Here is a 144179-nt window from a genome sequence, read left to right as displayed (position 1 = left end):
TGCCTTACGCGAGTCCCAGGCACAGCTGGCCCGGCTGTCAGTAGCTGGTAAGGGCCCCTCCCAGGGTTACGCGGTTTTCTCACTGCCTTGTGAGTGTCTCGGGAGAGTCAATGGCTAAGGGAGTAAACCCCGACAGAAAATCAGGAGTGGGGCCCCTCAGGCGGTTTTGTGACGCACTGCGGCACATTCCCGGCAGCCCCTGCAGCCAAACTGGTACCAAACGTCGTGCTACGCACTCCTTTGGACATCACCGGCAAGGCCGAGGGGGGATCCTGACGCATGGGCAACCCAGGATTTCCAGAATAACCTGCCCGGGCTTTGCACTAACAAGAGGTGCAAAAATGGGGAGAGGACACTCCTCGGCCACCTAATCGTGGCCAAGAAACACGGATGGCAGCAGTCACGGGTTATAAGCTCATTTTAGATTGGCGTAAAAAATGGGCGCCACGGGTTGCCATCGTCGGTGGGAGGGGTCATTGCACCCCAATGGATAGCTACCGCCACCCGCCTCAGGCTGGGCAGCCCCCGGCCAATAAGGTCCTTTCCCGCCACGGCTCACCTGCTCCAATGGGTGCTTGGACCTTATGGTTCAGCACCAGACAAGTGGGCTGCAAAACTTGCACCAGACAAAAGCAAAACAAAACGAAAGAAGGTTCCAGCCCTTCATTTTGCAAGCTGGAATGTACGCACAATGTGTTCTGGACTCTCCGAAGATCTATTGCAGATTGAGGACATCCGCAAGACTGGAGTTATCGACAGGGAGTTGGCGAGACTCCATGTCGATATTGCGGCACTGCAGGAGACCCGGCTTGCTGGCAGTGGCTCACTACGAGAGAGTGACTACACTTTCTACTGGCAAGGAAAACAGCAGAACGAACCAAGGCAACATGGTGTTGGGTTCGCTGTCAAAAACACACTCCTTGGCATGATAGAACCACCGACTGCAGGCTCCGAGCGGATTCTACTCATGAGATTGCTCACTGCTTCTGGCCATGTAAACATCCTGAGTGTCTACGCCCCAACACTCTACTCACCTCCGGAGATTCATGACCAATTCAATGAAGAGCTTCACAATATTATTCGCAAAATCCCCAGCTCTGAGCACATGTTTCTGTTGGGAGACTTCAATGCAAGGGTTGGGGCTGACCACGACGCGTGGCCCGCATGCCTTGGCTATCATGGCATTGGAAAGATAAATGCCAGTGGCCAAAGACTACTGGAACTTTGTTCATACCACAATCTCTGTATCAGAAACTCATTCTTTCTCACAAAACCATGACATAAAGTATCATGGAGACATCCAAGGTCTCTTAATTGGCACCAACTGGACCTCGTCATCACCCGACGAGCCCTCCTCAACTCGGTACTCATCACACGCAGCTACCACAGTGCAGTCTGTGACACCGATCACTCGCTGGTATCCAGCAAGGTCAGACTACGCCCCAAAAAGATACACAGACTCAAACAAAAGCGCTACCTACGCATCAACTCTGCCAAGACATCCCTCCCAGAGCTCCCTCGATTTTCCAACACAGCCTTGAGCAGTCCCTACACGACACACCAGATGGAAGCGTGGAGACAAAGTGGGCATACATCAGAGACGCCATCTTTAATGCAGCCATCAATAGCTTCGGCAAGCAGACAAGGCGGAACACAGACTGGTTTGAGGAACACCTGGCTATATTGGAACCCATCCTCCAAGCCAAACGCATGGCGCTCTTGAAGTACAAGAAAGTCCCAAGTACAGGATCGTTAAGGGCACTGAAAGCTGCTCGCAGTGCAGCTCAAACGACCGCCAGACGCTGTGCCAACAACTACTGGGTGAATCTCAGTAGTAGGATCCAACTCGCCTCTGACACTGGCAATATCCGTGCCATGTATGAAGGCATCAAGACAGCCTTTGGTCCAAACATCAGGAGGACTGCCCCCCTTAAATCCAGCACAGGGGCCATCATCACTGATAAACAAGAGCAAATGGCCAGGTGGGTAGAACACTACTCAGAGCTCTACTCACGAGACAACGGTGTAGTAGCTTTAGAACACTTGAGTCTTAAACTGAGGAATAGGGAAGGGGAGTTGTCCCATATCTGGGGCCCCCTCATGAATGCCACTCCAGAGACCCTGAGTTTACTTGACTAAACTGGAAATTAGACTGACTCCCCTCCCTCCCACACACGATAATTCACACCTGCTTAACCAGCCCCATGCATAACCAGCCCCATGCATAACTAGCCCAATGCATAACCAGCCCCATGCATAACCAGCCCCATGCATAACCAGCCCCATGCATAAGCAGCCCCATGCATAACCAGCCCCATGCATAACCAGCCCCATGCATAACCAGCCCCATGCTTAACCAGCTCCATACACAACCAGCTGCTTCCTGACGTATGTACGAAAAAAAACTCACTAACTTGTAAGATTCTTTCATGATTGAAATTATAATTTTGGATGGTCGGTGACATTGTATGCTTGTGCGAGGCAGGACACTAAGTGCATGGCTATGAATAACAGACGTGTCATAACATTCCGCCACCGCAAAGATTGTTCCATTGCAGCAGTTACAGCAAATGATCAGATTCCACTTCAAGCAATCTAATCAGGCACCAATGCTGCTGCGTACCCTGTTTGCAGTAGGTACAACGGAGAAGTGTCATCTCCATGGGTCTCATCACACTGGTTTGGCCTCAAACAGTTACCATTTAAAGATATTGGTCCAAGATTATCAGTAACATTGGGTAAGCATTATTTTTGTCCGTAGATATTTTTTCTAGATGTTTACTTTGAGAGCAGCTGTAAGCAGTGAAGTTCCATAGCCGACTCAGCCAAGCGGATTAAAGAAAAACGTGAAAGAGCCCATCGGCATCAACACCAGTAACGGCACAACACAAGTCCCATTCAGCAGACGAGCAACTCTTGCCGACAGTGCGATCGATGCTTCCGCTCAAGTTGCTGGGCTCTTCCCACCAGCGTGCAGGAAAATGCTATGAGCAGCTCTTCTCGGCAGTCATCATCGTTTGCGATGGCCAACCCGAAGATTTTTTTTTCAGCAATCAAATCCCGCTTGTCTAACTTTTCACCCTTAACTGCTGAAACATATCTATCAAACAGAGCATTGCACGCTAGTTGCCACTCGGTCGTGGTGATATCGCAACGGCACTTATGTCAGTCTGAGTGCACTCTGCAAACCGTGCATATAGACAACACAACAAAGATATTTATGGAGCGGAGGGAGCTCACTGGACAGGAACATGGGATGGATTGCCTCCATACCAGATGTTGTGGTTAATGGGAGGATGAATGGCAATTATGACTTCACACAATTACAATGCACCCATCAACTATTTACAATGTTCAGATTTTATTTCACTATAAATATAAAAGTGGCGTATCCAAAACATTTACATGTGCATTTCAATAATATTTCAGATGCACGTGGAAATCCAAAGGAAACAGGGACATAGTTCACCTTTACAAAGCAGCCTCCACTGTCACATCATGAGCTGCCTTAAATTATTTGAGGAAAATCGCATGTGAAGAGGAAATATTTTGTGTATGTCTTCCATGGGCTGGGTTTGATATAATTTTCAAAATGCCTCCTCCAAACAATGATTTGAAGTTGGTGATATTCATTTTCCATTATATGAGATGCTGTTGTCCCATTTATATAAAAAAAAAACATTCATTCCCTTTATCATAAATGATTCTGGTTGGGTCCTTCAAAACTGACAACTCATTTTGTATACAATTTTCTTTTCAGAGCTACAAAAAAGGTATGTTTTGCATTGTTGTCACTTTATATATAATATTCTGATAAATTATAATACGTTTTCAACAACATGCTGCATTTACACGCACGACGAGAAAACAATGTACCATCAACAAATAAAGGTGTTAAAAACTGACAAACACTTAACATTTCCGACCACGAATTCTCTCCAAATAGGCAACAGATCCTCGAAGGCCACAGCAGCAACGCAGTTTCAATCGGTACTTTTGTCAATGCATCCCAAGGCCACTCCCGTTCGTCCAAACAGCAGCAGGGACCGCCCCCACTCGGTGCTGCCCAGGCTGGACAGCAAGCGCATGTCTCCCTCCTCTCCCAGCAAGGCGGCCAGCTCATCGGCCTCCGCGCGGCCGCCACCGCCGCCAGCCCCACGCAGGAGCCGCAGATCCGGCAGGAGGGGGAACTCGGCCAGCCCCAGACGGCGCAGGCGGCGCGCGGCCGCTCGGTAGCACCTCCACGGCTGCGGCTCGACCAACAGGAAGGTGGCGGTGCGCGCGGCGGCCGCGAGGAAACGCCGCAGGCCGGCATCGCCGTGGTGCAGGTGAATCCACATCGTCACCGACATGCACAGGCACAGGTCAAAGCGCGCCCGGCCGTGGCGTCGCAGGAAGGCGTCCAGCGCGGCGTCTCGTGCTGCGGTGTCCATGAAGTCAAACGCCTCGTAGGCGATGACCTCCGGGTGAGGATTGTCGCCCCGCGCACGGTCCACCAGATCGGCGTCCAGGTCGCACGCCAGCACAGACAGCGGCAGCACGCGGGCAACCTGCCCAGAGCGTGCACCCTCGGGCTGGTCCAGCCCCGTCAGGTGCCGATACACAGCCACCGTCAGCTCCTGCGAGAAAACACGAGGACACCGGTGGCGGGTTTGTTTCTTTGCTGGAGAATGTCGTAAAAAAACAGACGTGATGCGAGGATGGAGTACTTCATTATTCAAAATGAAAATAAGTTAATACCTCAGTGGGCTTTGCCCGGTAGGATGGGGATGGTTTAGTTTTATTTGTATGTGTTTGGGTGATGTGTTTACCTCTCTTGCACTTTAGACTACTATCATGTTTTGTATTTTTTGTTGTTGTAACGTTCTTACCCTCCTTCTACTGGACGTCTGCGAAAAAGAGCTTTATCGCTCATCGCATTCCTCCAGTATGAATATTTTGATTCTGGCCACAGTATTAGATGCAACTTTATTCAATACAAACCTATGACGCAGTGATTCTAGGTCAAAAAATCTAACGAGACCAAGTTCGATGTTCAGCTACTGACATGAATGCAACTTTAAATATCTAATAAACGCCTCAAACCGGTGATATGTCTGAACCAGTCCTTGACACGCACCTTCAGCAACCTTGATTGCCAAAACCACCCGTGACCAACATGGCATGGCATAGGCCTTCATCCAGCAGTTAATTGACAAAAAGTCTGGAGCTAATGATGAATTTCCATGACTCACGTGTTTGATGAACAACGCGCATATGGGGTAGTGTATTCCATCTGTGGGAGAAAGGTGAAAATGCATTTTTGTAAACATGTCTCAGGCCCATGGCCACCCGCACTACCCCACTGTGACTAGTACACCCCTACACTACCACACAGTGACTAGTACACTACCACACTACCACACAGTGACTAGTACACTACCACACAGTGACTAGTACACTACCACACAGTGACTAGTACACTACCACACTACCACACAATGACTAGTACACCCCCACACTACCACACAGTGACTAGTACACTACCACACTACCACACAGTGACTAGTACACCTCAACACTACCACACAGTGACTAGTACACCTCAACACTACCACACAGTGACTAGTACACTACCACACTACCACACAGTGACTAGTACACCCCCACACTACCACACAGTGACTAGTACACCTCAACACTACCACACAGTGACTAGTACACTACCACACTACCACAGTGACTAGTACACTACCACACAGTGACTAGTACACTACCACACTACCACACAGTGACTAGTACACTACCACACTACCCTACAGTGAATAGTACACTACCACACTACCACACAGTGACTAGTACACCCCCACACTACCACACAGTGACTAGTACACTACCACACTACCCTACAGTGACTTGTACACCCCCACACTACCACACTGTGACTAGTACACCCCCACACTACCACACAGTGACTAGTACACCCCCACACTACCACACAGTGACTAGTACACCCCCACACTACCACACAGTGACTAGTACACCCCCACACTACCACACAGTGACTAGTACACTACCACACAGTGACTAGTACACCCCCACACTACCACACAGTGACTAGTACACCACCACACAGTGACTAGTACACCAACACACTACCACACAGTGACTAGTACACCCCCACACTACCACACAGTGACTAGTACACCCCCACACTACCACAGTGACTAGTACACTACCACACAGTGACTAGTACACTACCACACTACCACACAGTGACTAGTACACCAACACACTACCACACAGTGACTAGTACACTACCACACTACCACAGGGACTAGTACACTACCACACTACCACAGGGACTAGTACACTACCACACTACCACAGTGACTATTACACTACCACACTACCACAGTGACTAGTACACTACCACACAGTGACTAGTACACCCCCACACTACCACACAGTGACTAGTACACCCCCACACTACCTCACAGTGACTAGTACACCCCCACACTACCACACAGTGACTAGTACACTACCACACTACCACACAGTGACTAGTACACCCCCACACAGTGACTAGTACACTACCACACTACCACACAGTGACTAGTACACTACCACACTACCACACAGTGACTAGTACACTACCACACTACCACACAGTGACTAGTACACTACCACACAGTGACTAGTACACCCCCACACTACCACACAGTGACTAGTACACTACGACACTACCACACAGTGACTAGTACACCCCGACACTACCACACAGTGACTAGTACACGCACACACTACCACACAGTGACTAGTACACCCCCACACTACCGCACAGTGACTAGTACACCCCCACACTACCACACAGTGACTAGTACACAACCACACTACTACACAGTGACTAGTACACTACCACACTACCACACAGTGACTAGTACACCCCCACACTACTACACAGTGACTAGTACACTACCACACTATCACACAGTGACTAGTACACTAACACACTACTACACAGTGACTAGTACACTACCACACTACCCCACAGTGACTAGTACACTAACACACTACCATAGTGACTAGTACACCCCCACACAGTGACTAGTACACTACCACACAGTGACTAGTACACTACCACACTACCACAGTGACTAGTAAACTACCACACAGTGACTAGTACACTACCACACTACCACACAGTGACTAGTACACTACCACACTACCACAGTGACTAGTACACTACCATAGTGACTAGTACACCCCCACACAGTGACTAGTACACTACCACACAGTGACTAGTACACTACCGCAGTGACTAGTACACTACCACACAGTGACTAGTACACTACAACACAGTGACTAGTACACTACCACACTACCACAGTGACTAGTACACTACCACACTACCATAGTGACTAGTACACCCCCACACAGTGACTAGTACTATACCACACTACTACACAGTGACTAGTACACTACCACACAGTGACTAGTACACTACCACACTACTACACAGTGACTAGTACACTACCACACTACTACACAGTGACTAGTACACTACCACACTACCACACAGTGACTAGTACACCCCCACACTACTACACAATGACTAGTACACTACCACACTATCACACAGTGACTAGTACACTAACACACTACTACACAGTGACTAGTACACTACCACACTACCTCACAGTGACTAGTACACTAACACACTACCATAGTGACTAGTACACCCCCACACAGTGACTAGTACACTACCACACAGTGACTAGTACACTACCACACTACCACAGTGACTAGTACACTACCACACAGTGACTAGTACACTACCACACTACCACACAGTGACTAGTACACTACCACACTACCACACAGTGACTAGTACACTACCACACAGTGACTAGTACACTACCACACAGTGACTAGTACACTACCACACTACCACAGTGAGTAGTACACTACCATAGTGACTAGTACACCCCCACACAGTGACTAGTACACTACCACACAGTGACTAGTACACTACCACACAGTGACTAGTACACTACCACACTACCACACAGTGACTAGTACACTACCACACAGTGACTAGTACATTACCACACTACCACAGTGACTAGTACACTACCACACTACCATAGTGACTAGTACACCTCCACAGAGTGACTAGTACACTACCACACAGTGACTAGTACACTACCACACTACTACACAGTGACTAGTACACTACCACACAGTGACTAGTACACTACCACACTACTACACAGTGACTAGTACACTACCACACAGTGACTAGTACACTACCACACTACCACACAGTGACTAGTACACCCCCCCACTACCACACAGTGACTAGTACACTACCACACAGTGACTAGTACACTACCACACTACCACACAGTGACTAGTACACTACCACACTACTACACAGTGACTAGTACACTACCACACTACCACACAGTGACTAGTACACTACCACACCGTGACTAGTACACTACCAGACAGTGACTAGTACACTACCACACAGTGACTAGTACACTACCACACAGTGACTAGTACACTACCACACTACTACACAGTGACTAGTACACTACCACACAGTGACTAGTACACTACCACACAGTGACTAGTACACTACCACACTACCACACAGTGACTAGTACACTACCACACTACCACACAGTGACTAGTACACTACCACACTACCACACAGTGACTAGTACACTACCACACTACCACACAATGACTAGTACACCCCCACACTACCACACAGTGACTAGTACACTACCACACTACCACACAGTGACTAGTACACCTCAACACTACCACACAGTGACTAGTACACCTCAACACTACCACACAGTGACTAGTACACTACCACACTACCACACAGTGACTAGTACACCCCCACACTACCACACAGTGACTAGTACACCTCAACACTACCACACAGTGATTAGTACACTACCACACTACCACAGTGACTAGTACACTACCACACAGTGACTAGTACACCCCCACACTACCACACAGTGACTAGTACACTACCACACTACCCTACAGTGACTAGTACACTACCACACTACCACACAGTGACTAGTACACCCCCACACTACCACACAGTGACTAGTACACTACCACACTACCCTACAGTGACTAGTACACCCCCACACTACCACACTGTGACTAGTACACCCCCACACTACCACACAGTGACTAGTACACCCCCACACTACCACACAGTGACTAGTACACCCCCACACTACCACACAGTGACTAGTACACCCCCACACTACCACACAGTGACTAGTACACTACCACACAGTGACTAGTACACCCCCACACTACCACACAATGACTAGTGCACCACCACACAGTGACTAGTACACCAACACACTACCACACAGTGACTAGTACACCCCCACACTACCACACAGCGACTAGTACACCCCCACACTACCACAGTGACAAGTACACTACCACACAGTGACTAGTACACTACCACACAGTGATTAGTACACCAACACACTACCACACAGTGACTAGTACACTACCACACTACCACAGTGACTAGTACACTACCACACAGTGACTAGTACACCCCCACACTACCACACAGTGACTAGTACACCCCCACACTACCACACAGTGACTAGTACACCCCCACACTACCTCACAGTGACTAGTACACCCCCACACTACCACACAGTGACTAGTACACCCCCACACTACCACACAGTGACTAGTACACTACCACACCACCACACAGTGACTAGTACACCCCCACACAGTGACTAGTACACTACCACACTACTACACAGTGACTAGTACACTACCACACTACCACACAGTGACTAGTACACCCCCACACTACTACACAATGACTAGTACACTACCACACTATCACACAGTGACTAGTACACTAATACACTACTACACAGTGACTAGTACACTACCACACTACCTCACAGTGACTAGTACACTAACACACTACCATAGTGACTAGTACACCCCCACACAGTGACTAGTACACTACCACACAGTGACTAGTACACTACCACACATTGACTAGTACACTACCACACTACCACACAGTGACTAGTACACTACCACACAGTGACTAGTACATTACCACACTACCACAGTGACTAGTACACTACCACACTACCATAGTGACTAGTACACCCCCACAGAGTGACTAGTACACTACCACACAGTGACTAGTACACTACCACACTACTACACAGTGACTAGTACACTACCACACAGTGACTAGTACACTACCACACTACTACACAGTGACTAGTACACTACCACACAGTGACTAGTACACTACCACACTACCACACAGTGACTAGTACACCCCCCCACTACCACACAGTGACTAGTACACTACCACACTACCCTACAGTGACTAGTACACCCCCACACTACCACACTGTGACTAGTACACCCCCACACTACCACACAGTGACTAGTACACCCCCACACTACCACACAGTGACTAGTACACCCCCACACTACCACACAGTGACTAGTACACCCCCACACTACCACACAGTGACTAGTACACTACCACACAGTGACTAGTACACCCCCACACTACCACACAATGACTAGTGCACCACCACACAGTGACTAGTACACCAACACACTACCACACAGTGACTAGTACACCCCCACACTACCACACAGCGACTAGTACACCCCCACACTACCACAGTGACTAGTACACTACCACACAGTGACTAGTACACTACCACACAGTGATTAGTACACCAACACACTACCACACAGTGACTAGTACACTACCACACTACCACAGTGACTAGTACACTACCACACAGTGACTAGTACACCCCCACACTACCACACAGTGACTAGTACACCCCCACACTACCACACAGTGACTAGTACACCCCCACACTACCTCACAGTGACTAGTACACCCCCACACTACCACACAGTGACTAGTACACCCCCACACTACCACACAGTGACTAGTACACTACCACACCACCACACAGTGACTAGTACACCCCCACACAGTGACTAGTACACTACCACACCACCACACAGTGACTAGTACACCCCCACACTACCACACAGTGATTAGTACACTACCACACTACCACACAGTGACTAGTACACTACCACACTACCACACAGTGACTAGTACACTACCACACAGTGACTAGTACACTACCACACAGTGACTAGTACACTACCACACTACCACAGTGACTAGTACACTACCACACTACCATAGTGACTAGTACACCCCCACACAGTGACTAGTACACTACCACACAGTGACTAGTACACTACCACACAGTGACTAGTACACTACCACACTACCACACAGTGACTAGTACACTACCACACAGTGACTAGTACACTGCCACACTACCACAGCGACTAGTACACTACCACACTACCATAGTGACTAGTACACCCCCACACAGTGACTAGTACACTACCACACAGTGACTAGTACACTACCACACTACTACACAGTGACTAGTACACTACCACACAGTGACTAGTACACTACCACACTACTACACAGTGACTAGTACACCCCCACACTACCACACAATGACTAGTGCACCACCACACAGTGACTAGTACACCAACACACTACCACACAGTGACTAGTACACCCCCACACTACCACACAGCGACTAGTACACCCCCACACTACCACAGTGACTAGTACACTACCACACAGTGACTAGTACACTACCACACAGTGATTAGTACACCAACACACTACCACACAGTGACTAGTACACTACCACACTACCACAGTGACTAGTACACTACCACACAGTGACTAGTACACCCCCACACTACCACACAGTGACTAGTACACCCCCACACTACCACACAGTGACTAGTACACCCCCACACTACCTCACAGTGACTAGTACACCCCCACACTACCACACAGTGACTAGTACACCCCCACACTACCACACAGTGACTAGTACACTACCACACCACCACACAGTGACTAGTACACCCCCACACAGTGACTAGTACACTACCACACCACCACACAGTGACTAGTACACCCCCACACTACCACACAGTGATTAGTACACTACCACACTACCACACAGTGACTAGTACACTACCACACTACCACACAGTGACTAGTACACTACCACACAGTGACTAGTACACTACCACACAGTGACTAGTACACTACCACACTACCACAGTGACTAGTACACTACCACACTACCATAGTGACTAGTACACCCCCACACAGTGACTAGTACACTACCACACAGTGACTAGTACACTACCACACAGTGACTAGTACACTACCACACTACCACACAGTGACTAGTACACTACCACACAGTGACTAGTACACTGCCACACTACCACAGCGACTAGTACACTACCACACTACCATAGTGACTAGTACACCCCCACACAGTGACTAGTACACTACCACACAGTGACTAGTACACTACCACACTACTACACAGTGACTAGTACACTACCACACAGTGACTAGTACACTACCACACTACTACACAGTGACTAGTACACCCCCACACTACCACACAGTGATTAGTACACTACCACACTACCACACAGTGACTAGTACACTACCACACTACCACACAGTGACTAGTACACTACCACACAGTGACTAGTACACTACCACACAGTGACTAGTACACTACCACACTACCACAGTGACTAGTACACTACCACACTACCATAGTGACTAGTACACCCCCACACAGTGACTAGTACACTACCACACAGTGACTAGTACACTACCACACAGTGACTAGTACACTACCACACTACCACACAGTGACTAGTACACTACCACACAGTGACTAGTACACTACCACACTACCACAGCAACTAGTACACTACCACACTACCATAGTGACTAGTACACCCCCACACAGTGACTAGTACACTACCACACAGTGACTAGTACACTACCACACTACTACACAGTGACTAGTACACTACCACACAGTGACTAGTACACTACCACACTACTACACAGTGACTAGTACACTACCACACAGTGACTAGTACACTACCACACTACCACACAGTGACTAGTACACCCCCACACTACCACACAGTGACTAGTACACCCCCACACTACCACACAGTGACTAGTACACTACCACACAGTGACTAGTACACTACCACACTACCACACAGTGACTAGTACACTACCACACTACTACACAGTGACTAGTACACTACCACACTACCACACAGTGACTAGTACACTACCACACCGTGACTAGTACACTACCACACAGTGACTAGTACACTACCACACAGTGACTAGTACACTACCACACTACCACAGTGACTAGTACACTACCACACTACCATAGTGACTAGTACACCCCCACACAGTGACTAGTACACTACCACACAGTGACTAGTACACTACCACACAGTGACTAGTACACTACCACACTACCACACAGTGACTAGTACACTACCACACAGTGACTAGTACACTGCCACACTACCACAGCGACTAGTACACTACCACACTACCATAGTGACTAGTACACCCCCACACAGTGACTAGTACACTACCACACAGTGACTAGTACACTACCACACTACTACACAGTGACTAGTACACTACCACACAGTGACTAGTACACTACCACACTACTACACAGTGACTAGTACACCCCCACACTACCACACAGTGATTAGTACACTACCACACTACCACACAGTGACTAGTACACTACCACACTACCACACAGTGACTAGTACACTACCACACAGTGACTAGTACACTACCACACAGTGACTAGTACACTACCACACTACCACAGTGACTAGTACACTACCACACTACCATAGTGACTAGTACACCCCCACACAGTGACTAGTACACTACCACACAGTGACTAGTACACTACCACACAGTGACTAGTACACTACCACACTACCACACAGTGACTAGTACACTACCACACAGTGACTAGTACACTACCACACTACCACAGCAACTAGTACACTACCACACTACCATAGTGACTAGTACACCCCCACACAGTGACTAGTACACTACCACACAGTGACTAGTACACTACCACACTACTACACAGTGACTAGTACACTACCACACAGTGACTAGTACACTACCACACTACTACACAGTGACTAGTACACTACCACACAGTGACTAGTACACTACCACACTACCACACAGTGACTAGTACACCCCCACACTACCACACAGTGACTAGTACACCCCCACACTACCACACAGTGACTAGTACACTACCACACAGTGACTAGTACACTACCACACTACCACACAGTGACTAGTACACTACCACACTACTACACAGTGACTAGTACACTACCACACTACCACACAGTGACTAGTACACTACCACACCGTGACTAGTACACTACCAGACAGTGACTAGTACACTACCACACAGTGACTAGTACACTACCACACTAGCACACAGTGACTAGTACACTACCACACTACTACACAGTGACTAGTACACTACCACACAGTGACTAGTACACCACCACACAGTGACTAGTACACTACCACACTACCACACAGTGACTAGTACACTACCACACTACTACACAGTGACTAGTACACTACCACACCGTGACTAGTACACTACCACACAGTGACTAGTACACTACCACACTACCACACAGTGACTAGTACACTACCACACAGTGACTAGTACACCCCCACACTACCACACAGTGACTAGTACACTACCACACAGTGACTAGTACACTACCACACTACCACAGTGACTAGTACACTACCACACTACCACAGTGACTAGTACACTACCACAGTGACTAGTACACTACCACACTACCACAGTGACTAGTACACTACCACACTACCACAGTGACTAGTACACTACCATAGTGACTAGTACACTACCACACTACTACACAGTGACTAGTACACTACCACACTACCACAGTGACTAGTACACTACCATAGTGACTAGTACACTATACCACACTGGGACTGGACGAGTCTCACAGCCACGGCTTTGTTCGAGTGAACGTCCCGAGAGTTTCAGAACCTTCCCCAGCGGTCGACGTCCTCAGCCCCGTCCGTGGTAACGTGGAGTTGCGCTCACCCCGCTGTTGCAGCCCATGTCCAGGGCGAGGAACGGCGGCGCGGACTCCGGCAGGAGCCGCCTCAGAAGCTCGCGGGGCAGCAGCGCGACGCGTCGAGCCGGGGGGTTGAAGGCCGCCTAGTTGATGAAGTTCCCGTGGGGAGCCGCGCCTGGCTCCCTCTTCCTCGGGGCCCCGGGCGCTGCCATCTCCTCCCCGCCGTCCTCCTTCTTAATCTCCTCCTCCTCGTCCTCCTCTTTCATCGCCTCCATCCCTGTGGAGGCCGTAAGCGAGGAGGCTATCAGGCGGGATCGGCACAAGCAAAAGGAGGGGAGCGGGACGCGCGAGTGTGTGGAGGCACAGTCAGCCATGTTACGTGGGGAATTGAACACCGTAGAGGCACAGTCAGCCATGTTACGTGGGGAAGTGAACACTGTGGAGGTAGTCAGTCATGTTACGTGGGGAAGTGAACACTGTGGAGGCAGTCAGCCATGTTACGTGGGGAAGTAAAACACTGTGGAGACAGAGTCAGCCATGTTACGTGGAGAAGTGAACACCGTGGAGGCACAGTCAGCCATGTTACGTGGGGAAGTGAACACCGTGGAGACAGAGTCAGCCATGATACGTGGGGAAGTGAACACTGGAGGCAGTCAGCCATGTCACGTGGGGAAGTAAACACCGTGGAGGCACAGTCAGCCATGTTACGTGGGGAAGTGAACACCGTGGAGGTAGTCAGCCATGTTACGTGGGGAAGTGAACACTGTGGAGACAGAGTCAGCCATGTTACGTGGGGAAGTGAACACTGTGGAGGCAGTCAGCCATGTTACGTGGGGAAGTAAACACCGTGGAGGTAGTCAGCCATGTTACGTGGGGAAGTAAACACCGTGGAGGCAGTCAGCCATGTTACGTGGGGAAGTAAACACCGTGGAGGCAGTCAGCCATGTTACGTGGGGAAGTGAACACTGTGGAGGTAGTCAGCCATGTTACGTGGGGAAGTGAACACCGTGGAGGCAGTCAGCCATGTTACGTGGGGAAGTGAACACCGTGGAGGCAGTCAGCCATGTTACGTGGGGAAGTGAACACCGTGGAGGCAGTCAGCCATGTTACGTGGGGAAGTGAACACTGTGGAGGTAGTCAGCCATGTTACGTGGGGAAGTGAACACTGTGGAGGCAGTCAGCCATGTTACGTGGGGAAGTAAACACCGTGGAGACAGAGTCAGCCATGTTATGTGGGGAAGTCAACGACGTGGAGGAACATTCCGCCATGTTACGTCGGGAAGTGAACAGCGTGGACACAGCCGGCGACGTTCCAAATACATAAAAACACTGGGGCACAGCGCTCACAGTCCAACAAAGACAAAGATCCCCCGTGTAGCCTGTGACAGACTGTTGGGGCAAGTGCTGTTAGCGAGTGGCAGCACCGATTAAGATCGGCACTGTGGCACACGACGGGGTGGTTGGCCAGCACCACGCCCGGCCGCCTTTGTCTCCCCCAGTGGCGATGTTTACTACACACCGCGCACCAGGTACTCATTTGAGGCTGAGTCGACCTAGGGGGAAGGGGGACCCAGGATTCGAACTCGTGTAGTCGGGGTTCAGAGCGCAGTGCGCTAACCGCTGCGCCACCGCTCCCCCCACCACACACGCGCACAGCAACTCCAGAGAGCGACTTTTGGGTCAGAGGTAGCCGCATTGTACTGGCGCCGTCCATAAATGACGTCACGCACCTAGGGGGGGCGGGGGGGGGTCAGATATTTGTGACGATGTGTGACGAGGGGGGGGGGCTGAGAAATGTGACGTCACATCAAAATGCGCAACTTTAAATAAATACAGACAACACGTTCTACTTAATTAAATAGACTTTTTAATAAATGTTTTCTCCTACAACATCAGAGTGCAGCGCCACATTAAATACGCACTACAATGACAATAGTTTAAAGCGATTTGAAGCATGTTTTTTTTGGGGGGGGGGCAGAGCTTTGTGACGTCATATTTGAGGGGGGGGGGTCTGACTTTTTGTTACGCCGTGTGACGATGGGGGGGGGGGGTCAAAAATCGCGTGACGTCATTTATGGACGGCCCCTTTGGCACCGTGCGTCGCTGAATCATTGCTCATCGGAGTGCCAGCTGTATGACAACGCGACGTGGCACGCAGTGCCAACTTACACCTGTCAACCCCTAACCATTGCCTCTCTTATTACAGACCAATTCAGACCTTATTGGTCACCCCGTGCCCCTTACAAATCTCAACGTTCATCCTACAAAGTCCCATCACAAGGGGAAAAACACAAAACATTGTTTTGCCCGTTATAAAACGGCTGTAGTAAGCCGTATGGACCTGAAAAATCAATTTCCCTGTACACGAATACGGAAATTGAAAGGCATTTTATTACAAAAAACAAACATCATTAAAATTCACACAAACACTATAGTATTATAGTAGTTCGAAAATTAGACTGTGGAAAATAGTCATGTGTAATGATGAAAAATACTTGAAGATAACATTTATCATTATCTTATTGCAATATATGAACGTGTAATAGCAAATTAAAACGATGCGATACAATTTGACAATCCTTTACAGCGATACACTTAATCCAATGAAGTTGAATGTAAACGCTGAAACACGTAAATATTACTGAACATAGCGTGGATAGAAGAAACTGATTTAACTAAATATCCACACAATTAAAACATCAATGAAGCAGGTTGTTGGAATGGATGCTCCAGGCGCCACTCTACGCGTGAGTGGTGCCAGTGGACTGAGAGGCCGTGCCAGGAGTCGCTGTCGCTGGCTGCTCAATGACCACCACCCTCTCGGCCGCTGCAGGGAGGGCGCGGCGCTGAGCCTTGAACTTCAGCTTCCCGTCTTCAGTCAAGCAGCAGCTCACGCTCTGCGGGTCCACGTCCCTGGGCAGCTGCGTCTCCCTGTGGAACTCCTGGCAGCTGTGGCTGTAGCTGCCGCTGCTGACTTCTCCGCTCTTCACCTCGCGCCGTCCGGCCACCACCAGCTTGTCTCCAGACACCTTCACGGCCAGGTCCTGTGGGGAGAAGTCCTGCACGTCCAGGGACGCGACAAACCCGCCTCCCTGCTCCTGTGGATCTTCAATCTGGAACCCACTGCTCACGGCCGGCTGCTGCAGCAGTGCGTCTCCGTGGCTGCCCGGGGCCCGCGTGTGGCTGCTGAGCTGATCGACTCCACGGAAGATTCTCTCCATCCTCTCGATCTCGCTCCTCATGTCTCGCTGCAGCTGCTGGAAGAGACTTTCACCGCGGGGGTTCCAGACCGGCCAGCCTGGCCAGACGCTCCTCTCCATCACGTGCATCGCAGGGAAGTAAACACTCAGGGCCATGCTTGTTGATGTGCTTCACAGTGAGGCTCGCTTCAGCTGTGAGCGCTGCTCCCTCCTCCGCCGATGTTCTGCCAGTGCAGCTACAGGAGCTGCTTTTATAGCCCTGGCAGTAGCTACGAGCAGATGCCAGGGGGAGCCAGAAGCGTCCAGAATGACGCAGCTGCTCCCAGGGGCTTCCTCCATCCGCACAGAATCTAGAGCGTGACTCGTGTCTCAGGGTGCAGTTTGTGAGCAGTTTACTGCCATGGAATTCACTCAGCACTCATAATGAATGTAAAACAGAGTGATGTGCTCTTCTATATTTAACTGAAATTACTACACTTTGAAGGGTGATACAAACCGAAACTTAAATTCTCGCTTACACAGCACAATGACATCATCAGCCTTATCAGGAAAGACTGAGTCACACAAAAACAACGAATGTCCCTTACATTTAACTTAATTAATAAAAAACTATCAATTCTGTACAATGGTTATTTTTAAAATATACGTAATGTTATGGTTTGATACTTACACATTGGCAGGGTGAACTAAATGCTATTGTAGTGAACTTGTCATAAACTGCAGCCTGAGACACGAGTCACGCTCTTGATTCTGGGCGGATGATGTAAGCCCCTGGGAGCAGCTGCGTCATTCTGGACGCTTCTGGCTGCCCCTGGCATCTGCTCGTAGCTACTGCCAGGGAATATGCTATTCTGTAATTTTATTTTATTATTTCTTATTTCTACGTGACTTTACCGAAAAAAACAAAGAGCAGTTTCTTCTATCCACGCTATGTTCAGTAATATTTACGTGTTTCAGCGTTCACATTCAACTTCATTGGATTAAGTGTATCGCTGTAAAGGATTGTCAAATTGTATCGCATCGTTTTAATTTGCCATTACACGTTCATATATTGCAATAAGATAATGATAAATGTTATCTTTCATTATTTTTCATCATTACACATGACTATTTTCCACAGTCTAATTTTCGAACTACTATAATACTATACTGTTTGTGTGAATGGTAAATGATGTTTGTTTTTTGTAATAAAATACCTTTCATTTTCCTGCAAGAGTTGCAACTGTTCTTTTTTTCTACATTGTGTTTGTTTCATCGTTACTGTGGACCAGAGTTGCGGACACAGAATTCCCCAAAACTAAGACAACCGGTAACGCGGCCTCATTGCTCCCTGACCATGACAACTCCCAAGGTGCCAGGCTCACGCCGTCGGCCCTGCCGAGTCACTCCGCACTCAGAATCTGGGATTGGCTTGCAATGATCTAAGATCAATCTTACCACTTCACATTTCACTTGTATCATCCTTCAATTGGTAGTAAATCCTTCGCTAAGGAATTGGTCCTCAAATCGTGGGGACAAGCGTACCACGGAAAGATTAGTTGCCATTTAATGTTTGCGACACAGAGAATGTAAATAGTTACATGACCACCTCGCTGCTGTAGCAGTGTAAGTCATGCTGCTATTAATATATTCTATGTCTCGAGTTTCGTGGCTGGCTGCTGGCTGTGCTTCTCTCCATCCCAACAATAACTCCGTTGTTAGTGGGTGCAGGAGACAATAGGGACACCAACAAGGTGGGAATAACCAGAACAGTATTTGAAGACTGACACAGTTCATTTAAAATTGCACTTTCAATGTATGCGCCAATTAACGTCATTCTTTTTGACAAAATAACTTGTTTTATCCTAGAGAATTAGAAACTAAACCTGAAGACATTAAACTAGTACAATTAAAATGTACGATTAATTGTAAAGTTAGCAAAATAAATAAATGATCTAATTCATATACTATATTCTTGGTTCTTTCGGTAAAGTCACGTAGAAGGGAAACAATAAAATAATAAAGATAATCCCTCAGCTATTTGCACAAGCCAATCCCTTAGCTATTTCAATGCTAAATTACTAGTTGCCTCTGTGGATGTGTAGGTTTTGACTTTAACATAGCCATTCCTGTGACCAGTCACAAGCTAATCCCTTAGCTATTTCAATGCTAAATTACTAGTTGCCTCTGTGGATGTGTAGGTTTTGACTTTAACATAGCCAATTCCGTGACCAGTCACAAGCTAATCCCTCAGCTATTGATATGTAAACCCCTTTGTCAAGGTGCTTCACTTATCCCAACCAGCTTAAAAGTCTCTACGAATCTTAACATCGTTAATTGAAGCTCTGTCGTCCCGACAGTTCTGTACCTTTCACCTAAAGACGGCCGCTTGCGTTGTGGCCAAAACGTCGTGAGAATTTTATCGTGTCATTTTATTATTTTATTCTCATTCTACGTGACTTTACCGAAAGAACCAAAGAAAATAAAATAATAAAGATATAAAACAATAAAATTCTCCAAATCAAAATTCATATACTGTTGATTTATTCACTCCATCTCCGCAGTGGACACTGCCGGTTGTGTTCCTTCCTTAGCTCCCATTCCCACGTTAGTCTCGACCACCGGCCGTCATCACTTCAAGTTGTGTGTCCTGCCTCACCCCACCTTTCTAAACTAAAATTACGTCCTTAATTTGCATATGAAGTCCAATTGACGTGTCCGTCTTCCAGTATCAGTGTTGTTCTTAGGATGCGCATCATCTCTACGCTTCCTTGTGCATTTCTAAACATTGGTTCTATTTTCTGTTTGTGATGCATCTGTTTGAAAAAAAACGTTCTGCTTAAGGCATATGGCTCAGTTACGTTTCATTATTAAGTTAAGATAATAATAAGCACTTTGCTCTGCCCTGATACGCCTCTCTTAATCATTTTCATCCCTCTTCCCCTTCAACAACCGCCCTACGTGCAAATGCACTTCTGTGTTTTCAAGGCTGTGTCCCTGTTCTTTTTGCGTTCAGTTTGTCATTCCCCCGCACCTCCATTAAAGCATGGTTGGCAGCGCACGGTGCGAAAGAAGTTCACCATGCAAACATACTCTGCGTTGAAAAATGATTCTACTGATAGCAGACCAAACCTGGACAGATTTCTCAATACGAGTGCAATATCGAGGGTACAGATCAATACGACCTGAACACAGATGCTATTTCTCGGACGGTTGGCAACTCTAGCCATGCCCATACAAACATACACAACATCTTGACCATGAATCGCCTATGCGGCAGATTAAATGTCAAGCATTTTACATTGAATTCCAATCTACTTTTGTTCGTTTTGATTGATTTTGGAGCAGTTTCAAGTAAGAATTTTTTATACAATTATTGTATTGTCATTTACTGTATAATTATGATAATAGACCAAGCACTGAGACATTTTCCAGGGTTGGTCTACAATCGAAAAGGTGGCAACCCCATAGCACACCCTAACGTGTTCCAGTGTTAACACATCGTATGTTTGTATCTTGAAATTCTTTCGCACCGTACGTAGCCCACCGTGCTAATCGGAGGTATGATATAAGGACAAGGAACTAAACACAATAAGCAATTACTTAAGAAGAGTTTCAATTGAGTATGGGATGATTGCGAGTGCTGTCAATATGGCGGTGTTGACAACAAGCATCCACTTGAAACGAACGCGCTTCCGAAAATCTGCGATTTTATCATTTCATGCCGATACGTGGAGATGAGCGGGTTCACCGCGGGTCTTAAACAGCCCTTCCCCAGCCAACATGCACTGGGGGAAATTCCATCAATATTCTCATTAATAATCTGCTTTGGAAGACGAAGAAGAAAAAAGCTAATCCTGCAGGCATCGCGGATAATAAGATTAGAATATTACTTCGCCCCACATCACGGCGGATACGCACGAATGTTGAACGTCTTTGGGGCCGTCCATAAATGACGTCACGCACCTGGGGGGGGGCGATCAGACATTTGTGACGATGTGTGACGAGGGGGGGGGGGGGGTGAGAAATGTGACGTCACATCAAAATGCGCAACTTTAAATAAATATAGACGACACGTTCTACTTAATTAAATATACTTTTTAATAAATGTTTTCTCCTACAACATCAGAGTGCAGCGCCACATTAAATACGCACTACAATTACAATAGTTTAAAGCGATTTGAAGCATGTTTTATTTGGTGGGAGGGGGGCCAAAGCTTTGTGACGTCATATTTGAGGGGGGGGTCTGACTTTTTGTGACGCCGTGTGACAATGGGGGGTTGGGGTCAAAAATCGTCAGAAGTCGCGTGACGTCATTTATGGACGGCCCCTTTGGCACCGTGCGTCGCCGAATCATTGCTCATCGGAGTGTCAGCTGTATGACAACGCGACGTGGCACGCAGTGCCAACGCACACCTGTCAACCCCTAACCATTGCCTCTCTTATTACAGACCAATTCAGACCTTATTGGTCACCCCGTGCCCCTTACAAATCTCAACGTTCATCCTACAAAGTCCCATCACAAGGGGAGAAACACAAAACATTGTTTTGCCCGTTTTGAAACGGCTCTAGTAAGCCGTATGGACCTGAGAACTCAATCTCCCTGTACACCAATACGGGGTAACCCCGTACGGGTTGACACGGCATGCCAACGTGATACTGGATCGCGCCTTCGGCTCTAAGAGATTCGTTTGTGACTGAACTGGAGATTAATGAATGATAAACCAGCCAGGGCTTCCCTCGCTGTACGCGGGTTCGGTTTGTTGCGCTATTTCACGCTGTGGGGGCCGTCCATAAATGACGTCACGCGATTTTAGACGATTTTTGACCCCCCCTCCCATCGTCACGCGGCGTCACAAAGAGTCAGAGCCCCCCCTCAAATATGACGGTACAAAGCTGTGCCCCCCCCCCCCCCAAAATAAAGCATGCTTCATATCGCTTTAAACTATTGTCATCGTGGTGCTTATTTAATGTGGCGCTGCACTCTGATGTTGTAGGAGAAAATATTTATTAAAAAGTCTATTTAATTACGTAGAACGTGTTGTCTATATTTATTTAAAGTTGCGCATTTGGATGTGACGTCACATTTCTCAACCCCCCCCCCCCTCATTTATGGACGGCCCCAGTACAATGCGGCTACCTCTGACCCAAAAGTCGCTCTCTGGAGCTGCTGTGCACGTGTGTGGTGGGGGGAGCGGTGGGCTACGTACGGTGCGAAAGAATTTCAAGATACAAACATACGATGTGTTAACACTGGAACACATGAGGGTGTGCTATGGGGTTGCAACCTTTTCGATTGTAGACCAACCCTGGGCAATGTCTCAGTGCTTGGTCTATTATCACAATTATACAGTAAATGGCAATACAATAATTCTATTAAAAATACTTACTTGAAACTGCGCCAAAATAAATCAAAACGAACAAAAGTAGATCGAAATTCAATGTATAATGCTTGACATTTAATCTGCCGCATAGGCGATTCATGGTCAAGATGTTGTGTATGTTTGCATGGGCATGGCTAGAGTTGCCACCCGTCCATGAATTAGCATCTGTGTTCAGTTGGTATTGATGTGTACCCTCGATATTGCACTCGTATTGAGAAATCTGTCCAGGATTGGTCTGCAGTCAGTAGAATCATTTTTCAACGCAGCGTATGTTTGCATGGTGAACTTCTTTCGCACCGTACGCAGCCAACCATGCTTTACTGGAGGTGCGGGGGAATAACAAACTGAACGCAAAAAGAACAGGGACACAGCCTTGAAAACACAGAAGTGCATCTACACGTAGGGCGGTTGTTGAAGGGGAAGACGGATGAAAATGATTAAGAGAGGTGTATCAGGGCAGAACAAAGTGCTTATTGTTATCTTAACTTAATAATGAAACGTAACTGAGCCATATGCCTTAAGCAGAACGTTTTTTTCAAACAGATGCATCACAAACGGAAAGTAGAACCAATGTTTAGAAATGCACAAGGAAGCGTAGAGATGATGCACATCCTAAGAATTACACTGATACTGGAAGACGGACACGTCAATTGGACTTCATATGACTTCATATAATTAAGGACGTAATTTTAGTTTAGAAAGGTGGGGTGAGGCAGGACACACAACTTGAAGTGATGACGGCCGGTGGTCGAGACTAACGTGGGAATGGGAGCTAAGGAAGGAACACAACCGGCAGTGTCCACTGCGGAGATGGAGTGAATAAATCAACAGTATATGAATTTTGATTTGGGGAATTTTATTGTTTTATATCTTTATTATTTTATTTTCTTTGGTTCTTTCGGTAAAGTCACGTAGAATGAGAATAAAATAATAAAAAAACAATAAAATTCTCACGACGTTTTGGCCACAACGCAAGCGGCCGTCTTTAGGTGAAAGGTACAGTACTGTCGGGACGACAGAGCTTCAATTAACGATGTTAAGATTCGTAGCGACTTTTAAGCTGGTTGGGAGAAGTAAGGCACCTTGACAAAGGGGTTTACATATCAATAGCTGAGGGATTAGCTTGTGACTGGTCACGGAATTGGCTATGTTAAAGTCAAAACCGACACATCCACAGAGGCAAATAGTAATTTAGCATTGAAATAGCTAAGGGATTAGCTTGTGACTGGTCACAGGAATGGCTATGTTAAAGTCAAAACCTACACATCCACAGAGGCAACTAGTAATTTAGCATTGAAATAGCTAAGGGATTAGCTTGTGCAAATAGCTGAGGGATTAGCTTGTGACTGGTCACGGAAATGGCTATGTTAAAGTAAAAACCTACACATCCACGGAGGCAACTAGTAATTTAGCATTGAAATAGCTAAGGGATTAGCTTGTGACTGGTCACAGAAATATATGTTAAAGTAAGGCCTACACATCCACAGAGCTTCAATGAACGCTGTTAAGATTCGTAGCGACTTTTAAGCTGGTTGGGAGAAGTGAGGAGTGAGGCTCCCTCCTCTGCCGATGTTCTGTCTCAGATGTGAATAATTAGTATTGTATTACAATTCTATAAACAATACAGTGTTGTAGTGCATCACGTGTTGATGTTCCATTGCACAGCCACGTTCCAAATGCTATAATGACGTAAGAGCCGTGGAAACCTCTGACGTCACGGTGACGTCATGGCCCGGTGACGTCACGGCAGAGGTCAGAGTGGAGTCGGCTCCTGGAGAGGAAACCACCTCGCCCCACGCTGCTCCTCCACTTCGAGTTCTTCAGAGACCTTCGCCACCACCACCACCATGGCGATCTTCACGGCTGTCCTCACTGTGGTTCTGCTGCTCACGCAGCCGATGGTGGAGCTCCTCGGAGGATCTCGGCGTGGGGGTTCGGACATTAACGCCTCCAACACCACCACCACCACGATCAACTACTCGGGACTCGTGAAGAACGTCTCTGCATCAGCAGGGGTCGCCACCTGGGGACCGATGTTCAGTAGCCACAGTGAGGACATTGTGGACAGCGTGCTCCCTGCCCTCCTGCAGGCTATGGGTGAGCTGAGCAGCAGCTGCCAGGCCATAGTGGACAGCGCGCTCCCTGCTCTGCTCCACGCTGTAGGTCAGCTGTACAGCGGCTGCAAGGAGGCCATCAGCTCCACCGTGCTGCTGAACACCCTGCACATCGCCGTGCATCTCTGGCGTTTCATACGTCGCCAAGTGAGTGAGCAACATCCATCATCATCACCACCATCAGCCATGGTCAATCCACTAGTGGGTAGAGACCTCCACGACCCGTCGCCACCTCCCACGATGCCGCTGTGCAGTAATCCACCCAGCACCTGCACGTGGAGCGATTTCATTGCTTCATCTCCCCACTGGGCACCCTCTCGGATGACCCCCTCGCAGCCCGTCGGCATCACTCGGCCCCTTCACACCTCCACCGATCCCCCTCAACTCCACTCACGGTGTCTTCAACAGCCTGGTTGGGCACTGGAACAGTATCCCGGACAGTGCCGGATTAAGCTCGTGCGGGTCCTGTAGCTTATATTATAAAGGTGCCCAGAATAAATAAAAAACACAATTATAAAGCACGAAGTTTTTAACTTGCATAGTAAAGTAATTGTAATTTTACTATAGTAATAGAGCAAGTACAGAATCACTGAACGGGGATTTATAGGGTGAGATCATTTAGCGCGGGGCGCTTGAAAGTGCGGGGCCCACAGCTAATGATTATTTTGTTCCGAGGATAATCCGGCACTGATCACGGATTGAGTATGAGGAGCAGTGATGAGATTTAAAGTATTTTTTAACATGTTATTAAAATGTTATGTTTAATAGAAAATATAATGTTGTTTGTCTCTTAGCTGTGATTCGTAAAAACACTGTTGTTACTCAATGGTCTTTTGGTAAAGTCACGTAGAAAAAATAAACAAAATAATAGAATACGACGTTTCGATTGCAACTCAAGCAGTCGTCATCAGGTGAAACTAAATTTGAGAGAGAGAGACCAAACACAGACAGGGAGACACAAAGATCCCCCGTATAGCCTGAACAGACTGTAGGGGCAAGTGCTGTTAGCGAGCACCTGTGAAGGCCGGAACAGTACACGAGGGGGTGGGTGGCCAGCACCACGCCCGACCGCCTTTGTCTCCCTAGTGGCGATGTTTACACACCGCACCAGGTACTCATTTGAGGCTGAGTCGACCTAGGGGAGGCCCGGGACCGGTTCAGATAATCGTCACTGGTGTTGGCCGTGAGCGGGAATCGAACCCGGGTCGCCAGGTTCATAGCGCAGCGTAGCGCTAACAGCTGCACCACCGCTCCCCACACACAGGGAGACACACAAGCAGAGAAGGACGGTGATCAACCAGGCAAAGTATTATTTGTTGTGTTGGCCGACTCAATGAGTTGCATTACATTTCTAAGTTTGCTGAGTTTGATCCTCTTTCTATCAGCTTGTACCCTCTGTAAATTTCACCCCCACTATCTCGCCCGTTACGGCAGCCCCTCCGCTCCCACTCCCCCTCGGAGTAGCCGAGGGATTAGCCGGGGTATGCTTGCTCTGCGATCTTACATTTACTTGCAAACCCACCACAAACGTATATAGTGTAACCTTTGGTTGCAGTAGCTCTCTCGCTACATTTCTTCCTGTCTCAGCAGTCCGCCCGCTGTATTATTTCACCTGAAGACGATTGCTTGTGTTGTGACCACGTGTATACTGTTTACTACAGTACTATGGTGTTGTGACCACGTGTATACTGTTTAATATAGTACTATAGTGTTTTGACCACGTGTATACTGTTTACTATAGTACTATAGTGTTGGGACCACGTGTATACTGTTTACTACAGTACTATAGTGTTGTGACCACGTGTATACTGTTTACTATAGTACTATAGTGTTGGGACCACGTGTATACTGTTTACTACAGTACTATAGTGTTGTGACCACGTGTATACTGTTTACTATAGTACTATAGTGTTGGGACCACGTATATACTGTTTACTACAGTACTATAGTGTTGTGACCACGTGTATACTGTTTACTATAGTACTATAGTGTTGTGACCATGTGTATACTGTTTACTATAGTACTATAGTGTTGTGACCACGTCTATACTGTTTACTACAGTACTATAGTGTTGTGACCACGTGCATACTGTTTACTATAGTACTGTAGTGGTGTGACCACGTGTATACTGTATACTACAGTACTATAGTGTTGTGACCACGTGTATACTGTTTACTATAGTACTATAGTGTTGGGACCACGTGTATACTGTTTACTACAGTACTATAGTGTTGTGACCACGTGTATACTGTTTACTATAGTACTATAGTGTTGTGACCATGTGTATACTGTTTACTATAGTACTATAGTGTTGTGACCACGTCTATACTGTTTACTACAGTACTATAGTGTTGTGACCACGTGCATACTGTTTACTATAGTACTGTAGTGTTGTGACCACGTGTATACTGTTTCCTATAGTACTATAGTGTTGTGACCATGTGTATACTGTTTACTATAGTACTATAGTGTTGGGACCACGTGTATACTGTTTACTACAGTACTATAGTGTTGTGACCACGTGTATACTGTTTCCTATAGTACTATAGTGTTGTGACCATGTGTATACTGTTTACTATAGTACTATAGTGTTGTGACCACGTCTATACTGTTTACTACAGTACTATAGTGTTGTGACCACGTGCATACTGTTTACTATAGTACTGTAGTGTTGTGACCACGTGTATACTGTATACTACAGTACTATAGTGTTGAGACCAAGTGTATACTGTTTACTATAGTACTGTAGAGTTGTGACCACGTGTATACTGTTTACTATAGTACTATAGTGTTGTGACCACGTGTATACTGTTTACTACAGTACTATAGTGTTGTGACCACGTGTATACTGTTTACTACAGTACTATAGTGTTGTGACCACGTGTATACTGTTTACTACAGTACTATAGTGTTGTGACCACGTGTATACTGTTTACTACAGTACTATAGTGTTGTGACCAAGTCTATACTGTTTACTACAGTACTATAGTGTTGTGACCACGTGTATACTGTTTACTATAGTACTATATTGTTGTGACCACGTGTATATTGTTTACTACAGTACTATAGTGTTGTGACCACGTGTATACTGTTTACTATAGTATTATAGTGTTGTGACCACGTGTTTACTGTTTACTATGGTACTATAGTGTTGTGACCACGTGTACACTGTTTACTACAGTACTATAGTGTTGTGACCACGTGTGTAATGTTTACTACATTACTATAGTGTTGGGACCACGTGTATACTGTTTACTACAGTACTATAGTGTTGTGACCACGTGTATACTGTTTCCTATAGTACTATAGTGTTGTGACCATGTGTATACTGTTTACTATAGTACTATAGTGTTGTGACCACGTGTATACTGTATACTACAGTACTATAGTCTTGTGACCACGTGTATACTGTTTCCTATAGTACTATAGTGTTGGGACCACGTGTATACTGTTTACTACAGTACTATAGTGTTGTGACCACGTGTATACTGTTTACTACAGTACTATAGTGTTGTGACCAAGTGTATACTGTTTACTATAGTACTGTAGTGTTGTGACCACGTGTATACTGTTTACTATAGTACTATAGTGTTGGGACCACGTGTATACTGTTTACTATAGTACTATAGTGTTGGGACCACGTGTATACTGTTTACTACAGTACTATAGTGTTGTGACCACGTGTATACTGTTTACTATAGTACTATAGTGTTGTGACCACATCTATACTGTTTACTATAGTACTATAGTGTTGTGACCACGTGTATACTGTTTACTATAGTACTATAGTGTTGTGACCACGTGTTTACTGTTTACTATAGTACTATAGTGTTGTGACCACGTGTACACTGTTTACTACAGTACTATAGTGTTGTGACCACGTGTGTAATGTTTACTACATTACTATAGTGTTGGGACCACGTGTATACTGTTTACTACAGTACTATAGTGTTGTGACCACGTGTATACTGTTTCCTATAGTACTATAGTGTTGTGACCATGTGTATACTGTTTACTATAGTACTATAGTGTTGTGACCACGTGTATACTGTATACTACAGTACTATAGTCTTGTGACCACGTGTATACTGTTTCCTATAGTACTATAGTGTTGGGACCACGTGTATACTGTTTACTACAGTACTATAGTGTTGTGACCACGTGTATACTGTTTACTACAGTACTATAGTGTTGTGACCAAGTGTATACTGTTTACTATAGTACTGTAGTGTTGTGACCACGTGTATACTGTTTACTATAGTACTATAGTGTTGGGACCACGTGTATACTGTTTACTATAGTACTATAGTGTTGGGACCACGTGTATACTGTTTACTACAGTACTATAGTGTTGTGACCACGTGTATACTGTTTACTATAGTACTATAGTGTTGTGACCACATCTATACTGTTTACTATAGTACTATAGTGTTGTGACCACGTGTATACTGTTTACTATAGTACTATAATGTTGTGACCACGTGTATACTGTTTACTACAGTACTATAGTGGTGTGACCACGTGTGTACTGTTTACTATAGTACTATAGTGTTGTGACCACGTGTACACTGTTTGCTACAGTACTATAGTGTTGTGACCACGTGTGTAATGTTTACTACAGTACTATAGTGTTGTGATCACGTGTGTAATGTTTACTACAGTACTATAGTGGTGTGACCACGTGTGTACTGTTTACTATAGTACTATAGTGTTGTGACCACGTGTACACTGTTTGCTACAGTACTATAGTGTTGTGACCACGTGTGTAATGTTTACTACAGTACTATAGTGTTGTGATCACGTGTGTAATGTTTACTACAGTACTATAGTGTTGTGACCACGTGTATACTGTTTACTACAGTACTATAGTGTTGTGACCACGTGTGTACTGTTTACTATAGTACTATAGTGTGACCACGTGTATACTGTTTACTACAGTACTATAGTGTTGTGACCACGTGTATACTCTTTACTACAGTACTATAGTGTTGTGACCAAGTGTGTACTGTTTACTACAGTACTATAGTGTTGTGACCACGTGTATACTGTTTACTATAGTACTGTAGTGTTGTGACCACGTGTATACTGTATTTGCTATAGTACTATAGTGTTGTGACCACGTGTATACTGTTTACTACAGTACTATAGTGTTGTGACCACGTGTGTACTGTTTACTACAGTACTATAGTGTTGTGACCACGTGTATACTGTTTACTATAGTACTATAGTGTTGTGACCACGTGTATACTGCGGGATTGTGGGTAATCGTCTCCCATGCTCGGTCTCAGTCGGTGTGCCTCACTCGTATAGTCAACATCCGTGCGAACCTATCTTGTTTACTATAGTACTATAGTGTTGTGACCACGTGTATACTGTTTACTACAGTACTATAGTGTTGTGACTACGTGTATACTGTTTACTACAGTACTGTAGTGTTGTGAATACGTGTGTGTGCGTAAAGCATTTTTTTATTTTGTGTCCATGTGTAGTGACTGTTCTTTAGTAACTGTACTGCAAGTGAAAGTCGTCCTACACAATAACCATCCTCTATCTCGTCTCCCTCACACCAGCCACGATTAAATGTAATTAATAAATTTGATTACTTTATATTAAATAATAAAAATATAAAAAGGTATTTTGTATTAATATTTTTTATATGAATACGGTATTTTTGGTTTGTGGAACGAATCATCTGAGTTTCCATTATTTCTTATGGGGGAAATTCGCTTTGATATACGAGTGCTTTGGATTAAGAGCACGTTTCCAGAAGGAATTATGCTCGCAATCCAAGGTTTCACTTTATTAGTTATTTTTCTATCTACGTGATTTTACCGAAAGATACCAAAGAGTATGCTGTTGTTAGTTTAAATGTTTGGTAAGTAAGACTTAGTCTGTGCTGCTCTCCAGTTGCCTGGATGAAAAGTGGCCCAAGTTTTTCCCAATCCTGGCCTCCTGGCTCAAAAACGTAAAAAACAAACTCGCAAGTCTGTCCCCAGGGTCACAACGCACTCACAGACACGGAGCAGGGAGATTCAGCTAATGACGCCGTTGATGTTTTTCGTAACTTTTGCAGAGAGCGATGAGAATGAGGATGAGGACCGGAAGGAGGAAGATTTCCCGGGCGCTGCAGAGAAAGAAAGGTGGAGGTCTCGGCCGAGCACCGAGTCCCTGGGCTCGTATGGCCGCGGCGCGGAGACGAAAGCGGCGGGCGCAGGGGAGGGGAAACAGCCCCGGCACCAAGCAGAGCTGTGCTCCTCACCTGAAGAATCCAGCTCCACTCAGGCCATCGCTCCCACTGGGGCCATCGCCTCCACCTCCACTCGGGCCATTGCCTCCATCTCTACTCGGGCCATCGCCTCCACCGCTGCCATCGCCTCCCCCGCTGCCATCGCCTCCACCTCCACTCAGGCCATCGCCTCCATCTCTACTCAGGCCATCGCCTCCCCCACTGATATCAACTCCACCTCCAATGCTTCCATCGCCTCCACCTCCACTCGGGCCATCGCCTCCACCTCCACTCGGGCCATCGCCTCCACCTCTACTCAGGCCATCGCCTCCACCTCTACTCAGGCCATCGCCCCCACCTCCACTCAGGCCATCGTCTCCATCTCTACTCAGGCCATCGCCTCCCCCACTGATATCAACTCCACCTCCACTGCTTCCATCGCCTCCACCTCTACTCAGGCCATCGCCTCCACCTCCACTCAGGCCATCGCCTCCACCTCTACTCAGGCCATCGCCTCCACCTCCACTCAGGCAATCGCCTCTACCTCCACTCGGGCCATCGCCTCCACCTCTACTCAGGCCATCGCCTCCATCTCTACTCAGGCCATCGTCTCCACCTCAACTCAGGCCATCGCCTCCACCTCTACTCAGGCCATCGCCTCCACCTCCACTCAGGACATCGTCTCCATCTCTACTCAGGCCATCGCCTCCCCCACTGATATCAACTCCACCTCCACTGCTTCCATCGCCTCCACCTCCACTCAGGCCATCGCCTCCACCTCCACTCGGGCCATCTTCTCCACCTCCACTCGGGCCATCGCCTCCACCTCTACTCAGGCCATCGCCTCCACCTCCACTCAGGCCATCGCCTCCACCTCTACTCAGGCCATCGCCTCCACCTCCACTCAGGCAATCGCCTCCACCTCCACTCATGCCATCGTCTCCACCTCAACTCAGGCCATCGCCTCCACCTCCACTCAGGCCATCGCCTCCACCTCTACTCAGGCCATCGCCTCCATCTCTACTCAGGCCATCGCCTCCACCTCTACTCATGCCATCGTCTCCACCTCAACTCAGGCCATCGCCTCCACCTCCACTCAGGCCATCGCCTCCACCTCTACTCAGGCAATCGCCTCCACCTCCACTCGGGCCATCGCCTCCACCTCTACTCAGGCCATCGCCTCCATCTCCACTCAGGCAATCGCCTCCACCTCCACTCGGGCCATCGCCTCCACCTCTACTCGGGCCATCGCCTCCACCTCTACTCAGGCCATCGTCTCCACCTCAACTCAGGCCATCACCTCCACCTCTACTCAGGCCATCGCCTCTACCTCTACTCAGGCCATCGCCTCCATCTCTACTCAGGACATCGCCCCCACTGCTGCCATCGCCTACACCTCCAATCGGGCCATCGGCTCCACTGCTGCCATCGCCTCCATCTCTACTCAGGCCATTGCCTCCACCACTGATATCAACTCTACCCCCACTGCTGACATCGACTCCACCTTCACTCCTGCCATTGCCTCAACCTTCACTTCTGCCATCGCCTCCACTGCCACTATCGCCACCACCGCCACTCGCACCATCACCTCCACCCATGAGTAATCAAGCTAACCCCCAGGATTGGGAGCTCCCTGCTTTCCACCTGCCTCCACCTCCACCAGAGCCCTGGGCTCCTCCACCCCACCGTGATACCAGACCGGGCCCGGCACACGAGTCTTTTGCTCCCTGTTCTTCACGGCAGCGTTACCGCAAGTCCCGCAACAGCCGCCTTCCTCCCCGCCTCCGCAAACCTCCTCTCGAATCCTCAACTCCACTGCTGCCATCGCCTCCATCTCTACTCAGGCCATTGCCTCCACCACTGATATCAACTCTACCCCCACTGCTGACATCGACTCCACCTTCACTCCTGCCATTGCCTCAACCTCCACTTCTGCCATCGCTTCCACTGCCACTATCGCCACCACCGCCACTCGCACCATCACCTCCACCCATGAGTAATCAAGCTAAACCCCAGGATTGGGAGCTCCCTGCTTTCCACCTGCCTCCACCAGAGCCCTGGGTTCCTCCACGCCACCGTGATACCAGACCGGGCCCGGCACACGAGTCTTTTGCTCCCTATTCTTCACGGCAGCGTTACCGCAAGTCCCGCAACAGCCGCCTTCCTCCCCGCCTCCGCAAACCTCCTTTCGAATCCTCAACTCCATCCGCATTGATTCGTCCCATCCACCCGGACCGAGAGCACCTTCCCCCCGGCCTCGCTCCACCTGCAGGGCAGCGGATCCCCCCCCAGCCCAGGTGCAACGGCCGGGGTCCCGCGTACGGAGTCCCAGGTGCCCCTTCTGCCTGGCACCACTCCCACGAGTCGCGCTTCACGCGGCGTCCCGCCCTCCTCCCCACGCCTCCACCGGATCAGTGGATTCCTCCCCACCTTCGTCCCAGCCGAGCGGCTCCTGCTCCACACTGGGCCACCCGTCCCACTTTTGTTCCGTGCCGCTCCACAGATTTCCATGACAGACATCATCATCCGCCCCTTGTCCAATCCACACCACTGCATCACCATAGCCCGGCGACATTCACGGACTGCTCACACACGTGACTCCTGCTGGTCGGGTGACCGTGATGAACTATATGTGTCGCGTTGATGGCCATGTGATGGACATTGCTTTGAGTGGCAGAGCAGGTGGTTGTCATGATTAATACATTTGTGTTGTTATTGGACACTGCAGTGTGCGTGTGAGTTGCTGTGCGGTGCAACAGAGCACGTATTTGGTGTCGATCTTCGCGTGTGTGTGATTGTGTGGAGCGGTAGTGTCATGGTTAACGCTACACCGCGCTTCGAAACCCAGGTTTGACCCGAGTTAGCTTTCCGCACACGGCCACAGCCGGTGCAAGCAGTTGCGCAACTCGGTTGCACACAACTGAAGTCACTCTACACGTGGAAGTCTCTGCAACCAATTTGCTTGGCGATTGGTGGCCAGAACCACAAGCGATCCACACAGCACAGGGTGCTGGTCAGTCTGACCAACCACCCATTTCACCTGACTTTCCACAAAATCACCATTAATGTTCCTTTCCCAGGCAGTGACACCAACTCTGCCAAAGTGTGTTAGGAACTAATGCTGTGTATGTTCGGCAGAAACTCTGCACGATTCTGCTGATAAGACACTTAATTTCGAAACCATTTGAGAATGTCGTATTTATAATAAACGTGCACCATTTTTTAGCTGCTTGCCGCCCCTGTACATAGTACCTCTGTATTGATTACAAGTCCTGTGTGCTCACCATTGTACCATGGCATGTGCCTAGGTGGCACTACCGGATGGCTCCCATCCATAGCTGCCAGGCCATCGGCCAGCGCGATAAATATTCGACGCCAACCAACAAATATTTATTCCCACGAGGGGTGACGGGAACCGAACCAGGGATGTCCAGAGCAATCAACTCGTTAATGCGGGAGACCTGAATAGTTCCCGGCGCGTGACACAGTAACGCTGTTCGGCTGGCGACAGCACTCTGCTGCCGTATGCAACAACACACTCCACCCCGTTGACAACCTGGGACAGAACCGCGCCAATGCTGGTGTTGGTTGCGTCAGTATCAAGGACGCACGGCATGGCAAAGTCAGAGTAGCGGAGGGGAATTGCGAAGCGCAACAAATGCGGCTTCCTCCTCCCCCCAATGAAACCTCTGACCCATAACCATCAAGGCGTGGAGAGGTTTTGCGAAGGTAGCGAACCCAGTGACAAACCGGCGATAATAAGACGCAAAACCAATAAAACTCTGCACCTGCATCATCAACGTGGGGGTCGGCCACGTCCGAACACACGTGGTTTTGTCGGGATCTATCGCAATGCCCGATTTACTGACAATATGACCGAGATACCGCACGGATTTCTGAAGGGGGTAACACTTCTGCGGCTTGAATTTGAGATGGGCCGCTCGCATTTTAAGAAAGACAGCGCGTAACCAATCAAGATGTTCTTTGAACGTACGGCTGAAGACGATGACATCGTCGAGGTATTGTAAGCATGAGTCCCATTGAAGTCCAGCCAGCACCAGCTCCATCAGTCATTGGAACGTAGCCGGTGCTGCGTGGAGTCCCATGGGAAGCTGATTTAATTCAAACAGGCCTTGAGGTGTTCGAAAAGCCGTTTGGGTTTAGAGGCCTCATTTAGTGGCAAATGCCAAAATCCGGACAGGAGATCAAGGGTGGAGAAGTTCTGTGCTCCCGCCAGAGCGTCCAGGGAATCGTCCATCCGAGGGAGAGGATACGCGTCAGCCACCGATATCTTATGAAGCTTCCTAAAGTCGACACACAACTGCAAGCTACCATCGTGCTTCTTAATGTGGTGGGTAATTGTCAGGCGTAATACGCCGCCACCACTACTGGAAAATATGTAGCTGCAGTCAGGGCCCAACAGGCGGCAATAGCGGGTCCGGCCTGTACCAAGTAGGACTCGTAGGTAAGGCAATTTGGAGGGCGGTTTGGAACCGGAGGTGGACACCCCAGGCCCCCAGTTGGGGCTGGGGGATTGCGCCGACATCCCCGGGGCCGGTGGGTCGTCGTCCTCTTCATCTGGAGACCTGGTACGTATTGTTCGCCTAGTCTCCATAATCTATAGTTAATTAACTAACGTTTGGCCACTTCCAACACCAGTTGTAGTGGGCTCAAATGGAGACTCAGGCTTCTATAGGAGACAACACGTTTATTTAACATTAACACGCTAAAACTAGATTCAAAGTTTTCGTGACTGCAGGAATTACTCTTTGGTTTTTTCGGTTAAGTCACGTTGACAGAAAAAAAATAATAATAGAATACGCCGTTTTTCTAGTGTCGCTCCTATAATTTTGTTGACGGACAAATGGACAAAGGGCACAATAGCTTAGTGTTTGTGTATGTATATGTTATGTTTTTAAGAGAAGACAAGTTTGTAAATATATTTTTGCCCCGGGAAACGCTGGGTACTTCCCGCTGGTACTGATATTAAAATATATATTTTAAACTGTGCCAAAATCAATCAAAACGAACAACAGTAGATCAGAATTAAATCTACAATGCTTGATATTTTATCATCCGCATAGGCGAGTGATGGTCAGGATGTTGTGTATGTGTAGTCACATAGAATTGGTCACTACGTAGCATAGCGCTGGCTGCTGGCAGGGAAGGGGATCTGCAGAGTGAAGCAGCCCTGATTGACAGCAGACCACGTGATAGACCTGAGAAGGATCTCGGGTAGGACACGTCGAGATCCTGCTAGTAGATTCTAGAAGGGGAGCGTGGCCGGAGGGGAGCGAGGCCGCGCTAAGAGGATTAAAGGGGACCCCGAGCAGGGGATGAGGGCCATCGTTTGGAGTGGGATCGCCGTCGTCGTCGTCGTCGTTGCTGTTGAAGATCGTCGCCTTCGCCGCTGTCGTCATCCACTTGATAATTGTGCTGCTAGCAGTAGTTGCCTGTCTTAGTTCAGCGCCGTCAGTGTCAGATGGCGAGCGTTGTGTTGTAGGCTAGCCACGAGTGAGAGTTGCGTTTAAGCGAGGGACAGAGCGTTGTATTACAGCAGAGAGTGTGTAACAGTATGCTCGGTGTGTAATTAAAGAATTGCCTCGAAGAAGTTACGTCTCCAAGTTAGTCACTATATATTTTTTCATGGGCATGGCTAGAGTTGTCACCTGTCCAGGAATTACCATTTGTGTTTAGGTGGTGGGTATTCATTCTTACGAGATATAGCACCCGCATTGTGTCGCTTACTGTGTAGTTCTGATAATTCTAGACTGAGTGCTGACTGAGAAATCTGTCCAGGCTTGGTCTACAGTCAAAAATGTGGCAATCTCATAGCAGCACCCTCCTGCGTCTCCAGTGTGAATATGCTGTAGAGTAAGTTTTCAACGCAGCGTATGTTTGCATGCTGAACTTCTTTCGCACCGTACGCAGGCAACCATGCTTATTGGCGGTGCGGGGGAATAACAAATTGAACAAAAAGAACAGGGACACAACTTGAAAACATAGAAGTGCATTTATACGTGGGGCGGTTGTTGAAGGGGGAGAGGGATGAAAATTATTAAGAGAGGCGTATCAGGGCAGAGCACAGTGCTGATTGGAATCTGAACTTAAATCATGAAACGTAACAAAGCCATTTTCCTAAAGCAGAACGTTTTTTAATCAGTGGATATGACCTGCAACAACAGATGCATCACAAACATGGCCATTGACGAAGACAATGGAACCAATGTTGAGAAGTGCACAAGGAAGCATAGAGATGCACATGCTAGGAATTAAACTGAGAATGGAAGACGGACACGTCAATTGGACATCATATGCAAATTAAAGGCATAATTTTAGTTTAGAAAGGTGGGGTGAGGCAGGACACACAACTTGAAGAGATGACGGCCGGTGGTCGTGACTAACGTGGGAATGGGAGCTAAAGGAGGGAACACAACCAATAGAGCGTCCACTGCGAAGATGGATCGAATAAATCAACCGGTGGGCAGTAGCCAGACAGATTTTTGCATTGCAAATCCGCAAGAGATGGTGATGGCTTCGGACAGAAGTGGAGAAATCACGGCTGGAGATGGTGACGGCTGCATAAGCAGCTTTGGAAAACATTTACACGATATCACCTTCAAAAACAACCATTCACTAAAACACATTTTCATTAAATGTGTATTCAGAAAGATAAACTAAAACAGTACAGGAATTATATCGTCTTTATTTTGCAAATTTTACAATAAAGGGTAATTTTTTCATTGCACTAGTTTAAGATAAAAACATTTTTTGCCGAAATAATGACATTAATAGGCACATTAATTGAAAGTGCAATTTTAAATAAACCGTGTAATTATTCAATAGTTTTGGTTAGAGTCTGTGCCTGTGTTAGAGTGCCAGAAAAAGTCCTGGCAAGGATTATTCAACATCACCTTGCCAGGCATGCTGAGAAGAGGATTGGGGAGCCCCATTGTGGTTTCAGGCCAGGGCAGCCACAGATGCCACATCTTCCTTCCGTTTGCTACAGCAGAGGAGTGTTGAATTCCGACAGGACTTACAGCTCTGCTTTATTGACCTGGTCAATGCCTATGATACCATCAATAGGTCTGGACTCTGGGTTGTTCTTCATGCTTTCGGAGTCTCTGACTCTCTGCTCACAATAATTAAGGACTTCCATGATATTGAGCAGGGCCGAGTAAAGCTACTTGGCCGGAAGACAAAGCTATTCCCCGTTAACCTTGGGATTCGACAGTAATGTCCTCTGGCTCCGTACACTGTTTAAAATATTTTTGGTCCACGTCGTTCGAGAAACCTTCCATGTCCGTACCAGAGCAATCTATATCTGATATAGATACAATGGGAGGCGGATTGATGCCCGGGTGCGCTTGAGAGCTTGCTCCCGATTTGTCATCCATGTTACGTATGCGAATGATCTAGACCTGGAGCGTGCCACTAGACAGGGGTGGGGAACGTCCGGCCGGCCGGCCATGAGGCCTGCGAAATCATTTGGTCTGGCCCTGCCAAGGCAACCGCAGGCGGGACTCGAAATTCAATCAATCTTGGAGCAAACCTGGAAAAGCAGTTGCGAGTAGCAACATCATCAATACCAGCTAACATCATCAATGCCAGCTAATATCTCCACACGCCTCACCAAAGAGAAGCAGTTCCAGCCATCGCATTAGGGGTGAGTTAACTAAATGTTTGACCAAATATAATAGGCTCATTTTTAAGTTGATGATTTTGTATGGCCCGCGAATGATGTTATAAATATCCAAATGGCCCTTGGCACAAAAAAGGTTCCCCACCCCTGCACTAAGAGGTGGGGCCTTAACCATCAGCCCCACCAAAACTAAGCACCTGCCTCGCTATGTTGTGCCATTAAACAAGGGGTGGGCAATTTTTTTTACTCGCGGGCCACAATGGGTTCTAAAATTTGACAGAGGGGCCGGGCAAGGAACAGATGGATGGAGTGTTTGTGTGAACTAATATAAATGACATGTAAAAATCATTACATGAAAGGATTTGGCCTTTAACAGGTAGCAAAGCATTTATTTGCAAGGCAATTTAACAAATTGCACGAACATGAACAATACAAAAACATGTCGTAACGTGACTGATCAAACATCATGAAAACATCTGAGGCCTGCGCCCAAACCAATTACCACATTCCCGGACAAAGTGCTCCATCTAATGGGGAAATGAGGGCATTACAGGTGAAAGGTAAAATTTAATTTAATAATATTTGGACAAGTTCGGGGGGCCGGATTAAAAAGCCCAGCCCATGTCTGCATTAAACCCTCCACCCCTTAACTCCCCATTGGTAATGGGGCAGTTGTAAATTGGATGGTTTTCCACATCTGGATAGTGTGCTTATGACCAACTCCGGTTTGACAGAAGAGATCTCACTCCGAATCAGTCGAGCGGCATTATCTTTTCATCGGTTGCATGACGCTGTGTGGAAGCTACCTGATATCTGTCGCTCCACAGCAGTCTTCGGATCTTCTCGGCCACGGTCATGCCCTTCCTTCTCGATGCTTGCCAAACGTGGACCCCCCTAATGGAACATCTTCGCCGGTAATAAACATTCAGGATGGCCTTCCTACGATCCATCCTGTGTTTAACCAGGCTGGATTGTGTGAGCTCACAATCCTTTACAGATCTGGACAAAGTCCCATCGGTAAGCGCCTCCAGCAGGTAATGCTACATTGGCTGGGTCATGTACCACGCCTCCCTAACCACTGCATTAAAGGGGTCTAAACAGGCGCGGCACGGGCTAGAGAAGAGATTAAATGATGTGGTACAAGAGGATGTGGAACTGAATTGACTTGCGAATGACTGGTACCAGCAGTGTAAAGAGCGGCCTATGTGGAGGAGACTCATGATGGACGATACTGGGCAGTTGGAGGTAGTCGCCCTCCAGCAACAACAGAGGGCAGCAGAGAGACGCTCACAACAACGAGCAGAGCCTCAGGCGGATAAAACACATCAAGTTGGCACAGTAGGGGAGGCACAGCTTACACATCTGCCACTCATCTCAGTCAAACCATGGCAGCTGGATCTGACCCGTGATCACGTGGCCATAAAGTGCACTTAGCCTGGCACAAGTGCCGTGGCAACGTCACCGCCACTTAGTGGCGTTTGTTGTCCGTGTGTGTGTGTGCAATTGTGGTGACTCATTTCGCCCCTTACGACAAGCCAGCATCAGGATGCAAGGTATTTGAACATAAAATGTTTTTATAAATTTGTATGTATTTTATGTTTCACACAACGATCCCGACAGTCCTCGACTTATGAACTCAATTAGTTCCTGGGACCCGTTCGTGAGTCAAACGGTTTGTAAGTGGGAACACAATAATGTACACACGTGCGCGCACGCACACACGAGCACAAACACTGGAAGCGCGAGGATGACACAACTCGTGGAGGATCGCTCCGCTGAAAAAAGAATAGATCCTCGGTTCAGTTTGCAAGTGCGAGTTCGCGTTGTAATTCTCAATGTTAAAACATGTTTCATGGTAGCTGGTTCCTAAGTGCGGAAATTCGTAAGTCGAGTGTTCGTAAGTCGATGCCTGCATGTATGTGTAATGTTTATTTGTTACTGTAAACGGAAAAATCCGTGTAGCCAGTAACCCAGCTAGTTTCGGTGGAAACAGCTGGAACCCACTAACAGAGTTAATGTTGTGGTGGAGAGAAACCCAGCCAGTAAGGAAACTCGAGGCATAGATTATTGTAATAGTAGTATGACTTACATTGCTATAGCAGCGTTGATGAAAAATACTTGAATAACACATTTAGCATTATCTTATTGCAATATATTAAAGTGTAATGGCAAATTAAAATGACGCGAAACAATTTAGCAATCCTGTACAGCGATTCACGTAATCAAATTAAGTTAATTGCAAACGCTGAAACACGTACATATTAGTGAACATATCGTGGATAGAAGAAACTGATTAAACAAAATATCCATACAATTAAAACATCAATGAAGCAGGTTGCTGGAATGGATGCTCCAGGCGCCACTCTACGCGTGAGTGGTGCCAGTGGACTGAGAGGCCGTGCCAGGAGTCGCTGTCGCTGGCTGCTCAATGACCACCACCCTCTCGGCCGCTGCAGGGAGGGCGCGGCGCTGAGCCTTGAACTTCAGCTTCCCGTCTTCAGTCAAGCAGCAGCTCACGCTCTGCGGGTCCACGTCCCTGGGCAGCTGCGTCTCCCTGTGGAACTCCTGGCAGCTGTGGCTGTAGCTGCCGCTGCTGACTTCTCCGCTCTTCACCTCGCGCCGTCCGGCCACCACCAGCTTGTCTCCAGACACCTTCACGGCCAGGTCCTGTGGGGAGAAGTCCTGCACGTCCAGGGACGCGACAAACCCGCCTCCCTGCTCCTGTGGATCTTCAATCTGGAACCCACTGCTCACGGCCGGCTGCTGCAGCAGTGCGTCTCCGAGGCTGCCCGGAGCCCGCGTGTGGCTGCTGAGCTGATCGACTCCACGGAAGATTCTCTCCATCCTCTCAATCTCGCTCCTCATGTCTCGCTGCAGCTGCTGGAAGAGACTTTCACCGCGGGGGTTCCAGACCGGCCAGCCTGGCCAGACGTTCCTCTCCTTCACGTGCATCGCAGGAAAGTAAACACTCAGGGCCATGCTTGTTGATGTGCTAGTTTAGAGAAGACGTCACACAGCTGAACCCCAGGTTTGAGTCACTGCTATTTGCTGTGGATGAGGGAAGCCCTGGGAGCAGCTGCGTCATTCTGGACGCTTCTGGCTCCCCTGGAATCTGCTCGTAGCTACTGCCAGGGCGATAAAAGCAGCTCCTGTAGCTGCACTGGCAGAACATCGGCAGAGGAAGGAGCAGCGCTCACAGCGCTAACAGGTGAAGCGAGCGTCACTGTGAAGCACATCAACAAGCAAGCATAAGATGTCCTTAATTAACGCTAAGACACATATTAATCAAAAACGCTAAGACACCTATTAGCAACATCAGTAAGGATGAGCGTTTTTTGCTTTCTCAATTAAAAAAGAGAGAGGACATCGTCATCATCTCAGCCGACAAGGGCAATTTCACTGTCCTCATGGAAAAAAAAAACACATACAATAACAAAATTCAGGACCTACTGAATGATGGTAGATTTACCAAAATCAATAGAGATCCCACCAACCGCCTTGTTACAAAAACCAACAATATCATCACTGATTCAACATCTTTAATCGAACCAACCAAGCGGCTTTCCTTAAAACCCTCTGCTGCTAAACCACCCAGACTTTATGGCTTACCAAAAATCATAAAGAAGATACACCCCTTCATCCTATCGTCTTCATTATTGACTCACTCACCTACAAACGGGCCCCATTTCTGTCTCAGACCTTACAACCATTCACTGGTAAGACCACCTCAGCTGTACTTAAATCAGCTCACTTGGTATCGTTAATTAATGACATCTCACTATTTCCAGGTGATTTGCTTGTCAGTTTCGATCTAGTATCGTTGTTTACTAAAGTTCCTGTGCCTTACACCATTGCAATCATTGACGATTTGGTCCAACAAGGATTGAATGCTGATGTACCGGCCCTGGTTGGACACTGCCTCACCAACACTTACTTCACCTGGAATGGAACATTGTACAAACAAGTTGAAGCTACCCCAATGGGTTCGCCCTTATCTCCAGTTGAAGCCAATTTTTAATGGAAACATATTTTGAGACAGATGCCATCCAGGCATCCACCCTACGTCCTTGTCTAAGAGGTACATAGATGACACGTTCCTCATCTGGCCACATGGCCTACCAGCTTTGGGCCAATTCTTCAACCACATCAATTCCATACACCCAGCGATCAAATTCACCATGGAGGTGGAAAAGGATGGCAAATTACCATTCTTGGATGTTTTCATCGTACAGAGACCAGATGGCTCAATGGGACAATCTGTCTACAGGAAAGCCACCCATACGAATGCCTAACAAAACCTGACTCCCACCACCATCCATCCCAGAAGAATTTTCTCATCAAAACTCTACACCATAGAGCTCGATGTATTTCCGACCATCACCACCTAGCCAGTGAACTGGAACACGTACACCAAGCCCTCAAAATGAATGGATATTCAGAATACACAATCCGAAAAGCTATCACCCCAACTGTTGGGAAAGAACCATCTCAGGAACCAATCAAAACCATCACCTTGCCATATATAGCAGGGGTCACCAAAAATATTTCTAAACTCATGAGGAAACACAAGATCCAGGTTCGATTCAACACAGTACATACAATTTGTGATCTGATCCCATCTGTGAAGGATGTGATCCCTGACATGCAATACCCCGGCGTCTAAAAACTAAGCTGTGTCTGCGGCAGTAGTTACATTGGGGAAATTAAGTGACATGTTTCGGACTATGTTCGTGAACATAAGCCAGATCTGAAACACGGTAGGACCAATACCTCAGCCGTGGCTGATCATTGTTTTAATGCTGTGGGCATACACGAAATTGATTTTTCCAAGACGAAGGTACTCTGCAAACCCACTGCCTATCAGCAAAGATTCGTTCATGAAGCAATGCAGATGTGTAAACACAGACACAATTTCAACCGAGAAGATGGGTACAAACTGAGCAATCATTGGAAGGACATTGTTAACCAGTTTAAGTCATAACGGGCCATTATGTTCCCAGCCTACCACCTTCCAATATTAGTTGTTTTTTTCGGCTCTCTGAGTTTTTTACATTAACAGATGTCATTTCTCACTAACACAGCTACCTCGTGTGCCATCCTCGAGGCTGCTGCTTCAGGATCTCCCATTAACATACTAATCTCTCACATTAACATAGCCACCTTGGCGCACTCGCCGTGAAGGAGTCTCGGCGATCTTGCATTGACATGCTAATTTCTGCCTGGCAGCCCTGTGATTGGTGGAAAGCCCACCACCGCCGCGGTCGCTACCCACCACTTGCAATGGCATTGGCTGCTGACATTTGGGCTATGCCCTTTTCAAAGCTTTATAAGCAGTTGTCTTTAGCAGCTAACCCCACTTTTCCTGATGACGACCGCTCATGTTGCGATTGAAACGTCGTGAAATTTGTATTATTTTTTTGGTTATTTTTTCTCTCTACGTGACTTTACCGAAAGACCCAAACAATATGAATTCCTGCAGACATGAACGCTTTAAGTCAAGGTTGATTAAATGGCAAGTATTGGAGATTTAATTCTGATACAATTATGTTCGTTTTTATTGATTTTGGTGCAGTTTATAATAATTATTTTTATATCAGTATTTACGTAACTACACTCATTTCCATTCGGCTGTACTCAGCTCACCATTCCTTTGAACTAATAAAAAACTTCTGCTTAACAATTATTAAACATCCTCAGTTGTGTGTCATTAGGTTCAGTATACAAACTGGACTAACAACATTTGGTTTTATGCAACAAAAACTTTATTTCAAAATGTATTTTTAAAAAAGTGTACTGACGAAAGCAACAAATTTGACGTTCTAAATTATATTGTACGTGTACTGCATACAATGTTAACAGTAAGAGCTCAAAGCAGGAACGTACATGTTCACCAAATAACTATATTCGTGTGTAAACAATAAATTGCTTACAATATTGTACTTAATGTTGCCCGGTGAAATGAATTCTAAATCTAATGAGTCGCATTGAAAATAACATCCTACAGGCTGTTAATATTACTGTTTAGATACGACACATTACATGTCTTTAACATTCTCATGAAGACAAATTACAAAATGCATGACATTGTATCACAATGAATTCCAGCACGAATACTGTTAAATAGTTAGACTACTGGAATGGATGCTCCAGGCACCACTCTACGCGTGAGTGGTGCCAGTGGACTGAGAGGCCGTGCCAGGAGTCGCTGTTGCTGGCTGCTCAATGACCACCACCCTCTCGGCCGCTGCAGGGAGGGCGCGGCGCTGAGCCTTGAACTTCAGCTTCCCGTCTTCAGTCAAGCAGCAGCTCACGCTCTGCGGGTCCACGTCCCTGGGCAGCTGCGTCTCCCTGTGGAACTCCTGGCAGCTGTGGCTGTAGCTGCCGCTGCTGACTTCTCCGCTCTTCACCTCGCGCCGTCCGGCCACCACCAGCTTGTCTCCAGACACCTTCACGGCCAGGTCCTGTGGGGAGAAGTCCTGCACGTCCAGGCTGGCCGGTCTGGAACCCCCGCGGTGAAAGTCTCTTCCAGCAGCTGCAGCGAGACATGAGGAGCGAGATCGAGAGGATGGAGAGAATCTTCCGTGGAGTCGATCAGCTCAGCAGCCACACGCGGGCCCCGGGCAGCCACGGAGACGCACTGCTGCAGCAGCCGTCCGTGAGCAGTGGGTTCCAGATTGAAGATCCACAGGAGCAGGGAGGCGGGTTTGTCGCGTCCCTGGACGTGCAGGACTTCTCCCCACAGGACCTGGCCGTGAAGGTGTCTGGAGACAAGCTGGTGGTGGCCGGACGGCGCGAGGTGAAGAGCGGAGAAGTCAGCAGCGGCAGCTACAGCCACAGCTGCCAGGAGTTCCACAGGGAGACGCAGCTGCCCAGGGACGTGGACCCGCAGAGCGTGAGCTGCTGCTTGACTGAAGACGGGAAGCTGAAGTTCAAGGCTCAGCGCCGCGCCCTCCCTGCAGCGGCCGAGAGGGTGGTGGTCATTGAGCAGCCAGCGACAGCGACTCCTGGCACGGCCTCTCAGTCCACTGGCACCACTCACGCGTAGAGTGGTGCCTGGAGCATCCATTCCAGTAGTCTAACTATTTAACAGTATTCGTGCTGGAATTCAGTGTGATACAATGTCATGCATTTTGTAATTTGTCTTCATGAGAATGTTAAAGACATGTAATGTGTCGTATCTAAACAGTAATATTAACAGCCTGTAGGATGTTATTTACAATGCGACTCATTAGATTTAGAATGTTTCATTTCACCGGGCAACATTAAGTACAATATTGTAAGCAATTTATTGTTTACACACGAATATAGTTATCTGGTGTACATGTACGTTCCTGCTTTGAGCTCTTACTGTTAACATTGTATGCAGTACACGTACAATATAATTTAGAACGTTTAATTTGTTGCTTTCGTCAGTACACTTTTAAAAAAATACATTTTGAAATAAAGTTTTTGTTGCATAAAACCAAATGTTGTTAGTCCAGTTTGTATACTGAACCTAATGACACACAACTGAGGATGTTTAATAATTGTTAAGCAGAAGTTTTTTATTAGTTCAAAGGAATGGTGAGCTGAGTACAGCCGAATGTAAACGAGTGTAGTTACGTAAATACTGATATAAAAATAATTATTTGAAACTGCGCCAAAATCAATAAAAACTAACATAATTGTATCAGAATTAAATCTCCAATACTTGACATTTAATCAACCTTGATTCAAAGCTTTCATGACTGCAGGAATTCATATTGTTTGGGTCTTTAGGTAAAGTCACGTAGAGAGAAAAAATAAGAAAACATAATAAAAATATCACGACGTTTCAATCGCAACACGAGCGGTCGTCATCAGGAAAAGTGGGGTTAGCTGCTAAAAACAACTGCTTATAAAGGTATAAAGGTTTGAAAAGGGCGTGGCCCAAATGTCAGCAGCCAATGCCAATGCAAGTGGTGGGTAGCGACCGCGGCGGTGGTGGGCTTTCCACCAATCACAGGGCTGCCAGGCAGAAATTAGCATGTCAATGCAAGATCGCCGAGACTCCTTCACGGCGAGTGCGCCAAGGTGGCTATGTTAATGTGAGAGATTAGCATGTTAATGGGAGATCCTGAAGCAGCAGCCTCGAGGATGGCACACGAGGTAGCTGTGTTAGTGAGAAATTACATCTGTTAATGTAAAAAATCAGAGAGCTGAAAAAAACAACTAATATCAGAAGGTGGTAGGCTGGGAACATCATGGCCCGTCATGACTTAAACTGGTTAATAACGTCCTTCCAATGATTGCTCAGTTTGTACCCAAGTCGGTTGAAATTGTGTCTGTGTTAACCCATCTGGAAGGCTTCATTAACGAATCTTTGCTGATAAGCAGTGGGTTTGCAGAGTAACTTCGTCTTGGAAAAATCAATTTCGTGTATGCCCACAGCATTAAAACAATGATCAGCCATGGCTGAGGTATTGGTCCTACCGTGTTTCAGATCTGCCTTATGTTCACGAACACGGTCCGAGACATGTCACTTAGTTTCCCCAATGTAACTACTGCCGCAGACGCAGCTTAGTTTTTAGACGTCGGGGTATTGCATGTCAGGGATCACATCCTTCACAGATGGGATCAGATGACAAATGTTATGTACTGTGTTGAATCGAACCTGGATCTTGTGTTTGCTCATGATTTTGGAAATATTTTTGGTGACCCCTGCTATGTATGGCAAGGTGATGGTTTTGATTGGGTCCTCAGATGGTTCCTTCCCAATGGTTGGGATGATAGCTTTTCGGATTGTGTAGTCTAAATATCCATTCATCTTGAGGCCTTGGTGTACGTGTTCCAGTTCACTGGCTAGGCGGTGATGGTCGGAAATACATCGAGCTCTATGGTGTAGAGTTATGATGAGAGAATTCTTCTGGGATGGATGGTGGTGGGAGTCAGGTTTTGTTAGGCATTCATATGGGTGGCTTTCCTGTAGACAGAGTGTACCATTGAGCCATCTGGTCTCTGTACGATTAAAACATCCAAGAATGTTAATTTGCCATCCTTTTCCATCTCCATCGTGTATCTGATCGCTGGGTGTATGGAATTGATGTGGTTGAAAAATTGGCCCAGATCTGGTAGGCCATGTGGCCAGATGACGAACGTGTCATCTATGTACCTCTTAGACAAAGACGTAGGGTGGATGCCTGGATGGCATCTGTCTCAAAACATTTTTCCATGAAAACATTGGCTATAACTGGAGATAAGGGAGAACCAATTGGGGTAACTTCACCTTGTTTATAGAATGTTCCATTCCAGGTGAAGTAAGTGTTGGTGAGGCAGTGTCTAACCAGGGCCGGTACATCAGCATTCAATTCCAGTTTGGAGCAAATCTTCAATGATTGCAATGGTGTCAGGCACAGGAACTTTGGTAAACAACGATACTAGATCGAAACTGACAAGCAAATCACCTGGAAATGGTGAGATGTCCTTAAATAACGATACCAAGTGAGCTGATTTAAGTACAGCTAAGGTGGTCTTACCAGTGAATGGTTGTAAGGTCTGATACAGAAATGGGGCCAGTTTGCAGGTGGGTGAGTTAATGATGAAGACGATAGGATGAAGGGGTGTATCTTCTATATGGATTTTTGGTAAGCCATAAAATCTGGGTGGTCTAACAGCAGAGGGTTTTAAGGAAAGCTGCTTGGTTGGTTCGATTAAAGATGTTGAATCAGTGATGATATTGTTGGTTTTTGTAACAAGGCGGTTGGTGGGATCTCTATTGATTTTGGTACAGCTACCATCATTCAGTAGATCCTGAATTTTGTTATTTTATGGGTTTTTTTCCATGATGACAGTGACATTGCCCTTGTCGGCTGAGAGGATGACGATGCCCTCTCTCTTTTTTAATTGAGAAAGCTCAAAGCGCACATACTTACTGATGTTGCTAATAGGTGTCTTAGCGTTTTTGATTAATATGTGTCTTAGCGTTAATTAAGGACATTTTTCGATTTGAAGCTTTCGTGACTGCAATGATTCATCTTATTTGGTTCTTTCAGTAAAATCACGTAGAATGAGAATAAAATAATAAAATATAACAATTAAATTCTCACGACGTTTCGGCCACAACACAATTGGCCTTCTTCAGGTGAAGGAACAAAAAACTGTCGGGACGACAGAGCTCCAATGAACGCTGCTAAGATTCGTAGCGTCTTTTAAGCTGGTTGAGAGAAGAGAGGCACCTTGACAAAGGGGTTAACATATCAAACAGGATAATTTATCATTGAAATAGCTGATGGATTTAGCTTGTGACTGGTCACAGAAATAGCTATGTTAAAGTCAAAGCCTACACATCCACAGAGGCACCTAGTACAAATCAAACGGGAGAATTTAGCATTGAATAGCTGAGGGATTAGCTTGTGACTGTCGGGACGACAGAGCTCCAATGAACGCTGCTAAGATTCGTAGCGTCTTTTAAGTTGGTTGAGAGAAGAGAGGCACCTTGACAAAGGGGTTAACATATCAAACAGGAGAATTTATCATTGAAATAGCTGACGGATTTAGCTTGTGACTGGTCACAAAAATAGATATGTTAAATTCAAAGCCTACACATCAACAGAGGCACCTAGTACAAATCAAACAAGAGATTTTAGCATTGAATAGCTGAGGGATTAGCTTGTGACTGGTCAACGAAATAGCTATGTTAAAGTCAAAGCCTACACATCCACCGAGGCACCTCGTACAAGGATGCAAAAAGGGGGATGCAACAACTCAAATATCATACAGTAAACCGATGTGAAAAAACCTGAGTCCAAATTACATCAATATAATAAATGTACTCAATATATTCTTCAATAAGCAGAGCTCATAACAGCAACTGGGTATGCACTACACTATATAATGAATACCATATAGTAAACAGATAAAAAAAACTAAAATATAATCTACCTCAATGTTAACAATAAACTCTATATATTCTCCAATCAGCTGAGCTACCAACAATAAATCGTTATATATCACGATGCTATATGGCGAAAAAATGGGTGGATTCTTACCCTCCACATCAGCACCACGGACAGCTACCAGCCCCGTTCAGACGGATGAGTCCATCCATGGTCGGTACAGAGGGAGGAGAGAAACAGCTGCGAGGTGCTGTTATAATCATGTTATAAACCATACCATTAACCGTGGTGTGAGAAGTATTAAGAGTCAATGCCAGTGAAAGAGCTGCCGTCTGAAGATCACCATAAAATTATTAATTAAGAACCGCAATGGTTTAAAACATCTTTCCAATGGTTACTAAGCCAGAATCCATCTTCTCGGTTGAAATTGTCTCTGTGCTTGTATATGTGGATAGCCTCATGAACGAATCTCTCATGGTAGCCGGTTGGCTTGCACAGAACCTCCGTCTTTGAGAAGTCAATGTCATGTGAGCCCACTGAATTATAACAGTGATCTGCCACGGCGGAGGAGTTCGTTCTAATGTGTTTCAAGTCTGCATTATGTTCGCGGATGCGGTCCGAGATATGTCGTTTGGTTTCTCCAATGTAGCTACTACCACAGAGGCACTTTAGTTTGTAAACACCCGGGTACTGTATGTCTGGAACAGCATCTTTTACAGATGGAACCAGATCACGGATTTTATGTACTGTGTTGAATCGGACCTGGATCTTGTGTTTATTCAGGATTTTGGAGATCGTTTTAGTGACCCCTGCAATGTAGGGTAAGGTGATGGTTTTGAGTGGCTCCACAAGAGGATCCTTCTTCATGACTGGAGTGATGGCTTTGCGGATTGTGTAGTCGGAGTAACCATTAGCCCTGAGAGCCTGGTGTACGTGTTTGAGTTCACTGGTAATGTGTTCCTGGTCGGAATGCATTGGGCTCCATGGTATAGAGTCTTGATGAGGGAGTTCTTCTGGGATGGATGGTGGTGGGAATCCGGTTTCAAGTAAGCATCTGTATGGGTAGCTTTCCTGTAGACAGAGTGGCTCATTGAACCGTCAGGTCTCCTTTTAATTAAGATATCCAAAAAGGGTAGCTTTCCATCTTTTTCCACCTCCATGGTAAATCTGATGGCTGGGTGTATGGAATTGATGTGGTTGAAGAATTGGCCCAGAGCTGGTAGGCCATGTGGCCAGATGACGAACGTGTCATCTATGTACCTCTTAGACAAGGACGTAGGGTGGATGCCTGGATGGCATCCGTCTCAAAACATTTTTCCATGAAAACATTGGCTACAACTGGAGATAAGGGCGAATCCATTGGGGTAGCTTCAACTTGTTTGTACAATGTTCCATTCCAGGTGAAGTAAGTGTTGGGCAGTGTCTAACCAGGGCCGGTACATCAGCATTCAATCCTTGTTGGACCACATCTTCAATGATTGTAATGGTGTCAGGCACAGGAACTTTGGTAAACAACGATACTAGATCGAAAGTGACAAGCAAATCACCTGGAGATAGTGAGATGTCCTTAATTAACGATACCAAGTGAGCTGATTTAAGTACAGCTGAGGTGGTCTTACCAGTGAATGGTTGTAAGGTCTCAGACAGAAATCGGGCCAGTTTGTGGGTGGGTGAGTTAATGATGAAGATGATAGAACGAAGTGGTGTATCTTCTTTATGGATTTTTGGTAAGCCATAAAATCTGTGTGGTCTAGCAGCAGAGGGTTTTAAGGAAAGCCGCTTGGTTGGTTCGATTAAAGATGTTGAATCAGTGATGATATTGTTGGTTTTTGTAACAAGGCGGTTGGTGGGATCTCTATTGACTTTGGTATAGCTACAATCATTCAGTAGGTCCTGAATTTTGTTATTGTATGTGTTTTTTTTTCCATGATGACAGTGACATTGCCCTTGTCGGCTGAGAGGATGACGATGTCCTCTCTCTTTTTTAATTGAGGAAGCTCAAAGCGCTCATCCTTACTGATGTTGCTAATAGGTGTTTTAGCGTTTTTGATTAATGTGTCTTAGCGTTAATTAAGGACATCTCATGCTTCCATGTTGATGTGCTTCACAGTGAGGCTCGCTTCAGCTGTTAGCGCTGCTCCCTGCTCTTCCGATGTTCTGCCAGTGCAGCTACAGGAGCTGCTTTTATAGCCCTGGCAGTAGCTACGAGCAGATGCCAGGGGCAGCCAGAAGAATCCAGAATGACGCAGCTGCTCCCAGGGGCTTCCTCCATCCGCACAGAATCAAGAGCGTGACTCGTGTCTCGGGCTGCAGTCTGTGAGCAGTTTACTGCCATGGAATTTGCTCTGCACTGATAATTCACTATGTAACACGATTTTTGTTCCTGGGTAGTAAGTGTTATTTTCTAATTGCTTATGCCTCAAAACTATATAAAATGGGTATTATTATTCCCCATAAACTTTGCTTTTGTGACCAGGACTTTACGTGAAGGAATGACACAAATGCACACCACGTTTTCTCATTGACAATATGTACATTTCAAAATATCACTGTCCTGGTGTACTATAGTGTATTAAAGTTGTGTCTTGCCTGCTTGTTTCCAATGGAAATATCATTTTTAGTTTAGAGAAGGCGTCACACAGCTGAACCCCAGGTTTGAGTCACTGCTATTTTCTGTGGATGAGGGAAGCCCTGGGAGCAGCTGCGTCATTCTGGACGCTTCTGGCTCCCCCTGGCATCTGCTCATAGCTACTGCCAGGGCTATAAAAGCAGCTCCTGTAGCTGCACTGGCAGAACATCGGCGGAGGAGGGAGCAGCGCTCACAGCTGAAGCGAGCCTCACTGTGAAGCACATCAACAAGCATGGCCCTCAGTGTTTACTTCCCTGCGATGCACGTGATGGAGAGGAGCGTCTGGCCAGGCTGGCCGGTCTGGAACCCCCGCGGTGAAAGTATTTTCCAGCAGCTGCAGCGAGACATGAGGAGCGAGATCGAGAGGATGGAGAGAATCTTCCGTGGAGTCGATCAGCTCAGCAGCCGCACGCGGGCTCCGGGCAGCCTCTGAGACGCACTGCTGCAGCAGCCGGCCGTGAGCAGTGGGTTCCAGATTGAAGATCCACAGGAGCAGTGAGGCGGGTTTGTCGCGTCCCTGGACGTGCAGGACTTCTCCCCACAGGACCTGGCCGTGAAGGTGTCTGGAGACAAGCTGGTGGTGGCCGGACGGCGCGAGGTGAAGAGCGGAGAAGTCAGCAGCGGCAGCTACAGTCACAGCTGCCAGGAGTTCCACAGGGAGACGCAGCTGCCCAGGGACGTGGACCCGCAGAGCGTGAGCTGCTGCTTGACTGAAGACGGGAAGCTGAAGTTCAAGGCTCAGCGCCGCGCCCTCCCTGCAGCGGCCGAGAGGGTGGTGGTCATTGTGCAGCCAGCGAGAGCGACTCCTGGCACGGCCTCTCAGTCCACTGGCACCACTCACGCGTAGAGTGGCGCCTGGAGCATCCATTCCAGCAACCTGCTTCATTGATGTTTTAATTGCATGGATATTTTGTTAAATCAGTTTCTTCTATTCACGATATGTTCAGTAATATTTACGTGTTTCAGCGTTCACATTCAACTTCACTGGATTAAGTGTATCGCTGTAAAGGATTGTCAAATCGTATCGCATCGTTTTAATTTGCCATTACACGTTCATATATTGCAATAAGATAATGATAAATGTTATATTCAAGTATTTTTCATCATTACACATGACTATTTTCTACAGTCTAATTTTCGAACTACTATAATACTATACTGTTTGTGTGAATGGTAATGATTTTTGTAATAAAATGCCTTTCAATTTCCTGCAACATTTGCAACTGTTCTTTTTTCTACATTGTGTTTGTTTCATCGTTACTGTGGACCAGAGTTCTGGAGACAGAATTCCCCAAAACTAAGACAACCGGTAACGCGGCCTCATTGCTCCCTGTCCATGACAACTCCCAAGGTGCCAGGCTCACGCCGTCGGCTCTGCCAAGTCACTCCGCACTCAGAATTTGGGATTGGCTTGCAATGATCTAAGATCAATCTTACAACTTCACATTTCACTTGTATCATCCTTCAATTGGTAGTAAATCATTCGCTAAGGAATTGGCCCTCAAATCGTGGGGACAAGCGTACCACAGAAAAAATTAGTTTCCATTTAATGTTTGCGACACAGAGAATGTAAATAGTTACATGACAACATCGCTGCTGTAGCAGTGTAAGTCACGCTGCTATTAAAATATTCTATGTCTCGAGTTTCCTGGCTGGCTGCTGGCTGTGCTTCTCTTCACCCCAACAATAACTCCGTTGTTAGTGGGTGCAGGAGACAATAGGGACACCAACAAGGTGGGAATAACCAGAACAGTATTTGAAGACTGACACGGTTAATTAAAAAATGCACTTTCAATGTATGCGCCAATTAACGTCATTTTTTTTGACAAAATAACTTGTTTTATCCTAGAGAATAAGAAACTAAACCTTAAGATATTAAACTAGTGCAATTAAAGTGTACGATTAATTATAAAGTCAGCAAAATAAATAAATGATCTAATTCATATACTATATTCTTGGTTCTTTCGGTGAAGTCACGTAGAAGGGAAACAATAAAGTTATATTTTTCGATTTGAAGCTTTCGTGACTGCAAGGATTCATCTTCTTTGGTTCTTTCGGTAAAGTCACGTAGAATGAGAATAAAATAATAAAAAAACACAATAAAATTCTCACGACGTTTTGGCCACAACGCAAGCGGCCGTCTTCAGGTGAAAGGTAAAGAACTGTCGGGACGACAGAGCTTCAATGAACGATGTTAAGATTCGTAGCGACTTTTAAGCTGGTTGGGAGAAGTGAGGCACCTTGACAAAGGGGTTTACATATCAATAGCTGAGGGATTAGCTTGTGACTGGTCACGGAAATGGCTATGTTAAAGTCAAAACCTACACATCCACAGAGGCAACTAGTAATTTAGCATTGAAATAGATAATGGATTCGCTTGTGACTGGTCACAGGAATGGCTATGTTAAAGTCAAAACCTACACATCCACAGAGGCAACTAGTAATTTAGCATTGAAATAGCTAAGGGATTAGCTTGTGCAAATAGCTGAGGGATTAGCTTGTGACTGGTGACAGAAATGGCTATGTTAAAGTAAAGACCTACACATCCACAGAGGCAACTAGTAATTTAGCATTGAAATAGCTAAGGGATTAGCTTGTGACTGGTCACAGAATTAGATGTTAAAGTAAAGGCCTACACATCCACAGAGCTTCAATGAACGCTGTTAAAATTCGTAGCGACTATTAAGCTGGTTGGGAGAAGTGAGGCACCTTGACAAAGGGGTTTACATATCAAATAGCTGAGGGATTAGCTTGTGACTGGTCACGGAAATAGCTATGTTAAAGTCAAAACCTACACATTCACAGAGGCAACTTGTAATTTAGCATTGAGATAGCTAAGGGATTAGCTTATGACTGGTCACAGGAATGGCTATGTTAAAGTCAAAACCTACACATCCACAGAGGCAACTAGTAATTTAGCATTGAAATAGCTAAGGGATTTAGCTAGTGCAAATAGCTGAGGGATTAGCTTGTGACTGGTCACGGAAATGGCTATGTTAAAGTCAAAACCTACACATCCACAGAGGCAACTAGTAATTTAGCATTGAAATAGCTAAGGGATTAGCTTGTGACTGGTCACAGAAATAGATGTTAAAGTAAAGGCCTACACATCCACCGAGGCAACTAGTAATTTTGCATTGAAATAGCTAAGGGATTAGCTTGTGACTGGTCACAGAAATAGATGTTAAAATAAAGGCCTACACATCCACAGAGCTTCAATGAACGCTGTTAAGATTCGTAGCGACTTTTAAGCTGGTTGGGAGAAGTGAGGCACCTTGACAAAGGGGTTTACATATCAAATAGCTAAGGGATTAGCTTGTGACTGGTCACAGAAATAGATGTTAAAGTCAAAGCCGACACATCCACAGAGGCACCTCGTTCATGGACGCCAAAGGGGGCTGTGACTAGTACAGCCCTACACTACTACACAGTGACTAGTACACTACCACACTACCACACAGTGACTAGTACACTACCACACTACCACACAGTGACTAGTACACCCCTCACACTACCACACAGTGACTAGTACACTACCACACTACCCTACAGTGACTAGTACACTACCACAATGTGACTAGTACACCCCCACACTACCACACTGTGACTATTACACCCCCACACAACCACACAGTGACTAGTACACCCCCACACTACCACACAGTGACTAGTACACTACCACACTACCACACAGTGAGTAGTACACTACCACTACCACACAGTGACTAGTACACTACCACACTACCACACAGTGACTAGTACACTACCACACAGTGACTAGTACACCCCCACACAGTGACTAGTACACTACCACACTACCACACAGTGACTAGTACACCCCCACACAGTGACTAGTACACTACCACACTACCACACAGTGACTAGTACACTACCACACTACCACACAGTGACTAGTACACCCCCACACTACCACAGTGACTAGTACACTACCACACAGTGACTAGTACACCCGCACACTACCACACTGTGACTAGTACACTACCACACTACCACACTGTGACTAGTACAGCCCTACACTACTACACAGTGACTAGTACACTACCACACTACCACACTGTGACTAGTACACTACCACACTACCACACAGTGACTAGTACACTACCACACTACCACACAGTGACTAGTGCACCCCCACACTACTACACAGTGACTAGTACACCCCCACACTACCACACTGTGACTAGTACAGTACCACACTGTGACTAGTACACTACAACACTACCACACAGTGACTAGTACACTACCACACAGTGACTAGTACACCCACACACTACCACACAGTGACTAGTAAACCCCCACACTACCACACAGTGACTAGTACACTACCACACTACCACACAGTGACTAGTACACTACCACACTGTGACTAGTACACTACCACACTACCACACAGTGACTAGTACACTACCACACTACCACACAGTGACTAGTACACTACCACACAGTGACTAGTACACTACCACACAGTGACTAGTACACTACCACACTACCACACAGTGACTAGTACACTACCACACTACCACACAGTGACTAGTACACCCCCGCACTACTACACAGTGACTAATACACCCCCACACTACCACACTGTGACTAGTACACTACCACACTGTGACTAGTACACTACCACACTACCACACAGTGACTAGTACACTACCACACAGTGACTAGTACACCAACACACTACCACACAGTGACTAGTACACCCCCACACTACCACACAGTGACTAGTACACCCCCACACTACCACACAGTGACTAGTACACTACCACACTACCACACAGTGACTAGTACACTACCACACTACCACACAGTGACTAGTACACTACCACACTACCACACTGTGACTAGTACACTACCACACTACCACACAGTGACTAGTACACCCCCACACTACTACACAGTGACTAGTACAACCCCACACTACCACACTGTGACTAGTACACTACCACACTACCACACTGTGACTAGTACACTACCACACTACCACAGTGACTAGTACACTACCACACAGTGACTAGTACACCCCCACACTAACACACAGTGACTAGTACACCCCCCACACTACCACACAGTGACTAGTACACTACCACACTACCCTACAGTGACTAGTACACTACCACACTGTGACTAGTACACCCCCACACTATCACACTGTGACTAGTACACCCCCACACTACCACACAGTGACTAGTACACCCCCACACTACCACACAGTGACTAGTACACTACCACACTACCACACAGTGAGTAGTACACTACCACTACCACACAGTGACTAGTACACTACCACACTACCACACAGTGACTAGTACACTACCACACTACCACACAGTGACTAGTACACTACCACACAGTGACTAGTACACCCCCACACAGTGACTAGTACACTACCACACTACCACACAGTGACTAGTACACCCCCACACAGTGACTAGTACACTACCACACTACCACACAGTGACTAGTACACTACCACACTACCACACAGTGACTAGTACACCCCCACACTACCACAGTGACTAGTACACTACCACACAGTGACTAGTACACCCGCACACTACCACAGTGTGACTAGTACACTACCACACTACCACACTGTGACTAGTACACCCCTACACTACTACACAGTGACTAGTACACTACCACACTACCACACTGTGACTAGTACACTACCACACTACCACACAGTGACTAGTACACCCCCACACTACTACACAGTGACTAGTACACCCCCACACTACCACACTGTGACCAATACACTACCACACTGTGACTAGTACACTACCACACTACCACACAGTGACTAGTACACTACCACACAGTGACTAGTACACCCACACACTACCACACAGTGACTAGTACACCCCCACACTACCACACAGTGACTAGAACACTACCACACTACCACACAGTGACTAGTACACTACCACACTACCACACAGTGACTAGTACACTACCACACTACCACACAGTGACTAGTACACTACCACACTACCACACAGTGACTAGTACACTACCACACTACCACACTGTGACTAGTACACTACCACACTACCACACAGTGACTAGTACACCCCCACACTACTACACAGTGACTAGTACACCCCCACACTACCACACTGTGACTAGTACACTACCACACTACCACACTGTGACTAGTACACTACCACACTACCAGACAGTGACTAGTACACTACCACACTACCACACAGTGACTAGTACACTACCACACTACCACACAGTGACTAGTACACTACCACACAGTGACTAGTACACTACCACACTACCACACAGTGACTAGTACACTACCACACTACCACACAGTGACTAGTACACTACCACACTACCACACAGTGACTAGTACACTACCACACAGTGACTAGTACACTACCACACAGTGACTAGTACACTACAACACTACCACACAGTGACTAGTACACTACCACACAGTGACTAGTACACTACCACACTACCACACAGTGACTAGTACACTACCACACTACCACACAGTGACTAGTACACCAACACACTACCACACAGTGACTAGTACACCAACACACTACCACAGTGACTAGTACACTAACACACTACCGCACAGTGACTAGTACACCCCCACACTACCACACAGTGACTAGTACACTACCACACTACCACACAGTGACTAGTACACCCCCACACTACCACACAGTGACTAGTACACTACCACACTAACACACAGTGACTAGTACACCCCCACACTACCACACAGTGACTAGTACACCCCCACACTACCACACAGTGACTAGTACACCCCCACACTACCACACAGTGACTAGTACACTACCACACTACCACACAGTGACTAGTACATTACCACACTACCACACAGTGACTAGTACACCCCCACACTAAGACACAGTGAATAGTACCCCCCCACACTACTACACAGTGACTAGTACACTACCACACAGTGACTAGTACACTAACACACTACCACACAGTGACTAATACACTACCACACTACCACACAGTGACTAGTACACCCCCACACTACCACACAGTGACTAGTACACTACCACACTACCACACAGTGACTAGTACACCCCTCACACTACCACACAGTGACTAGTACACTACCACACTACCCTACAGTGACTAGTACACTACCACAATGTGACTAGTACACCCCCACACTACCACACTGTGACTATTACACCCCCACACAACCACACAGTGACTAGTACACCCCCACACTACCACACAGTGACTAGTACACTACCACACTACCACACAGTGAGTAGTACACTACCACTACCACACAGTGACTAGTACACTACCACACTACCACACAGTGACTAGTACGCTACCACACAGTGACTAGTACACCCCCACACAGTGACTAGTACACTACCACACTACCACACAGTGACTAGTACACCCCCACACAGTGACTAGTACACTACCACACTACCACACAGTGACTAGTACACTACCACACTACCACACAGTGACTAGTACACCCCCACACTACCACAGTGACTAGTACACTACCACACAGTGACTAGTACACCCGCACACTACCACACTGTGACTAGTACACTACCACACTACCACACTGTGACTAGTACAGCCCTACACTACTACACAGTGACTAGTACACTACCACACTACCACACTGTGACTAGTACACTACCACACTACCACACAGTGACTAGTACACTACCACACTACCACACAGTGACTAGTGCACCCCCACACTACTACACAGTGACTAGTACACCCCCACACTACCACACTGTGACTAGTACACTACCACACTGTGACTAGTACACTACAACACTACCACACAGTGACTAGTACACTACCACACAGTGACTAGTACACCCACACACTACCACACAGTGACTAGTAAACCCCCACACTACCACACAGTGACTAGTACACCAACACACTACCACACAGTGACTAGTACACCCCCACACTACCACACAGTGACTAGTACACTACCACACTACCACACAGTGACTAGTACACTACCACACTACCACACAGTGACTAGTACACTACCACACTACCACACTGTGACTAGTACACTACCACACTACCACACAGTGACTAGTACACCCCCACACTACTACACAGTGACTAGTACACTACCACACTACCACACTGTGACTAGTACACTACCACACTACCACAGTGACTAGTACACTACCACACAGTGACTAGTACACCCCCACACTAACACACAGTGACTAGTACACCCCCCACACTACCACACAGTGACTAGTACACTACCACACTACCCTACAGTGACTAGTACACTACCACACTGTGACTAGTACACCCCCACACTATCACACTGTGACTAGTACACCCCCACACTACCACACAGTGACTAGTACACCCCCACACTACCACACAGTGACTAGTACACTACCACTACCACACAGTGAGTAGTACACTACCACTACCACACAGTGACTAGTACACTACCACACTACCACACAGTGACTAGTACACTACCACACTACCACACAGTGACTAGTACACTACCACACAGTGACTAGTACACCCCCACACAGTGACTAGTACACTACCACACTACCACACAGTGACTAGTACACCCCCACGCAGTGACTAGTACACTACCACACTACCACACAGTGACTAGTACACTACCACACTACCACACAGTGACTAGTACACCCCCACACTACCACAGTGACTAGTACACTACCACACAGTGACTAGTACACCCGCACACTACCACAGTGTGACTAGTACACTACCACACTACCACACTGTGACTAGTACACCCCTACACTACTACACAGTGACTAGTACACTACCACACTACCACACTGTGACTAGTACACTACCACACTACCACACAGTGACTAGTACACCCCCACACTACTACACAGTGACTAGTACACCCCCACACTACCACACTGTGACCAATACACTACCACACTGTGACTAGTACACTACCACACTACCACACAGTGACTAGTACACTACCACACAGTGACTAGTACACCCACACACTACCACACAGTGACTAGTACACCCCCACACTACCACACAGTGACTAGAACACTACCACACTACCACACAGTGACTAGTACACTACCACACTACCACACAGTGACTAGTACACTACCACACTACCACACAGTGACTAGTACACTACCACACTACCACACAGTGACTAGTACACTACCACACTACCACACAGTGACTAGTACACTACCACACTACCACACTGTGACTAGTACACTACCACACTACCACACAGTGACTAGTACACCCCCACACTACTACACAGTGACTAGTACACCCCCACACTACCACACTGTGACTAGTACACTACCACACTACCACACTGTGACTAGTACACTACCACACTACCAGACAGTGACTAGTACACTACCACACTACCACACAGTGACTAGTACACTACCACACTACCACACAGTGACTAGTACACTACCACACAGTGACTAGTACACTACCACACTACCACACAGTGACTAGTACACTACCACACTACCACACAGTGACTAGTACACTACCACACTACCACACAGTGACTAGTACACTACCACACAGTGACTAGTACACTACCACACAGTGACTAGTACACTACAACACTACCACACAGTGACTAGTACACTACCACACAGTGACTAGTACACTACCACACTACCACACAGTGACTAGTACACTACCACACTACCACACAGTGACTAGTACACCAACACACTACCACACAGTGACTAGTACACCAACACACTACCACAGTGACTAGTACACTAACACACTACCGCACAGTGACTAGTACACCCCCACACTACCACACAGTGACTAGTACACTACCACACTACCACACAGTGACTAGTACACCCCCACACTACCACACAGTGACTAGTACACTACCACACTAACACACAGTGACTAGTACACCCCCACACTACCACACAGTGACTAGTACACCCCCACACTACCACACAGTGACTAGTACACCCCCACACTACCACACAGTGACTAGTACACTACCACACTACCACACAGTGACTAGTACATTACCACACTACCACACAGTGACTAGTACACCCCCACACTAAGACACAGTGAATAGTACCCCCCCAAACTACTACACAGTGACTAGTACACTACCACACAGTGACTAGTACACTAACACACTACCACACCGTGACTAATACACTACCACACTACCACACAGTGACTAGTACACCCCCACACTACCACACAGTGACTAGTACACTACCACACTACCACACAGTGACTAGTACACCCCTCACACTACCACACAGTGACTAGTACACTACCACACTACCCTACAGTGACTAGTACACTACCACAATGTGACTAGTACACCCCCACACTACCACACTGTGACTATTACACCCCCACACAACCACACAGTGACTAGTACACCCCCACACTACCACACAGTGACTAGTACACTACCACACTACCACACAGTGAGTAGTACACTACCACTACCACACAGTGACTAGTACACTACCACACTACCACACAGTGACTAGTACGCTACCACACAGTGACTAGTACACCCCCACACAGTGACTAGTACACTACCACACTACCACACAGTGACTAGTACACCCCCACACAGTGACTAGTACACTACCACACTACCACACAGTGACTAGTACACTACCACACTACCACACAGTGACTAGTACACCCCCACACTACCACAGTGACTAGTACACTACCACACAGTGACTAGTACACCCGCACACTACCACACTGTGACTAGTACACTATCACACTACCACACTGTGACTAGTACAGCCCTACACTACTACACAGTGACTAGTACACTACCACACTACCACACTGTGACTAGTACACTACCACACTACCACACAGTGACTAGTACACTACCACACTACCACACAGTGACTAGTGCACCCCCACACTACTACACAGTGACTAGTACACCCCCACACTACCACACTGTGACTAGTACACTACCACACTGTGACTAGTACACTACAACACTACCACACAGTGACTAGTACACTACCACACAGTGACTAGTACACCCACACACTACCACACAGTGACTAGTAAACCCCCACACTACCACACAGTGACTAGTACACTACCACACTACCACACAGTGACTAGTACACTACCACACTGTGACTAGTACACTACCACACTACCACACAGTGACTAGTACACTACCACACTACCACACAGTGACTAGTACACTACCACACAGTGACTAGTACACTACCACACAGTGACTAGTACACTACCACACTACCACACAGTGACTAGTACACTACCACACAGTGACTAGTACACCCCCGCACTACTACACAGTGACTAATACACCCCCACACTACCACACTGTGACTAGTACACTACCACACTGTGACTAGTACACTACCACACTACCACACAGTGACTAGTACACTACCACACAGTGACTAGTACACCAACACACTACCACACAGTGACTAGTACACCCCCACACTACCACACAGTGACTAGTACACCCCCACACTACCACACAGTGACTAGTACACTACCACACTACCACACAGTGACTAGTACACTACCACACTACCACACAGTGACTAGTACACTACCACACAGTGACTAGTACACTACCACACTACCACACAGTGACTAGTACACTACCACACTACCACACTGTGACTAGTACACTACCACACTACCACACAGTGACTAGTACACCCCCACACTACTACACAGTGACTAGTACAACCCCACACTACCACACTGTGACTAGTACACTACCACACTACCACACTGTGACTAGTACACTACCACACTAACAGACAGTGACTAGTACACTACCACACTACCACACAGTGACTAGTACACTACTACACTACCACACAGTGACTAGTACACTACCACACAGTGACTAGTACACTACCACACTACCACACAGTGACTAGTACACTACCACACTACCACACAGTGACTAGTACACTACCACACTACCACACAGTGACTAGTACACTACCACACAGTGACTAGTACACTACCACACTACCACACAGTGACTAGTACACTACCACACAGGGACTAGTACACTACCACACTACCACACAGTGACTAGTACACTACCACACTACCACACAGTGACTAGTACACCAACACACTACCACACAGTGACTAGTACACCAACACACTACCACAGTGACTAGTACACTAACACACTACCACACAGTGACTAGTACACCCCCACACTACCACACAGTGACTAGTACACTACCACACTACCACACAGTGACTAGTACACCCCCACACTACCACACAGTGACTAGTACACTACCACACTAACACACAGTGACTAGTACACCCCCACACTACCACACACTGACTAGTACACCCCCACACTACCACACAGTGACTAGTACACCCCCACACTACCACACAGTAACTAGTACACTACCACACTACCACACAGTGACTAGTACATTACCACACTACCACACAGTGACTAGTACACCCCCACACTAAGACACAGTGACTAGTACTCCCCCACACTACTACACAGTGACTAGTACACTACCACACAGTGACTAGTACACTAACACACTACCACACAGTGACTAATACACTACCACACTACCACACAGTGACTAATACACTACCACACTACCACACAGTGACTAGTACACCCCCACACTACCACACAGTGACTAGTACACTACCACACTACCACACAGTGACTAGTACACTACCACACTACGACACAGTGACTAGTACACTACCACACTACCACATAGTGACTAGTACACCCCCACACTACCACACAGTGACTAGTACACTACCACACTACCACACAGTGACTAGTACACCCCCACACTACCACACAGTGACTAGTACACCCCCACACTACCACACAGTGACTAGTACACCCCCACACTACCACACAGTGACAAGTACACTACCACACAGTGACTAGTACACTACAACACTACCACACAGTGACTAGTACACTACCACACAGTGACTAGTACACTACCACACTACCACACAGTGACTAGTACACTACCACACTACCACACAGTGACTAGTACACCAACACACTACCACACAGTGACTAGTACACCAACACACTACCACAGTGACTAGTACACTAACACACTAACACACAGTGACTAGTACACCCCCACACTACCACACAGTGACTAGTACACCCCCACACTACCACACAATGACTAGTACACCCCCACACTACCACAGTGACTAGTACACTACCACACTACCACACAGTGACTAGTACATTACCACACTACCACACAGTGACTAGTACACCCACACACTAAGACACAGTGACTAGTACCCCCCCACACTACTACACAATGACTAGTACACTACCACACAGTGACTAGTACACCAACACACTACCACACAGTGACTAGTACACCAACACACTACCACAGTGACTAGTACACTAACACACTACCGCACAGTGACTAGTACACCCCCACACTACCACACAGTGACTAGTACACTACCACACTACCACACAGTGACTAGTACACCCCCACACTACCACACAGTGACTAGTACACTACCACACTAACACACAGTGACTAGTACACCCCCACACTACCACACAGTGACTAGTACACCCCCACACTACCACACAGTGACTAGTACACCCCCACACTACCACACAGTGACTAGTACACTACCACACTACCACACAGTGACTAGTACATTACCACACTACCACACAGTGACTAGTACACCCCCACACTAAGACACAGTGAATAGTACCCCCCCAAACTACTACACAGTGACTAGTACACTACCACACAGTGACTAGTACACTAACACACTACCACACAGTGACTAATACACTACCACACTACCACACAGTGACTAGTACACCCCCACACTACCACACAGTGACGAGTACACTACCACACTACCACACAGTGACTAGTACACCCCTCACACTACCACACAGTGACTAGTACACTACCACACTACCCTACAGTGACTAGTACACTACCACAATGTGACTAGTACACCCCCACACTACCACACTGTGACTATTACACCCCCACACAACCACACAGTGACTAGTACACCCCCACACTACCACACAGTGACTAGTACACTACCACACTACCACACAGTGAGTAGTACACTACCACTACCACACAGTGACTAGTACACTACCACACTACCACACAGTGACTAGTACGCTACCACACAGTGACTAGTACACCCCCACACAGTGACTAGTACACTACCACACTACCACACAGTGACTAGTACACCCCCACACAGTGACTAGTACACTACCACACTACCACACAGTGACTAGTACACTACCACACTACCACACAGTGACTAGTACACCCCCACACTACCACAGTGACTAGTACACTACCACACAGTGACTAGTACACCCGCACACTACCACACTGTGACTAGTACACTACCACACTACCACACTGTGACTAGTACAGCCCTACACTACTACACAGTGACTAGTACACTACCACACTACCACACTGTGACTAGTACACTACCACACTACCACACAGTGACTAGTACACTACCACACTACCACACAGTGACTAGTGCACCCCCACACTACTACACAGTGACTAGTACACCCCCACACTACCACACTGTGACTAGTACACTACCACACTGTGACTAGTACACTACAACACTACCACACAGTGACTAGTACACTACCACACAGTGACTAGTACACCCACACACTACCACACAGTGACTAGTAAACCCCCACACTACCACACAGTGACTAGTACACTACCACACTACCACACAGTGACTAGTACACTACCACACTGTGACTAGTACACTACCACACTACCACACAGTGACTAGTACACTACCACACTACCACACAGTGACTAGTACACTACCACACAGTGACTAGTACACTACCACACAGTGACTAGTACACTACCACACTACCACACAGTGACTAGTACACTACCACACTACCACACAGTGACTAGTACACCCCCGCACTACTACACAGTGACTAATACACCCCCACACTACCACACTGTGACTAGTACACTACCACACTGTGACTAGTACACTACCACACTACCACACAGTGACTAGTACACTACCACACAGTGACTAGTACACCAACACACTACCACACAGTGACTAGTACACCCCCACACTACCACACAGTGACTAGTACACCCCCACACTACCACACAGTGACTAGTACACTACCACACTACCACACAGTGACTAGTACACTACCACACTACCACACAGTGACTAGTACACTACCACACAGTGACTAGTACACTACCACACTACCACACAGTGACTAGTACACTACCACACTACCACACTGTGACTAGTACACTACCACACTACCACACAGTGACTAGTACACCCCCACACTACTACACAGTGACTAGTACAACCCCACAATACCACACTGTGACTAGTACACTACCACACTACCACACTGTGACTAGTACACTACCACACTAACAGACAGTGACTAGTACACTACCACACTACCACACAGTGACTAGTACACTACTACACTACCACACAGTGACTAGTACACTACCACACAGTGACTAGTACACTACCACACTACCACACAGTGACTAGTACACTACCACACTACCACACAGTGACTAGTACACCCCCACACTACCACACAGTGACTAGTACACTACCACACTACCACACAGTGACTAGTACACTACCACACAGGGACTAGTACACTACCACACTACCACACAGTGACTAGTACACTACCACACTACCACACAGTGACTAGTACACCAACACACTACCACACAGTGACTAGTACACCAACACACTACCACAGTGACTAGTACACTAACACACTACCACACAGTGACTAGTACACCCCCACACTACCACACAGTGACTAGTACACTACCACACTACCACACAGTGACTAGTACACCCCCACACTACCACACAGTGACTAGTACACTACCACACTAACACACAGTGACTAGTACACCCCCACACTACCACACACTGACTAGTACACCCCCACACTACCACACAGTGACTAGTACACCCCCACACTACCACACAGTGACTAGTACACTACCACACTACCACACAGTGACTAGTACATTACCACACTACCACACAGTGACTAGTACACCCCCACACTAAGACACAGTGACTAGTACTCCCCCACACTACTACACAGTGACTAGTACACTACCACACAGTGACTAGTACACTAACACACTACCACACAGTGACTAATACACTACCACACTACCACACAGTGACTAATACACTACCACACTACCACACAGTGACTAGTACACCCCCACACTACCACACAGTGACTAGTACACTACCACACTACCACACAGTGACTAGTACACTACCACACTACCACACAGTGACTAGTACACTACCACACTACCACATAGTGACTAGTACACCCCCACACTACCACACAGTGACTAGTACACTACCACACTACCACACAGTGACTAGTACACCCCCACACTACCACACAGTGACTAGTACACCCCCACACTACCACACAGTGACTAGTACACCCCCACACTACCACACAGTGACAAGTACACTACCACACAGTGACTAGTACACTACAACACTACCACACAGTGACTAGTACACTACCACACAGTGACTAGTACACTACCACACTACCACACAGTGACTAGTACACTACCACACTACCACACAGTGACTAGTACACCAACACACTACCACACAGTGACTAGTACACCAACACACTACCACAGTGACTAGTACACTAACACACTAACACACAGTGACTAGTACACCCCCACACTACCACACAGTGACTAGTACACCCCCACACTACCACACAGTGACTAGTACACCCCCACACTACCACAGTGACTAGTACACTACCACACTACCACACAGTGACTAGTACATTACCACACTACCACACAGTGACTAGTACACCCACACACTAAGACACAGTGACTAGTACCCCCCCACACTACTACACAATGACTAGTACACTACCACACAGTGACTAGTACACTAACACACTACCACACAGTGACTAATACACTACCACACTACCACACAGTGACTAGTACACCCCCACACTACCACACAGTGACTAGTACACTACCACACTACCACACAGTGACTAGTACACCCCCCACACTACCACACAGTGACTAGTACACTACCACACTACCCTACAGTGACTAGTACACTACCACACTGTGACTAGTACACCCCCACACTACCACACTGTGACTAGTACACCCACACACTACCACACAGTGACTAGTAAACCCCCACACTACCACACAGTGACTAGTACACTACCACACTACCACACAGTGACTAGTACACTACCACACTGTGACTAGTACACTACCACACTACCACACAGTGACTAGTACACTACCACACTACCACACAGTGACTAGTACACTACCACACTACCACACAGTGACTAGTACACTACCACACAGTGACTAGTACACTACCACACTACCACACAGTGACTAGTACACTACCACACTACCACACAGTGAGTAGTACACCCCCACACTACTACACAGTGACTAATACACCCCCACACTACCACACTGTGACTAGTACACTACCACACTGTGACTAGTACACTACCACACTACCACACAGTGACTAGTACACTACCACACAGTGACTAGTACACCAACACACTACCACACAGTGACTAGTACACCCCCACACTACCACACAGTGACTAGTACACCCCCACACTACCACACAGTGACTAGTACACTACCACACTACCACACAGTGACTAGTACACTACCACACTACCACACAGTGACTAGTACACTACCACACAGTGACTAGTACACTACCACACTACCACACAGTGACTAGTACACTACCACACTACCACACTGTGACTAGTACACTACCACACTACCACACAGTGACTAGTACACCCCCACACTACTACACAGTGACTAGTACAACCCCACACTACCACACTGTGACTAGTACACTACCACACTACCACACTGTGACTAGTACACTACCACACTAACAGACAGTGACTAGTACACTACCACACTACCACACAGTGACTAGTACACTACTACACTACCACACAGTGACTAGTACACTACCACACAGTGACTAGTACACTACCACACTACCACACAGTGACTAGTACACTACCACACTACCACACAGTGACTAGTACACTACCACACTACCACACAGTGACTAGTACACTACCACACAGTGACTAGTACACTACCACACTACCACACAGTGACTAGTACACTACCACACAGGGACTAGTACACTACCACACTACCACACAGTGACTAGTACACTACCACACTACCACACAGTGACTAGTACACCAACACACTACCACACAGTGACTAGTACACCAACACACTACCACAGTGACTAGTACACTAACACACTACCACACAGTGACTAGTACACCCCCACACTACCACACAGTGACTAGTACACTACCACACTACCACACAGTGACTAGTACACCCCCACACTACCACACAGTGACTAGTACACTACCACACTAACACACAGTGACTAGTACACCCCCACACTACCACACAGTGACTAGTACACCTCCACACTACCACACAGTGACTAGTACACCCCCACACTACCACACAGTGACTAGTACACTACCACACTACCACACAGTGACTAGTACATTACCACACTACCACACAGTGACTAGTACACCCCCACACTAAGACACAGTGACTAGTACTCCCCCACACTACTACACAGTGACTAGTACACTACCACACAGTGACTAGTACACTAACACACTACCACACAGTGACTAATACACTACCACACTACCACACAGTGACTAATACACTACCACACTACCACACAGTGACTAGTACACCCCCACACTACCACACAGTGACTAGTACACTACCACACTACCACACAGTGACTAGTACACTACCACACTACCACACAGTGACTAGTACACTACCACACTACCACACAATGACTAGTACACCCCCACACTACCACACAGTGACTAGTACACTACCACACTACCACACAGTGACTAGTACACCCCCACACTACCACACAGTGACTAGTACACCCCCACACTACCACACAGTGACTAGTACACCCCCACACTACCACACAGTGACAAGTACACTACCACACAGTGACTAGTACACTACAACACTACCACACAGTGACTAGTACACTACCACACAGTGACTAGTACACTACCACACTACCACACAGTGACTAGTACACTACCACACTACCACACAGTGACTAGTACACCAACACACTACCACACAGTGACTAGTACACCAACACACTACCACAGTGACTAGTACACTAACACACTAACACACAGTGACTAGTACACCCCCACACTACCACACAGTGACTAGTACACCCCCACACTACCACACAGTGACTAGTACACCCCCACACTACCACAGTGACTAGTACACTACCACACTACCACACAGTGACTAGTACATTACCACACTACCACACAGTGACTAGTACACCCACACACTAAGACACAGTGACTAGTACCCCCCCACACTACTACACAATGACTAGTACACTACCACACAGTGACTAGTACACTAACACACTACCACACAGTGACTAATACACTACCACACTACCACACAGTGACTAGTACACCCCCACACTACCACACAGTGACTAGTACACTACCACACTACCACACAGTGACTAGTACACCCCCCACACTACCAGACAGTGACTAGTACACTGCCACACTACCCTACAGTGACTAGTACACTACCACACTGTGACTAGTACACCCCCACACTACCACACTGTGACTAGTACACCCCCACACTACCACACAGTGACTAGTACACCCCCACACTACCACACAGTGACTAGCACACTACCACACTACCACACAGTGAGTAGTACACTACCACTACCACACTTAGTGACTAGTACACTACCACACTACCACACAGTGACTAGTACACTACCACACAGTGACTAGTACACCCCCACACAGTGACTAGTACACTACAACACTACCACACAGTGACTAGTACACTACCACACTACCACACAGTGACTAGTACACTACCACACAGTGACTAGTACACTACCACACAGTGACTAGTACACTACCACACTACCACACAGTGACTAGTACACTACCACACTACCACACAGTGACTAGTACACCCCCGCACTACTACACAGTGACTAATACACCCCCACACTACCACACTGTGACTAGTACACTACCACACTGTGACTAGTACACTACCACACTACCACACAGTGACTAGTACACTACCACACAGTGACTAGTACACCAACACACTACCACACAGTGACTAGTACACCCCCACACTACCACACAGTGACTAGTACACCCCCACACTACCACACAGTGACTAGTACACTACCACACTACCACACAGTGACTAGTACACTTCCACACTACCACACAGTGACTAGTACACTACCACACAGTGACTAGTACACTACCACACTACCACACAGTGACTAGTACCCTACCACACTACCACACTGTGACTAGTACACTACCACACTACCACACAGTGACTAGTACACCCCCACACTACTACACAGTGACTAGTACAACCCCACAATACCACACTGTGACTAGTACACTACCACACTACCACACTGTGACTAGTACACTACCACACTAACAGACAGTGACTAGTACACTACCACACTACCACACAGTGACTAGTACACTACTACACTACCACACAGTGACTAGTACACTACCACACAGTGACTAGTACACTACCACACTACCACACAGTGACTAGTACACTACCACACTACCACACAGTGACTAGTACACTACCACACTACCACACAGTGACTAGTACACCAACACACTACCACACAGTGACTAGTACACCAACACACTACCACAGTGACTAGTACACTAACACACTACCACACAGTGACTAGTACAACCCCACACTACCACACAGTGACTAGTACACTACCACACTACCACACAGTGACTAGTACACCCCCACACTACCACACAGTGACTAGTACACTACCACACTAACACACAGTGACTAGTACACCCCCACACTACCACACAGTGACTAGTACACCCCCACACTAAGACACAGTGACTAGTACTCCCCCACACTACTACACAGTGACTAGTACACTACCACACAGTGACTAGTACACTAACACACTACCACACAGTGACTAATACACTACCACACTACCACACAGTGACTAATACACTACCACACTACCACACAGTGACTAGTACACCCCCACACTACCACACAGTGACTAGTACACTACCACACTACCACACAGTGACTAGTACACTACCACACTACCACACAGTGACTAGTACACTACCACACTACCACATAGTGACTAGTACACCCCCACACTACCACACAGTGACTAGTACACTACCACACTACCACACAGTGACTAGTACACCCCCACACTACCACACAGTGACTAGTACACCCCCACACTACCACACAGTGACTAGTACACCCCCACACTACCACACAGTGACAAGTACACTACCACACAGTGACTAGTACACTACAACACTACCACACAGTGACTAGTACACTACCACACAGTGACTAGTACACTACCACACTACCACACAGTGACTAGTACACTACCACACTACCACACAGTGACTAGTACACCAACACACTACCACACAGTGACTAGTACACCAACACACTACCACAGTGACTAGTACACTAACACACTAACACACAGTGACTAGTACACCCCCACACTACCACACAGTGACTAGTACACCCCCACACTACCACACAGTGACTAGTACACCCCCACACTACCACAGTGACTAGTACACTACCACACTACCACACAGTGACTAGTACATTACCACACTACCACACAGTGACTAGTACACCCACACACTAAGACACAGTGACTAGTACCCCCCCACACTACTACACAATGACTAGTACACTACCACACAGTGACTAGTACACTAACACACTACCACACAGTGACTAATACACTACCACACTACCACACAGTGACTAGTACACCCCCACACTACCACACAGTGACTAGTACACTACCACACTACCACACAGTGACTAGTACACCCCCCACACTACCACACAGTGACTAGTACACTACCACACTACCCTACAGTGACTAGTACACTACCACACTGTGACTAGTACACCCCCACACTACCACACTGTGACTAGTACACCCACACACTACCACACAGTGACTAGTAAACCCCCACACTACCACACAGTGACTAGTACACTACCACACTACCACACAGTGACTAGTACACTACCACACTGTGACTAGTACACTACCACACTACCACACAGTGACTAGTACACTACCACACTACCACACAGTGACTAGTACACTACCACACTACCACACAGTGACTAGTACACTACCACACAGTGACTAGTACACTACCACACTACCACACAGTGACTAGTACACTACCACACTACCACACAGTGAGTAGTACACCCCCACACTACTACACAGTGACTAATACACCCCCACACTACCACACTGTGACTAGTACACTACCACACTGTGACTAGTACACTACCACACTACCACACAGTGACTAGTACACTACCACACAGTGACTAGTACACCAACACACTACCACACAGTGACTAGTACACCCCCACACTACCACACAGTGACTAGTACACCCCCACACTACCACACAGTGACTAGTACACTACCACACTACCACACAGTGACTAGTACACTACCACACTACCACACAGTGACTAGTACACTACCACACAGTGACTAGTACACTACCACACTACCACACAGTGACTAGTACACTACCACACTACCACACTGTGACTAGTACACTACCACACTACCACACAGTGACTAGTACACCCCCACACTACTACACAGTGACTAGTACAACCCCACACTACCACACTGTGACTAGTACACTACCACACTACCACACTGTGACTAGTACACTACCACACTAACAGACAGTGACTAGTACACTACCACACTACCACACAGTGACTAGTACACTACTACACTACCACACAGTGACTAGTACACTACCACACAGTGACTAGTACACTACCACACTACCACACAGTGACTAGTACACTACCACACTACCACACAGTGACTAGTACACTACCACACTACCACACAGTGACTAGTACACTACCACACAGTGACTAGTACACTACCACACTACCACACAGTGACTAGTACACTACCACACAGGGACTAGTACACTACCACACTACCACACAGTGACTAGTACACTACCACACTACCACACAGTGACTAGTACACCAACACACTACCACACAGTGACTAGTACACCAACACACTACCACAGTGACTAGTACACTAACACACTACCACACAGTGACTAGTACACCCCCACACTACCACACAGTGACTAGTACACTACCACACTACCACACAGTGACTAGTACACCCCCACACTACCACACAGTGACTAGTACACTACCACACTAACACACAGTGACTAGTACACCCCCACACTACCACACAGTGACTAGTACACCTCCACACTACCACACAGTGACTAGTACACCCCCACACTACCACACAGTGACTAGTACACTACCACACTACCACACAGTGACTAGTACATTACCACACTACCACACAGTGACTAGTACACCCCCACACTAAGACACAGTGACTAGTACTCCCCCACACTACTACACAGTGACTAGTACACTACCACACAGTGACTAGTACACTAACACACTACCAAACAGTGACTAATACACTACCACACTACCACACAGTGACTAATACACTACCACACTACCACACAGTGACTAGTACACCCCCACACTACCACACAGTGACTAGTACACTACCACACTACCACACAGTGACTAGTACACTACCACACTACCACACAGTGACTAGTACACTACCACACTACCACACAATGACTAGTACACCCCCACACTACCACACAGTGACTAGTACACTACCACACTACCACACAGTGACTAGTACACCCCCACACTACCACACAGTGACTAGTACACCCCCACACTACCACACAGTGACTAGTACACCCCCACACTACCACACAGTGACAAGTACACTACCACACAGTGACTAGTACACTACAACACTACCACACAGTGACTAGTACACTACCACACAGTGACTAGTACACTACCACACTACCACACAGTGACTAGTACACTACCACACTACCACACAGTGACTAGTACACCAACACACTACCACACAGTGACTAGTACACCAACACACTACCACAGTGACTAGTACACTAACACACTAACACACAGTGACTAGTACACCCCCACACTACCACACAGTGACTAGTACACCCCCACACTACCACACAGTGACTAGTACACCCCCACACTACCACAGTGACTAGTACACTACCACACTACCACACAGTGACTAGTACATTACCACACTACCACACAGTGACTAGTACACCCATACACTAAGACACAGTGACTAGTACCCCCCCACACTACTACACAATGACTAGTACACTACCACACAGTGACTAGTACACTAACACACTACCACACAGTGACTAATACACTACCACACTACCACACAGTGACTAGTACACCCCCACACTACCACACAGTGACTAGTACACTACCACACTACCACACAGTGACTAGTACACCCCCCACACTACCAGACAGTGACTAGTACACTGCCACACTACCCTACAGTGACTAGTACACTACCACACTGTGACTAGTACACCCCCACACTACCACACTGTGACTAGTACACCCCCACACTACCACAGTGACTAGTACACCCCCACACTACCACACAGTGACTAGCACACTACCACACTACCACACAGTGAGTAGTACACTACCACTACCACACAGTGACTAGTACACTACCACACTACCACACAGTGACTAGTACACTACCACACAGTGACTAGTACACCCCCACACAGTGACTAGTACACTACAACACTACCACACAGTGACTAGTACACCCCCACACAGTGACTAGTACACTACCACACTACCACAAAGTGACTAGTACACTACCTCACTACCACACAGTGACTAGTACACCCCCACACTACCACAGTGACTAGTACACTACCACACAGTGACTAGTACACCCGCACACTACCACACTGTGACTAGTACACTACCACACTACCACACTGTGACTAGTACACCCCTACACTACTACACAATGACTAGTACACTACCACACTACCACACTGTGACTAGTACACTACCACACTACCACACAGTGACTAGTACACTACCACACTACCACACAGTGACTAGTACACCCCCACACTACTACACAGTGACTAGTACACCCCCACACTACCACACTGTGACTAGTACACTACCACACTGTGACTAGTACACTACCACACTACCACACAGTGACTAGTACACTACCGCAAAGTGACTAGTACACCCACACACTACCACACAGTGACTAGTACACCCCCACACTACCACACAGTGACTAGTACACTACCACACTACCACACAGTGACTAGTACACTACCACACTACCACACAGTGACTAGAACACTACCACACTACCACACAGTGACTAGTACACTACCACACTACCACACAGTGACTAGTACACTACCACACTACCACACTGTGACTAGTACACTACCACACTACCACACAGTGACTAGTACACCCCCACACTACTACACAGTGACTAGTACACCCCCACACTACCACACTGTGACTAGTACACTACCACACTACCACACTGTGACTAGTACACTACCACACTACCAGACAGTGACTAGTACACTACCACACTACCACACAGTGACTAGTACACTACCACACTACCACACAGTGACTAGTACACCAACACACTACGACAGTGACTAGTACACTAACACACTACCACACAGTGACTAGTACACCCCCACACTACCACACAGTGACTAGTACACTACCACACTACCACACAGTGACTAGTACACCCCAACACTACCACACAGTGACTAGTACACTACCACACTAACACACAGTGACTAGTACACCCCCACACTACCACACAGTGACTAGTACACCCCCACACTACCACACAGTGACTAGTACACCCCCACACTACCACACAGTGACTAGTACACTACCACACTACCACACAGTGACTAGTACATTACCACACTACCACACAGTGACTAGTACACCCCCACACTAAGACACAGTGACTAGTACTCCCCCACACTACTACACTGTGACTAGTACACTACCACACTGTGACTAGTACACTACCACACTACCAGACAGTGACTAGTACACTACCACACTACCACACAGTGACTAGTACACTACCACACTACCACACAGTGACTAGTACACTACCACACAGTGACTAGTACACTACCACACTACCACACAGTGACTAGTACACTACCACACTACCACACAGTGACTAGTACACCCCCACACTACTACACAGTGACTAGTACACCCCCACACTACCACACTGTGACTAGTACACTACCACACTGTGACTAGTACACTACCACACTACCACACAGTGACTAGTACACTACCACACAGTGACTAGTACACCCACACACTACCACACAGTGACTAGTACACCCCCACACTACCACACAGTGACTAGTACACTACCACACTACCACACAGTGACTAGTACACTACCACACTACCACACAGTGACTAGTACACTACCACACTACCACACAGTGACTAGTACACTACCACACTACCACACAGTGCTAGTACACTACCACACTGTGACTAGTACACTACCACACTACCACACAGTGACTAGTACACCCCCACACTACTACACAGTGACTAGTACAACCCCACACTACCACACTGTGACTAGTACACTACCACACTACCACACTGTGACTAGTACACTACCACACTAACAGACAGTGACTAGTACACTTCCACACTACCACACAGTGACTAGTACACTACTACACAACCACACAGTGACTAGTACACTACCACACAGTGACTAGTACACTACCACACTACCACACAGTGACTAGTACACTACCACACTACCACACAGTGACTAGTACACTACCACACTACCACACAGTGACTAGTACACTACCACACAGTGACTAGTACACTACAACACTACCACACAGTGACTAGTACACTACCACACAGTGACTAGTACACTACCACACTACCACACAGTGACTAGTACACTACCACACTACCACACAGTGACTAGTACACCAACACACTACCACACAGTGACTAGTACACCAACACACTACCACAGTGACTAGTACACTAACACACTACCACACAGTGACTAGTACACCCCCACACTACCACACAGTGACTAGTACACTACCACACTACCACACAGTGACTAGTACACCCCCACACTACCACACAATGACTAGTACACTACCACACTAACACACAGTGACTAGTACACCCCCACACTACCACACAGTGACTAGTACACCCCCACACTACCACACAGTGACTAGTACACCCCCACACTACCACACAGTGACTAGTACACTACCACACTACCACACAGTGACTAGTACATTACCACACTACCACACAGTGACTAGTACACCCCCACACTAAGACACAGTGACTAGTACTCCCCCACACTACTACACAGTGACTAGTACACTACCACACAGTGACTAGTACACTAACACACTACCACACAGTGACTAATACACTACCACACAGTGACTAATACACTACCACACTACCACACAGTGACTAGTACACCCCCACACTACCACACAGTGACTAGTACACTACCACACTACCACACAGTGACTAGTACACTACCACACTACCACACAGTGACTAGTACACTACCACACTACCACACAGTGACTAGTACACCCCCACACTACCACACAGTGACTAGTACACTACCACACTACCACACAGTGACTAGTACACCCCCACACTACCACACAGTGACTAGTACACCCCCACACTACCACACAGTGACTAGTACACCCCCACACTACCACACAGTGACTAGTACACTACCACACAGTGACTAGTACACTACAACACTACCACACAGTGACTAGTACACTACCACACAGTGACTAGTACACTACCACACTACCACACAGTGACTAGTACACTACCACACTACCACACAGTGACTAGTACACCAACACACTACCACACAGTGACTAGTACACCAACACACTACCACAGTGACTAGTACACTAACACACTACCACACAGTGACTAGTACACCCCCACACTACCACACAGTGACTAGTACACTACCACACTACCCCACAGTGACTAGTACACCCCCACACTACCACACAGTGACTAGTACACTAACACACAGTGACTAGTACACCCCCACACTACCACACAGTGACTAGTACACCCCCACACTACCACACAGTGACTAGTACACTACCACACTACCACACAGTGACTAGTACACCCCTCACACTACCACACAGTGACTAGTACACTACCACACTACCCTACAGTGACTAGTACACTACCACAATGTGACTAGTACACCCCCACACTACCACACTGTGACTATTACACCCCCACACAACCACACAGTGACTAGTACACCCCCACACTACCACACAGTGACTAGTACACTACCACACTACCACACAGTGACTAGTACACCCCCACACTACCACACAGTGACTAGTACACCCCCACACTACCACACAGTGACTAGTACACCCCCACACTACCACACAGTGACAAGTACACTACCACACAGTGACTAGTACACTACAACACTACCACACAGTGACTAGTACACTACCACACAGTGACTAGTACACTACCACACTACCACACAGTGACTAGTACACTACCACACTACCACACAGTGACTAGTACACCAACACACTACCACACAGTGACTAGTACACCAACACACTACCACAGTGACTAGTACACTAACACACTAACACACAGTGACTAGTACACCCCCACACTACCACACAGTGACTAGTACACCCCCACACTACCACACAGTGACTAGTACACCCCCACACTACCACAGTGACTAGTACACTACCACACTACCACACAGTGACTAGTACATTACCACACTACCACACAGTGACTAGTACACCCACACACTAAGACACAGTGACTAGTACCCCCCCACACTACTACACAATGACTAGTACACTACCACACAGTGACTAGTACACTAACACACTACCACACAGTGACTAATACACTACCACACTACCACACAGTGACTAGTACACCCCCACACTACCACACAGTGACTAGTACACTACCACACTACCACACAGTGACTAGTACACCCCCCACACTACCAGACAGTGACTAGTACACTGCCACACTACCCTACAGTGACTAGTACACTACCACACTGTGACTAGTACACCCCCACACTACCACACTGTGACTAGTACACCCCCACACTACCACAGTGACTAGTACACCCCCACACTACCACACAGTGACTAGCACACTACCACACTACCACACAGTGAGTAGTACACTACCACTACCACACAGTGACTAGTACACTACCACACTACCACACAGTGACTAGTACACTACCACACAGTGACTAGTACACCCCCACACAGTGACTAGTACACTACAACACTACCACACAGTGACTAGTACACCCCCACACAGTGACTAGTACACTACCACACTACCACAAAGTGACTAGTACACTACCTCACTACCACACAGTGACTAGTACACCCCCACACTACCACAGTGACTAGTACACTACCACACAGTGACTAGTACACCCGCACACTACCACACTGTGACTAGTACACTACCACACTACCACACTGTGACTAGTACACCCCTACACTACTACACAATGACTAGTACACTACCACACTACCACACTGTGACTAGTACACTACCACACTACCACACAGTGACTAGTACACTACCACACTACCACACAGTGACTAGTACACCCCCACACTACTACACAGTGACTAGTACACCCCCACACTACCACACTGTGACTAGTACACTACCACACTGTGACTAGTACACTACCACACTACCACACAGTGACTAGTACACTACCGCAAAGTGACTAGTACACCCACACACTACCACACAGTGACTAGTACACCCCCACACTACCACACAGTGACTAGTACACTACCACACTACCACACAGTGACTAGTACACTACCACACTACCACACAGTGACTAGAACACTACCACACTACCACACAGTGACTAGTACACTACCACACTACCACACAGTGACTAGTACACTACCACACTACCACACTGTGACTAGTACACTACCACACTACCACACAGTGACTAGTACACCCCCACACTACTACACAGTGACTAGTACACCCCCACACTACCACACTGTGACTAGTACACTACCACACTACAACACTGTGACTAGTACACTACCACACTACCAGACAGTGACTAGTACACTACCACACTACCACACAGTGACTAGTACACTACCACACTACCACACAGTGACTAGTACACCAACACACTACGACAGTGACTAGTACACTAACACACTACCACACAGTGACTAGTACACCCCCACACTACCACACAGTGACTAGTACACTACCACACTACCACACAGTGACTAGTACACCCCAACACTACCACACAGTGACTAGTACACTACCACACTAACACACAGTGACTAGTACACCCCCACACTACCACACAGTGACTAGTACACCCCCACACTACCACACAGTGACTAGTACACCCCCACACTACCACACAGTGACTAGTACACTACCACACTACCACACAGTGACTAGTACATTACCACACTACCACACAGTGACTAGTACACCCCCACACTAAGACACAGTGACTAGTACTCCCCCACACTACTACACTGTGACTAGTACACTACCACACTGTGACTAGTACACTACCACACTACCAGACAGTGACTAGTACACTACCACACTACCACACAGTGACTAGTACACTACCACACTACCACACAGTGACTAGTACACTACCACACAGTGACTAGTACACTACCACACTACCACACAGTGACTAGTACACTACCACACTACCACACAGTGACTAGTACACCCCCACACTACTACACAGTGACTAGTACACCCCCACACTACCACACTGTGACTAGTACACTACCACACTGTGACTAGTACACTACCACACTACCACACAGTGACTAGTACACTACCACACAGTGACTAGTACACCCACACACTACCACACAGTGACTAGTACACCCCCACACTACCACACAGTGACTAGTACACTACCACACTACCACACAGTGACTAGTACACTACCACACTACCACACAGTGACTAGTACACTACCACACTACCACACAGTGACTAGTACACTACCACACTACCACACAGTGCTAGTACACTACCACACTGTGACTAGTACACTACCACACTACCACACAGTGACTAGTACACCCCCACACTACTACACAGTGACTAGTACAACCCCACACTACCACACTGTGACTAGTACACTACCACACTACCACACTGTGACTAGTACACTACCACACTAACAGACAGTGACTAGTACACTTCCACACTACCACACAGTGACTAGTACACTACTACACAACCACACAGTGACTAGTACACTACCACACAGTGACTAGTACACTACCACACTACCACACAGTGACTAGTACACTACCACACTACCACACAGTGACTAGTACACTACCACACTACCACACAGTGACTAGTACACTACCACACAGTGACTAGTACACTACAACACTACCACACAGTGACTAGTACACTACCACACAGTGACTAGTACACTACCACACTACCACACAGTGACTAGTACACTACCACACTACCACACAGTGACTAGTACACCAACACACTACCACACAGTGACTAGTACACCAACACACTACCACAGTGACTAGTACACTAACACACTACCACACAGTGACTAGTACACCCCCACACTACCACACAGTGACTAGTACACTACCACACTACCACACAGTGACTAGTACACCCCCACACTACCACACAATGACTAGTACACTACCACACTAACACACAGTGACTAGTACACCCCCACACTACCACACAGTGACTAGTACACCCCCACACTACCACACAGTGACTAGTACACCCCCACACTACCACACAGTGACTAGTACACTACCACACTACCACACAGTGACTAGTACATTACCACACTACCACACAGTGACTAGTACACCCCCACACTAAGACACAGTGACTAGTACTCCCCCACACTACTACACAGTGACTAGTACACTACCACACAGTGACTAGTACACTAACACACTACCACACAGTGACTAATACACTACCACACAGTGACTAATACACTACCACACTACCACACAGTGACTAGTACACCCCCACACTACCACACAGTGACTAGTACACTACCACACTACCACACAGTGACTAGTACACTACCACACTACCACACAGTGACTAGTACACTACCACACTACCACACAGTGACTAGTACACCCCCACACTACCACACAGTGACTAGTACACTACCACACTACCACACAGTGACTAGTACACCCCCACACTACCACACAGTGACTAGTACACCCCCACACTACCACACAGTGACTAGTACACCCCCACACTACCACACAGTGACTAGTACACTACCACACAGTGACTAGTACACTACAACACTACCACACAGTGACTAGTACACTACCACACAGTGACTAGTACACTACCACACTACCACACAGTGACTAGTACACTACCACACTACCACACAGTGACTAGTACACCAACACACTACCACACAGTGACTAGTACACCAACACACTACCACAGTGACTAGTACACTAACACACTACCACACAGTGACTAGTACACCCCCACACTACCACACAGTGACTAGTACACTACCACACTACCCCACAGTGACTAGTACACCCCCACACTACCACACAGTGACTAGTACACTAACACACAGTGACTAGTACACCCCCACACTACCACACAGTGACTAGTACACCCCCACACTACCACACAGTGACTAGTACACCCCCACACTACCACAGTGACTAGTACACTACCACACTACCACACAGTGACTAGTACATTACCACACTACCACACAGTGACTAGTACACCCCCACACTAAGACACAGTGACTAGTACCCCCCCACACTACTACACAATGACTAGTACACTACCACACAGTGACTAGTACACTAACACACTACCACACAGTGACTAATACACTACCACACTACCACACAGTGACTAGTACACCCCCACACTACCACACAGTGACTAGTACACTACCACACTACCACACAGTAACTAGTACACCCCCCACACTACCACACAGTGACTAGTACACTACCACACTACCCTACAGTGACTAGTACACTACCACACTGTGACTAGTACACCCCCACACTACCACACTGTGACTAGTACACCCCCACACTACCACACAGTGACTAGTACACCCCCACACTACCACACAGTGACTAGTACACCCCCACACTACCACACAGTGACTAGTACACCCCCACACTACCACAGTGACTAGTACACTACCACACTACCACACAGTGACTAGTACATTACCACACTACCACACAGTGACTAGTACACCCCCACACTAAGACACAGTGACTAGTACCCCCCCACACTACTACACAATGACTAGTACACTACCACACAGTGACTAGTACACTAACACACTACCACACAGTGACTAATACACTACCACACTACCACACAGTGACTAGTACACCCCCACACTACCACACATTGACTAGTACACTACCACACTACCACACAGTAACTAGTACACCCCCCACACTACCACACAGTGACTAGTACACTACCACACTACCCTACAGTGACTAGTACACTACCACACTGTGACTAGTACACCCCCACACTACCACACTGTGACTAGTACACCCCCACACTACCACACAGTGACTAGTACACCCCCACACTACCACACAGTGACTAGTACACTACCACACAGTGACTAGTACACCCCCACAGAGTGACTAGTACACTACCACACTACCACACAGTGACTAGTACACCCCCACACAGTGACTAGTACACTACCACACTACCACAAAGTGACTAGTACACTACCACACAGTGACTAGTACACCCGCACACTACCACACTGTGACTAGTACACTACCACACTACCACACTGTGACTAGTACACCCCTACACTACTACACAGTGACTAGTACACTACCACACTACCACACTGTGACTAGTACACTACCACACTACCACACAGTGACTAGTACACTACCACACTACCACACAGTGACTAGTACACCCCCACACTACTACACAGTGACTAGTACACCCCCACACTACCACACAGTGACTAGTACACTACCACACAGTGACTAGTACACTACCACACTACCACACAGTGACTAGTACACTACCACACTACCACACAGTGACTAGTACACCAACACACTACCACACAGTGACTAGTACACCAACACACTACCACAGTGACTAGTACACTAACACACTACCACACAGTGACTAGTACACCCCCACACTACCACACAGTGACTAGTACACTACCACACTACCACACAGTGACTAGTACACCCCCACACTACCACACAGTGACTAGTACACTACCACACTAACACACAGTGACTAGTACACCCCCACACTACCACACAGTGACTAGTACACCCCCACACTACCACACAGTGACTAGTACACCTCCACACTACCACACAGTGACTAGTACACTACCACACTACCACACAGTGACTAGTACATTACCACACTACCACACAGTGACTAGTACACCCCCACACTAAGACACAGTGACTAGTACTCCCCCACACTACTACACAGTGACTAGTACACTACCACACAGTGACTAGTACACTAACACACTACCACACAGTGACTAATACACTACCACACTACCACACAGTGACTAATACACTACCACACTACCACACAGTGACTAGTACACCCCCACACTACCACACAGTGACTAGTACACTACCACACTACCACACAGTGACTAGTACACTACCACACTACCACACAGTGACTAGTACACTACCACACTACCACACAGTGACTAGTACACCCCCACACTACCACAGAGTGACTAGTACACTACCACACTACCACACAGTGACTAGTACACCCCACACTACCACACAGTGACTAGTACACCCCCACACTACCACACAGTGACTAGTACACCCCCACACTACCACACAGTGACTAGTACACCCCCACACTAAGACACAGTGACTAGTACTCCCCCACACTACTACACTGTGACTAGTACACTACCACACTGTGACTAGTACACTACCACACTACCAGACAGTGACTAGTACACTACCACACTACCACACAGTGACTAGTACACTACCACACTACCACACAGTGACTAGTACACTACCACACAGTGACTAGTACACTACCACACTACCACACAGTGACTAGTACACTACCACACTACCACACAGTGACTAGTACACCCCCACACTACTACACAGTGACTAGTACACCCCCACACTACCACACTGTGACTAGTACACTACCACACTGTGACTAGTACACTACCACACTACCACACAGTGACTAGTACACTAGCACACAGTGACTAGTACACCCACACACTACCACACAGTGACTAGTACACCCCCACACTACCACACAGTGACTAGTACACTACCACACTACCACACAGTGACTAGTACACTACCACACTACCACACAGTGACTAGTACACTACCACACTACCACACAGTGACTAGTACACTACCACACTACCACACAGTGCTAGTACACTACCACACTGTGACTAGTACACTACCACACTACCACACAGTGACTAGTACACCCCCACACTACTACACAGTGACTAGTACAACCCCACACTACCACACTGTGACTAGTACACTACCACACTACCACACTGTGACTAGTACACTACCACACTAACAGACAGTGACTAGTACACTTCCACACTACCACACAGTGACTAGTACACTACTACACAACCACACAGTGACTAGTACACTACCACACAGTGACTAGTACACTACCACACTACCACACAGTGACTAGTACACTACCACACTACCACACAGTGACTAGTACACTACCACACTACCACACAGTGACTAGTACACTACCACACAGTGACTAGTACACTACAACACTACCACACAGTGACTAGTACACTACCACACAGTGACTAGTACACTACCACACTACCACACAGTGACTAGTACACTACCACACTACCACACAGTGACTAGTACACCAACACACTACCACACAGTGACTAGTACACCAACACACTACCACAGTGACTAGTACACTAACACACTACCACACAGTGACTAGTACACCCCCACACTACCACACAGTGACTAGTACACTACCACACTACCACACAGTGACTAGTACACCCCCACACTACCACACAATGACTAGTACACTACCACACTAACACACAGTGACTAGTACACCCCCACACTACCACACAGTGACTAGTACACCCCCACACTACCACACAGTGACTAGTACACCCCCACACTACCACACAGTGACTAGTACACTACCACACTACCACACAGTGACTAGTACATTACCACACTACCACACAGTGACTAGTACACCCCCACACTAAGACACAGTGACTAGTACTCCCCCACACTACTACACAGTGACTAGTACACTACCACACAGTGACTAGTACACTAACACACTACCACACAGTGACTAATACACTACCACACAGTGACTAATACACTACCACACTACCACACAGTGACTAGTACACCCCCACACTACCACACAGTGACTAGTACACTACCACACTACCACACAGTGACTAGTACACTACCACACTACCACACAGTGACTAGTACACTACCACACTACCACACAGTGACTAGTACACCCCCACACTACCACACAGTGACTAGTACACTACCACACTACCACACAGTGACTAGTACACCCCCACACTACCACACAGTGACTAGTACACCCCCACACTACCACACAGTGACTAGTACACCCCCACACTACCACACAGTGACTAGTACACTACCACACAGTGACTAGTACACTACAACACTACCACACAGTGACTAGTACACTACCACACAGTGACTAGTACACTACCACACTACCACACAGTGACTAGTACACTACCACACTACCACACAGTGACTAGTACACCAACACACTACCACACAGTGACTAGTACACCAACACACTACCACAGTGACTAGTACACTAACACACTACCACACAGTGACTAGTACACCCCCACACTACCACACAGTGACTAGTACACTACCACACTACCCCACAGTGACTAGTACACCCCCACACTACCACACAGTGACTAGTACACTAACACACAGTGACTAGTACACCCCCACACTACCACACAGTGACTAGTACACCCCCACACTACCACACAGTGACTAGTACACCCCCACACTACCACAGTGACTAGTACACTACCACACTACCACACAGTGACTAGTACATTACCACACTACCACACAGTGACTAGTACACCCCCACACTAAGACACAGTGACTAGTACCCCCCCACACTACTACACAATGACTAGTACACTACCACACAGTGACTAGTACACTAACACACTACCACACAGTGACTAATACACTACCACACTACCACACAGTGACTAGTACACCCCCACACTACCACACAGTGACTAGTACACTACCACACTACCACACAGTAACTAGTACACCCCCCACACTACCACACAGTGACTAGTACACTACCACACTACCCTACAGTGACTAGTACACTACCACACTGTGACTAGTACACCCCCACACTACCACACTGTGACTAGTACACCCCCACACTACCACACAGTGACTAGTACACCCCCACACTACCACACAGTGACTAGTACACCCCCACACTACCACACAGTGACTAGTACACCCCCACACTACCACAGTGACTAGTACACTACCACACTACCACACAGTGACTAGTACATTACCACACTACCACACAGTGACTAGTACACCCCCACACTAAGACACAGTGACTAGTACCCCCCCACACTACTACACAATGACTAGTACACTACCACACAGTGACTAGTACACTAACACACTACCACACAGTGACTAATACACTACCACACTACCACACAGTGACTAGTACACCCCCACACTACCACACATTGACTAGTACACTACCACACTACCACACAGTAACTAGTACACCCCCCACACTACCACACAGTGACTAGTACACTACCACACTACCCTACAGTGACTAGTACACTACCACACTGTGACTAGTACACCCCCACACTACCACACTGTGACTAGTACACCCCCACACTACCACACAGTGACTAGTACACCCCCACACTACCACACAGTGACTAGTACACTACCACACAGTGACTAGTACACCCCCACAGAGTGACTAGTACACTACCACACTACCACACAGTGACTAGTACACCCCCACACAGTGACTAGTACACTACCACACTACCACAAAGTGACTAGTACACTACCACACAGTGACTAGTACACCCGCACACTACCACACTGTGACTAGTACACTACCACACTACCACACTGTGACTAGTACACCCCTACACTACTACACAGTGACTAGTACACTACCACACTACCACACTGTGACTAGTACACTACCACACTACCACACAGTGACTAGTACACTACCACACTACCACACAGTGACTAGTACACCCCCACACTACTACACAGTGACTAGTACACCCCCACACTACCACACAGTGACTAGTACACTACCACACAGTGACTAGTACACTACCACACTACCACACAGTGACTAGTACACTACCACACTACCACACAGTGACTAGTACACCAACACACTACCACACAGTGACTAGTACACCAACACACTACCACAGTGACTAGTACACTAACACACTACCACACAGTGACTAGTACACCCCCACACTACCACACAGTGACTAGTACACTACCACACTACCACACAGTGACTAGTACACCCCCACACTACCACACAGTGACTAGTACACTACCACACTAACACACAGTGACTAGTACACCCCCACACTACCACACAGTGACTAGTACACCCCCACACTACCACACAGTGACTAGTACACCTCCACACTACCACACAGTGACTAGTACACTACCACACTACCACACAGTGACTAGTACATTACCACACTACCACACAGTGACTAGTACACCCCCACACTAAGACACAGTGACTAGTACTCCCCCACACTACTACACAGTGACTAGTACACTACCACACAGTGACTAGTACACTAACACACTACCACACAGTGACTAATACACTACCACACTACCACACAGTGACTAATACACTACCACACTACCACACAGTGACTAGTACACCCCCACACTACCACACAGTGACTAGTACACTACCACACTACCACACAGTGACTAGTACACTACCACACTACCACACAGTGACTAGTACACTACCACACTACCACACAGTGACTAGTACACCCCCACACTACCACAGAGTGACTAGTACACTACCACACTACCACACAGTGACTAGTACACCCCACACTACCACACAGTGACTAGTACACCCCCACACTACCACACAGTGACTAGTACACCCCCACACTACCACACAGTGACTAGTACACTACCACACAGTGACTAGTACACTACAACACTACCACACAGTGACTAGTACACTACCACACAGTGACTAGTACACTACCACACTACCACACAGTGACTAGTACACTACCACACTACCACACAGTGACTAGTACACCAACACACTACCACACAGTGACTAGTACACCAACACACTACCACAGTGACTAGTACACTAACACACTACCACACAGTGACTAGTACACCCCCACACTACCACACAGTGACTAGTACACTACCCCACAGTGACTAGTACACCCCCACACTACCACACAGTGACTAGTACACTACCACACTAACACACAGTGACTAGTACACCCCCACACTACCACAGTGACTAGTACACTACCACACTACCACACAGTGACTAGTACATTACCACACTACCACACAGTGACTAGTACACCCCCACACTAAGACACAGTGACAAGTACCCCCCCACACTACTACACAATGACTAGTACACTACCACACAGTGACTAGTACACTAACACACTACCACACAGTGACTAATACACTACCACACTACCACACAGTGACTAGTACACCCCCACACTACCACACAGTGACTAGTACACTACCACACTACCACACAGTGCCTAGTACACCCCCCACACTACCACAGTGACTAGTACACTACCACACTACCCTACAGTGACTAGTACACTACCACACTGTGACTAGTACACCCCCACACTACCACACTGTGACTAGTACACCCCCACACTACCACACAGTGACTAGTACACCCCCACACTACCACACAGTGACTAGTACACTACCACACAGTGACTAGTACACCCCCACACAGTGACTAGTACACTACCACACTACCACACAGTGACTAGTACACCCCCACACAGTGACTAGTACACTACCACACTACCACAAAGTGACTAGTACACTACCACACAGTGACTAGTACACCCGCACACTACCACACTGTGACTAGTACACTACCACACTACCACACTGTGACTAGTACACCCCTACACTACTACACAGTGACTAGTACACTACCACACTACCACACTGTGACTAGTACACTACCACACTACCACACAGTGACTAGTACACTACCACACTACCACACAGTGACTAGTACACCCCCACACTACTACACAGTGACTAGTACACCCCCACACTACCACACTGTGACTAGTACACTACCACACTGTGACTAGTACACTACCACACTACCACACAGTGACTAGTACACTACCGCAAAGTGACTAGTACACCAACACACTACCACACAGTGACTAGTACACTACCACACTACCACACAGTGACTAGTACACCCCCACACTACCACAGTGACTAGTACACTACCACACAGTGACTAGTACACCCGCACACTACCACACTGTGACTAGTACACTACCACACTACCACACTGTGACTAGTACAGCCCTACACTACTACACAGTGACTAGTACACTACCACACTACCACACTGTGACTAGTACACTACCACACTACCACACAGTGACTAGTACACTACCACACTACCACACAGTGACTAGTGCACCCCCACACTACTACACAGTGACTAGTACACCCCCACACTACCACACTGTGACTAGTACACTACCACACTGTGACTAGTACACTACAACACTACCACACAGTGACTAGTACACTACCACACAGTGACTAGTACACCCACACACTACCACACAGTGACTAGTAAACCCCCACACTACCACACAGTGACTAGTACACTACCACACTACCACACAGTGACTAGTACACTACCACACTGTGACTAGTACACTACCACACTACCACACAGTGACTAGTACACTACCACACTACCACACAGTGACTAGTACACTACCACACAGTGACTAGTACACTACCACACAGTGACTAGTACACTACCACACTACCACACAGTGACTAGTACACTACCACACTACCACACAGTGACTAGTACACCCCCGCACTACTACACAGTGACTAATACACCCCCACACTACCACACTGTGACTAGTACACTACCACACTGTGACTAGTACACTACCACACTACCACACAGTGACTAGTACACTACCACACAGTGACTAGTACACCAACACACTACCACACAGTGACTAGTACACCCCCACACTACCACACAGTGACTAGTACACCCCCACACTACCACACAGTGACTAGTACACTACCACACTACCACACAGTGACTAGTACACTACCACACTACCACACAGTGACTAGTACACTACCACACAGTGACTAGTACACTACCACACTACCACACAGTGACTAGTACACTACCACACTACCACACTGTGACTAGTACACTACCACACTACCACACAGTGACTAGTACACCCCCACACTACTACACAGTGACTAGTACAACCCCACACTACCACACTGTGACAAGTACACTACCACACTACCACACTGTGACTAGTACACTACCACACTAACAGACAGTGACTAGTACACTACCACACTACCACACAGTGACTAGTACACTACTACACTACCACACAGTGACTAGTACACTACCACACAGTGACTAGTACACTACCACACTACCACACAGTGACTAGTACACTACCACACTACCACACAGTGACTAGTACACTACCACACTACCACACAGTGACTAGTACACTACCACACAGTGACTAGTACACTACCACACTACCACACAGTGACTAGTACACTACCACACAGGGACTAGTACACTACCACACTACCACACAGTGACTAGTACACTACCACACTACCACACAGTGACTAGTACACCAACACACTACCACACAGTGACTAGTACACCAACACACTACCACAGTGACTAGTACACTAACACACTACCACACAGTGACTAGTACACCCCCACACTACCACACAGTGACTAGTACACTACCACACTACCACACAGTGACTAGTACACCCCCACACTACCACACAGTGACTAGTACACTACCACACTAACACACAGTGACTAGTACACCCCCACACTACCACACACTGACTAGTACACCCCCACACTACCACACAGTGACTAGTACACCCCCACACTACCACACAGTGACTAGTACACTACCACACTACCACACAGTGACTAGTACATTACCACACTACCACACAGTGACTAGTACACCCCCACACTAAGACACAGTGACTAGTACTCCCCCACACTACTACACAGTGACTAGTACACTACCACACAGTGACTAGTACACTAACACACTACCACACAGTGACTAATACACTACCACACTACCACACAGTGACTAATACACTACCACACTACCACACAGTGACTAGTACACCCCCACACTACCACACAGTGACTAGTACACTACCACACTACCACACAGTGACTAGTACACTACCACACTACCACACAGTGACTAGTACACTACCACACTACCACATAGTGACTAGTACACCCCCACACTACCACACAGTGACTAGTACACTACCACACTACCACACAGTGACTAGTACACCCCCACACTACCACACAGTGACTAGTACACCCCCACACTACCACACAGTGACTAGTACACCCCCACACTACCACACAGTGACAAGTACACTACCACACAGTGACTAGTACACTACAACACTACCACACAGTGACTAGTACACTACCACACAGTGACTAGTACACTACCACACTACCACACAGTGACTAGTACACTACCACACTACCACACAGTGACTAGTACACCAACACACTACCACACAGTGACTAGTACACCAACACACTACCACAGTGACTAGTACACTAACACACTAACACACAGTGACTAGTACACCCCCACACTACCACACAGTGACTAGTACACCCCCACACTACCACACAGTGACTAGTACACCCCCACACTACCACAGTGACTAGTACACTACCACACTACCACACAGTGACTAGTACATTACCACACTACCACACAGTGACTAGTACACCCACACACTAAGACACAGTGACTAGTACCCCCCCACACTACTACACAATGACTAGTACACTACCACACAGTGACTAGTACACTAACACACTACCACGCAGTGACTAATACACTACCACACTACCACACAGTGACTAGTACACCCCCACACTACCACACAGTGACTAGTACACTACCACACTACCACACAGTGACTAGTACACCCCCCACACTACCACACAGTGACTAGTACACTACCACACTACCCTACAGTGACTAGTACACTACCACACTGTGACTAGTACACCCCGACACTACCACACTGTGACTAGTACACCCACACACTACCACACAGTGACTAGTAAACCCCCACACTACCACACAGTGACTAGTACACTACCACACTACCACACAGTGACTAGTACACTACCACACTGTGACTAGTACACTACCACACTACCACACAGTGACTAGTACACTACCACACTACCACACAGTGACTAGTACACTACCACACTACCACACAGTGACTAGTACGCTACCACACAGTGACTAGTACACTACCACACTACCACACAGTGACTAGTACACTACCACACTACCACACAGTGAGTAGTACACCCCCACACTACTACACAGTGACTAATACACCCCCACACTACCACACTGTGACTAGTACACTACCACACTGTGACTAGTACACTACCACACTACCACACAGTGACTAGTACACTACCACACAGTGACTAGTACACCAACACACTACCACACAGTGACTAGTACACCCCCACACTACCACACAGTGACTAGTACACCCCCACACTACCACACAGTGACTAGTACACTACCACACTACCACACAGTGACTAGTACACTACCACACTACCACACAGTGACTAGTACACTACCACACAGTGACTAGTACACTACCACACTACCACACAGTGACTAGTACACTACCACACTACCACACTGTGACTAGTACACTACCACACTACCACACAGTGACTAGTACACCCCCACACTACTACACAGTGACTAGTACAACCCCACACTACCACACTGTGACTAGTACACTACCACACTACCACACTGTGACTAGTACACTACCACACTAACAGACAGTGACTAGTACACTACCACACTACCACACAGTGACTAGTACACTACTACACTACCACACAGTGACTAGTACACTACCACACAGTGACTAGTACACTACCACACTACCACACAGTGACTAGTACACTACCACACTACCACACAGTGACTAGTACACTACCACACTACCACACAGTGACTAGTACACTACCACACAGTGACTAGTACACTACCACACTACCACACAGTGACTAGTACACTACCACACAGGGACTAGTACACTACCACACTACCACACAGTGACTAGTACACTACCACACTACCACACAGTGACTAGTACACCAACACACTACCACACAGTGACTAGTACACCAACACACTACCACAGTGACTAGTACACTAACACACTACCACACAGTGACTAGTACACCCCCACACTACCACACAGTGACTAGTACACTACCACACTACCACACAGTGACTAGTACACCCCCACACTACCACACAGTGACTAGTACACTACCACACTAACACACAGTGACTAGTACACCCCCACACTACCACACAGTGACTAGTACACCCCCACACTACCACACAGTGACTAGTAAACCCCCACACTACCACACAGTGACTAGTACACTACCACACTACCACACAGTGACTAGTACATTACCACACTACCACACAGTGACTAGTACACCCCCACACTAAGACACAGTGACTAGTACTCCCCCACACTACTACACAGTGACTAGTACACTACCACACAGTGACTAGTACACTAACACACTACCACACAGTGACTAATACACTACCACACTACCACACAGTGACTAATACACTACCACACTACCACACAGTGACTAGTACACCCCCACACTACCACACAGTGACTAGTACACTACCACACTACCACACAGTGACTAGTACACTACCACACTACCACACAGTGACTAGTACACTACCACACTACCACACAATGACTAGTACACCCCCACACTACCACACAGTGACTAGTACACTACCACACTACCACACAGTGACTAGTACACCCCCACACTACCACACAGTGACTAGTACACCCCCACACTACCACACAGTGACTAGTACACCCCCACACTACCACACAGTGACAAGTACACTACCACAGTGACTAGTACACTACAACACTACCACACAGTGACTAGTACACTACCACACAGTGACTAGTACACTACCACACTACCACACAGTGACTAGTACACTACCACACTACCACACAGTGACTAGTACACCAACACACTACCACACAGTGACTAGTACACCAACACACTACCACAGTGACTAGTACACTAACACACTAACACACAGTGACTAGTACACCCCCACACTACCACACAGTGACTAGTACACCCCCACACTACCACACAGTGACTAGTACACCCCCACACTACCACAGTGACTAGTACACTACCACACTACCACACAGTGACTAGTACATTACCACACTACCACACAGTGACTAGTACACCCACACACTAAGACACAGTGACTAGTACCCCCCCACACTACTACACAATGACTAGTACACTACCACACAGTGACTAGTACACTAACACACTACCACACAGTGACTAATACACTACCACACTACCACACAGTGACTAGTACACCTCCACACTACCACACAGTGACTAGTACACTACCACACTACCACACAGTGACTAGTACACCCCCCACACTACCAGACAGTGACTAGTACACTACCACACTACCCTACAGTGACTAGTACACTACCACACTGTGACTAGTACACCCCCACACTACCACACTGTGACTAGTACACCCCCACACTACCACACAGTGACTAGTACACCCCCACACTACCACACAGTGACTAGCACACTACCACACTACCACACAGTGAGTAGTACACTACCACTACCACACAGTGACTAGTACACTACCAAACTACCACACAGTGACTAGTACACTACCACACAGTGACTAGTACACCCCCACACAGTGACTAGTACACTACAACACTACCACACAGTGACTAGTACACCCCCACACAGTGACTAGTACACTACCACACTACCACAAAGTGACTAGTACACTACCACACTACCACACAGTGACTAGTACACCCCCACACTACCACAGTGACTAGTACACTACCACACAGTGACTAGTACACCCGCACACTACCACACTGTGACTAGTACACTACCACACTACCACACTGTGACTAGTACACCCCTACACTACTACACAATGACTAGTACACTACCACACTACCACACAGTGACTAGTACACTACCACACTACCACACAGTGACTAGTACACCCCCACACTACTACACAGTGACTAGTACACCCCCACACTACCACACTGTGACTAGTACACTACCACACTGTGACTAGTACACTACCACACTACCACACAGTGACTAGTACACTACCGCAAAGTGACTAGTACACCCACACACTACCACACAGTGACTAGTACACCCCCACACTACCACACAGTGACTAGTACACTACCACACTACCACACAGTGACTAGTACACTACCACACTACCACACAGTGACTAGTACACTACCACACTACCACACAGTGACTAGTACACTACCACACTACCACACAGTGACTAGTACACTACCACACTACCACACTGTGACTAGTACACTACCACACTACCACACAGTGACTAGTACACCCCCACACTACTACACAGTGACTAGTACACCCCCACACTACCACACTGTGACTAGTACACTACCACACTACCACACTGTGACTAGTACACTACCACACTACCAGACAGTGACTAGTACACTACCACACTACCACACAGTGACTAGTACACTACCACACTACCACACAGTGACTAGTACACCCCCCACACTACCAGACAGTGACTAGTACACTACCACACTACCCTACAGTGACTAGTACACTACCACACTGTGACTAGTACACCCCCACACTACCACACTGTGACTAGTACACCCCCACACTACCACACAGTGACTAGTACACCCCCACACTACCACACAGTGACTAGCACACTACCACACTACCACACAGTGAGTAGTACACTACCACTACCACACAGTGACTAGTACACTACCAAACTACCACACAGTGACTAGTACACTACCACACAGTGACTAGTACACCCCCACACAGTGACTAGTACACTACAACACTACCACACAGTGACTAGTACACCCCCACACAGTGACTAGTACACTACCACACTACCACAAAGTGACTAGTACACTACCACACTACCACACAGTGACTAGTACACCCCCACACTACCACAGTGACTAGTACACTACCACACAGTGACTAGTACACCCGCACACTACCACACTGTGACTAGTACACTACCACACTACCACACTGTGACTAGTACACCCCTACACTACTACACAATGACTAGTACACTACCACACTACCACACAGTGACTAGTACACTACCACACTACCACACAGTGACTAGTACACCCCCACACTACTACACAGTGACTAGTACACCCCCACACTACCACACTGTGACTAGTACACTACCACACTGTGACTAGTACACTACCACACTACCACACAGTGACTAGTACACTACCGCAAAGTGACTAGTACACCCACACACTACCACACAGTGACTAGTACACCCCCACACTACCACACAGTGACTAGTACACTACCACACTACCACACAGTGACTAGTACACTACCACACTACCACACAGTGACTAGTACACTACCACACTACCACACAGTGACTAGTACACTACCACACTACCACACAGTGACTAGTACACTACCACACTACCACACTGTGACTAGTACACTACCACACTACCACACAGTGACTAGTACACCCCCACACTACTACACAGTGACTAGTACACCCCCACACTACCACACTGTGACTAGTACACTACCACACTACCACACTGTGACTAGTACACTACCACACTACCAGACAGTGACTAGTACACTACCACACTACCACACAGTGACTAGTACACTACCACACTACCACACAGTGACTAGTACACCAACACACTACGACAGTGACTAGTACACTAACACACTACCACACAGTGACTAGTACACCCCCACACTACCACACAGTGACTAGTACACTACCACACTACCACACAGTGACTAGTACACCCCCACACTACCACACAGTGACTAGTACACTACCACACTAACACACAGTGACTAGTACACCCCCACACTACCACAGTGACTAGTACACCCCCACACTACCACACAGTGACTAGTACACCCCCACACTACCACACAGTGACTAGTACACTACCACACTACCACACAGTGACTAGTACATTACCACACTACCACACAGTGACTAGTACACCCCCACACTAAGACACAGTGACTAGTACTCCCCCACACTACTACACTGTGACTAGTACACTACCACACTGTGACTAGTACACTACCACACTACCAGACAGTGACTAGTACACTACCACACTACCACACAGTGACTAGTACACTACCACACTACCACACAGTGACTAGTACACTACCACACAGTGACTAGTACACTACCACACTACCACACAGTGACTAGTACACTACCACACTACCACACAGTGACTAGTACACCCCCACACTACTACACAGTGACTAGTACACCCCCACACTACCACACTGTGACTAGTACACTACCACACTGTGACTAGTACACTACCACACTACCACACAGTGACTAGTACACTACCACACAGTGACTAGTACACCCACACACTACCACACAGTGACTAGTACACCCCCACACTACCACACAGTGACTAGTACACTACCACACTACCACACAGTGACTAGTACACTACCACACTACCACACAGTGACTAGTACACTACCACACTACCACACAGTGACTAGTACACTACCACACTACCACACAGTGCTAGTACACTACCACACTGTGACTAGTACACTACCACACTACCACACAGTGACTAGTACACCCCCACACTACTACACAGTGACTAGTACAACCCCACACTACCACACTGTGACTAGTACACTACCACACTACCACACTGTGACTAGTACACTACCACACTAACAGACAGTGACTAGTACACTTCCACACTACCACACAGTGACTAGTACACTACTACACAACCACACAGTGACTAGTACACTACCACACAGTGACTAGTACACTACCACACTACCACACAGTGACTAGTACACTACCACACTACCACACAGTGACTAGTACACTACCACACTACCACACAGTGACTAGTACACTACCACACAGTGACTAGTACACTACCACACTACCACACAGTGACTAGTACACTACCACACAGTGACTAGTACACTACCACACTACCACACAGTGACTAGTACACTACCACACTACCACACAGTGACTAGTACACCAACACACTACCACACAGTGACTAGTACACCAACACACTACCACAGTGACTAGTACACTAACACACTACCACACAGTGACTAGTACACCCCCACACTACCACACAGTGACTAGTACACCCCCACACTACCACACAGTGACTAGTACACTACCACACTACCACACAGTGACTAGTACACTACCACACTACCACACAGTGACTAGTACACTACCACACTACCACACAGTGACTAGTACACTACCACACTACCACACAGTGCTAGTACACTACCACACTGTGACTAGTACACTACCACACTACCACACAGTGACTAGTACACCCCCACACTACTACACAGTGACTAGTACAACCCCACACTACCACACTGTGACTAGTACACTACCACACTACCACACTGTGACTAGTACACTACCACACTAACAGACAGTGACTAGTACACTTCCACACTACCACACAGTGACTAGTACACTACTACACAACCACACAGTGACTAGTACACTACCACACAGTGACTAGTACACTACCACACTACCACACAGTGACTAGTACACTACCACACTACCACACAGTGACTAGTACACTACCACACTACCACACAGTGACTAGTACACTACCACACAGTGACTAGTACACTACCACACTACCACACAGTGACTAGTACACTACCACACAGTGACTAGTACACTACCACACTACCACACAGTGACTAGTACACTACCACACTACCACACAGTGACTAGTACACCAACACACTACCACACAGTGACTAGTACACCAACACACTACCACAGTGACTGGTACACTAACACACTACCACACAGTGACTAGTACACCCCCACACTACCACACAGTGACTAGTACACTACCACACTACCACACAGTGACTAGTACACCCCCACACTACCACACAATGACTAGTACACTACCACACTAACACACAGTGACTAGTACACCCCCACACTACCACACAGTGACTAGTACACCCCCACACTACCACACAGTGACTAGTACACCCCCACACTACCACACAGTGACTAGTACACTACCACACTACCACACAGTGACTAGTACATTACCACACTACCACACAGTGACTAGTACACCCCCACACTAAGACACAGTGACTAGTACTCCCCCACACTACTACACAGTGACTAGTACACTACCACACAGTGACTAGTACACTAACACACTACCACACAGTGACTAATACACTACCACACTACCACACAGTGACTAATACACTACCACACTACCACACAGTGACTAGTACACCCCCACACTACCACACAGTGACTAGTACACTACCACACTACCACACAGTGACTAGTACACTACCACACTACCACACAGTGACTAGTACACTACCACACTACCACACAGTGACTAGTACACCCCCACACTACCACACAGTGACTAGTACACTACCACACTACCACACAGTGACTAGTACACCCCCACACTACCACACAGTGACTAGTACACCCCTACACTACCACACAGTGACTAGTACACCCCCACACTACCACACAGTGACTAGTACACTACCACACAGTGACTAGTACACTACAACACTACCACACAGTGACTAGTACACTACCACACAGTGACTAGTACACTACCACACTACCACACAGTGACTAGTACACTACCACACTACCACACAGTGACTAGTACACCAACACACTACCACACAGTGACTAGTACACCAACACACTACCACAGTGACTAGTACACTAACACACTACCACACAGTGACTAGTACACCCCAACACTACCACACAGTGACTAGTACACTACCACACTACCCCACAGTGACTAGTACACCCCCACACTACCACACAGTGACTAGTACACTAACACACAGTGACTAGTACACCCCCACACTACCACACAGTGACTAGTACACCCCCACACTACCACACAGTGACTAGTACACCCCCACACTACCACAGTGACTAGTACACTACCACACTACCACACAGTGACTAGTACATTACCACACTACCACACAGTGACTAGTACACCCCCACACTAAGACACAGTGACTAGTACCCCCCCACACTACTACACAATGACTAGTACACTACCACACAGTGACTAGTACACTAACACACTACCACACAGTGACTAATACACTACCACACTACCACACAGTGACTAGTACACCCCCACACTACCACACAGTGACTAGTACACTACCACACTACCACACAGTGACTAGTACACCCCCCACACTACCACACAGTGACTAGTACACTACCACACTACCCTACAGTGACTAGTACACTACCACACTGTGACTAGTACACCCCCACACTACCACACTGTGACTAGTACACCCCCACACTACCACACAGTGACTAGAACACCCCCACACTACCACACAGTGACTAGTACACTACCACACAGTGACTAGTACACCCCCACACAGTGACTAGTACACTACCACACTACCACACAGTGACTAGTACACCCCCACACAGTGACTAGTACACTACCACACTACCACAAAGTGACTAGTACACTACCACACAGTGACTAGTACACCCGCACACTACCACACTGTGACTAGTACACTACCACACTACCACACTGTGACTAGTACACCCCTACACTACTACACAGTGACTAGTACACTACCACACTACCACACTGTGACTAGTACACTACCACACTACCACACAGTGACTAGTACACTACCACACTACCACACAGTGACTAGTACACCCCCACACTACTACACAGTGACTAGTACACCCCCACACTACCACACAGTGACTAGTACACTACCACACAGTGACTAGTACACTACCACACTACCACACAGTGACTAGTACACTACCACACTACCACACAGTGACTAGTACACCAACACACTACCACACAGTGACTAGTACACCAACACACTACAACAGTGACTAGTACACTAACACACTACCACACAGTGACTAGTACACCCCCACACTACCACACAGTGACTAGTACACTACCACACTACCACACAGTGACTAGTACACCCCCACACTACCACACAGTGACTAGTACACTACCACACTAACACACAGTGACTAGTACACCCCCACACTACCACACAGTGACTAGTACACCCCCACACTACCACACAGTGACTAGTACACCCCCACACTACCACACAGTGACTAGTACACTACCACACTACCACACAGTGACTAGTACATTACCACACTACCACACAGTGACTAGTACACCCCCACACTAAGACACAGTGACTAGTACTCCCCCACACTACTACACAGTGACTAGTACACTACCACACAGTGACTAGTACACTAACACACTACCACACAGTGACTAATACACTACCACACTACCACACAGTGACTAATACACTACCACACTACCACACAGTGACTAGTACACCCCCACACTACCACACAGTGACTAGTACACTACCACACTACCACACAGTGACTAGTACACTACCACACTACCACACAGTGACTAGTACACTACCACACTACCACACAGTGACTAGTACACCCCCACACTACCACAGAGTGACTAGTACACTACCACACTACCACACAGTGACTAGTACACCCCACACTACCACACAGTGACTAGTACACCCCCACACTACCACACAGTGACTAGTACACCCCCACACTACCACACAGTGACTAGTACACTACCACAGTGACTAGTACACTACAACACTACCACACAGTGACTAGTACACTACCACACAGTGACTAGTACACTACCACACTACCACACAGTGACTAGTACACTACCACACTACCACACAGTGACTAGTACACCAACACACTACCACACAGTGACTAGTACACCAACACACTACCACAGTGACTAGTACACTAACACACTACCACACAGTGACTAGTACACCCCCACACTACCACACAGTGACTAGTACACTACCCCACAGTGACTAGTACACCCCCACACTACCACACAGTGACTAGTACACTACCACACTAACACACAGTGACTAGTACACCCCCCACACTACCACACAGTGACTAGTACACCCCCCCACTACCACACAGTGACTAGTACACCCCCACACTACTACACAATGACTAGTACACTACCACACAGTGACTAGTACACTAACACACTACCACACAGTGACTAATACACTACCACACTACCACACAGTGACTAGTACACCCCCACACTACCACACAGTGACTAGTACACTACCACACTACCACACAGTGACTAGTACACCCCCCACACTACCACACAGTGACTAGTACACTACCACACTACCCTACAGTGACTAGTACACTACCACACTGTGACTAGTACACCCCCACACTACCACACTGTGACTAGTACACCCCCACACTACCACACAGTGACTAGAACACCCCCACACTACCACACAGTGACTAGTACACTACCACACAGTGACTAGTACACCCCCACACAGTGACTAGTACACTACCACACTACCACACAGTGACTAGTACACCCCCACACAGTGACTAGTACACTACCACACTACCACAAAGTGACTAGTACACTACCACACAGTGACTAGTACACCCGCACACTACCACACTGTGACTAGTACACTACCACACTACCACACTGTGACTAGTACACCCCTACACTACTACACAGTGACTAGTACACTACCACACTACCACACTGTGACTAGTACACTACCACACTACCACACAGTGACTAGTACACTACCACACTACCACACAGTGACTAGTACACCCCCACACTACTACACAGTGACTAGTACACCCCCACACTACCACACAGTGACTAGTACACTACCACACAGTGACTAGTACACTACCACACTACCACACAGTGACTAGTACACTACCACACTACCACACAGTGACTAGTACACCAACACACTACCACACAGTGACTAGTACACCAACACACTACAACAGTGACTAGTACACTAACACACTACCACACAGTGACTAGTACACCCCCACACTACCACACAGTGACTAGTACACTACCACACTACCACACAGTGACTAGTACACCCCCACACTACCACACAGTGACTAGTACACTACCACACTAACACACAGTGACTAGTACACCCCCACACTACCACACAGTGACTAGTACACCCCCACACTACCACACAGTGACTAGTACACCCCCACACTACCACACAGTGACTAGTACACTACCACACTACCACACAGTGACTAGTACATTACCACACTACCACACAGTGACTAGTACACCCCCACACTAAGACACAGTGACTAGTACTCCCCCACACTACTACACAGTGACTAGTACACTACCACACAGTGACTAGTACACTAACACACTACCACACAGTGACTAATACACTACCACACTACCACACAGTGACTAATACACTACCACACTACCACACAGTGACTAGTACACCCCCACACTACCACACAGTGACTAGTACACTACCACACTACCACACAGTGACTAGTACACTACCACACTACCACACAGTGACTAGTACACTACCACACTACCACACAGTGACTAGTACACCCCCACACTACCACAGAGTGACTAGTACACTACCACACTACCACACAGTGACTAGTACACCCCACACTACCACACAGTGACTAGTACACCCCCACACTACCACACAGTGACTAGTACACCCCCACACTACCACACAGTGACTAGTACACTACCACAGTGACTAGTACACTACAACACTACCACACAGTGACTAGTACACTACCACACAGTGACTAGTACACTACCACACTACCACACAGTGACTAGTACACTACCACACTACCACACAGTGACTAGTACACCAACACACTACCACACAGTGACTAGTACACCAACACACTACCACAGTGACTAGTACACTAACACACTACCACACAGTGACTAGTACACCCCCACACTACCACACAGTGACTAGTACACTACCCCACAGTGACTAGTACACCCCCACACTACCACACAGTGACTAGTACACTACCACACTAACACACAGTGACTAGTACACCCCCCACACTACCACACAGTGACTAGTACACCCCCCCACTACCACACAGTGACTAGTACACCCCCACACTACCACAGTGACTAGTACACTACCACACTACCACACAGTGACTAGTACATTACCACACTACCACACAGTGACTAGTACACCCCCACACTAAGACACAGTGACTAGTACCCCCCCACACTACTACACAATGACTAGTACACTACCACACAGTGACTAGTACACTAACACACTACCACACAGTGACTAATACACTACCACACTACCACACAGTGACTAGTACACCCCCACACTACCACACAGTGACTAGTACACTACCACACTACCACACAGTGCCTAGTACACCCCCCACACTACCACAGTGACTAGTACACTACCACACTACCCTACAGTGACTAGTACACTACCACACTGTGACTAGTACACCCCCACACTACCACACTGTGACTAGTACACCCCCACACTACCACACAGTGACTAGTACACCCCCACACTACCACACAGTGACTAGTACACTACCACACAGTGACTAGTACACCCCCACACAGTGACTAGTACACTACCACACTACCACACAGTGACTAGTACACCCCCACACAGTGACTAGTACACTACCACACTACCACAAAGTGACTAGTACACTACCACACAGTGACTAGTACACCCGCACACTACCACACTGTGACTAGTACACTACCACACTACCACACTGTGACTAGTACACCCCTACACTACTACACAGTGACTAGTACACTACCACACTACCACACTGTGACTAGTACACTACCACACTACCACACAGTGACTAGTACACTACCACACTACCACACAGTGACTAGTACACCCCCACACTACTACACAGTGACTAGTACACCCCCACACTACCACACTGTGACTAGTACACTACCACACTGTGACTAGTACACTACCACACTACCACACAGTGACTAGTACACTACCGCAAAGTGACTAGTACACCAACACACTACCACACAGTGACTAGTACACCAACACACTACCACAGTGACTAGTACACTAACACACTACCACACAGTGACTAGTACACCCCCACACTACCACACAGTGACTAGTACACCCCCACACTACCACAGTGACTAGTACACTACCATAGTGACTAGTACACTATACCACACTGGGACTGGACGAGTCTCACGGCCACGGCGTTGTTCGAGTGAACGTCCCGAGAGTTTCAGAACCTTCCCCAGCGGTCGACGTCCTCAGCCCCGTCCGTGGTAACGTGGAGTTGCGCTCACCCCGCTGTTGCAGCCCACGTCCAGGGCGAGGAACGGCGGCGCGGACTCCGGCAGGAGCCGCCTCAGAAGCTCGCGGGGCAGCAGCGCGACGCGTCGAGCCGGGGGGTTGAAGGCCGCGTAGTTGATGAAGTTCCCGTGGGGAGCCGCGCCTGGCTCCCTCTTCCTCGGGGCCCCGGGCGCTGCCATCTCCTCCCCGCCGTCCTCCTTCTTCATCTCCTCCTCCTCGTCCTCCTCTTTCCTCGCCTCCATCCCTGTGGAGGCCGTAAGCGAGGAGGCTGTCAGGCGGGATCGGCACAAGCAAAAGGAGGGGAGTGGGACGCGCGAGTGTGTGGAGGCACAGTCAGCCATGTTACGTGGGGAAGTAAACACCGTAGAGGCACAGTCAGCCATGTTACGTGGGGAAGTAAACACTGTGGAGACAGAGTCAGCCATGTTACGTGGGGAAGTGAACACCGTAGAGGCACAGTCAGCCATGTTACGTGGGGAAGTAAACACCGTGGAGGCACAGTCAGCCATGTTACGTGGGGAAGTAAAATACTGTGGAGACAGAGTCAGCCATGTTACATGGAGAAGTGAACACCGTGGAGGCACAGTCAGCCATGTTACGTGGGGAAGTGAACACCGTGGAGGCACAGTCAGCCATGTTACGTGGGGAAGTAAATACCGTGGAGGCACAGTCAGCCATGTTACGTGGGGAAGTGAACTGTGGAGGCAGTCAGCCATGTTACGTGGGGAAGTAAAACACTGTGGAGACAGAGTCAGCCATGTTACGTGGGGAAGTGAACACCGTGAAGGCACAGACAGCCATGTTACGTGGGGAAGTAAACACTGTGGATATAGAGTCAGCCATGTTACGTGGGGAAGTGAACACCGTAGAGGCACAGTCAGCCATGTTACGTGGGGAAGTAAATACCGTGGAGGCACAGTCAGCCATGTTACGTGGGGAAGTGAACACTGTGGAGGCAGTCAGCCATGTTACGTGGGGAAGTAAAACACTGTGGAGACAGAGTCAGCCATGTTACGTGGAGAAGTGAACACCGTGGAGGCACAGTCAGCCATGTTACGTGGGGAAGTGAACACCGTGGAGGCACAGTCAGTCATGTTACGTGGGGAAGTGAACACCGTGGAGACAGAGTCAGCCATGTTACGTGGGGAAGTGAACACTGGAGGCAGTCAGCCATGTCACGTGGGGAAGTAAACACCGTGGAGGCACAGTCAGCCATGTTACGTGGGGAAGTGAACACCGTGGAGGCAGTCAGCCATGTTACGTGGGGAAGTAAACACCGTGGAGGTAGTCAGCCATGTTACGTGGGGAAGTGAACACCGTGGAGGCACAGTCAGCCATGTTACGTGGGGAAGTGAACACTGGAGGTAGTCAGCCATGTTACGTGGGGAAGTGAACACCGTGGAGGCAGTCAGCCATGTTACGTGGGGAAGTGAACACCGTGGAGGCAGTCAGCCATGTTACGTGGGGAAGTGAACACTGTGGAGGTAGTCAGCCATGTTACGTGGGGAAGTGAACACTGTGGAGGCAGTCAGCCATGTTACGTGGGGAAGTAAACACCGTGGAGACAGAGTCAGCCATGTTATGTGGGGAAGTCAACGACGTGGAGGAACATTCCGCCATGTTACGTCGGGAAGTGAACAACGTGGACACAGCCGGCGACGTTCCAAATACATAAAAACACTGGGGCACAGCGCTCACAGTCCAACAAAGACAAAGATCCCCCGTGTAGCCTGTGACAGACTGTTGGGGCAAGTGCTGTTAGCGAGTGGCAGCACCGATTAAGATCGGCACTGTGGCACACGACGGGGTGGTTGGCCAACACCACGCCCGGCCGCCTTTGTCTCCCCCAGTGGCGATGTTTACTACACACCGCGCACCAGGTACTCATTTGAGGCTGAGTCGACCTAGGGGGAAGGGGGGCCCAGGATTCGAACTCGTGTAGTCGGGGTTCAGAGCGCAGTGCGCTAACCGCTGCGCCACCGCTCCCCCCACCACACACGCGCACAGCAACTCCAGAGAGCGACTTTTAGGTCAGAGGTAGCCGCATTGCACTGGCGCCGTCCATAAATGACGTCACGCACCTAGGGGGGGCGGGGGGGTCAGATATTTGTGACGATGTGTGAGGAGGGGGGGGGCTGAGAAATGTGACGTCACATCAAAATGCGCAACTTTAAATAAATATAGACAACACGTTCTACTTAATTAAATAGACTTTTTAATAAATGTTTTCTCCTACAACATCAGAGTGCAGCGCCACATTAAATACGCACTACAATGACAATAGTTTAAAGCGATTTGAAGCATGTTTTTTTTTGGGGGGGGGGCAGAGCTTTGTGACGTCATATTTGAGGGGGGGGGGTCTGACTTTTTGTTACGCCGTGTGACGATGGGGGGGGGGGGTCAAAAATCGCGTGACGTCATTTATGGACGGCCCCATTGGCACCGTGCGTCGCTGAATCATTGCTCATCGGAGTGCCAGCTGTATGACAACGCGACGTGGCACGCAGTGCCAACGCACACCTGTCAACCCCTAACCATTGCCTCTCTTATTACAGACCAATTCAGACCTTATTGGTCACCCCGTGCCCCTTACAAATCTCAACGTTCATCCTACAAAGTCCCATCACAAGGGGAAAAACACAAAACATTGTTTTGCCCGTTATAAAACGGCTGTAGTAAGCCGTATGGACCTGAAAAATCAATTTCCCTGTACACGAATACGGAAATTGAAAGGCATTTTATTACAAAAAACAAACATCATTAAAATTCACACAAACACTATAGTATTGTAGTAGTTCGAAAATTAGACTGTGGAAAATAGTCATGTGTAATGATGAAAAATACTTGAAGATAACATTTATCATTATCTTATTGCAATATATGAACGTGTAATGGCAAATTAAAACGATGCGATACAATTTGACAATCCTTTACAGCGATACACTTAATCCAATGAAGTTGAATGTAAACGCTGAAACACGTAAATATTACTGAACATAGCGTGGATAGAAGAAACTGATTTAACTAAATATCCACACAATTAAAACATCAATGAAGCAGGTTGCTGGAATGGATGCTCCAGGCGCCACTCTACGCGTGAGTGGTGCCAGTGGACTGAGAGGCCGTGCCAGGAGTCGCTGTCGCTGGCTGCTCAATGACCACCACCCTCTCGGCCGCTGCAGGGAGGGCGCGGCGCTGAGCCTTGAACTTCAGCTTCCCGTCTTCAGTCAAGCAGCAGCTCACGCTCTGCGGGTCCACGTCCCTGGGCAGCTGCGTCTCCCTGTGGAACTCCTGGCAGCTGTGGCTGTAGCTGCCGCTGCTGACTTCTCCGCTCTTCACCTCGCGCCGTCCGGCCACCACCAGCTTGTCTCCAGACACCTTCACGGCCAGGTCCTGTGGGGAGAAGTCCTGCACGTCCAGGGACGCGACAAACCCGCCTCCCTGCTCCTGTGGATCTTCAATCTGGAACCCACTGCTCACGGCCGGCTGCTGCAGCAGTGCGTCTCCGTGGCTGCCCGGGGCCCGAGTGTGGCTGCTGAGCTGATCGACTCCACGGAAGATTCTCTCCATCCTCTCGATCTCGCTCCTCATGTCTCGCTGCAGCTGCTGGAAGAGACTTTCACCGCGGGGGTTCCAGACCGGCCAGCCTGGCCAGACGCTCCTCTCCATCACGTGCATCGCAGGGAAGTAAACACTCAGGGCCATGCTTGTTGATGTGCTTCACAGTGAGGCTCGCTTCAGCTGTGAGCGCTGCTCCCTCCTCCGCCGATGTTCTGCCAGTGCAGCTACAGGAGCTGCTTTTATAGCCCTGGCAGTAGCTACGAGCAGATGCCAGGGGGAGCCAGAAGCGTCCAGAATGACGCAGCTGCTCCCAGGGGCTTCCTCCATCCGCACAGAATCTAGAGCGTGACTCGTGTCTCAGGGTGCAGTTTGTGAGCAGTTTACTGCCATGGAATTCACTCAGCACTCATAATGAATGTAAAACAGAGTGATGTGCTCTTCTATATTTAACTGAAATTACTACACTTTGAAGGGTGATACAAACCGAAACTTAAATTCTCGCTTACACAGCACAATGACATCATCAGCCTTATCAGGAAAGACTGAGTCACACAAAAACAACGAATGTCCCTTACATTTAACTTAATTAATAAAAAAAACTATCAATTCTGTACAATGGTTATTTTTAAAATATACGTAATGTTATGGTTTGATACTTACACATTGGCAGGGTGAACTAAATGCTATTGTAGTGAACTTGTCATAAACTGCAGCCTGAGACACGAGTCACGCTCTTGATTCTGGGCGGATGATGTAAGCCCCTGGGAGCAGCTGCGTCATTCTGGACGCTTCTGGCTGCCCCTGGCATCTGCTCGTAGCTACTGCCAGGGAATATGCTATTCTGTAATTGTATTTTATTATTTCTTATTTCTACGTGACTTTACCGAAAAAAACAAAGAGCAGTTTCTTCTATCCACGCTATGTTCAGTAATATTTACGTGTTTCAGCGTTCACATTCAACTTCATTGGATTAAGTGTATCGCTGTAAAGGATTGTCAAATTGTATCGCATCGTTTTAATTTGCCATTACACGTTCATATATTGCAATAAGATAATGATAAATGTTATCTTTAATTATTTTTCATCATTACACATGACTATTTTCCACAGTCTAATTTTCGAACTACTATAATACTATACTGTTTGTGTGAATGGTAAATGATGTTTGTTTTTTGTAATAAAATACCTTTCATTTTCCTGCAAGAGTTGCAACTGTTCTTTTTTTCTACATTGTGTTTGTTTCATCGTTACTGTGGACCAGAGTTCTGGACACAGAATTCCCCAAAACTAAGACAACCGGTAACGCGGCCTCATTGCTCCCTGACCATGACAACTCCCAAGGTGCCAGGCTCACGCCGTCGGCCCTGCCGAGTCACTCCGCACTCAGAATCTGGGATTGGCTTGCAATGATCTAAGATCAATCTTACCACTTCACATTTCACTTGTATCATCCTTCAATTGGTAGTAAATCCTTCGCTAAGGAATTGGTCCTCAAATCGTGTGGACAAGCGTACCACGGAAAGATTAGTTGCCATTTAATGTTTGCGACACAGAGAATGTAAATAGTTACATGACCACCTCGCTGCTGTAGCAGTGTAAGTCATGCTGCTATTAATATATTCTATGTCTCGAGTTTCGTGGCTGGCTGCTGGCTGTGCTTCTCTCCATCCCAACAATAACTCCGTTGTTAGTGGGTGCAGGAGACAATAGGGACACCAACAAGGTGGGAATAACCAGAACAGTATTTGAAGACTGACACAGTTCATTTAAAATTGCACTTTCAATGTATGCGCCAATTAACGTCATTCTTTTTGACAAAATAACTTGTTTTATCCTAGAGAATTAGAAACTAAACCTGAAGACATTAAACTAGTACAATTAAAATGTACGATTAATTGTAAAGTTAGCAAAATAAATAAATGATCTAATTCATATACTATATTCTTGGTTCTTTCGGTAAAGTCACGTAGAAGGGAAACAATAAAATAATAAAGATAATCCCTCAGCTATTTGCACAAGCCAATCCCTTAGCTATTTCAATGCTAAATTACTAGTTGCCTCTGTGGATGTGTAGGTTTTGACTTTAACATAGCCATTCCTGTGACCAGTCACAAGCTAATCCCTTAGTTATTTCAATGCTAAATTACTAGTTGCCTCTGTGGATGTGTAGGTTTTGACTTTAACATAGCCAATTCCGTGACCAGTCACAAGCTAATCCCTCAGCTATTGATATGTAAACCCCTTTGTCAAGGTGCTTCACTTATCCCAACCAGCTTAAAAGTCTCTACGAATCTTAACATCGTTAATTGAAGCTCTGTCGTCCCGACAGTTCTGTACCTTTCACCTAAAGACGGCCGCTTGCGTTGTGGCCAAAACGTCGTGAGAATTTTATCGTGTCATTTTATTATTTTATTCTCATTCTACGTGACTTTACCGAAAGAACCAAAGAAAATAAAATAATAAAGATATAAAACAATAAAATTCTCCAAATCAAAATTCATATACTGTTGATTTATTCACTCCATCTCCGCAGTGGACACTGCCGGTTGTGTTCCTTCCTTAGCTCCCATTCCCACGTTAGTCTCGACCACCGGCCGTCATCACTTCAAGTTGTGTGTCCTGCCTCACCCCACCTTTCTAAACTAAAATTACGTCCTTAATTTGCATATGAAGTCCAATTGACGTGTCCGTCTTCCAGTATCAGTGTTGTTCTTAGGATGCGCATCATCTCTACGCTTCCTTGTGCATTTCTAAACATTGGTTCTATTTTCTGTTTGTGATGCATCTGTTTGAAAAAAAACGTTCTGCTTAAGGCATATGGCTCAGTTACGTTTCATTATTAAGTTAAGATAATAATAAGCACTTTGCTCTGCCCTGATACGCCTCTCTTAATCATTTTCATCCCTCTTCCCCTTCAACAACCGCCCTACGTGCAAATGCACTTCTGTGTTTTCAAGGCTGTGTCCCTGTTCTTTTTGCGTTCAGTTTGTCATTCCCCCGCACCTCCATTAAAGCATGGTTGGCAGCGCACGGTGCGAAAGAAGTTCACCATGCAAACATACTCTGCGTTGAAAAATGATTCTACTGATAGCAGACCAAACCTGGACAGATTTCTCAATACGAGTGCAATATCGAGGGTACAGATCAATACGACCTGAACACAGATGCTATTTCTCGGACGGTTGGCAACTCTAGCCATGCCCATACAAACATACACAACATCTTGACCATGAATCGCCTATGCGGCAGATTAAATGTCAAGCATTTTACATTGAATTCCAATCTACTTTTGTTCGTTTTGATTGATTTTGGAGCAGTTTCAAGTAAGAATTTTTTATACAATTATTGTATTGTCATTTACTGTATAATTATGATAATAGACCAAGCACTGAGACATTTTCCAGGGTTGGTCTACAATCGAAAAGGTGGCAACCCCATAGCACACCCTAACGTGTTCCAGTGTTAACACATCGTATGTTTGTATCTTGAAATTCTTTCGCACCGTACGTAGCCCACCGTGCTAATCGGAGGTATGAGATAAGGACAAGGAACTAAACACAATAAGCAATTACTTAAGAAGAGTTTCAATTGAGTATGGGATGATTGCGAGTGCTGTCAATATGGCGGTGTTGACAACAAGCATCCACTTGAAACGAACGCGCTTCCGAAAATCTGCGATTTTATCATTTCATGCCGATACGTGGAGATGAGCGGGTTCACCGCGGGTCTTAAACAGCCCTTCCCCAGCCAACATGCACTGGGGGAAATTCCATCAATATTCTCATTAATAATCTGCTTTGGAAGACGAAGAAGAAAAAAGCTAATCCTGCAGGCATCGCGGATAATAAGATTAGAATATTACTTCGCCCCACATCACGGCGGATACGCACGAATGTTGAACGTCTTTGGGGCCGTCCATAAATGACGTCACGCACCTGGGGGGGGGGCGATCAGACATTTGTGACGATGTGTGACGAGGGGGGGGGGGTGAGAAATGTGACGTCACATCAAAATGCGCAACTTGAAATAAATATAGACGACACGTTCTACTTAATTAAATATACTTTTTAATAAATGTTTTCTCCTACAACATCAGAGTGCAGCGCCACATTAAATACGCACTACAATTACAATAGTTTAAAGCGATTTGAAGCATGTTTTATTTGGTGGGAGGGGGGCCAAAGCTTTGTGACGTCATATTTGAGGGGGGGGTCTGACTTTTTGTGACGCCGTGTGACAATGGGGGGTTGGGGTCAAAAATCGTCAGAAGTCGCGTGACGTCATTTATGGACGGCCCCTTTGGCACCGTGCGTCGCCAAATCATTGCTCATCGGAGTGTCAGCTGTATGACAACGCGACGTGGCACGCAGTGCCAACGCACACCTGTCAACCCCTAACCATTGCCTCTCTTATTACAGACCAATTCAGACCTTATTGGTCACCCCGTGCCCCTTACAAATCTCAACGTTCATCCTACAAAATCCCATCACAAGGGGAGAAACACAAAACATTGTTTTGCCCGTTTTGAAACGGCTCTAGTAAGCCGTATGGACCTGAGAACTCAATCTCCCTGTACACCAATACGGGGTAACCCCGTACGGGTTGACACGGCATGCCAACGTGATACTGAATCGCGCCTTCGGCTCTAAGAGATTCGTTTGTGACTGAACTGGAGATTAATGAATGATAAACCAGCCAGGGCTTCCCTCGCTGTACGCGGGTTCGGTTTGTTGCGCTATTTCACGCTGTGGGGGCCGTCCATAAATGACGTCACGCGATTTTAGACGATTTTTGACCCCCCCTCCCATCGTCACGCGGCGTCACAAAGAGTCAGAGCCCCCCCTCAAATATGACGGTACAAAGCTGTGCCCCCCCCCCCAAAATAAAGCATGCTTCATATCGCTTTAAACTATTGTCATCGTGGTGCTTATTTAATGTGGCGCTGCACTCTGATGTTGTAGGAGAAAATATTTATTAAAAAGTCTATTTAATTACGTAGAACGTGTTGTCTATATTTGTTTCTAGTTGCGTATTAACTTAATAATGAAACGTAACTGAGCCATATGCCTTAAGCAGAACGTTTTTTTTTTTCAAACAGATGCATCACAAACGGAAAATAGAACCAATGTTTAGAAATGCACAAGGAAGCGTAGAGATGATGCACATCCTAAGAATTACACTGATACTGGAAGACGGACACGTCAATTGGACTTCATATGACTTCATATAATTAAGGACGTAATTTTAGTTTAGAAAGGTGGGGTGAGGCAGGACACACAACTTGAAGTGATGACGGCCGGTGGTCGAGACTAACGTGGGAATGGGAGCTAAGGAAGGAACACAACCGGCAGTGTCCACTGCGGAGATGGAGTGAATAAATCAACAGTATATGAATTTTGATTTGGGGAATTTTATTGTTTTATATCTTTATTATTTTATTTTCTTTGGTTCTTTCGGTAAAGTCACGTAGAATGAGAATAAAATAATAAAAAAACACAATAAAATTCTCACGACGTTTTGGCCACAACGCAAGCGGCCGTCTTTAGGTGAAAGGTACAGTACTGTCGGGACGACAGAGCTTCAATTAACGATGTTAAGATTCGTAGCGACTTTTAAGCTGGTTGGGAGAAGTAAGGCACCTTGACAAAGGGGTTTACATATCAATAGCTGAGGGATTAGCTTGTGACTGGTCACGGAATTGGCTATGTTAAAGTCAAAACCGACACATCCACAGAGGCAACTAGTAATTTAGCATTGAAATAGCTAAGGGATTAGCTTGTGACTGGTCACAGGAATGGCTATGTTAAAGTCAAAACCTACACATCCACAGAGGCAACTAGTAATTTAGCATTGAAATAGCTAAGGGATTAGCTTGTGCAAATAGCTGAGGGATTAGCTTGTGACTGGTCACGGAAATGGCTATGTTAAAGTAAAAACCTACATCTTCTTTGGTTCTTTCGGTAAAGTCACGTAGAATGAGAATAAAATAATAAATTTATAAAATAAAATAACACAATAATATTCTCACGACGTTTCGGCCACAACACAAGCGGCCTTCATCAGGTGAAGGGGGCGAGACTGTCTGGTAGGACAGCGCTGGAGTGAGAGAGCCACGTTCAGATCACGGCTTTTAAGCTGTGTGAGAGGAACAAAGAGCCTTGACGAAGGAATTAGCATAAAATTTAGCATTGAAATGGCTGAATGATTAGCTTGTGACTGGTCACAGAAATAGCTATGTTAAAAGTTAAAGCATACACATCCGCAGAGGCCCCCATTGTTAAAAGGAATTAGCATAGAATTTAGCATTGAAATAGCTAAGTTAAGGCATACACATCCGCAGAGGCACCCCTTGACAATGGGATTAGCATAGAATTTAGCATTGAAATGGCTGAGTGACTCGCTTGTAACTGCTACAGAAATAGTTACGTTGAAGTCAGAGCATACACATTCACCGAGGCACTTAGTACAAATCAAAACAGGAGAATTTAGCATTGAAATAACTAGGCGAATTTAGCATTGAAATAACTGGGTGATTTGCTAGTGACTGGTCACAGAAATATATGTTAAAGTAAGGCCTACACATCCACAGAGCTTCAATGAACGCTGTTAAGATTCGTAGCGACTTTTAAGCTGGTTGGGAGAAGTGAGGAGTGAGGCTCCCTCCTCTGCCGATGTTCTGTCTCAGATGTGAATAATTAGTATTGTATTACAATTCTATAAACAATACAGTGTTGTAGTGCATCACGTGTTGATGTTCCATTGCGCAGCCACGTTCCAAATGCTATAATGACGTAAGAGCCGTGGAAACCTCTGACGTCACGGTGACGTCATGGCCCGGTGACGTCACGGCAGAGGTCAGAGTGGAGTCGGCTCCTGGAGAGGAAACCACCTCACCCCACGCTGCTCCTCCACTTCGAGTTCTTCAGAGACCTTCGCCACCACCACCACCATGGCGATCTTCACGGCTGTCCTCACTGTGGTTCTGCTGCTCACGCAGCCGATGGTGGAGCTCCTCGGAGGATCTCGGCGTGGGGGTTCGGACATTAACGCCTCCAACACCACCACCACCACGATCAACTACTCGGGACTCGTGAAGAACGTCTCTGCATCAGCAGGGGTCGCCACCTGGGGACCGATGTTCAGTAGCCACAGTGAGGACATTGTGGACAGCGTGCTCCCTGCCCTCCTGCAGGCTATGGGTGAGCTGAGCAGCAGCTGCCAGGCCATAGTGGACAGCGCGCTCCCTGCTCTGCTCCACGCTGTAGGTCAGCTGTACAGCGGCTGCAAGGAGGCCATCAGCTCCACCGTGCTGCTGAACACCCTGCACATCGCCGTGCATCTCTGGCGTTTCATACGTCGCCAAGTGAGTGAGCAACATCCATCATCATCACCACCATCAGCCATGGTCAATCCACTAGTGGGTAGAGACCTCCACGACCCGTCGCCACCTCCCACGATGCCGCTGTGCAGTAATCCACCCAGCACCTGCACGTGGAGCGATTTCATTGCTTCATCTCCCCACTGGGCACCCTCTCGGATGACCCCCTCGCAGCCCGTCGGCATCACTCGCCCCCTTCACACCTCCACCGATCCCCCTCAACTCCACTCACGGTGTCTTCAACAGCCTGGTTGGGCACTGGAACAGTATCCCGGACAGTGCCGGATTAAGCTCGTGCGGGTCCTGTAGCTTATATTATAAAGGTGCCCAGAATAAATAAAAAACACAATTATAAAGCACGAAGTTTTTAACTTGCATAGTAAAGTAATTGTAATTTTACTATAGTAATAGAGCAAGTACAGAATCACTGAACGGGGATTTATAGGGTGAGATCATTTAGCGCGGGGCGCTTGAAAGTGCGGGGCCCACAGCTAATGATTATTTTGTTCCGAGGATAATCCGGCACTGATCACGGATTGAGTATGAGGAGCAGTGATGACATTTAAAGTATTTTTAACATGTTATTAAAATGTTATGTTTAATAGAAAATATAATGTTGTTTGTCTCTTAGCTGTGATTCGTAAAAACACTGTTGTTACTCAATGGTCTTTCGGTAAAGTCACGTAGAAAAAATAAACAAAATAATAGAATACGACGTTTCGATTGCAACTCAAGCAGTCGTCATCAGGTGAAACTAAATTTGAGAGAGAGACCAAACACAGACTGGGAGACACAAAGATCCCCCGTATAGCCTGAACAGACTGTAGGGGCAAGTGCTGTTAGCGAGCACCTGTGAAGGCCGGAACAGTACACGAGGGGGTGGGTGGCCAGCACCACGCCCGACCGCCTTTGTCTCCCTAGTGGCGATGTTTACACACCGCACCAGGTACTCATTTGAGGCTGAGTCGACCTAGGGGAGGCCCGGGACCGGTTCAGATAATCGTCACTGGTGTTGGCCGTGAGCGGGAATCGAACCCGGGTCGCCAGGTTCATAGCGCAGCGTAGCGCTAACAGCTGCACCACCGCTCCCCACACACAGGGAGACACACAAGCAGAGAAGGACGGTGATCAACCAGGCAAAGTATTATTTGTTGTGTTGGCCGACTCAATGAGTTGCATTACATTTCTAAGTTTGCTGAGTTTGATCCTCTTTCTATCAGCTTGTACCCTCTGTAAATTTTACCCCCACTATCTCGCCCGTTACGGCAGCCCCTCCGCTCCCACACCCCCTCGGAGTAGCCGAGGGATTAGCCGGGGTATGCTTGCTCTGCGATCTTACATTTACTTGCAAATCCCACCACAAACGTATATAGTGTAACCTTTGGTTGCAGTAGCTCTCTCGCTACATTTCTTCCTGTCTCAGCAGTCCGCCCGCTGTATTATTTCACCTGAAGACGATTGCTTGTGTTGTGACCACGTGTATACTGTTTACTACAGTACTATGGTGTTGTGACCACGTGTATACTGTTTAATATAGTACTATAGTGTTGTGACCACGTGTATACTGTTTACTATAGTACTATAGTGTTTTGACCACGTGTATACTGTTTACTATAGTACTATAGTGTTGGGACCACGTGTATACTGTTTACTACAGTACTATAGTGTTGTGACCACGTGTATACTGTTTACTATAGTACTATAGTGTTGGGACCACGTGTATACTGTTTACTACAGTACTATAGTGTTGTGACCACGTGCATACTGTTTACTATAGTACTATAGTGTTGGGACCACGTATATACTGTTTACTACAGTACTATAGTGTTGTGACCACGTGTATACTGTTTACTATAGTACTATAGTGTTGTGACCATGTGTATACTGTTTACTATAGTACTATAGTGTTGTGACCACGTCTATACTGTTTACTACAGTACTATAGTGTTGTGACCACGTGTATACTGTTTACTATAGTACTATAGTGTTGGGACCACGTGTATACTGTTTACTACAGTACTATAGTGTTGTGACCACGTGTATACTGTTTCCTATAGTACTATAGTGTTGTGACCATGTGTATACTGTTTACTATGGTACTATAGTGTTATGACCACGTGTATACTGTTTACTACAGTACTATAGTGTTGAGACCAAGTGTATACTGTTTACTATAGTACTGTAGAGTTGTGACCACGTGTATACTGTTTACTATAGTACTATAGTGTTGGGACCACGTGTATACTGTTTACTACAGTACTATAGTGTTGTGACCACGTGTATACTGTTTACTATAGTACTATAGTGTTGGGACCACGTGTATACTGTTAACTACAGTACTATAGTGTTGTGACCACGTGTATACTGTTTACTATAGTACTATAGTTTTGTGACCACGTCTATACTGTTTACTATAGTACTATAGTGTTGTGACCACGTGTATACTGTTTACTATAGTACTATAATGTTGTGACCACGTGTATACTGTTTACTACAGTTCTATAGTGGTGTGACCACGTGTGTACTGTTTACTATAGTACTATAGTGTTGTGACCACGTGTACACTGTTTGCTACAGTACTATAGTGTTGTGACCACGTGTGTAATGTTTACTACAGTACTATAGTGTTGTGATCACGTGTGTAATGTTTACTACAGTACTATAGTGTTGTGACCACGTGTATACTGTTTACTACAGTACTATAGTGTTGTGACCACGTGTGTACTGTTTACTATAGTACTATAGTGTGACCACGTGTATACTGTTTACTACAGTACTATAGTGTTGTGACCACGTGTATACTCTTTACTACAGTACTATAGTGTTGTGACCAAGTGTGTACTGTTTACTACAGTACTATAGTGTTGTGACCACGTGTATACTGTTTACTATAGTACTGTAGTGTTGTGACCACGTGTATACTGTATTTGCTATAGTACTATAGTGTTGTGACCACGTGTATACTGTTTACTACAGTACTATAGTGTTGTGACCACGTGTGTACTGTTTACTACAGTACTATAGTGTTGTGACCACGTGTATACTGTTTACTATAGTACTATAGTGTTGTGACCACGTGTATACTGCGGGATTGTGGGTAATCGTCTCCCATGCTCGGTCTCAGTCGGTGTGCCTCACTCGTATAGTCAACATCCGTGCGAACCTATCTTGTTTACTATAGTACTATAGTGTTGTGACCACGTGTATACTGTTTACTACAGTACTATAGTGTTGTGACTACGTGTATACTGTTTACTACAGTACTGTAGTGTTGTGAATACGTGTGTGTGCGTAAAGCATTTTTTTATTTTGTGTCCATGTGTAGTGACTGTTCTTTAGTAACTGTACTGCAAGTGAAAGTCGTCCTACACAATAACCATCCTCTATCTCGTCTCCCTCACACCAGCCACGATTAAATGTAATTAATAAATTTGATTACTTTATATTAAATAATAAAAATATAAAAAGGTATTTTGTATTAATATTTTTTATATGAATACGGTATTTTTGGTTTGTGGAACGAATCATCTGAGTTTCCATTATTTCTTATGGGGGAAATTCGCTTTGATATACGAGTGCTTTGGATTAAGAGCACGTTTCCAGAAGGAATTATGCTCGCAATCCAAGGTTTCACTTTATTAGTTATTTTTCTATCTACGTGATTTTACCGAAAGATACCAAAGAGTATGCTGTTGTTAGTTTAAATGTTTGGTAAGTAAGACTTAGTCTGTGCTGCTCTCCAGTTGCCTGGATGAAAAGTGGCCCAAGTTTTTCCCAATCCTGGCCTCCTGGCTCAAAAACGTAAAAAACAAACTCGCAAGTCTGTCCCCAGGGTCACAACGCACTCACAGACACGGAGCAGGGAGATTCAGCTAATGACGCCGTTGATGTTTTTCGTAACTTTTGCAGAGAGCGATGAGAATGAGGATGAGGACCGGAAGGAGGAAGATTTCCCGGGCGCTGCAGAGAAAGAAAGGTGGAGGTCTCGGCCGAGCACCGAGTCCCTGGGCTCGTATGGCCGCGGCGCGGAGACGAAAGCGGCGGGCGCAGGGGAGGGGAAACAGCCCCGGCACCAAGCAGAGCTGTGCTCCTCACCTGAAGAATCCAGCTCCACTCAGGCCATCGCTCCCACTGGGGCCATCGCCTCCACCTCCACTCGGGCCATTGCCTCCATCTCTACTCAGGCCATCGCCTCCCCCACTGATATCAACTCCACCTCCAATGCTTCCATCGCCTCCACCTCCACTCGGGCCATCGCCTCCACCTCCACTCGGGCCATCGCCTCCACCTCCACTCGGGCCATCGCCTCCACCTCTACTCAGGCCATCGCCTCCACCTCCACTCAGGCCATCGTCTCCATCTCTACTCAGGCCATCGCCTCCCCCACTGATATCAACTCCACCTCCACTGCTTCCATCGCCTCCACCTCCACTCAGGCCATCGCCTCCACCTCCACTCGGGCCATCTTCTCCACCTCCACTCGGGCCATCGCCTCCACCTCTACTCAGGCCATCGCCTCCACCTCCACTCAGGCCATCGCCTCCACCTCTACTCAGGCCATCGCCTCCACCTCCACTCAGGCAATCGCCTTTACCTCCACTCGGGCCATCGCCTCCACCTCTACTCAGGCCATCGCCTCCACCTCTACTCAGGCCATCGCCTCCATCTCTACTCAGGCCATCGCCTCCACCTCTACTCATGCCATCGTCTCCACCTCAACTCAGGCCATCGCCTCCACCTCAACTCAGGCCATCGCCTCCACCTCCACTCAGGACATGGTCTCCATCTCTACTCAGGCCATCGCCTCCCCCACTGATATCAACTCCACCTCCACTGCTTCCATCGCCTCCACCTCCACTCAGGCCATCGCCTCCACCTCCACTCGGGCCATCGCCTCCACCTCTACTCAGGCCATCGCCTCCCCCACTGATATCAACTCCACCTCCACTGCTTCCATCGCCTCCACCTCCACTCAGGCCATCGCCTCCACCTCCACTCGGGCCATCTTCTCCACCTCCACTCGGGCCATCGCCTCCACCTCTACTCAGGCCATCGCCTCCACCTCCACTCAGGCTATCGCCTCCACCTCTACTCAGGCCATCGCCTCCACCTCCACTCAGGCAATCGCCTCTACCTCCACTCATGCCATCGTCCCCACCTCAACTCAGGCCATCGCCTCCACCTCCACTCAGGCCATCGCCTCCACCTCTACTCAGGCCATCGCCTCCATCTCTACTCAGGCCATCGCCTCCACCTCTACTCATGCCATCGTCTCCACCTCAACTCAGGCCATCGCCTCTACCTCTACTCAGGCCATCGCCTCCACCTCTACTCAGGCCATCGTCTCCACCTCTACTCAGGCAATCGCCTCCACCTCCACTCGGGCCATCGCCTCCACCTCTACTCAGGCCATCGCCTCCATCTCCACTCAGGCAATCGCCTCCACCTCCACTCGGGCCATCGCCTCCACCTCTACTCGGGCCATCGCCTCCACCTCTACTCAGGCCATCGTCTCCACCTCAACTCAGGCCATCGCCTCCACCTCTACTCAGGCCATCGCCTCCCCCACTGATATCAACTCCACCTCCAATGCTTCCATCGCCTCCACCTCCACTCGGGCCATCGCCTCCACCTCCACTCGGGCCATCGCCTCCACCTCCACTCGGGCCATCGCCTCCACCTCTACTCAGGCCATCGCCTCCACCTCCACTCAGGCCATCGTCTCCATCTCTACTCAGGCCATCGCCTCCCCCACTGATATCAACTCCACCTCCACTGCTTCCATCGCCTCCACCTCCACTCAGGCCATCGCCTCCACCTCCACTCGGGCCATCTTCTCCACCTCCACTCGGGCCATCGCCTCCACCTCTACTCAGGCCATCGCCTCCACCTCCACTCAGGCCATCGCCTCCACCTCTACTCAGGCCATCGCCTCCACCTCCACTCAGGCAATCGCCTTTACCTCCACTCGGGCCATCGCCTCCACCTCTACTCAGGCCATCGCCTCCACCTCTACTCAGGCCATCGCCTCCATCTCTACTCAGGCCATCGCCTCCACCTCTACTCATGCCATCGTCTCCACCTCAACTCAGGCCATCGCCTCCACCTCAACTCAGGCCATCGCCTCCACCTCCACTCAGGACATGGTCTCCATCTCTACTCAGGCCATCGCCTCCCCCACTGATATCAACTCCACCTCCACTGCTTCCATCGCCTCCACCTCCACTCAGGCCATCGCCTCCACCTCCACTCGGGCCATCGCCTCCACCTCTACTCAGGCCATCGCCTCCCCCACTGATATCAACTCCACCTCCACTGCTTCCATCGCCTCCACCTCCACTCAGGCCATCGCCTCCACCTCCACTCGGGCCATCTTCTCCACCTCCACTCGGGCCATCGCCTCCACCTCTACTCAGGCCATCGCCTCCACCTCCACTCAGGCTATCGCCTCCACCTCTACTCAGGCCATCGCCTCCACCTCCACTCAGGCAATCGCCTCTACCTCCACTCATGCCATCGTCCCCACCTCAACTCAGGCCATCGCCTCCACCTCCACTCAGGCCATCGCCTCCACCTCTACTCAGGCCATCGCCTCCATCTCTACTCAGGCCATCGCCTCCACCTCTACTCATGCCATCGTCTCCACCTCAACTCAGGCCATCGCCTCTACCTCTACTCAGGCCATCGCCTCCACCTCTACTCAGGCCATCGTCTCCACCTCTACTCAGGCAATCGCCTCCACCTCCACTCGGGCCATCGCCTCCACCTCTACTCAGGCCATCGCCTCCATCTCCACTCAGGCAATCGCCTCCACCTCCACTCGGGCCATCGCCTCCACCTCTACTCGGGCCATCGCCTCCACCTCTACTCAGGCCATCGTCTCCACCTCAACTCAGGCCATCGCCTCCACCTCTACTCAGGCCATCGCCTCTACCTCTACTCAGGCCATCGCCTCCATCTCTACTCAGGACATCGCCCCCACTGCTGCCATCGCCTACACCTCCAATCGGGCCATCGGCTCCACTGCTGCCATCGCCTCCATCTCTACTCAGGCCATTGCCTCCACCACTGATATCAACTCTACCCCCACTGCTGACATCGACTCCACCTTCACTCCTGCCATTGCCTCAACCTTCACTTCTGCCCTCGCCTCCACTGCCACTATCGCCACCACCGCCACTCGCACCATCACCTCCACCCATGAGTAATCAAGCTAACCCCCAGGATTGGGAGCTCCCTGCTTTCCACCTGCCTCCACCTCCACCAGAGCCCTGGGCTCCTCCACCCCACCGTGATACCAGACCGGGCCCGGCACACGAGTCTTTTGCTCCCTGTTCTTCACGGCAGCGTTACCGCAAGTCCCGCAACAGCCGCCTTCCTCCCCGCCTCCGCAAACCTCCTCTCGAATCCTCAACTCCACTGCTGCCATCGCCTCCATCTCTACTCAGGCCATTGCCTCCACCACTGATATCAACTCTACCCCCACTGCTGACATCGACTCCACCTTCACTCCTGCCATTGCCTCAACCTCCACTTCTGCCATCGCTTCCACTGCCACTATCGCCACCACCGCCACTCGCACCATCACCTCCACCCATGAGTAATCAAGCTAAACCCCAGGATTGGGAGCTCCCTGCTTTCCACCTGCCTCCACCTCCACCAGAGCCCTGGGTTCCTCCACGCCACCGTGATACCAGACCGGGCCCGGCACACGAGTCTTTTGCTCCCTATTCTTCACGGCAGCGTTACCGCAAGTCCCGCAACAGCCGCCTTCCTCCCCGCCTCCGCAAACCTCCTCTCGAATCCTCAACTCCATCCGCATTGATTCGTCCCATCCACCCGGACCGAGAGCACCTTCCCCCCGGCCTCGCTCCACCTGCAGGGCAGCGGATCCCCCCCCAGCCCAGGTGCAACGGCCGGGGTCCCGCGTACGGAGTCCCAGGTGCCCCTTCTGTCTGGCACCACTCCCACGAGTCGCGCTTCACGCGGCGTCCCGCCCTCCTCCCCACGCCTCCACCGGATCAGTGGATTCCTCCCCACCTTCGTCCCAGCCGAGCGGCTCCTGCTCCACACTGGGCCACCCGTCCCACTTTTGTTCCGTGCCGCTCCACAGATTTCCACGACAGACATCATCATCCGCCCCTTGTCCAACCCACACCACTGCATCACCATAGCCCGGCGACATTCACGGACTGCTCACACACGTGACTCCTGCTGGTCGGGTGACCGTGATGAACTATATGTGTCGCGTTGATGGCCATGTGATGGACATTGCTTTGAGTGGCAGAGCAGGTGGTTGTCATGATTAATACATTTGTGTTGTTATTGGACACTGCAGTGTGCGTGTGAGTTGCTGTGCGGTGCAACAGAGCACGTATTTGGTGTCGATCTTCGCGTGTGTGTGATTGTGTGGAGCGGTAGTGTCATGGTTAACGCTACACCGCGCTTCGAAACCCAGGTTTGACCCGAGTTAGCTTTCCGCACACGGCCACAGCCGGTGCAAGCAGTTGCGCAACTCGGTTGCACACAACTGAAGTCACTCTACACGTGGAAGTCTCTGCAACCAATTTGCTTGGCGATTGGTGGCCAGAACCACGAGCGATCCACACAGCACAGGGTGCTGGTCAGTCTGACCAACCACCCATTTCACCTGACTTTCCACAAAATCACCATTAATGTTCCTTTCCCAGGCAGTGACACCAACTCTGCCAAAGTGTGTTAGGAACTAATGCTGTGTATGTTCGGCAGAAACTCTGCACGATTCTGCTGATAAGACACTTAATTTCGAAACCATTTGAGAATGTCGTATTTATAATAAACGTGCACCATTTTTTAGCTGCTTGCCGCCCCTGTACATAGTACCTCTGTATTGATTACAAGTCCTGTGTGCTCACCATTGTACCATGGCATGTGCCTAGGTGGCACTACCGGATGGCTCCCATCCATAGCTGCCAGGCCATCGGCCAGCGCGATAAATATTCGACGCCAACCAACAAATATTTATTCCCACGAGGGGTGACGGGAACCGAACCAGGGATGTCCAGAGCAATCAACTCGTTAATGCGGGAGACCTGAATAGTTCCCGGCGCGTGACACAGTAACGCTGTTCGGCTGGCGACAGCACTCTGCTGCCGTATGCAACAACACACTCCACCCCGTTGACAACCTGGGACAGAACCGCGCCAATGCTGGTGTTGGTTGCGTCAGTTTCAAGGACACACGGCATGGCAAAGTCAGAGTAGCGGAGGGGAATTGCGAAGCGCAACAAATGCAGCTTCCTCCTCCCCCCAATGAAACCTCTGACCCATAACCGTCAAGGCGTGGAGAGGTTTTGCGAAGGTAGCGAACCCAGTGACAAACCGGCGATAATAAGACGCAAAACCAATAAAACTCTGCACCTGCATCATCAACGTGGGGGTCGGCCACGTCCGAACACACGTGGTTTTGTCGGGATCTATCGCCATGCCCGATTTACTGACAATATGACCGAGATACCGCACGGATTTCTGAAGGGGGTAACACTTCTGCGGCTTGAATTTGAGATGGGCTGCTCGCATTTTAAGAAAGACAGCGCGTAACCAATCAAGATGTTCTTTGAACGTACGGCTGAAGACGATGACATCGTCGAGGTATTGTAAGCATGAGTCCCATTGAAGTCCAGCCAGCACCAGCTCCATCAGTCATTGGAACGTAGCCGGTGCTGCGTGGAGTCCAATGGGAAGCTGATTTAATTCAAACAGGCCTTGAGGTGTTCGAAAAGCCGTTTGGGTTTAGAGGCCTCATTTAGTGGCAAATGCCAAAATCCGGACAGGAGATCAAGGGTGGAGAAGTTGTGTACTCCCGCCAGAGCGTCCAGGGAATCGTCCATCCGAGGGAGAGGATACGCGTCAGCCACCGATATCTTATGAAGCTTCCTAAAGTCGACACACAACTGCAAGCTACCATCGTGCTTCTTAATGTGGTGGGTAATTGTCAGGCGTAATACGCCGCCACCACTACTGGAAAATATGTAGCTGCAGTCAGGGCCCAACAGGGGGCAATAGCGGGTCCGGCCTGTACCAAGTAGGACTCGTAGGTAAGGCAATTTGGAGGGCGGTTTGGAACCGGAGGTGGACACCCCAGGCCCCCAGTGGGGGCTGGGGGATTGCGCCGACATCCCCGGGGCCGGTGGGTCGTCGTCCTCTTCATCTGGAGACCTGGTACGTATTGTTCGCCTAGTCTCCATAATCTATAGTTAATTAACTAACGTTTGGCCACTTCCAACACCAGTTGTAGTGGGCTCAAATGGAGACTCAGGCTTCTATAGGAGACAACACGTTTATTTAACATTAACACGCTAAAACTAGATTCAAAGTTTTCGTGACTGCAGGAATTACTCTTTGGTTCTTTCGGTAAAGTCACGTTGACAGAAAATAAATTAAATAATAGAATACGCCGTTTTTCCAGTGTCGCTCCTATAATTTTGTTGACGGACAAATGGACAAAGGGCACAATAGCTTAGTGTTTGTGTATGTATATGTTATGTTTTTAAGAGAAGACAAGTTTGTAAATATATTTTTCCCCCGGGAAACGCTGGGTACTTCCCGCTGGTACTGATATGAAAATATATATTTTAAACTGTGCCAAAATCAATCAAAACGAACAACAGTAGATCAGAATTAAATCTCCAATGCTTGATATTTTATCATCCGCATAGGCGAGTGATGGTCAGGATGTTGTGTATGTGTAGTCACATAGAATTGGTCACTACGTAGCATAGCGCTGGCTGCTGGCAGGGAAGGGGATCTGCAGAGTGAAGCAGCCCTGATTGACAGCAGACCACGTAATAGACCTGAGAAGGATCTCGGGTAGGACACGTCGAGAGCCTGCTAGTAGATTCTAGAAGGGGAGCGTGGCCGGAGTGGAGCGAGGCCACGCTAACAGGATTAAAGGGGACCCCGAGCAGGGGATGAGGGCCATCGTTTGGAGTGGGATCGCCGTCGTCGTCGTCGTTGCTGTTGAAGATCGTCGCCTTCGCCGCTGTTGTCATCCACTTGATAATTGTGCTGCTAGCAGTAGTTGCCTGTCTTAGTTCAGCGCCGTCAGTGTCAGATGGCGAGCGTTGTGTTGTAGGCTAGCCACCAGTGCAGAGTTGCGTTTAAGCGAGGGACAGAGCGTTGTATTACAGCAGAGAGTGTGTAACAGTATGCTCGGTGTGTAATTAAAGAATTGCCTCAAAGAAGTTACGTCTCCAAGTTAGTCACTATATATTTTTTCACGGGCATGGCTAGAGTTGTCACCTGTCCAGGAATTACCATTTGTGTTTAGGTGGTGGGTATTCATTCTTACGAGATATAGCACCCGCATTGTGTCGTTTACTGTGTAGTTCTGATAATTCTAGACTGAGTGCTGACTGAGAAATCTGTCCAGGCTTTGTCTACAGTCAAAAATGTGGCAATCTCATAGCAGCACCCTCCTGCGTCTCCAGTGTGAATATGCTGTAGAGTAAGTTTTCAACGCAGCGTATGTTTGCATGCTGAACTTCTTTCGCACCGTACGCAGGCAACCATGCTTATTGGAGGTGCGGGGGAATAACAAATTGAACAAAAAGAACAGGGACACAACTTGAAAACATAGAAGTGCATTTATACGTGGGGCGGTTGTTGAAGGGGGAGAGGGATGAAAATTATTAAGAGAGGCGTATCAGGGCAGAGCACAGTGCTGATTGGAATCTGAACTTAAATCATGAAACGTAACAAAGCCATTTTCCTAAAGCAGAACGTTTTTTAATCAGTGGATATGACCTGCAACAACAGATGCATCACAAACATGGCCATTGACGAAGACAATGGAACCAATGTTGAGAAGTGCACAAGGAAGCATAGAGATGCACATGCTAGGAATTAAACTGAGAATGGAAGACGGACACGTCAATTGGGCATCATATGCAAATTAAAGGCATAATTTTAGTTTAGAAAGGTGGGGTGAGGCAGGACACACAACTTGAAGAGATGACGGCCGGTGGTCGTGACTAACGTGGGAATGGGAGCTAAAGGAGGGAACACAACCAATAGAGCGTCCACTGCGAAGATGGATCGAATAAATCAACCGGTGGGCAGTAGCCAGACAGATTTTTGCATTGCAAATCCGCAAGAGATGGTGATGGCTTCGGACAGAAGTGGAGAAATCACGGCTGGAGATGGTGACGGCTGCATAAGCAGCTTTGGAAAACATTTACACGATATCACCTTCAAAAACAACCATTCACTAAAACACATTTTCATTAAATGTGTATTCAGAAAGATAAACTAAAACAGTACAGGAATTATATCGTCTTTATTTTGCAAATTTTACAATAAAGGGTATTTTTTTCATTGCACTAGTTTAAGATAAAAACATTTTTTGCCGAAATAATGACATTAATAGGCACATTAATTGAAAGTGCAATTTTAAATTAACCGTGTAATTACTCGATAGTTTTGGTTAGAGTCTGTGCCTGTGTTAGAGTGCCGGAAAAAGTCCTGGCAAGGATTATTCAACATCACCTTGCCAGGCATGCTGAGAAGAGGATTGGGGAGCCCCATTGTGGTTTCAGGCCAGGGCAGCCACAGATGCCACATCTTCCTTCCGTTTGCTACAGCAGAGGAGTGTTGAATTCCGACAGGACTTACATCTCTGCTTTATTGACCTGGTCAATGCCTATGATACCATCAATAGGTCTGGACTCTGGGTTGTTCTTCATGCTTTCGGAGTCTCTGACTCTCTGCTCACAATAATTAAGGACTTCCATGATATTGAGCAGGGCCGAGTAAAGCTACTTTGCCGGAAGACGAAGCTATTCCCCGTTAACCTTGGGGTTCGACAGTAATGTCCTCTGGCTCCGTACACTGTTTAAAATATTTTTGGTCCACGTCGTTCGAGAAACCTTCCATGTCCGTACCGGAGCAATCTATATCTGATATAGATACAATGGGAGGCGGATTGATGCCCGGGTGCGCTTGAGAGCTTGCTCCCGATTTGTCATCCATGTTACGTATGCGAATGATCTAGACCTGGAGTGTGCCACTAGACAGGGGTGGGGAACGTCCGGCCCGCCAGCCATGAGGCCTGCGAAATCATTTGGTCTGGCCCTGCCAAGGCAACCGCAGGCGGGACTCGAAATTCAATCAATCTTGGAGCAAACCTGGAAAAGCAGTTGCGAGTAGCAACATCATCAATACCAGCTAACATCATCAATACCAGCTAACATCATCAATGCCAGCTAATATCTCCACACGCCTCACCAAAGAGAAGCAGTTCCAGCCATCGCATTAGGGGTGAGTTAATTAAATGTTTGACCAAATATAATAGGCTAATTTTTAAGTTGATGATTTTGTATGGCCCCCGAATGATGTTATAAATATCCAAATGGCCCTTGGCACAAAAAAGGTTTCCCACCCCTGCACTAAGAGGTGGGGCCTTAACCATCAGCCCCACCAAAACTAAGCACCTGCCTCGCTATGTTGTGCCATTAAACAAGGCGTGGGCAATTTTTTTTACTCGCGGGCCACAATGGGTTCTAAAATTTGACAGAGGGGCCGGGCAAGGAACAGATGGATGGAGTGTTTGTGTGAACTAATATAAATGACATGTAATAATCATTACATGAAAGGATTTGGCCTTTAACAGGTAGCAAAGCATTTATTTGCAAGGCAATTTAACAAATTGCACGAACATGAACAATACAAAAACATGTCGTAACGTGACTGATCAAACATCATGAAAACATCTGAGGCCTGCGCCCAAACCAATTACCACACTCCCGGTCAAAGTGCTCCATCTAATGGGGAAATGAGGGCATTACAGGTGAAAGGTAAAATTTAATTTAATAATATTTGGACACGTTCAGGGGGCCGGATTAAAAAGCCCAGCCCATGTCTGCATTAAACCCTCCACCCCTTAACTCCCCATTGGTGATGGGGCAGTTGTAAATTGGATAGTTTTCCACATCTGGATAGTGTGCTTATGACCAACTCCGGTTTGACAGAAGAGGTCTCACTCCGAATCAGTCGAGCGGCATTATCTTTTCATCGGTTGCATAACGCTGTGTGGAAGCTACCTGATATCTGTCGCTCCACAGCAGTCTTCGGATCTTCTCGGCCACGGTCATGCCCTTCCTTCTCGATGCTTGCCAAACGTGGACCCCCCTAATGGAACATCTTCGCCGGTTATAAACATTCAGGATGGCCTTCCTACGATCCATCCTGGGTTTAACCAGGCTGGATTGTGTGAGCTCACAATCCTTGACAGATCTGGACAAAGTCCCATCGGTAAGCGCCTCCAGCAGGTAATGCTACATTGGCTGGGTCATGTACCACGCCTCCCTAACCACTGCATTAAAGGGGGCTAAACAGGCGCGGCACGGGCTAGAGAAGAGATTAAATGATGTGGTACAAGAGGATGTGGAACTGAATTGACTTGCGAATGACTGGTACCAGCAGTGTAAAGCGCGGCCTATGTGGAGGAGACTCATGATGTACGATACTGGGCAGTTGGAGGTAGTCGCCCTCCAGCAACAACAGAGGGCAGCAGAGAGACGCTCACAACAAGGAGCAGAGCCTTAGGCGGATAAAACACATCAAGTTGGCACAGTAGGGGAGGCACAGCTGACGCATCTGCCACTCATCTCTGTCAAACCATGGCAGCTGAATCTGACCCGTGATCACGTGGCCATAAAGTGCACTTAGCCTGGCACAAGTGCCGTAGCAACGTCACAGCCACTTAGTATCGGTTGTTGTCTGTGTGTGTGCAATTGTGGTGACTCATTTCGCCCCTTACGACAAGCCAGCATCAGGATGCAAGGTATTTGAACATAAAATGTTTTTATAAATTTGTATGTATTTTATGTTTCATACACGATCCCGACAGTCCTCGACTTATGAACTCAATTAGTTCCTGGGACCCGTTCGTGAGTCAAACGGTTTGTAAGTGGGAACACAATAATGTACACACGTGCGTGCACACACACACGAGCACAAACACTGGAAGCGCGAGGATGACACAACTCGTGGAGGATCGCTCCGCTGAAAAAAAATAGATCCTCGGTTCAGTTTGCAAGTGCGAGTTCGCGTTGTAATTCTCAATGTTAAAACACATTTCATGGAAGCTGGTTCCTAAGTGCGGAAATTCGTAAGTCGAGTGGTTCGTAAGTCGATGCCTGCATGTATGTGAAATGTTTATTTGTGACTGTAAACGGAAAAATCCGTGTAGCCAGTTACCCAGTTAGTTTCGGTGGAAACAGCTGGAACCCACTAACAGAGTTAATTTTGTGGTGGAGAGAAACCCAGCCAGTAAGGAAACTCGAGGCATACATTATTGTAATAGCAGTATGACTTACATTGCTATAGCAGATTTGATGAAAAATCTTGAAGATAACATTTACCATTATCTTATTGCAATATATGAAAGTGTCATGGCAAATTAAAACGATGTGAAACAATTTAACAATCCTGTACAGCGATACACATAATCAAATTAAGTTAACTGGAAACGCTGAAACACGTACATATTAGTGAACATATCGTGAATAGAAGAAACTGATTTAACAAAGTATCCACACAATTAAAACATCAATGAAGCAGGTTGCTGGAATGGATGCTCCAGGCGCCACTCTACGCGTGAGTGGTGCCAGTGGACTGAGAGGCCGTGCCAGGAGTCGCTGTCGCTGGCTGCTCAATGACCACCACCCTCTCGGCCGCTGCAGGGAGGGCGCGGCGCTGAGCCTTGAACTTCAGCTTCCCGTCTTCAGTCAAGCAGCAGCTCACGCTCTGCGGGTCCACGTCCCTGGGCAGCTGCGTCTCCCTGTGGAACTCCTGGCAGCTGTGGCTGTAGCTGCCGCTGCCGCTGCTGACTTCTCCGCTCTTCACCTCGCGCCGTCCGGCCACCACCAGCTTGTCTCCAGACACCTTCACGGCCAGGTCTTGTGGGGCGAAGTCCTGCACGTCCAGGGACGCGACAAACCCGCCTCCCTGCTCCTGTGGATCTTCAATCTGGAACCCACTGCTCACGGCCGGCTGCTGCAGCAGTGCGTCTCCGAGGCTGCCCGGAGCCCGCGTGTGGCTGCTGAGCTGATCGACTCCACGGAAGATTCTCTCCATCCTCTCGATCTCACTCCTCATGTCTCGCTGCAGCTGCTGGAAGAGACTTTCACCGCGGGGGTTCCAGACCGGCCAGCCTGGCCAGACGCTCCTCTCCATCACGTGCATCGCAGGGAAGTAAACACTCAGGGCCATGCTTGTTGATGTGCTTCACAGTGAGGCTCGCTTCAGCTGTGAGCGCTGCTCCCTCGTCCCCCGATGTTCTGCCAGTGCAGCTACAGGAGCTGCTTTTATAGCCCTGGCAGTACCTACGAGCAGATGCCAGGTGGAGCCAGAAGCGTCCAGAATGACGCAGCTGCTCCCAGAGGCTTCCTCCATCCGCACAGAATCAAGAGCGTGACTCGTGTCTCAGGCTGCAGTTTGTGAGCAGTTTACTACAATAGCATTTAGTTCACCCTGCCAATGTGTAAGTATCAAACTATAGCATAACGTATATTTTAAAAATAACCATTGTACAGAATTGATAGTTTTTTATTAAGTGAAATGTAAGGGACATTCGTTGTCTTTGTGTGACTCAGTCTTTCCTGATAAGGCTGATGATGTCATTGTGCTGTGTAAGCGAGAATTTAAGTTTCGGTTTGTATCACCCTTCAAAGTGTAGTAATTTCAATTAAATATAGAATAGCGCATCACTCTGTTTTACATTCATTATCAGTGCTGAGTGAATTCCATGGCAGTAAACTGCTCACAAACTGCAGCCTGAGACACGAGTCACGCTCTTGATTGTGTTCGGATGAGGGAAGCCGCTGGGAGCAGCTGCGTCATTCTGGACGCTTCTGGCTCCCCCTGGCATCTGCTCGTAGCTACTGCCAGGGCTATAAAAGCAGCTCCTGTAGCTGCACTGGCAGAACATCGGCAGAGGAGGGAGCAACGCTCACAGCTGAAGCGAGCCTCACTGTGAAGCACATCAACAAGCATGGCCCTGAGTGTTTACTTCCCTGCGAATCACGTGATGGAGAGGAGCGTCTGGCCAGGCTGGCCGGTCTGGAACCCCCGCGGTGAAAGTCTCTTCCAGCAGCTGCAGCGAGACATGAGGAGCGAGATCGAGAGGATGGAGAGAATCTTCCATGGAGTCGATCAGCTCAGCAGCCACACGCGGGCTCCGGGCAGCCTCGGAGACGCACTGCTGCAGCAGCCGGCCGTGAGCAGTGGGTTCCAGATTGAAGATCCACAGGAGCAGGGAGGCGGGTTTGTCGCGTCCCTGGACGTGCAGGACTTCTCCCCACAGGACCTGGCCGTGAAGGTGTCTGGAGACAAGCTGGTGGTGGCCGGACGGCGCGAGGTGAAGAGCGGAGAAGTCAGCAGCGGCAGCTACAGCCACAGCTGCCAGGAGTTCCACAGGGAGACGCAGCTGCCCAGGGACGTGGACCCGCAGAGCGTGAGCTGCTGCTTGACTGAAGACGGGAAGCTGAAGTTCAAGGCTCAGCGCCGCGCCCTCCCTGCAGCGGCCGAGAGGGTGGTGGTCATTGAGCAGCCAGCGACAGCGACTCCTGGCACGGCCTCTCAGTCCACTGGCACCACTCACGCGTAGAGTGGCGCCTGGAGCATCCATTCCAGCAGCCTGCTTTATTGATGTTTCAATTGTATGGATATTTAGATAAATCAGTTTATTCTATCCACGCTATGTTCAGTAATATGTACGTGTTTCAGCGTTCACATTCAACTTCATTGGATTAAGTGTATCGCTGTAAAGGATTGTGAAATCGTATCGCTTCGTTTTAATTTGCCATTAAACGTTCATATATTGCAATAAGATAATGATAAATGTTATCTTCAATTATTTTTCATCATTACACACGACTATTTTGCACAGTCTAATTTTCGAACTACTATAATACTATAGTGTTTGTGTGAATGGTAAATGATGTTTGTTTTTTGTAATAAAATGCCTTTCAATTTCCTGCAACAGTTGCAACTGTTCTTTTTTCTACATTGTGTTTGTTTCATCGTTACTGTGGATTAGAGTTCTGGACACAGAATTCCCCAAAACTAAGACAACCGGTAACGCGGCCTCATTGCTCCCTGTCCGTGACAACTCCCAAGGTGCCAGGCTTACGCCGTCGGCCCTGCCGAGTCACTCCGCACTCAGAATCTGGGATTGGCTTGCAATTGTCTAAGATCAATCTTACCACTTCACATTTCACTTGTATCATCCTTCAATTGGTAGTAAATCCTTCGCTAAAGAATTGGTCCTCAAATCGTGGGGACAGCGTACCACGGAAAAAAATAGTTGCCATTTAATGTTTGCGACACAGAGAATGTAATTAGTTACATGACCACCTCGCTGCTGTAGCAGTGTAAGTCACGCTGCTATTAACATATTCTATGTCTCGAGTTTCCTGGCTGGCTGCTGGCTGTGCTTCTCTCCACCCGAACAATAACTCCGTTGTTAGTGGGTGCAGGAGACAATAGGGACACCAACAAGGTGGGAATAACCAGAACAGTATTTGAAGACTGACACGGTTCATTTAAAATTGCACTTTCAATGTATGCGCCAATTAACGTCATTCTTTTTGACAAAATAACTTGTTTTATCCTAGAGAATTGGAAACTAAACCTTAAGACATTAAACTAGTACAATTAAAATGTACGATTAATTGTAAAGTTAGCAAAATAAATAAATGATCTAATTCATATACTATATTCTTGGTTCTTTCGGTGAAGTCACGTAGAAGGGAAACAATAAAATAATATTTTTTGATTTGAAGCTTTCGTGACTGCAAGGATTCATCTTCTTTGGTTCTTTCGGTAAAGTCACGTAGAATGAGAATAAAATAATAAAATAACACAATAAAATTCTCACGACGTTTCGGCCACAACGCAAGCGGCCGTCTTCAGGTGAAAGGTACATAACTGTCGGGACGACAGAGCTTCAATGAACGATGTTAAGATTCGTAGCGACTTTTAAGCTGGTTGGGAGAAGTGAGGCACCTTGACAAAGGGGTTTACATATCAATAGCTGAGGGATTAGCTTGTGACTGGTCACGGAAATGGCTATGTTAAAGTCAAAACCTACACATCCACAGAGGCAACTAGTAATTTAGCATTGAAATAGCTAAGGGATTAGCTTGGGACTGGTCACAGGAATGGCTATGTTAAAGTCAAAACCTACACATCCACAGAGGCAACTAGTAATTTATCATTGAAATAGCTAAGGGATTAGCTTGTGCAAATAGCTGAGGGATTAGCTTGTGACTGGTCACAGAAATAGATGTTAAAGTAAAGGCCTACACATCCACAGAGCTTCAATGAACGCTGTTAAAATTCGTAGCGACTATTAAGCTGGTTGGGAGAAGTGAGGCACCTTGACAAAGGGGTTTACATGTCAAATAGCTGAGGGATTAGCTTGTGACTGGTCACGGAAATAGCTATGTTAAAGTCAAAACCTACACATTGACAGAGGAAAATAGTAATTTAGCATTGAGATAGCTAATGGATTAGCTTGTGACTGGTCACAGGAATGGCTATGTTAAAGTCAAAACCTACACATCCACAGAGGCAACTAGTAATTTAACATTGAAATAGCTAAGGGATTAGCTAGTGCAAATAGCTGAGGGATTAGCTTGTGACTGGTCACGGAAATGGCTATGTTAAAGTCAAAACCTACACATCCACAGAGGCAACTAGTAATTTAGCATTGAAATAGCTAAGGGATTAGCTTGTGACTGGTCACAGAAATAGATGTTCAAGTCAAAGCCTACACATCCACAGAGGCACCTCGTACATGGACGCCAAAGGGGGCTGCAACAACTCAACTGTCATACAGTAAAGCGATGTGAAAAACCTAATTCTAAATTACATCAATATAATAAATGTACTCAATATATTCTTCAATAAGCTGAGCTATTAACATTAACTGGGTATACACTACACTATATAATGAATATCATATAGTAAACCAATAAAAACTAAAATATAAACTACCTCAATATGCTTAGTTCTTTCGGTAAAGTCACGTTGAAGGGAAACAATAAAGTAATAAAATATATATAAAATAATAAAAATTCTCACGACCTTTCGACCATAACACAAACGGTCGTCTTCAGGTGTTATATGGTGAAGAAACGGGTGGATTCTTACCTTCCTCACCACGGACAGCTACGTTCAGACGGACGAGTCCATTCATGGTTGGAGCAGAGGAGGAAGGAGGGGAGAAACAGCTGCGAGGCGCTGTTATACTCCATGTTATAAACCATACCATTAACCGTGGTGTGAGAGGTATTAAAAGTCAGTGCCAGCGAAATAGCTGCGGTCTGAAGGTCCCCGTGAAATACAATTAATTAAGAACCGAAATGGTTTAAAACATCTTTCCAATGGTTACTAAGCCAGAATCCATCTTCTCGGTTGAAATAGTCTCTGTGTTTTTATATGTGGATGGCCTCATGAACGAATCTCTCATAGTAGCCGGTTGGTTTGCACATCGCTTTACTGTATGACAGTTGAGTTGTTGCAGCCCCCTTTGGCGTCCATGAACGAGGTGCCTCTGTGGATGTGTAGGCTTTGACTTTAACATCTATTTCTGTAACCAGTCACAAGCTAATCCCTTAGCTATTTCAATGCTAAATTACTAGTTGCCTCTGTGGATGTGTAGGTTTTGACTTTAACATAGCTATTTCCGTGACCAGTCACAAGCTAATCCCTCAGCTATTTGATATGTAAACCCCTTTGTCAAGGTGCCTCACTTCTCCCAACCAGCTTAATAGTCGCTACGAATTTTAACAGCGTTCATTGAAGCTCTGTGGATGTGTAGGCCTTTACTTTAACATCTATTTCTGTGACCAGTCACAAGCTAATCCCTCAGCTATTTGCACAAGCTAATCCCTTAGCTATTTCAATGCTAAATTACTAGTTGCCTCTTGGATGTGTAGGTTTTGACTTTAACATAGCCATTCCTGTGACCAGTCCCAAGCTAATCCCGTAGCTATTTCAATGCTAAATTACTAGTTTCCTCTGTGGATGTGTAGGTTTTGACTTTAACATAGCCATTTCCGTGACCAGTCACAAGCTAATCCCTCAGCTATTGATATGTAAACCCCTTTGTCAAGGTACCTCACTTCTCCCAACCAGCTTAAAAGTCGCTACGAATCTTAACATCGTTCATTGAAGCTCTGTCGTCCCGACAGTTCTGTACCTTTCACCTGAAGACGGCCGCTTGCATTGTGGCCGAAACGTCGTGAGAATTTTATTGTGTTATTTCATTATTTTATTCTCATTCTACGTGACTTTACCGAAAGAACCAAGAATATAGTATATGAATTAGATCATTTATTTATTTTGCTAACTTTACAATTAATCGTACATTTTAATTGTACTAGTTTAATGTCTTAAGGTTTAGTTTCCAATTCTCTAGGACAAAACAAGTTATTTTGTCAAAAAGAATGACGTTAATTTGCGCATACATTGAAAGTGCAATTTTAAATGAACCGTGTCAGTCTTCAAATTCTGTTCTGGTTATTCCCACCTTGTTGGTGTCCCTATTGTCTCCTGCACCCACTAACAACGGAGTTATTGTTGGGGTGGAGAGAATCACAGCCAGCAGCCAGCCAGGAAACTCGAGACATAGAATATGTTAATAGCAGCGTGACTTACACTGCTACAGCAGCGATGTTGTCATGTAACTATTTACATTCTCTGTGTCGCAAACATTAAATGGCAACAAATTTTTTCCGTGGTACGCTGTCCCCACGATTTGAGGACCAATTCTTTAGCGAAGGATTTACTACCAATTGAAGGATGATACAAGTGAAATGTGAAGTGGTAAGATTGATCTTAGACAATTGCAAGCCAATCCCAGATTCTGAGTGCGGAGTGACTCGGCAGGGCCGACGGCGTGAGCCTGGCACCTTCGGTGTTGTCACGGACACGGAGCAATGAGGCCGCGTTACCGGTTGTCTTAGTTTTGGGGAATTCTGTGTCCAGAACTCTGATCCACAGTAACGATGAAACAAACACAATGTAGAAAAAAGAACAGTTGCAACTGTTGCAGGAAATTGAAAGGCATTTTATTACAAAAAACAAACATCATTTACCATTCACACAAACACTATAGTATTATAGTAGTTCGAAAATTAGACTGTGCAAAATAGTCATGTGTAATGATGAAAAATAATTGAAGATAACATTTGTCATTATCTTTTTGCAATATATGAACGTGTAATGGCAAATTAAAACGAAGCGATACGATTTAACAATCCTTTACAGCGATACACTTAATCCAATGAAGTTGAATGTGAACGCTGAAACACGTAAATATTACTGAACATAGCGTGGATAGAAGAAACTGATTTATCTAAATATCCATACAATTGAAACA

General features: G+C 47.5%; 4 protein-coding genes across 5 annotated transcripts; 2 read left to right on the top strand and 2 right to left on the bottom strand.

Moving 5' to 3' along the window:
* Nucleotides 1-3342: 3342 nt before the first annotated feature.
* Nucleotides 3343-15351, bottom strand: LOC142906404 (pre-miRNA 5'-monophosphate methyltransferase-like; the record flags this gene model as incomplete). Its single annotated transcript, XM_076054083.1, has 3 exons — nucleotides 3343-4619; nucleotides 5235-5275; nucleotides 15087-15351. Coding segments are annotated over 3 exons (942 nt in total), but the record flags the coding sequence as incomplete, so codon positions are not given.
* A 16468-nt stretch (nucleotides 15352-31819) lies between these two features.
* On the top strand, nucleotides 31820-34740 carry LOC142906600 (uncharacterized). The gene has a single exon (XM_076054753.1). It carries the CDS (start codon nucleotides 31834-31836, stop codon nucleotides 33622-33624), a length of 1791 nt encoding a protein of 596 aa, XP_075910868.1. The 5' UTR covers nucleotides 31820-31833; the 3' UTR covers nucleotides 33625-34740.
* A 22623-nt stretch (nucleotides 34741-57363) lies between these two features.
* LOC142906594 (RNA 5'-monophosphate methyltransferase-like) lies at nucleotides 57364-111165 on the bottom strand. Of its 2 annotated transcripts, XM_076054747.1 has the most exons (3): nucleotides 83070-111165; nucleotides 78417-83011; nucleotides 57364-78358 (listed from the first exon to the last, which is right to left on the bottom strand). In XM_076054747.1, the coding sequence occupies exon 1, from the start codon at nucleotides 111151-111153 to the stop codon at nucleotides 110770-110772; it is 384 nt and encodes a 127-aa protein (XP_075910862.1). In that variant the 5' UTR covers nucleotides 111154-111165; the 3' UTR covers nucleotides 57364-78358; nucleotides 78417-83011; nucleotides 83070-110769. The 2 variants fall into 2 exon arrangements, with proteins under 2 accessions (XP_075910862.1, XP_075910855.1); XM_076054740.1 differs by having other exon boundaries at nucleotides 57364-83011.
* Nucleotides 111166-125612: 14447 nt separating this feature from the next.
* LOC142906584 (uncharacterized) lies at nucleotides 125613-130081 on the top strand. The gene has a single exon (XM_076054733.1). It carries the CDS (start codon nucleotides 125627-125629, stop codon nucleotides 128957-128959), a length of 3333 nt encoding a protein of 1110 aa, XP_075910848.1. The 5' UTR covers nucleotides 125613-125626; the 3' UTR covers nucleotides 128960-130081.
* The last annotated feature ends 14098 nt before the right edge of the window (nucleotides 130082-144179 follow it).

This window comes from Petromyzon marinus, chromosome 4 (assembly GCF_048934315.1).
Source record: "Petromyzon marinus isolate PM22_M1 ecotype Great Lakes invasive population chromosome 4, UKy_Petmar_22M1.pri1.0, whole genome shotgun sequence".
Classification (NCBI taxonomy): Eukaryota; Metazoa; Chordata; class Hyperoartia; order Petromyzontiformes; family Petromyzontidae; genus Petromyzon; species Petromyzon marinus.
This window is presented reverse-complemented; position numbering and strand designations above follow the sequence as displayed.

Excerpts from the sequence above, each read along its gene's own strand:
- LOC142906600 (XM_076054753.1), top strand. The coding sequence starts at position 31,834 with ATGACGCCGTTGATGTTTTTCGTAACTTTTGCAGAGAGCGATGAGAAT.
- LOC142906594 (XM_076054740.1), bottom strand. The coding sequence starts at position 111,153 with ATGGCTGACTGTGCCTCCACACACTCGCGCGTCCCACTCCCCTCCTTT.
- LOC142906584 (XM_076054733.1), top strand. The coding sequence starts at position 125,627 with ATGACGCCGTTGATGTTTTTCGTAACTTTTGCAGAGAGCGATGAGAAT.